The following is a 141,803-nucleotide window of genomic DNA, read 5'->3' on the forward strand; positions in this document are numbered from 1 at the left end:
CAAGATAACATGGTGAAATAGCCTTTCACCGGACTCTGACTCTGCAAACGCTGGTGAGATAGCCTCTCTCCAACTCTTAACTCAGTACATATTGACGAGATAGCCTCTCTTGCAAAACATTAAATGACAGATTTGATTGTAAATGATCTTGAAATTTGGAGAGAAGATGGATTTGAATGCCGTGTAGAAACGGACTTGAATGCCGCGTGGAAACGGACTTGGAATGATTTGAATGCCGTGTGAAAACGGACTTAGAATGCCATGAATGCCGTGTGAAAACGGACTTGGAATGCCATGTGAAAATGGACTTGAATACCTTGAAATAAAATCTTTCAAATGATGAGAGAAATGACCAAACTCCAAATCGCGGAGCCATTGGCAAAAACATCTTTTAAAATCTTTCAAATGGTGAAAGAAATGATCAAACTCCAAATCGCGGAGCCATTGGCGAAAACAACTTTTAAAATCTTTCAAATGGTGAAAGAAATGACTAAACTCCAAATCGCGAAGCCATTGGCAAAAACAGCTTTTAAAATCTTTCAAATGGTGAAAGAAATGACCAAACTCCAAATCGCGGAGCCATTGGCAAAAATAGCTTTTAAAAATCTTTCAAATGGTGAAAGAAATGGCCAAACTCCAAATCGCGGAGCCATTGGCAAAAATAGCTTTTAAAAATCTTTCAAATGGTGAAAGAAATGGCCAAACTCCAAATCGCGGAGCCATTGGCAAAAATAGCTTTTAAAAATCTTTCAAATGGTGAAAGAAATGGCCAAACTCCAAATCGCGGAGCCATTGGCAAAACAGCTTTTAAAATCTTTCAAATGGTGAAAGAAAAGATCAAACTCCAAATCGCGGAGCCATTGGCGAAAACAACTTTTAAAAATCTTTCAAATGGTGAAAGAAAAGACCAAACTCCAAATCGCGGAGCCATTGGCGGACATATATTTTTTAAATGAAAGGAAAATTCATTGAAACGATTGAAGAAATGACCAACTTTGATCGATTTCACAAGGTGAATAAGTCATTCTTTGCCAAGAATGATTGAAAATGCATGATCTTCGCCGAAGATAAAACTCAAGGAACTTGAAGAAAATTTCAGGTATTGACCCTTTTAGAATGAGTGAAAAATATTTTGCTGAGGATTTGACGATCGCAGGAGCAAATTCTAAACTCCGCTAGGGATAAAATTTTCTGAAAACTTGACTTTAAAAGAAAATAATTTGATTGAAGAAATTGGCTCAAAGATTGTACTCAAGCTTCTCTGGTTTTCATTTGCTGAGAATAGCTATCCTAGTTATTATCACGCTTGATATCTTTTATGACGTAAGTCATAAAAGATGCCCCTAGTATGAAATACTTCCATAACAGATTCATAAGAGAGCAAAACACAGGAAATGGTTAAAAAATTTCATTTCATTGAACATCTGAGGTTACAAAGCTTTCAGGTTTACAACAGGCTGTATCTGCCCGACAATTGCCTTTCAATTCTGACGATCTCTGCCATTTCATATGGGCTTGAAAGCCTGCCATATGGACTTGAGAATCAATCATATTCTGAACTTCACTCTGCTGCGCATCACCCTTGAGGGGATACAAATTCATCATTTTTTTTATCACCCCAGCCTTGGGAGGAATATTAACCACACAGGACTCTGGAATTTAACCTTGACTCAACATAGAAAAAGACTTGAATAACCAGCAAATGAGAGCTTCGACGGGCACAATGACTTAAACTCTAAGAGAGACTGAATCTGCTTCTTAGTCTGATAAGTATTTTTAAAATGGTACAGTCTACCACTCTTAAAATCTTTTGAAAACCGTATTTAAAGGTGTTTCATTCCTTTTTCCAGTATTTCCATCATGGTTATTATTCCCTTGGATTGCTTAGTCTTAACCCCTTAGCCTTGAGAGTGTCAGAAGAATTTCTGTCGGTGCTTACTCAGACTTTTGAAGTAGTGCTGCCGAAGAAATGAAAGTCTTGCTGGCTTTCAGAGGTTCTGTCCTTTATGAAGTCACTGCCATGACCAAATCGCTTTTTTTAGGTTTTCGATTTGGTGGACCGCATGCCTTAATTTTTGCCTAAGCCGCCCTTTCAGGTTTTCAGCTTAGCGGGCAAATGACCCTAACTTTTGCCTAGACCGCCCTTGCGGGTTTTCAGTCTAGCGGGTCTAAGACTCCATTATTTTTTTCTTATTTTCTTTCTGTTTCTCTACAAACCTGGGCCTAAGTACACCAGAAGGACTTTTAGGTAAGCTTGGGTTCAAACAGGTTAATATTTGGTAAGTTTTCATGTATTTGACCGAATCTGGCCCTCCAGACTGCCTACGTATCCCCAAAGAAATGAGAATCAGGTCCGCGTAGTTCGCCCATTTGGGTTTCAAAAATTGTTTGTTTTGTTTCTTTCTTTTTGGAAGATTTGAAAGTCTTGAAGGATTTGACCGAACCCGAATTGATCAGGCTACCTACGTACCCTGTAAAGAGGGATCAGGTCATGACGTAGTTCAGGTTCAATATTTTTTATGACGCAAGTCATAAAAGATGCCCCTGGTTTAAGTTTATCAAAGAAAGAATGTTTTTATTTTTAGGCTCAAAGTGTTTGCAAATGATTTTTGACTTTGAGGTTGTTGGCTTTTAAGCTCTGATCGATCAAAGACGACCTCCTGGTGTATTTAAGCATAATACTTCTTTAGTTGGTCCAGGTTTGTAGGTTCTGTTAATTTTTCTCCATTTTCATTAAGGAGCCTTACGGCTTTTCCAGGCAGAACTTCATCAACAATGTAAGGACCAGACCAATTTGGTCTGAACTTCCCTCTGGGATCAAACACCGGTGCCCTGTAAGACTTCAAGACGAGATCTCCTGGTTTCAGGTCCCGGACCTTGACTTTCTTGTTAAAGGCTCTTTCAATTCTTCTCTGATACCCTTGGATGTGATACAAGGCTCTCAGCCTCTTTTCATCAATCATCTGCAATTCCTGATGTCTGGCTTTGGCCCACTCAGACTCTGGCAGATTCGCTTCCATCATAACTCTTAGAGACGGGATTCTCCCTTCAACAGGGAGGACTGCTTCCATTCCATACACCAGAGAGTATGGAGTTACACCTGTAGAAGATCTGATCGATGTCCTGTAAGCCCATAAAGCAAAAGGAAGCTTGTTCGACCAGTCCTTATAAGTCTCGGTCATCTTACTGATTATGACCTTGATATTCTTATTTGCTGCCTCTACAGCCCCGTTTGTTTGCGGTCTGTAAGGAGATGACTTGTGATGCTTGATTTTAAACTCTTCGCACAGGTGCACTACCTCTTTCTTGAAATGAGATCCATTATCAGAGATCAATTCATGAGGTATTCCATATCTGCAAATGATATTCGCACGGATGAACTTCGCAACTGTATTGGAAGTTATGGAAGCATATGAAGCAGCTTCTATCCATTTCGTGAAATAATCAATGGCCACCAAGATGTACTCGTGCCCACTTGACGATTTGGGATAGACTTTGCCAATGATATCAATTCCCCATACTGAGAATGGCCATGGCGAGGTCATAGAATGCAGCTCTGACGGAGGCACATGAATAAGATTCGCATAGACTTGGCATTTATGACATTTCTTCACAAATGCGAAACAATCTGTTTCCATTGAGGGCCAATAGAAACCAAGTCTAAGGATTTTTCTTGACAACATTTTACCGTTCATGTGAGGACCACAAACACCTTCATGTGTTTGCTCTATGAGCTCTGCAGCCTGATCTTCATCAACACACAAAAGCTGAATACCATCAAATGACCTTCTGTACAATTCTTCACCACAAATGATGAAGTTGGCAGCAAACTTCTGAAGAGTTTTCCTCTCTTTGCTGGAAGCTTCAGGCGGATGCCCCTTGCCTGAAATAAAATTTCTGATATCTGTATACCATGGTTTACCATCTGGACACCTGGCAGATATTTCAATGGCATTCACATGTGCTGGAGCCCATTGCAACCTTACAGCTAAAGGTTGAACCTCCATTGTAGCAGAAATGTCCAACATTGATGCCAGAGTAGCCAGAGCATCAGCAAAGTGATTTCTTGTCCTCGACAGATGAGTGAAGGTGACATTCCTGAACTTTTTGACCAAAGATTCGAGATAAGTGTGATATGAGATCAACCTCGCCTCTTTTGTCTTCCAATCCCCATTTATTTGACAAATGATCAGGATTGAATCTCCGAATACGTCGATGTCTTGAATTCGCAAAGCCAAAGCTGCCTCAAGTCCTGCGATGCATGCTTCATATTCTGCCATGTTATTGGTGCACTCAAATTGCAACTTGATGGATAATGGAATGTACTCCTTCTTTGGAGATACCAAAACTGCCCCTATTCCTTGACCGTGATTATTGACAGCTCCGTCAAAATACATAAGCCACTTGGAACTCGGAGTCTCTTCTTCAATGTCCATGATCTCCTCATCAGGAAAATCAGCGTTCAGAAAAGCATTCTCCTCAACAGGAGCATCAGCCAACTGCTCGGCGATGACCCGTCCCTTAATTGATTTCTGAGTGACATAAGTGATGTCAAACTCAGACAACAATAGCAACCATCTGGCTGTTCTTCCAGTAAGAGCGGGTTTTTCGAACAAATACTTTAACGGATCCATCCGTGAGAGCAAAAATATCTTGTTCGATAGAAGATAATGTCTAAGCCTTTGAGTCGCCCAGACTAATGCTAAACACGTCTTTTCCAAGACAGTGTATTTGATTTCATACTCTAGCATTTTCTTACTGATATAGTAGATGGGCTTTTCTTTCTTAGACCCTGCCTCCAGCTGAGCAAGCATACAACCCATTGCTGTATCTGTGATGGACAAATACATCAACAACGGTTGACCAGGAATGACTGGGGACAAGACAGGAGGCAAAGACAAACACTGCTTGACCTTTTCAAACGCTTCTTGACATTCTTCATTCCATTTCTTAGAGGAATTCTTTTTCAATAACTTGAAGATGGGTTCACACGTCATAGTTAAATGAGATATGAATCTCCTCAAGTACTGCACTTTGCCAAGGAATCCACGAATCTGCTTTTCTGTCTTTGGTGGTTGCATTTCTTGGATAGCCTTAATCTTCTGAGGGTCCACTTCGATTCCTCTTTCACTGACCATGAATCCAAGCAACTTCCCTGACGTGACCCCAAATACACATTTATTAGGGTTCAAGCAAAGCTGAAACTTCCGGATTCGCTCGAAGAACTTTCTCAAAGCGATTGTATGCTCTGGCCTAGTCCTGCCTTTGACAATCATGTCATCTACATAGACCTCGACTTCTTTGTGAATCATGTCATGAAGAAGAGTAGTCGCAGCTCTCTGATAGGTGGCACCAGCATTCTTGAGACCAAATGGCATCACTCTGTAGCAATATGTCCCCCACTGAGTAATAAATGCCGTCTTCATCATGTCCTCAGGCGCCATTTTGATCTGGTTATACCCTGAGAAACCATCCATAAAGGATAAGAGTGCATGTCCAGCGGTATTGTCAACCAAGAGATCAATGTTCGGAAGCGGAAAATCATCTTTCGGACTTGCCTTGTTCAAATCTCTGAAATCGACACACATCCTGACTTTCCCGTCCTTCTTGGGCACCGGTACAATATTTGCAAGCCATTCAGGGTATTCAACTACTTCGATGAATTTCACTTCGAGTAGTTTCTTAACCTCGTCATGAACTTTCAACTCCCATTCTGTTTTAAGTTTTCGGAGTTTTTGCTTCTTCGGCTTGATGCCCGGGATTAGAGGTAATTTGTGTTGGACAATGTCCTCACTCAATCCTGGCATGTCATCGTAAGACCAAGCAAAAACCTCCTTAAACTCTTTTAGCAAGGTGATTAATTCTTCACGCTCCTCAGGAGATAAAATTTTACCAATTCGTATTTCCCGAATTAAGGTTTCATCACCTATATTTACGGTTTCAATTTCCTCTTCAAGTGGTTTAGCGCGGCGACTCTCCTCTTGTTGAATCATATGCTTGATTTCAAGGGGAGTTTCATCGGCTTCCTCATTAGAGGGGGAGTCTTGATGGTTATTATTAGTTACTTGATCAAGTTCAGAAGCAGAATCAGCAGAAGAGACAAGTACAGGAATATAAGCAAAAGAGTCTTTTATTTCATCAGAGTTAATGATTACATCGGATGACTCGCCCACATCAGGCGTTACAGACTTTGAAACAGAATGAAAAAATAAGTCGACATCAGTATCGACACAACCAGAAATATACACAGACGAAGAATCAATGAATACGTCCTCAGACTTGGACTCGACACCATCAAGGACAGACTCGTCATCTACTCCAGAGGTAGACCCGACCTCTACAGTACCTGCATCAAAAGAAAAGTTAGAAATGACAGACTCTGGGACGGACTCAGAAACTGACACAAATTTTGAAACAACTGACTCTTTTGAAGAGACTGGAGTATACTGAAGGACTACTTGGGGTATAACCTGTGAGGTCCAGTTATCCAGAGGTCCCTCGGCTGGGGTGATATAGTCCTCTGGGTTCAGAAAATGTGCATTTCTTCCAATCATAGCAATGACTGGTGCCTCAGTTTGAAACAAAGAATTCAGGAGTTCTGGCTCAAAGTTCTCAACCCAGTCTGAGTCTGGTTCCTCTGTCACTACTGCCTCTGTAATCTGCTTACTGTAAAATTCTGCTGGCAGCTCATCTGCAAAGAAAATCTCAAGACCCGGCAGCTTGGTCCCATTCTCATCATACCATGGCTCTGAGAAACCGTAATAAGGGCAATCAGCTCCCTCTTTTCGGAATCTACCATTCATGACTTTGCTGAAAGGTCCCATTGGAAACTCTAAGCCTCTGCGGCGACATTCTGCCCATTTAAACATGTAGGCTCTCATTTCCTGCACCTCTTTGCGAGTCGGCTTGTATCCCAACCCAAACAACCCATCAGATGTTTTCAACTCGGGCCGCTCAGTCGGACCCTGCATATTCTTTCCCAAACCTGCCCCTGGGAGATACCCAAATCGGCGCATCATCTTGACTACCCGAGTATTGGTGCTAGAAAGAAACATAATTTCTTCATTCATAGCTTCTTTCATGGTGATAGCTGAAACCTCTACTGAAAATCCTGTCAGACTGATATCTCTTGTATTTTCAGTAACAAGCTCTTGAGATATTTGTCCGACTTCTGGCTCGGGATCTCCTTTGACTGTGATCACCCGATTGTTTCGAATGAATTTCAGTTTTTGATGAAGTGTGGAAGGGATAACTCCAACCTTGTGCAGCCAAGGTCGACCAAGCAATAGACAAAAAGAAGTCTTGATATCCAACACCTGAAATTCAATGTCAAAGGTTTCTCCTCCAATGACAATCTCAGTAGCCAAGGTTCCAATAACGTCCCTTCGAGTTCCATCATATGCCAGTATACCCTGCTCAGACGGAATGAAGTCTTCAGGCCCAAACCCCAGAGTAGTGGCAGTGCTCAAAGGACACACGTTCAAAGCTGACCCATTGTCTACCAGTACTTCTGATACTTTCTTCTGGTTGCAAAGCAGGGTAATTTTGAGAGGACGAGTATGGTCCTTCCCTTCTGACGGCAAATCCTCGTCTGAGAAAGACAAAGCTTTTGAAGCTTTGGTCATGGCTACCAGACCGACCAACTCGTCTGGAGTAATCTCAACTGATACTTGAGACGAATTCAACTCACGAAGTACAACTTGTCTGTGCTTTGGCGATGCCATCAGTAAACCCCAAATTGAAACATTAGCTTGTGTCTTCTTGAGCTGATTCAACAAATTGTCTTCTTCTTCCTCAAGCCTCTGTTTCTGTTTCTGATTGTCAACCCCTCTTGCAACCTCAGCTGGATTATCAACTCTGAGTTCAGCTGGCTTAAATACTCGTCCACCTCGTGTGACGTGGCGGAGTTCATCACATTGATCGTTTAGGAGCAATAAATCTTCATCTTCCATCCTAAGGATGTAAGGGGTTTGTATCTCTTCTTCCTCATCATCACTCACCCTTAAGACGTACAGAGATTCGGATTCTTTCTCTTTATCCTCACACTGGAAAACATATGACTGGTTTGATGGCCCAGCCACATCAGGGTCGTTCCAGGATAAAACATACGGCCTTTCGGATTCCGCCAACTGATCTCCTTCTTCAAATTTCCAGACATAGGGTTCTTCGGATTCCACAGCACATATGAAGGAAGCCGGATCAATGATAGACTCCTCGGCGCAAATGACATTGACCGAGGATGGAGGCGGCATTGCATGCGTAGGAAGGGGGTTTCTAGTTACATTTGGTAACTCGATTGACAGTTCCTTCCTATCGATCATGTTCTGTATTTGGTGTTTCAAAGCTAAACACCTGTCAGTGATATGGCCCGTGTTGCGGTGATAATCACAGAACTGATCCTCTCTCCAGGATCTCGGCAACGGGTTGGGAGGAGGCTTAATGTCAGGCAGCTTGATCTTCTTGTCCTTCAATAGCTTCTTCAAAGCTACGGACAAAGAATACGGAAGGGGATCAAAATGACGAAGAGGCTTCTGCTCCATTGTCGGCCTTCTTACTTCAGTAACTACTCTGGGTGGGGGCGGCCTGACATAATTGACATTATGGACCTCTTTCGGCGCCATCACAGGTCGCTTCCCTTCTCTGCCATCAGATGGTACTCTAAATCTCAGGCCTTTAGCCAATGCATCTTCTATCTGAGTCCCAGTCTTAATAAGATGGTTAAAATCAAGGAAATATTGGATAGCCATATGGTGGTAATATTGTGGTGATAGATTTTTCACCACAATCTTGATCTGATCCTCATCTGACAACCGATGAGTCATCTGGGCAGCTTTCCTTCTCCATCTACGGATGAAGGAAGTGAAGGTTTCATTATGGCCCTGTTTCAAAGCCTTCAAATCTCTCTTAGTCACGTCGATTCCCTCCTCCATGGAGAACTGCTCGACGAACTTATTTGCAATATTCTCTAGAGTTCGGATCTCCTCTGTTTTCAAACTCAGGAACCACTTCTTAGCTGTTCCAACAAGGGATCTAGGAAATAATAGAGCAACTTGCTCCGGAGATAGACCATGCTGTTGTAAAAGCGGAAGAACTGACATTAGATGGCTTCGAGGACAGCCGGTCCCATCGTATTTATCCATGTTCGGAACTTTGAATCTAGGAGGCAATGTGACTCCCGGATACAACATAAAATCGGCCATGTTCAACTTTTTCGGGCCTTGAAATTTTATGTTTTCCATCTCTTGGGCCAGCCTATCCATTCTGTCCGCCATCGCTCTGTCCTCATTGGCTCTATTCAGATTAGGATGACGATTTTCTTCTTCATACTGCTCATTATCAAGATCGTCTTCGACGCTCAAGACCGCAGGCCCGGCCATTGCAGGAGGGGGAGGAGGTATAACTGATGGGTGCTGAGCTACATGTTCTCTGGAAGTAGACTCTCTGTCATTTTTCAGACGGGCTATCTCTTCATTCATATTATTCATCTGTTGAAGCATAGCCTTCATCATCTCACTCATCTCAGCTATAGCGTTTCCAGAGTCAGCCATCGGTGCAATAGGAAATTGGACAGGCGAAGGGATTTCCTGGAGATTGGAGAAAGGTAATGCAGGGGAGGTAAAAGAAATTGGTGAGGAAGAAAAACGACTCAGCCTGGAATCAGCGGACTGACGGGACCAGGTTGATTTTGAAACGAGGATTTTCTTAGGAGCAATGGCTGCTCAATCAAGAATCCTGTTATGGAAATATAAGCACTAGATTAAAATTTTGATAATCGAGATAAACTATTTTGATCAAACAATGACAAAAGAAACAAAAACACACTTTCATTAACAAAATTCAAATTGTGATTACAAAGGATGAAAACTATTGTTCTCTGATCACAGCTGGATAAGCAGACTGACAATGATGTGAAATGCAGAAATAAAAAAAAAAACAAAACATGATATAGATTTTCAAGGTTCCTCAATCCGAGCTCTCTTGCTCACGGGCTCTTCTGGTAACTCTTTCCGATGGACCTTAGATGATAAAGCAAATCTTTTATATGTAACCTTGTTTCCCCAAGCAGCTACAATAGACTTTATGAGATCGGGAGTAAGCTTTTCGCAAGGAGGAGGATTTACAAATCCGGGAGGACATGGATTTCCCGTGATCTGGTAAAGTAAACGAGTGGGTGCATAAAAGGTTGACTTCTCCAAACCCATAAGATACACAAATGGGTGTGGGTAAGTACTAGTGATAACGTATAAACATGAATGACTCACCCAGTGGAATTGATCCTTCTCCACGTGCTGCAACCAATTATGCCACTCATCAATGGATTTGGGTTTATTGGCCATTGGTTGCCACGAAAGGTGATCCTTGAGGGTGTACTGAAGGGAGCTCCGCGGCCGAAGGATGGTGAGTTTTTCACAAAGCCACAGATAAAGCAGTTTGACACACCCATGGAAGTTATCTTTAACCTCTTGCCGAGCAATAAGATCCAGCCCAGAGAAGGTTTCCGCTAGCATGATTGGGACAGGATTCCTTCCTTCGCTAATTTGGTCGACCACACTCAGTAAAGTCACTGGGGCAATACTGGAGTCTTCACGAATAACGTGACGTGCAAGGACACCAAAGATTAAAGCATTGCGCCGACAATTTTGAAAACGGGAATCGGTAGGGTCAATGCTTTTAGAAAAACGCTCAATGAGGTCATCGAATTGCACGTACGTTTCCTTGAAATAGGGTATAGCATCAACAGTTTTGTTCTCGAAAAGCTTACAAAAAAGGGAACGAGGAGACGCTATACTCGAAGGTTGGATCCAGAGTCCCTCAGGTGGGAGTTCTAACAGGGCACACCAATCTTCGAATATAGGACAGATTTCAAAGGGACCTAATTGAAAAACATGAAGAATAGGATCCCAAAGTTTTGCAGCTGCTTGAAGAAATTGCCAGTTCACACCGGATGCGCTCAAATGATTAAACGTGCTGATGAACTTGTCGGCCATACTCCACTCTGCACGCTCGCGCGGAAGAGCTTGAATTGACTCACTTATCCAGCTCCTCATCACTTTGTTCGACATGATTCAACCTGATCGCAGATAGGATAAGATCAGAAAAGAGTGAAGATGATCCTGAATAATGAAATAACGGGGATAAACTTGACCAATCATATGGGAAGGATACAACTGGCGACACTGATTTTGCTCATCAATAATCATAGACTTTCGAATAGATCAGAAAAGTAGACCACGGCCACAAAATGACAGAAGTAGGTCATAGACTGGATCTCAAATCTGATGATGGACAATGACAACTGTATGATCAAGATGATCGATAATGGTAGATCATGGTCACAGAGATAGCGGACAAACCATCAACCACATCTAAGACAAAACATGCAAATAGCAAAATCTAACACAATGAGTAATTTCCATACACAGCATGAACCCCTGGCACATCAAAAGAATGAGTACACAGTCGAAGGATAATATACATATACGACATGTATCTGTGTACTCGACCTGAATGAACTCATGATCCGAGGGAAATGAATAGATCATTGGCCATAAGAAGATCGATTATAGACCACTAATTATGTGACTTTGAGATAATGTACATACAAGTGATTAAACCAGGAATCCCTCATTGGAAAGGAGGGTTCTAATCTAACCGAACAACCAAACCGAAATATACAGAAAAGATTCGTATAATCTGAAGACGAAATGACAGATATAGCCCCAACACAAGTAGAGGAAACACTATCAAATGCATCAAAAGATTGCAAATAGGATGAATCAGATTTGGAATATCTACTGCAAAAAGGGTCTAATCTGAACAATTGACTCAACAAATAGAGTATGTACAAGAAGATGACAAAACCGTACATCGACTTAGCGAGTAACACATGTACAAGGAACAACACCACTGTACATTCAGGAGGCAAAACATAGACCATGATCAAAATAAAGACCAGAGAAAATGATTAACCATTTTGAAGACTGGAAAATGAAACTATGTAGCTGATAGTTAGACCAGAAAATTCTATTGACAGACAGATCCTGATCTAACAGATTAACACAAAAACCGATCAGGACAATACGGAATCAAGGATTTGATCATGGCCATAAAAGATGATGAAAGAAAGTCATCGGCTAAACCCACAACTGAAAGAACAAGAAAGCTCTAACTGATGATAATAGATCAAGAAATCTTCTGGACATAAACCTGAGATACTGGAATAATCATATGATAAAAAATCACAGGATAGATCACGACCCAGGTGACGACCAAGTAAAAGCAATGTCATCGATCAGGTCCGAAGGAATACACGACTTGAGATAGATACGGAAACCTAATCTAGGAGATATGTCCTAATCTACAAATAGATATAATACATGCACGTACATATATACATACATACCCTAACCAGGGGCACCAGCCCTAACCTGATCTAGCAGAGCCAAGAAAATCTTGACTCAAAAGTGTCTGTGAGTGTACTAGATAACGCGGCGGGCAATCACGGCGTGACTTGCCCTTCTACACTACATGGGTAGGTTGACTCCTATCCTAGGCTCACATATGCTGGTCGCACATGTTCGTCCTATATGAGTACATATATATAGTGTCCTGGCAAAGGGTTCCCTAATTTTGGTTCTAAAAGGATCAACTAATATATATATATATATAATATAATGAAATAAAAGTAAGGCCCAGGCATTTCTGCAGGGTACTATGCTTATGACCATACCCTTGACGTATAATGCTAGCACACCCAGCATTATACAGAGTATGTTCATCGCTCATCGGCTGCTGTAGAACACCAGCACACCCAGTGTCTACGGCTGCAGCTCTGGCGCATAGCTTGGAAATAGATACAATAGTACTAGTAGGGTAATGACATCCCATCTGGCACGCATTGTATCTATCCCGTGGAGCCCATAATAACAAAATCAATAAAAGAAAAATGAAAATAAAAAATGATGTATGTTGTGTAGTGTGTGAATCCCTTGTTTTAAACACCTATTTGGTGTCCCTGGATTCTAAGCGATTACATTCTCATTTATAATGATTTTAGCTCAAAATCCTTCAAAATTAATAACAAATGGCATTTTAACAGAGTTAGGCAATGTTCCAAGAATTCCCCAGCAGAGTCGCCAGCCTGTGGACCCCGATCCGAGAGAGAGGCGGGGAACGGGCCCCACACTAAGTCTCACTGGATCATCCACGTGAATGGAGAGCTCTACCAAGGAACTCTCGAAAGAAGATGCCTCTCACAGCATGAGTGGCGATACAAAGGTGAGATACCTCTCGATTCGGGGACTAACCCAGATTCGAGGCGTACCTTAAACAAAGAAGAGTCGCCATCCAAGGAAAAAGGCAAATGGGCCCTGGATCCCATACTATGCTCTGTTGCAACGGATAACCAGAGATATAAAATAAGGTTCGTGCCTGGTTACGAATTCGGAAGGTCTAAAGAGCACCTCATCCGCCCAAGTGTAAACACCTGGTCTCTTATGCTATTTACTTAATAATTTTGAAGAGTTTTGGGCGAAAATCACATGAAATGGGAATGAATATCTCCGAGAAGACGTCTATCTAATCATGCATGTCTCGGAGATGAAATCAAAGGCACACAAGATAAAATAAAAGAAACATGTGTCACCTAAGCATAGCTAGGTTATAAGTGACATGCCTAATGGGTGTCTAAGTTCTGATGAACAAACACATGCATGACACACCAGAAAAGTATAAGGTCTGCGCAATAAAGTAAGAAAACACTGCAAAACATAGAAAAAGACTCGATACCATACAACCCTAAGACTCTAATCTATACCTAGGCCCGAGTCTTTAGATGATCTGATGTTCATCCAAAGAAGCCTACGTATCCCCGCCTCCACGAGAATCAAGGCAACGTAGTTCTTCGCACCTATTCTAAGCTATGATGCCTAAGACATCTAGACCTCTATCCTAGACTCGATCTAAAAGACCGGACTAGTTCTTAAAGCTTCTTGTGTGATTATTTAAATTCCAATGGATTGTAGATTTTAGGACACCCTATATGCCCTAACTAAATGCAGGTTAGCCCTAAGCTAATGCAGGTAGTTCCTATAATCTATGTGTAGCTAGGCTGTATATCCTAAGAAAAACAGTAGGATCTATCGCATCTTAGACCTAGTCATCAATTGGCGATGTGGATCGCCAACTGACCGGACGGAGGCGTAAAACTCCTAGCTAGGACTCACTCCTAACTCTAACACAAACAAATAAAACACACAACAAACAAACAACGAATGAGGGAGCAACTCCCGACTCAAAAACTCTCTAACTAGGACAACCTCCTAACTCTAGAGGAAGATCCTTTCGAAAAAATAATATTTTGAAAGATTTTTTTTTTGTAATTTTGAAAGATTTAAAATGCTTATTTTTAAAGGTTGGGCTGGACTTGGGATGTGGATCCACAAGCTGCACTATGTACCTCGTGGAAGAGGATCAAGCCAACGTAGTTCGGAACGAACTCTCAAACTACGCTTATAAAAGAAACACTCAACATTTTAGATTTTTTTTTTAAAATTTTTTATGTTTTTCAAATGTTTTTGATATTTTTAAAGTTTTTTAAATGTTTTTGAGTTTCAAATTTCTAATGCTTTTGGATTTTAAAGCTTTTCCAATGCTCTAAACCTTTAAATGTTTTCAATCTTCCAGGGAACACACAAGAACAACCACAAACTAGGGCAAAGCCCTAAATCCAAAGGGGAAACCCCGAACAAGAAACTAACGCCTCAAAGAGACGATCCACAACAAGAAACTGGCGTCTCAAAGAGACAAACCACAACAAGAAAGATAGTGCCCCAAGAACAGAGAAAATAATCTAAGATCCTAAGCAGGGAAGGCTCTATATGACTGAGTTAGTCTCTAATGGAAAAAAACTCCTAACTAATAACACTAGAGAGGAGGAACAAATGAGTCAGAGACTCTCTAATAACACTACCGAGTCAAAGACTCACTCTAAAAGAGGAGGCCACTCTAACATGAGGCTAGGTAAGCCTCCTAAAGAGGAAACTCTCTACATGAGACAAGGCTTGTCTCCGAGACACAAATGACGTAAAAAAGGAATAAAAGACCCTGTGCATATTTGGCAAAGGTAAAACACCCAGCCGGGCCGGACAGCTACCTAGCCCTAGGGTGCAACAAATGTGCAACCAGATACCCATATAGGATAGGGGTATGAAGCCAAGCCGAGTAGGGTGTTCTCCCAAAATCAAACGACGCACAAAGAGGAGGGTTAGCAAGAGAATGAGAATGGGCAAGTCTCCTATATACAAAGGAGGGGTATGCAACTTGGACTGAGCAAGTCCCCCAAGGATGGGCTTGGGCTAGCGCCTTTATCGCCCTTGCAACGAGAGGGAATTCTAATATCAAAGAATTTTAACAGAAATCTATAAGACTGTGTTAGTCTATCAAAAAGAGAAGAAAAGGCTATCAGATAATCGCAAATTTTATTCTAAGAATAAATCAAGTGCTAAGCAAAGAAGAATATACAATCTAATAGCAATCATAAAATGATAAATAACATTAATTAGTCCAGACCAGCCGCTGGATAGCCTAATAAAATAAAAACAATATCAAAACACTTCAAAACCAACCACAAACCCCAATACGGGGACTCCAATGAAATCAGATGATGCCAAAGTAATCATCTGATATCATATACACATGATAATATTTCTAATCCCGCCTTGAGATCAGACAGTACTCATGTCGATGATATCGAATAGAGTAGTCATCTGATCTCCTTCTTCCTATTAACAATTCATTTAAGTAATAAGGAATGAGTATAAGAAGCTTTGAGATAATCACACCTGAATAATCCATTTATCTTCAGAATCTAACTCAAAACTATAAGATAAAAGAGAAATATTAAATTTCCAACAGATTATAGAAACACATTAAATGATATTTACATCACCCTAAAAAATGGGCTTGGGATAACTCCTTCATCGCCCTTGCAATGAATAAAGGGCTACTGATGGTTGAATTTTTATGGAGTTTGCTAAATATAGACTAGAAATGAGGGTGATTAGTGATGATAGGTGGTAATGAGGAATATAGAGATGATTACCATGTTAAGATTTTTAAGCCACAAAGAAAATCATCAAGGCACAATCACAAAATACATTTCCTAGCTGTTGACTTTCACTATTGCAGTTCAATCATATCATTAATTATCCTTACAACTTTGGGTCACTCCAAATAAAGGGTAGACCTTGTACATGTAAAACAAACTGATTCATTATCAATACCATCCTGTCAACATTCAACATGATGTTTCTTTAAAACATGACAGTTTTACAAAACAAGATATATTATTATTATTATTTTTTTTTTTTTTAAGACAATTCGTTTCTTCAGAATTTAGTGAGCTTTCCAAGCCAAAATAAATAAATTTCTACAGAGGATATTAAAATTTCTACAGAGTACATTAACATTCATATTATTTATAGATAAGTAACCAAAGATGCAGATAACGTATTCCTATCCCAAACAATATTGTTTCTTACAAAAAAATTCACACAGAATATACCATTCCATAAACCAAATGATGACTGAACTACATGTATCATTGGTGAAGCTAAACATCAGTGGGTTCAAAATAAGAAGAACATTAAGTGTGAGCACTATCTTCTTTAGTTAACCACACACCACCCAACTTGTTATGCTTAGTATGAGCCACTCTTAACAAGTTCATCTTATTAAACAGCACAACTGATCCTACAAAAATGAAATCCGATGAAGACAATGCAAGTCATATTCCCTGTAATTTTAGAATACAATAATTGCCCAACATAACATAATCCAGACACACACAGGTGATTTCCTTTATTTAAGCTCAAATTATTCTAGTACAATTCCATACAATAAGCTTATCAACATGGTAATTCCAACATAAAGAATTTACCTCACCTTTTATATATGAGAATATCAGAGGACAAAGTAATATTTCTCACAGATTAAGTGAAACACTGCATTTCTTGAAACATACAGGCCTCTAAAAAAAATGACCTAAAATCATTTCAATATGATAATGAGAAATTTAATCTAAACATTCAAGGCATATAATCATCCCCCTTAAAAAATGAACTTTTATTAAAGCTAGATGAATAGGATTCTAAAGAAATTTCTGATCATAAGAGACATTTAATCACACCGAAGATAGATCAACAAAATAAAAAATAAAATTAACTCTTGTGGAACCTGGAAAAACCTATAGAAATAATCCAAAAAATTAAATGAACTTTAGCATACTCTCATCTTAAATAATCAACGTAGAGAAAAGAAAGATAATCATCTAATCAATTGTTAGAAACTTTCAACCAAACAGAGCATAGCTATAACTTAAGAAATCTACATAAGGATACAATTATCATTAGATAAGCAAATTTAAGAAATTCTAATGCTACAAAAAAAAAAAAAAAAATTTACCTACCTCCAATTTTACCAAGATCCAAATGACTTGAAGTATTGGATTAGTCCTTTCTTCCTTTTATGCCTCAAATCTGAACTCCAGTGATCATAAATGTTTGAATCCAAAGGCCTTTGTAATTCCACGGAAGCTCGCCGAAGTATAGCCGGAGAAAATGAGAAAAAGAGTTCGATCTGAGATTTCTAGCTAGAAATTGAAAAAAAAAAAAAAACTAGATCTCTCAAATGAGAGTTAAGAGATAATGAAGATGATCAAGTTCTAGGTCAGACTCTAGGGATTTTGTTGATATTGCAGAGATTAGATCTGCTAGAGACAGATCTTAATCAAAGAAAATGAAAAAATTGCAATTGCAAGATCTAGGGTTTGACAGAAATCTCAAAAAAAAGCAACAGCAACTAATAGAAGTTGAAGAAGAAAACAAGATAATCAAATTGAGAATTCAGCCGGAGCTCCGACGATCTTGTCGGAGGGATGATCGAAGAAGAAAGGGAAAAAAGGGAAAAACTCTCACGCTCTCTCTCTTTGCGAAAAATCTTCTCTCCTTTTCTTTTCTTTTTTTTTTTTTTTCTGCAGATCTAGGCTTGGATTGAGAAAAACAAGATGAACAAGATCGGAAAAAAAATGCGATGGCTAGCCGGAGAAGAAGAAGATCAGCCGGATTTTATACTTGCCGGAGAAGAAAGCCGTTGGTCGGAATGTAAGATCTGGACGAAGATGTACTCGCCGAAGAAGATGAGCTCCCCGGAAATGGTGGATCGCCGGAGAAATAGCCGGAGGAGGTAGATTGGCCGGGATCTGGCCTGAATCTGGCCGGAGAAGAAAAGAAATTTGGGTTTCGGTTGAAGGGAAACCTCTCTCTCGTTGATTTTCTCCAGATCTAGAAAATAAGATCCTCCTCTTTTACACGAATTTTTTCGATTTTTATAAAGAAATATAGGTGGTGATATTGGCACTCCTATTTGATGGGCGCACAAATGTGCGACCCCATTTAGCTAAATCACCCCGCCCACTTGATAACTGCACTAACTCCACTTGTCTTTTTCGGAAATTTTCATCGGATTTTTCTGAGATTTTGCAGGGGCTTTTCTGAAGTCTCGAGGCTCTTAAATATGCATTCATGGGCATTTGAATCATTAGGTTGACCTATATTTTCATTAAAAGTAAGGATTTTGGGATAAAAATCAAAACCTAGTGGGCCACCCCTTGATTGCACTACATATACTCTCTCAGCCCGTTTGCTGGGCAAACGCGCTCAGCTTTTCCTGAAATTTTGCAGGGGCTTAGCTGGGATCCTAAGCTAGCTTGGGGTGAAATTTGGGGTTCTATCTCATTTATTTGATGAGGCTTTGCTCAAACATGAAGGGATTAGGGCACGGTCAAAATGGGGTGTCTACAGATGGCCAGAGAAGATGAGGTTAAAATTTATTCTTGAATTTTGGAAGATAAATCTGGGGTTTTAGGGTATGGATGAGTAAAACGGTGTAGATCTCAAATTTTAGAGACCTTAACTAGGGTTTAAAGGTGAAAAATGAAAATTAAAATGTAAGCTATGAGGAAAAAGGCCAGCCGGAGTTAATTGGAACTAACCGGAGTTCGGCCGGAGAATAAGAACCCTTGCCGGAAAGAATGAAGGACATAGTTAGGGTTTGGGACGATAGATCTCTCTCTCTCTCTCTCTCTCTCTCTCACTCTCTAATCCCTTTTTCTTTTAGAAATGAGGCTCCATCTGGTATTTATAGGTATTTTTGGAGGATGATATTGGCACTCCAAGATTTGATGAGCGTGCGGTTGTGCAATTTTTGATGGGCGCGCCATGCTATCATGTCTCTCTCAGGATACATTCACCCCCCTTATGAACTTGCACCACGACACCATCTCGACTCGTTCGCTAGGCGAACGAGCTCGGATTTCGATGAAATTTTGCAAGGACTTAGATAGGACCCTAACCTAGCTTATGGTGGAGTTTGGGGTACTACCTCACTGATTTGATGGGGTTTTGCACAAATATGGAGGTTTAGGGCACGGTCAAAATGGGGTGTCTACATTCGCTAGCGCTTTTCTCGGTCGTAATAAAAATCAATAGATACGATTTGCCCGAGAATTTCTCCCAATTTTTCTTCGATTTGGAGAAATTTATGAGGGAGTTTTCAGGGTGTCACATCACCCGACAAGGGCCCGACATTTCCGGTGGTCAAACTGCCCAATTTAGCTAAATTCCATACCAAACACCCTTCAACAAATCAATAGAATTACATTCCCTACCATTATCTTAAAAAAAAGGCAACCAAACAGAGCACTAGTGCTGATATCAATCTTACGTAGCTGACTGGATGACTGATGTGTTTTTTTTTTTAACATTTACAACTTTGTTGTTTGGGTTATCATGAGAGATATTTTTGTACTAGGGCTAATGTATGGTTGTACTTGTGACATATTTAATATTCCATTTTAGGGTCTGCTAATTCTAGAGAAAAAATAAATGTAGCTAAGGCGACAAAGTGCAAAAACCCAACCCTACCTGAGAAACTATCTCGGGTAGGGCCGAGTTTATGAATCGTGGGTTTTTCAAAATAAAACTGCCCCGACTCGAGATAGTTCTTGCGTTAGGGGAGGGTTCTTGAAAACCCGATCCGAGTTGCAACCCTAGTGTGTATGGTTTGTGTAGGAGAGAGAACCGGCTCACAACCGGTTAAAAGTAGGGGTGCAACTCGGGTCGATTGAACCCGAAAAAAAGTTGGGTCGGGTTGGGTTCAGGTTGGATAAATGGTTCCACCAGGCGGTTTAGGTTGGATAAATGGTTCCACCAGGCGGTTTCGGGTTGGCCTAAACTCAACCCGAGTTGTACCCGTAGTTAAAAGGTGAAATGAGGTGAATTTATCGCCCTTTTTACTTCATTTCTTGTGACCCGAGTTGCAACCCTAGTGTGTACGGTTTGTCTGAGAGAGAGAACCGGCTCACAAGTCACAACCGGTTAAAGTAGGGGTGCAACTCGGGTCAGTTGAACCCTAGAAAAAAGGTCGGGTCGGGTTGGGTAAATAGTTCCTCCAGGCGGTTTCTGGTTGGCCTAAACTCAACCCGAGTCGTACCCCTACTTAAAAGGTGAAAAGGAGGTGAATTTATCGTCCTGTTTACTTCACTTCTTATCCACGTCTTTAAATTCTCCAAGAAGACAATTGTGTGAAAAGGTTGGCCATTGGGGTAGGCCGTTACGTGTTTTCCGGGCAGCTCTCCCATTAACATCAATCGCGAGTGATTGGTCGAAACTTCCACTCCAATTTGATATTTCCACCCGTTTTTTGGTACTTTCCACTCTCTCTTTATTGGAAACTCCCTATTGGCTCTCTTAGATTGAAATGAGTCATCCCAACCAATGAAATTTTTTCCGAACGAGGGCACTCCAATCGCCTACTTAAACTAGTGTAAACCAACTAAAATTTTGTGTGTGGGCCCAACACATCAAACGGAATGACCGTTATTCTTCCATACATGACAACCTTCCGATCAAGATCGGACGGCTGTAACTAAAACCGTGTGCAAAGGGTCATTTGTCATTTTCTTTATTTTTATTTTTTTTATCATTTCAAAAAAGGCCAAAAACTTGAAAATGAAAGTCAAGATGTAGATGAAGGGCCAAGTCTTCTCTTGGAAAAACTAACACAATACCATTCATTTGGTATAGAATTACAAAACTGGGTCCTTATTTATTTTGTGTATAGTAAAAGTCAATTCTGGTCATTGTGGAAGAGTGGGTGGAACTTCCTTAGCGAGGAGACTTGGATTAGTAGTCAAAAGAGAGGAGACTTGGATTTCCCGTGAACTTTTTTTTTTTTAAATGACGAAGGGTGTCCCCACCTCCTTCGGGAGTAGGACTATTCCCTACGGAAGCGCACAGGCACCCATAGACCACGCGCATCGGTAAGCCCGGGTAAGATTCGAACACTCGTCTCCGGGGAGCAAACCCGTGACTTTAGCCGAAGAGCCACACCCGTCCGGGTTTAAACTTGTAGAATAGTGCTAAGTAGTTTTGGCTGTCAACCTTGTAGAGTGGTATGAGATGATAGGGTGCGTGTGTGTGTGTGAGTGAGAGAGAGAGAGAGAGAGAGCATTGTTCCCAAGAAATCCATGCAAAATTCCACCTTTTTTATGGAATATTACATGGATTTCACAGGAATGGGACAAGTGTGGCACATCACCAAACTTGCAACGATTAACCATGAGATATCCCTGGTAGTCTCCTGAGATGTTAACTTGGCAATCAAACAAGGGTTTTTGCTGACATGCCACCCAAATGCTAAGCAAAACCCTAAGTATATATTCGGCTTTTGTATTACCAAAGACACCCACAAAAAAGGGGGCCCTAAATGGTGGGAAAGGAGTAGGGCTGGTAATTAAACCCTCGAAAACGGAGATTCGTCTAGTCCAGCGCCGTGCAGGGTGAGGATTCCCTAATTTGAGCAGGGATGGGGATTAAAAAATATTCCCCAAAGAGGGGACGGGGCGGGAATGGGGATGGTTCTAGCCTCACCTCACCCTGTAATATCCGTCTATAAAATTACATAAATATCCCTATTTATCTTATAGGGGGGCATTGATAGCGAGGGGAATTTTTCCTTGTATTGTGAGGGTGGGGATGGAGATTCCCTGTCATCCTCGAAATAGGGATAGGGTGGGGACAAGGAATTTCCCTTCAGGCGGGGAAGGGACTGGGAATGCAATTTGGGCCCAGCCCCGCCTTGTTGCCACCCCTGGAGAGGAGTTGGAAATACTAAAAGAGAGACTTGGGAAATGATAAATGTGCCCCTTTTCATCACTTGGGACACCCAGCTGCATTGTACATGGCAATCAGATCACATCATTCCTTCAGATGTGAAGTACATCAACACTTTTTCAGTCATAGATACACTGTAGCTGGGTGTCCTTAGTAATCATGGCTTAAAATTTCGACCGAAATCCAAAATTTCGGATTTCGGTCAACACCGACACCGAGACGACCGAAATCCAAAATATCCGAAACGTACAAATTTTCAGTCGAAATTTCGATAATTTCATACAAAAAATATTAATTTTTTATTCCTTTACAAAATCTCAGCTGAAATTACTGAAATTTCGGTTTCGGCTTTTACCGAAATATATGCCGAAACCGAAATGAAAAGGGGCTTTTCTATATCACTCCCTTTTCTTCGGGAAATGATAAATGCGCCCCTTCTCATCACTTGGGACACCCACCTGCATTGTACGTGGCAATCAGATCACTTCATTCCTTCATATGTGAAGTACATTAGCACATCAGCACCTTTTTCAGTCATAGATACACACGTTAGGGAAATGTTATCAGCACTACTGTATTTTGATGAGGGCAATCCTCACTTTATTTAAAATACAGTATGACCTGCACTATAGGATGATCCAAACCGTCAATTAGATGTGCCACAGCCCATATAGGTTTCGCCTTAAAAATTATTTCTATAGGTTAATCCTAACCCTTTGATATGAATGTTAGAGGGTTGATCTTACACTCTATAGATCGGAGGGTTAGGATCAACCTATGGAAATAATTTTTGGGGCACAATCTATTTGGGCTGTGGCCCATCTAATGGACGGTTTCGATCATCATATGGAGCGGGTCATACAGTACTTTTAATAAAGTGAGAGTGCCCTCATCAAAATACAGTAATGCTGATAACATTTTCCTTTCGGTACAGTGTATCTCAATAATAAAATGGTATTTTCGTTATTCTGTGTATCTCTAAGGGCATATTAGTACAATGAACATTCTTTTCTATAGATAAATATCCTCCCCCCACATCTTTACTTTCTCGGACATCCGAAAATGGCGGAAAGAACCCTAGCTTTTAAGCTGCTAATCATTTTAGCTCTTCATTTATCTTCTTCAATTCATCTCTCTTTCTCTGAAATCATATTCGAAGAGAGATTTGAAGGTAAACAGATCTCAACATCTTAAGCTCTCGATTTTGATCCTCTTTTTTGTCTAAGTTTTTTCCCTCTGATTTCATCCACCAGCCTTCAATTTTTTGCATTTCATGATTTTTTCCACTTTATCTCTTAATTTTCCTACGCGATTTGTATCTTTTCTAGGAAAAGTTTTCGGATTTGGAATTTTTTGCTAATCTCCGATCATGCGCATAGTTACAAAGTTCGGATTTTGTAATAAATCGGGAAAAATATCGGAAAAAAACCGAAGCGTGTTCTTTCAGGCATTGAAGGATTTTTTTGGAATATGTTTGGAAAAGAAAAACTTTTCCAAAATTTGATGCTTTTCCATTTTTGATTAGGCATGAAAAAAGTGACTTTTTGATCCACCCCAATTCAAGTTTTATTTACAGAATTACAGTAACCATTTCACTCAAAAGTGTGGAAATAAAAAAATTCCTAGGAAAATTTTCCTTTTTAAAAAAAATAAAAAATGAGGAAAATATTTTCCTTAAGAAAACTTTTTCCTGCAATCTATATAAGTGTATGAGATTTTCAGATTAGGATATGAGTTCAATTTTCAGTATAATACAGTAATGTCTTTTTTATTAGTTTTAATTTCTCACGAGATTTTCAAATTATGTATGAGAAATTGACGAGTTATTTGTAAATTTTTTTTGGAAAAATGGGTTTAATTCGGAAAATAATTTCCCAATTATTCGGAGAGTTTTTTTTTTTTTTTTGAATGGTAGGAGAAATCATTTTATGTAATTTTATCATATATTTACATGAGCCACTATTGAAATTTGCTGCATTGACTTGATTGAGCATGATTTTGATGATTGTCTTTCTTCTTTAGCTGTTTCATTGTAATAATCTGATGGCTGTGCTTCATCTTCTTTTATTAATTTCCTTGTCTAGTTAATTGGTTTTTTTTTTTTGCCTCTGAATTTAAGCATAGATTGAGTCTGATTGATCTTTTTTTTTTCTTCTGCTATGGTACACAAAAGATGGGTGGGAGCGTCGTTGGGTTAAGTCTGATTGGAAAAGGAGTGAAGGGAAAGCTGGGTCATTTAAGCATACTGCAGGAAAATGGTCTAGTGATCCAGATGATAAAGGTATACTTTTCCTTTTCTTGATAACCCTTTATTCATTTAATGCAAAGGAATGAAACAAGCTGCCCAGATTCCAGCCATTCAAAAAAAAAAAAAAAAGCTTTGCAGATTCCTTCCACAAGGTGGATGGGAATCCCAAATACTAAACTGAGGAGACGATGGTCCATTAATTCTAAAACTGAAAGAATTTCCACCTCGTGATCGATGGGAATCATCCTAAATCACAGATTGTGAATGATAAATCACATTCTTTATCTTTTACTTTGAATTTTTGTCTGATAAGAAAGATGAAAATCAACGTATCTCCCTTTCTTCCAATGAATTTTTGGAAGGAGCCTGCTTATATTCTAAATTGTTGACATGCTTCCTGGAGATCTGAATGTGTGCATTATACTTTTCCTCCAATATTCTGGTGTATGTGAAGTTACATGTAGCTGTACATTCGGATAGAGTTTCATTTGTCATGCAGCTCTTGCAATAATTTATAATTGCAAAAGTCCTTCTCAATTATGAAGGTATGAAAAGCATGTCCTTGATCTTTCTTTTGACTTGATCAGGATACATACGTGTAACAATCAATGTATTTATATCAGAAAAAGGTGTTTCCAATGGGGGCGTTGACAAATTGGCAAGAGAGGGTGTTTCAAGGGAGAGTTTAGAGCTTTTTGATTTTCTCCCTCGCTAACTTTTGATTTCTGATGTTGTATGCTTTTTCTGATTACAACTAGTTTTTGGCCGACCCCAACTAGTTTGGGACAAAGGCTTAGTTGAGTTGAGTTGTATGCTTTTTCTGTTTCTGATTAGTTGTATCTTGGGGACCCCCTCGGTCTCGTTTTCTTTAATGAAATACTTTCATCTTTCAAAAAAAAAAAAAAATCAGAATAAATTGTTGCCTTTCTGTTTCTTATTTGCTCCTTGATTTTATAATTAATTGTCATACCTTTCCACTGAATTTAGCAATCCCGATCATTTAATATGGTTCATTACATGAAAGAATACAAACACCCGTTGGTTGGATAATCCACACCATGGAAATCAGTCACTCCCAATCTTTTAGATATTTTTTACATTAAGTGTTTTTTGGCATATTTAAGAGTTGAGGAATGGTACATGTCTGGTGTGGGTCTCTAGTTGTATCTGAAACAATTCCTTTCACCAAGTTGTATTCATTGACGTGCTTCTTATTGTGGATAATTTGTGCAGGCATTCAGACGTATCCTGATGCCAGACATTTTGCCATATCTGCAAAGATACCAGAGTTCATTAACCAGGACAGAACTCTGGTGGTCCAATATTCTATAAAAGTTGAGCAGGACATTGAATGTGGTGGTGCATACATAAAGCTTCTTTCTGGTTACGTCAACCAAAAGAAATTTGGTGGTGATACTCCCTACAGGTTTGTTATGTTGTTCCTTGAGACGTGTCATGTGCTTCATTTATTCTTCCTAGTCATTGCTTCCAGCTTCTGTTAGTTTAGATTAGAAGATAATTTTATGAATATTTAAATGGAAAATATGGCAAATTGGGCAAGATTAGAGAGAAGAATTGAATGGCGCTCTCTCTCTCTCTCTCTCTCTCTCTCTCTCTCTCAGTTTTCCTTATTTATATTTATGACACTATGAAAAAATATCGTTGATAAGTTAACTAAATAAGGTGAAGTTACATATACCATAAAAGACAAAAGAACAGAAAGTCTCAACTCTCAACTCAACTCAACTAAGCCTTTGTCCCAACTCAACTCAACTAAGCCTTTGTCTCAACAAAATGTAGCAATCCTAAAACCAGCCCCTCAAGCTGGTGTGGAATGTTGGTCATTGCCAGCTCGTCAACTATTAGAACTAATAGATTCCAACCAATTGCCATAATAAGCATGTCTCCAAATGGAAATTTTGATCTTTCATGTGAAGTGGATATTTCTTTGCTCGTAATGTTTTCCTTTACATATTAATAGTCGACTGCTATATGCCATTTTGTTTTGTGAAACACCTAATTTGATTATATTTATATTGCACTTGATTCTCATAGAACATCCCCATAGCAGTTTGGTTTGGTACTACTAATCTCAAACAACAATTTTCTCAACCCACCATTTCTCCAATAGTATGCTCCATGGCTCTGTACTCCGTCGCTACTTTAAATTAGCAACCGATTTTCCTTTTTTCATTTTCACATAACTAGGTTAACTACAGCAGCGCTACAATTGCTTGAGGTCGAGTGTCTATTTGAAGGGAAGCTTTACCAATTTGCAGATGGAAAATCTTTTTTTTTTAATGATGAAAATTTTACTAAGCAAGAAAGGGAAAGGCACCTCGATGGTCGAGATGGTTAGTACGGGACAAAATAAAAGAAAATAAATACATGAACTGAAAATCCCTCAAGGAGGGAGAAAATCAAACTCTTTCAGCGCCATTTAAAAAAAATCTATTGGCAACTCGAACTCTGGCTAGCCTATCTGCCTCACTATTTGCTGTTTGATAAGAGATGGATGAGCCCCCAACGCACTCCTAGATCCAAGGTTTTAAATTTCGGTTTCAGTGTCGGTTTTGGTCACCACTGAAACCGAAATATTTCAGTTTTGGCTGAATTTCGGATGAAATCATGTAAAAAATATAATAATGATTTCATTTAAAAAAAAAATTTCAACCGAAATGTCTAAAATTTCAGAGTAAATTTCGGTGGAAATTTTGTAAAACTGGCTAAAAATGAAATTTTAACCGATTTTTTGCCAAAATTTCGGAATTTCAGTGAACTTTGCCGAAATCTTGTAAAGAAACGAATTTACGTAAATTTCGTTTCGGCCGTGGCTGAAACCGAAATATTCTGGCCATTTCATTTTGTTTCGGCTGAAATTTAAAATCATGCATGGATCTCATCAATCGAGTGTGCAATTCTCCAAAGATGGGGATGTCCCCCCTTCAACCACCTGATTACATTGAGGGAGTCACCCTCTATGATCAAGCGACCCATGAAAGAACTCTCTATAATCGTCAAACCCTAGAGAACCGTTCTTACCTCTGCCTCGTTAGAATCCGTAATCCCTATGGGTCCCAAGAAAACCCATCTCGTTGATCTGTGCTTATCTCTCAGAAGTCTACCCGCTCCAGCTGGCCGGTATTGCCCAAGATAGACCCATCAAAGTTAAGTTTCATCACATCTAGGTCGGGTGACCCCCATCCAGGCATAGCAATCTCCACCTGCTCACTACGTTTGTAAATCTCTCTCTATCCGTGCCAAAGATCGAAAATTGATACAAACCTGAAGTTTGGAAGAGTCTTAATTAAGATATGGTTAAAGCCATCACTTTCGTAAAGATAAATTACAGCATTTTTATGAAGAAATTAAAAAAATGAGCGTTCCTTTCCTTACACAAAACACAGATGGTAGCCCGAATGAACACTTTCCATAGGATCTTTCCTTTCTTAAGCAAGGGAACGAAGAACCACCAATCCAAAAGATCAATGAGCTTGGATGGGAAAACCCATGGCATGCCGAATCTACTGATTACTCCGCTTCACACCTCCCTAGCCAACCGCCAGTGCAAGAACATATGGTCGACTGATCCGCATAACTCCACCCAAAAGTCTCAATGATCAACGATCAACATGTTGCGATTATGCAGGTGATTAATTGTAAGGATTTTGTCGAGGAAGGCTGTCCATCGGAATGCACAGACCTTGGGAGGATGCCAGAATATCCCAAATTCTAACTCGAGGCAATGCTCTTTGGCTAGGAACCATTTGATGATAGAATGATTTGATGTTGAAAACCCCGAAGGAGGACCAGATCCAAACCCTTTTGTCTTCACCAGTTCTCTTGATATAGCACGCTTCCACCCTCTCCTATAACCTTTCTACCTGATCCAACTCTACGTCAAAGGAGTTCCTTCTAAAATTAAACTTCCACGATATCTTGTTCTCCACCCACTCAAGACAATCCTTGCAAAAACCTCGTTATACGAGGCCACCAAAAACAAAACAGTGAATACGTTCTTCAAGGGGGCCTCTTGACACCACTTGTCGTACCAAAATTTGATTCTGTCCCTATGTAAACTCTGAATCTAATCCCTTCGTTAAATAGAAAATCTATCATATTTAGATGACCATGAGAAGAAATAATTCCACTACAAATAGACCCCTTAGAGTCTCAAAATTTGATGACTACCTAAAATGACAGAATGCACTTTGACTTTGAGTGCATGACACCTCAATTACTGGGTGGGTCAGATGTGGTTTTGCAATGGTAAAATTTAGTAGCATGCCTATCAGCCTCCACTATAACATTGTTGGATCTTCCAAAAGTGCATCATCATCTGAGTTTATTCAATGATTTTGCTCAATGGGAGAATTATGCAAGTAATCTACAAAAAGTAGAAAACTTGCTAGATAACTGAAAAATCAGAAAATTATCCAATAAATCTCCAAAAAAATACTATAGAGAGATAAAACAACAATACATTTGATCAAAGCATGACCAAAGTAGGTAGGGTGAAGTCAAAACCCAGAAGGGAAATTTTGTAACTATTGTTAGCCACCTTAAAAGCCTAGTTCAATCATAACCATTTGTAGAGGATCAATCTCAATCCTCAAATAAACCAACCTAAATAGATTGGGTTTTCTTTTGAGATGGAGAAGCTGAATGAGGAGTTGCCTTTCATCTACCTGATTCTCAATCCTAGTCTACAAGGCGTATTTTCTTCAATAACTCTAGAGGTCTTCGGTAGGGGATCCTCTCTCCCCCAACTTTTCACAACTGTGGTGGTAATGCTCCATGAGATGATTTGTACCTTTAATAGGAGTTGCTTTTTTTAGGGGTTCAAAGTTGACTCATTTGAGATGGACCTCACATATCTCCAGTATCCAAACAATACCCTCATTTTTTGCGACTCTTTGAATTATCACATCTGTAACCTGAAATTCATCCTTGGATATTTAGAGGTGCTTTCGGGGCAACAAGTCAATCTGTCGAAGTCTATGGGGATGGGGGTTCAGGTGTGGACATCAATCATCAAGGGGTTGGTGGAGATATTTGAATGTGGGGTCATTGACATTCCTCCTACATTGGCTTTCACTTTGTGTGGTTAGACTGAAGTGTTGTGGATTCGATTTTTGAGAGGTTCAAGTGAATGTTATCGATCTTGAGTTTTCTTTAAGATTTACTTGCTACCCAATAATAAAAAATCAACTATCTTATTCACTTCTTATTTTTCCAACATATGAAACCTATCAAATGCTTCTTGAGATACAGCTCAATTCTCAATTCATTATCATCTAATACGAAATGTTGCAAATTGAGGTAAACAATCCTCATGTTTAAAATTTCCCTCCATAGGAAAAAACATTATTTTTCTCCATCCTTCACAAAATAATGCATTTTTTGTTTCCCCTATGAGTTGCATCCGAATCATACTACCATATCTTTTAGCAATACGTGACATAATCCATCGAAACTACAAAACACCGCACTTTTGGCCTTAGTTATTAATTTCGTTATGATGGTCGTTTCGTTTGGCTCCAACAATGGAATGTTCCGGCATTTTGGCTGTTCCAGTGTTCCTTTTAGAAAAAGGTACTACAATCAGTAAATTTAAAAATAGTTAAAATTTTAACAAATAAAAATATTTAGAAAAATATAAAATACCATTACATCAACCAAATTTAACAAAATGACATTTTACTACTTAAAACAACTACCGTAGGCATGGAATTGGATGTTGATGAGCCTAATTAAGATCAAATTCTATGCAAAATATTAATAACATTCGCAATTCACCATACCAAATGCTAAATATTAATATTATAAATATAAATCAATCCTGAAATGCTTCTTTGTGTTCTTTCAAATCTCTCAGCAGTCATCTCTCATCTCCTATGGGCTTTTGTAAGCCGGATTATCATACTCAACCGACATCATCACCACCAACATGTCCATCAATATCATGTGCATCCATGTCCTCATCTATTTTGTCTGCAATAGGTTGTTCCACTTGTTGCTTACTTAAATCCTCCATGCTGACAAACAGCATGATCATCCTCTTCTATCCACTCCATCAAAACATCACGGTTGTATAGGCTGATGGGATTGCTAGTAGCTGATGTCTTCCTCAGTGAATCCCTATTACAAAATAAGAGAAATCTTAATTGTTTTACTCAACTTTAAAGTGTGAGTCTTGACACAGATGAACATTATTGGAACGTTTTGCCCATTCTCAAAGAAACAAAATGAAATCAATCACTAAGCTTGGGTCCAATAGAAAATGAAACTAAACAATGAGTAGCAACAAATACTTCACCCTTCATAAATCATTGTCTGTTGTCTTCTTTCAATTGTAATTTGCTTACCATCTCCCTTGAACGATGTTTACATTGAATCTTTCATATTAATAAGATCTATAATCTATCAAAAAAAAAGAAAAAAGAAAAAGAAAAACTAATATACGTAGTTTTCCTCCTAAGGTACACCTTATTCAAATCGTCGTCATGCTTCTTTATTCGTGATCTTTCGAGGTGATAGGAGTGTCTTTTGATCCAACAAGCAGTTTCCACTTTGACTTTCAGCAAGAGAATCATCTCGTCTACAACTGTCATCTAGAGAAACTCTTATACGCATTTTGTCTTGCAACTCGACTATTACTACCATTATTCTTGAGTCTAGATTCCATTCTTGTGCTCAAATAAATCAATCAATATCACAAATTGTCCTTGATCTTGATCATCATAATCATCATAATCTCGACCTTGAACTTAATATGTTGGGGCTTCGTGATGAAAAGGGCTGATGGTTGTGCTTCCTACATTATTCAACTCACCATCAACATCATCTGTTCTCTCTATCCCCTCCATGCAAGAGTGGAAAAAAATGAGTCAAATCTATGGAAGAAGAGAAGAGAAGAGAAGAAGCGGAAGAGAGAAAGGGTGGAGAGAGGTAGATAAATCGTGTGTGTGTGTGTGTTGGGGGGGGGGGGTGTATTAATATCCTTTCATATTTACATTCATGCTACTCGTAAGCAAATTAGAGAAAAAAGACATAAATACCATGTATAACCATTATATACCCTGTATCTCAACACAAAGTACCCACAACCAGTGTGAGATTATTGTGGGTTCTCAAATGTGAGTCAATCCAACCTTCTTTGATACCTAATTTCCCGAATCAAATTTCCTATGATACCAACTTGATGCAACTATGCAAGTAAACTACTAGGGATCCACCAAAAGTAGAAAACTTGTTAGAGAATTAAGTAAATCACACAAATAATCCTATCTATCTTCAAAAACAATAATAGAATGTGATAAAATGATAACAAATTCGATCCAAACAAGATTAAGTAGGGTTACTTAAACCCAATACATTAAGGGAAATTCAGTAACTATTCGTTAATCTCCTGAAAAATATATCAAAACTTCAGATATATAGCCCCCACACACCTTAAAACCCTAGTTTAATCCTACCAATTGGTATAAGATCAATGGTAGCTCTCAATGAACCTAAATAAAGCCTATTTTTTATTTTAGATCCGCCCAAAATAAATGTAGAAAGTGTAATTCGTGTTTTTTTTTTCAAGAAAACTTAAAATCCAACTTCTAAAGTTATAGAACTTCCAAAATTAGACTCCCTACTAGATAAACGCAATGTTGACGTTTTCTTTTCATAAGACGCACCAAAACCTAGAGAAACTTTCCAAAATTAATTAAAATCACTAATGATCTCCATAAATCACAATTAGCCAGCCTGCCAATTTTGGTGGCAAACAAAGCTATGTAGGGCCCATTAATGACTTAATTTTTTGTTTGTTTTGGAAACAAAGTAAACATTGGGGACGGAGAAATATCACTCGTGCAAATCATCACTATGCCATCAGTTCTCAATGGATACAAGGGATGCTTTTTGCATGAATTCCTCATTGAAAAGTGACCCTCGGTCACCCATCTTTTATGAAAAAACTACTCCATCTATTTTTGTTGTTGTTGCAGTCTATGAGAGCTAGTATTTTTATTTTCAGATTTTGAAATTCCATTAAAATACCATCGAAATCAAGCGAAAAGCTTCATAAATGCCTGGTAATAGATAGCTCCCAATCTCTATTTTTCTTGCTTTGTTTCTTGGAGGTCAGTTCGAACTTTGAGGTCAGTTGTACTGTTTCCAACATCCCAAGGAGCTTCTTCTTTCCTCCTTTCGGCTAGATATGTAACCCTTGAGATGCATTTGAGAATAGTAGGAGAGGAATAATGAAGAAGAGAATGAGGGTTTAGGATTTCATGTTGGTGCTCTGATACCATATCATCGGATGTCTCTTCGGGGACATCAGATAAAATTGAAACGATACAGAGAAGATTAGCACGACCCTTGCGCAAGGATGACACGCACAAATCAAGAAATGATAAATTGGACAAGAGCAGAGGGAGTTCTGATTCAGCTCTCATTTTGCTCCCTTTATTTATTACAGCTATACCAAAATGCCCTTGATAATTAAGGGTACATAAGGTAAAGTTAGTGGAATAAAAAGGAAAGAAGAATGATAAATAAGGAAGTAACAAAAGTCAAATTCCCTCAATAAAATGTAACAATCCTCAACAATGAATAGTTATGGTTTAACTTACTCTATGGAATATATAGAGTTTTTTTGTGAAAATTAACCCTCCATAATATTAATGTTTAGATATGGGGTATGAATGACTTAGCATTTGATGGTGTGAATACTGAAAGTAACCAAATGAGGTGAATCTGGATCTTGGCAAAAACTGCCCAAGTGAATCAGACGTCTATGTAATTAATTAAGATGTTGCGTGTTTTGGTGATGAGCACAGACCTAAGAGGTGCCAGTCATGGCACTTCTGGAAAATATGACAGACTGACACAATCCTATGGCCATCTGGAATATTGATAGATAATCTGTCAATATCAACTCAGAAAGGCATAACATGTATAAATATTTATATAGATGAATACAAATTCATTGAAATTATATAAATAGTATATAAGTAAAAAAAAGAAGCATCTTAAACGGTTAAGTTCTTTTTCCCTCTTAACTATGTTGTCTCGTGTCCAACATGCACGCGGAAATTGAAAAGAAATATGTACTGAACTTGTTACATGGGTTTGTTTGCATTCAGCTCTGTGACATTCGTCATCTTACATTCTGCAATTTTCCTTGCAGTTTAATGTTTGGTCCGGACTTATGTGGCACGCAGACAAAGAAGCTCCATCTTATACTTTCTTACCAGGGGCAGAACTATCCTATCAAGAAGGATTTACAGTGTGAAACTGACAAGTTAACACATTTTTACACATTTATTCTTAGACCTGATGCTACTTATAGTGTTTTGGTGGACAATAGAGAGAGAGAATCTGGAAGCATGTATACAGATTGGGATATTCTTCCTCCTCGAAAAATCAAAGACTTCAATGCGAAAAAGGTTTAGCTTTGCTATAAATCCTGCAAAGGAGGGTTTTTTTTTTTTTTTTTTTTTTTGCATTTTTTGTGCTTTGTATTATACCCTGCTTTATTATGTATGCCACTTTTTCTCTCAGCCCAAAGACTGGGATGAAAAAGAGTACATTGATGATCCTAATCATGTCAAACCTGAGGTACACTCTGCACTTTCCCTCTGTAAAATTTTTAGGTCTTCATTCCAAATAATTGCTGTTTAAATAATGTGGTCTAACTCTTCTTTTTTTTTGCCTTTGAACTGCAGGGATATGATTCAATTCCAGCTGAAATTCCTGATCCCAAGGCAAAAGAGGTCTGCTAGTTGATATTGAAATCTTTTTTCGATTATTATTAGATAATCTCGGACTGATAAATGGCTCCAATGTTCATTGTCAAGTCCAAGACAAAAGCGGTCTGCTAGTTGATATTGAAATCTTTTTTCGATTATTATTAGATACTCTGGGACTGATAAATGGCTACAGTGTTCATTGTCAAGTCCCAAATAAAATGACTACAACTTTCCACGAAGTGTGATTAACTACAATACAAGTGTTGTTCACCACTCATCACTACATATCATCCAATGCATGGCCAATTTTGGACTATCTGTTATGGCAATACTGCCCAACTAATAATAGCCAATAAATTTTTAATCCTCATAAAAAAACCCTCTCTCTACCAAACCTATCCCCTTTCCACTTATCTCTTTCAATCAGTACTGTTAAAGTATAAAAGATTAAGTAACGCCTTCTCCAACAGCTTAATCTTTTGGAGTTACTGGTAGTTTCACATGGTATCAGAGCCAAAGGTCTTGGGTTCAAACCTTCTTGATAGCAAAAATCGACATGCAATGGCCAAACCCAAAAGAGGGGGCCACATGTGCCACGTGTAGGCAAAAATCCATATTCGACCCTGTAAATTGCCGATATAGGCTCAAAAGAAAGCATTTTCTCAAAAAAGAGACTAAATTCAATTTCAAAATCCAACGCCTTCTCCAACGGCTTAAGCTTTTGGAGTTACTGGTAGTTTCACAAGTACTTAATGATCAAATTGGACAGATAGATTTCTTTCCAGCATCAAGATTCTCTGTTTCTCTCCCCTTAATTGACATGCTTCTTCGCTTCTTTTGTATCTTAAAACCATAACTTTTTTCATGTTTCATCTCCTAAATATTAATCACTCTCTTTCTCCGTGGATGTTTTTGACAGTGCACTCTCCTCCCAAATGCCTGTTTTCATTTTTCATTATTTTTTTCAGTTCCCCTATTTTCTGGGTCTTTTTTGAAATTAAGAATATAATAAAGAATAAACTGAACTTTTCGTGCATGTTTGGCTGCACTGGAAATTTTAAAGTAAAATGTTTTAATTTGACTAGATTTTCCTGTGGAAGTCTTCCCCTTTAAAAAACACAGCTATAGCATGGGTTGTTTCTTTCAAGGATTTTTATGAAAAAATTTACCTGAAAAAATTTTACCTAAAAAAATGGGTTACGAGACTTCTGAAATTTTAATCTTTTAGAACTTTTTCAGTGTAGCCATACATCCTCTTGTGGTTGCTTGATGCCTATAATTAAAATTGCGCATATTCCTGTTTCCTTTTTTTTTTCCAGCCAACAAACTATGGTCATACTTGTGGCCATTTGACCACAAGGCTCAAACCTAAACATATCAGATCATAAGGCTCGCTGTTGGGAATCATATGTTGTAAAAGTGGCTTTTTTCTAATTGCAAGAAAAAAATGAATTCTTAACCTTTCCTTTTGGCAGCCTGATACCTGGGATGAAGATGAAGATGGTATGTGGAAGCGACCAAAGATACCGAATCCGGCATATAAGGGACCATGGAAGCCCAAGGTCTGATGCCGAGCTGTTTACAAATTTCAATAAATGGAAATATCTTGTTGGTTTTTGTGCCTCATTTTGATATATTTTATGACATTATAGAGGATCAAGAATCCAAACTATAAGGGGAAATGGAAGATTCCATGGGTCGATAACCCAGGTATGATGTTTCTGATTTCAGCGGCTAAATTGTAAAGGATATATAGAATGAAATGTGTGTTGACTCTTTTAGCTTCCGAGAAGGATATTGTATTGAGGTCTCGCAATTTTCTTTTGCATTTGAGTACCATACAATGAGCTTGTCCCCTCTGGGTAAGAAAGGCTAAAAAATTATCTGTTCGAAGCTAGCTTCATTCTTGCTGCCAAATTCACTAGTCATTGATTTGAAAGGTTTCAAAATTTCTTTTGGATTTAAAGAGGTTGCAAGACTGTGTTGGCTTAAAACTCCATCAAGTAATCATCTAACTTAAATTTAAAAAATTATCATGTTGCATGTAGCATGTAGCAGATTGATTTTTGTAATTTATTTTTTGAACTGTGCTACTTCTATTTGGTTGAGCTGCGTTGGTGGGTTGTCCTGGTGGGCAACCATGTTTTTTTTTAAATCTGTAAATTCTCGTAATACTTGGAGCCTGGGATATACTCACAATTGTGCATGTGCTATTTTACAAACACAATAAGGTTTTGCATTTCGGAAAGCCCATCTCAGTAGGTTCACCTGTTTTTTGCAGAGTTTGAAGATGACCCTGACCTGTATGTACTGAAACCACTGAAATATGTAGGAATTGAAGTTTGGCAGGTAAGAGACTTGACTGTATTTCTTTTCGTTTGAGACCAACAAGATCAATACAACATTTTCTAACTGTAATGAGTACCACACTTCTGTAACAATGATTAACAATTCTACCACGAATCATCAATTAGCTTTAACAACGGCAAAAAAATGGGAACTTAAAATGGCAAAGAAAACCGTAAACAGTTCAATTTTCTATGTTTTGAGGTTCCTTTTTCTTTTTTCTTTTTCAAACATTGATATAAAGGAATTTTTCCATGACTAAATGGCCACTTTTATTCCATTCAAAAAAAAATAAAAATGGCCATTTTTATTTATTGATGACATGGTTACATATATTTAACAGTGCTTGGAGCAGGCACAATCTGATACTTTAATGTAATGCAGGTGAAGGCTGGATCTGTTTTTGACAACATTCTGATTTGTGATGATCCAGAATATGCAAAACAGGTTGTGGAGGAAATATGGGGCAAAAATAGGGAGGTGGGCTTGAACTATTAATCTCTGTTGTTTCAAGTTTCAGTACAATGCTAACTTCTAAAATTTTGCCGTTCTTTTTCTTTCCTGTTTTCTTTTTTGGATTTCAGTCTGAGAAAGAGGCCTTTGAGGAATCAGAGAAAGTGAGGCGTGCTAAGGAGGAAGAGGTGAATAACTAAACGTCTAATACCTAGCCTCTCTATGGTCTGAAATATCCAATAGGCTAAGTAACACCCATTCGTTTTGATTTAGGTTTAAGCTGACAACCCAACAAGGTGGGCCTTGTCCTGGCTTTATAATCCCCAAGAAATATAGGATAGACGTAGTCTTTAGTGCTTGCTGATAAATGTTCAGATGAAAAAGGTCTTTCTGCCAATTTAAGATTTATTTGGTACATTCTATTAAATGTTTTGGCCCACAATTTGTACAGGAAGGTCAAACGGCAAGAGAGGAAGGCGAACGAAGGAGAAAATCGAGGGGACATGATCGGGGGTATCGAGATAGGGAGCGCTACAGGGAGAAATACAAAAGGGTATATCATCTGATTTTATTGCTTTTGTTCGCTCAGGACACCCCCTTTTAATATAAGGAGTTTTCAACAGTGACCATTAAAAAAGGATAAAAAAACAGTCAAGAATCAGGTCAAGCTAGCTTGCCTGTATTCAGGAAGGTGGTCTAAGCTCTGTCATGCCAGAGCTTCCTTGCAGCAGAATCAGCTGTTCAATTTATCTGAATGGCTGAGATTAATAACAAAAGTTACAAAACACAACCATTGCCAAAAAACTGTCCACTTTCTGCATGAATAACTTCGTCCAGACAGATTTAAATCACCTCCTATTCATTTTGAGTTGTTGGACCATGAGTCCACTTATGAACTGAGTCTTCAACATTTTCCGAGTTTTGAACTGAGCATTTGGAGTTCCAATTCAAGTCAAAACCAAATGATGGAATCGTTGGAATCATGAGTCAACTGGTGAACTGAGTCTTCTAAATTTTCCGAGTTTTGAACTGAGCATGTGGACATCTAATTCAAGTCAAAACCCAGTTATGACGAACATGGCTGAATTATTGAAGGAGCTCAGTTGGCTTGGTTAGGCTTGAGGTCCATTCATCCAGTTACTAAGCCATTTGCACGGCTTGATTAAGGTTTTGCTGTCCTGTTGCTTGGATTAAGGAATATTAGTTTATCAAGTGGTGAGAGAGGGCCAGGGAGGATGGTAGGTGATGAGTCTCGAGATCACACGACTAAGGGGAGGGCAAGAAGTGGCTAAAAAGCAGGGAAAAAGTAAATTCTATTTTGATTATAGTTTTTCTTTTCCTTGTTTTTTAGCCTTTACTCACCCGTTCCTCACTCTTTCCCTCGCTACTCTCTCTCCTACCCCACCTCTCTAGGCCTCTCTCATCACTTGATAAACTAAATTCCATTGAAAAATTTTCATGGCAAGCAAACATTGTCGTAGGCTCTGTTTCTTTCGACGTATAAATTTAAAAAATTTCTTTTAGGCCCATTTTATGTCGAAAGAAAGAGAGCCTCTATATGATACAGGTCTTTTGTAAGTTTTCTTAATCTACATCCTACACATTAATGATTGATTGTATGTGAATAGAAAAGCTTTTCTAACTCAATGCCTTTTTATTTGCAGCACGATCGCCGCGACTACCTGGACGATTACCACGTAAGCCTTCAAAATCTGTGTGTTATAAAATAAGCAATCACTAAGCACCTTGCACTCAAAGGGTTAGTGAGTCATATCTTATTTGCGCAACCCAAAAGCGGAAGTTAGGATCTTGGCTTGATGTTACGAGCCCGTTGATATCACAATCAATCTGGGAACGATTTTGTTGTATGTCGTAGGAGAGGCTACTAGAGTCGCTTCTTTGTTCTTCACGATTACAAATCCGAAAGCCTATGGATGATGGCTCTAGAGAGAGTAGGGAGAGAGAGAGAGAGGGAAACTTGAGGGAGAGAAGTAGAGATTGGACGTCTCATATTCTTATCTTTTTTGTAGAGATTTTTGACTACTTATATAGTAATAGTAGTCTAGGATTCTATAACTCCCTCTCAAGATAGGAGTCTAGGAATTCGACCCAAATTTACTCTAATGCCTTATCAAGATAAGTCAAAAGATAATTCAGATCTCTCCTTATACTTATTTGGATTTATCCATTTAAGCTATTTGGGCCCATCAAAACTATGTGCATCTTTGGGGGTCGGTTAACCCAATCCATATCTCAACACTATGCTCTTTTAAGATTTTCTTTTCTTTTCCATAACCAAATTCATATTCTCCTGTAGTAATAACATTTTCTGCTTTCCTTTGTGTCATTGTCTCTTGCAGGATGAGTTATGAGGAGCTCTGCTGCTATTTTCTCTTCATATTTTACTATCCATTGGAAAGGAAGAAGGAAAGGCACAACATTCCAGATTATTCTTGCTGTGCTAAATCAGCACCATTTTCCTTTTCCAGGGAAGTATAAACTACTGCTTAAAGCATTTTAAGATGATGTGCTTTTTGTATCTGTTGTCATGAACTGAGTTTGAACGCCCAAGCTATGTTAGGGGTTGCTTTGGGCCTTTGATTTGGAGTCCGGTAGATGTATTAGGTGGACAATCACTGATCAGTTTTTGGGTCCCACATTGTAACTTGTGTGTAATAGAGACCGTTGATCTTGTAGACCATCCTGAGGCTATCCATGTGGTCCTGGCCTCATGCTGTATGGAAATTTCATGCCTAAAATAAGACACTACAAAAACCAATGGTTTATCTATTCTTGTTACAACTCTAAACTAGGCTTGATGAATGTAGGGGGGCTGGGATCATTCGATCAAGGTGGGGTCAACTGAAGTAGAGACCGTTGATCTTGTATACCATCATGAGGTGGTCCATATGAGCCTAGTCTCATGTGGAACGGAAATTTCATGGAAATCTCATACCTAAAATAAGAAACTACAAAAATCAATGGTGCATTTTTTTTTGGGTGGACCTCTAAACTAGGCTTGATGAATCTAAGGGCGAGGATCATCTGATCAAGGTGGGGTCAACTGAAATAGGTCAGACTTGTGGGGGTTGTGTGGATCGAATTAATGTGAGGGAGAGCCTTGAAGGTGGCTGTTTGGAAAGATCCTAATTAACATTATTCTTTCGAATTTTTTGCAAGTGTTTGTCAAGAAATGGTGGTGGCTAAAAAAGGGTTTAAAATGTCATATTGTATAGATAAAACTTGATAAAAATATGTTTATATCGAGGAGGCGCGGTATCTGAGCTCAAGCTCAGAAATTCTATCTGCGGTAGAGTTTTATATAGGGCATCTCCTATGTTGTTTGACTCATCTAAGCCATTCACTCCATAGAAGCTGACACAGATAGGTTGTTCCTAAGAAACCATCTCCATAGGATCCTCCTAACCGTTCGATCTGTAGAGGCACAAAATTGACCATTTTGTAGATGTCCATTTTAAACCTCCACAAATCAATGCTTGCTATGATCCTATGAAGATGATTTCTTAGGTACACCCTATCTATGTTAGGTCATATATATTCAATATCTAACATAACCCAAACAACATAGGCAGACACCCTATTTAAAAGCTCTACATCAGAAATTCCATCAGAGCTTGAGCTCAGAAACCATTTACTATTATATGGATACATAATATTAAAATACTTATCAATACATGTCATTAAACACTGAAGTTTGAAAGGATAACTCATGACGAAAAAAAATAAACCCTTGATTTTTGAATTCCTATGCAGGGTTTAAAATTTCGGTTTCGGTAACCGTTTCGAACCCTACAAAAAATAAAAATTTCGGTCCGAAATTTGGTAATTTGGTTCCAAATTCCGGACCGAAATTTCGGCCAAAATTTTGTAACAGTTTAAAAAAAAAAAAAAGTCATTAAACCAAAATTAACGAAATTTGGGACTGAAATCCGAAATGGCGAAAAATTGAATTTCGGAAATTTTCAGTTTCGGTCCCCACCGGTATTCGGATTTCGGTCGAAATTTTAAACCATGTTCCTATGTAGCACTTGGTGCTTATTGGCCTATAATCAAATTAGATTATTCAATAGTGGATTCTAATTCAGATAATAAAATGGGGATTTGCTAGGCAATTTCGCAGGAAGTCATTTAGCAGCTCTCTTTTGCAATAGAGAATGGCCACCTCATCATATGAATTTGAATAAGACAAAATATGCTACTGCTAGAGATCTTGAGATATTGAAATTCTACCTAAAACCCTTGTTTCCCTTCCCTTTTTCTTCTCTGCCTCCTTATGTCCGGTAATACTATTTGTTGAAATATAAATATGATTAAACGACAGCAACACTAACAGCTTAAGCTTTTGCCTAGACTAGATTTTGGTTGTCTTAGTTCAAGAACTAAAAATACATTTGATTGGATTGAAGAAGGGAAATGACATCCCCCCCTGGATGGTTCTCTGGTTGAGAATAAATTCACCCTCTTCAATGTTTTTCTTTGCCTTTAAGACTTAACGGATAACGAAGGGAGGTATCATTCCCCCCTTAAAGAACTGTATATTTGGCTTGATCTTTGCCACAATAAGGATCCAACATTAGGTCTACATGATGCACGGTCTAGATCAATTAAAGGTGCTGCCACTGTGTTACAGGTGGGCCCCACCCCATGCCCAAGTGTTTCTCATATGCCTCAGATAAAGTCAAAACCAAAATAAATAAATAAATTAGGTTCACGTAATGGTGCATGCCTATTACAAAATCATCTAAAATACTCCAAAGACTACACAAAAGTCTTGCATGTGAACTGCAAACAACCTCTTATTTTTGGCATTTCGAGAAAGTTTGTCTGCATGGTTTTTCCCATTTCTAGATCTTTCGTATAGCTTAATTTTGTAAACGGGACATGATATAATCACTACCCATTCAGTAATAATCAGTTTGGGACTTAAAAATCAATTCTCAAAATCATAAGGAGCCCGGAACTGATTATTGGACTCAAAATTATACATAAATTTAAGTCTAATGATCAGGTTTGGACCTGAAATCAGTTCTCAAAATCCAAAACAAAAAGGGCTTTGCTTTTCCCTTTTTTTATAAATGGGTGAGATCCCGAGAGGGTCGGTCGGCCCACCCTTCCACCCCAAACTTAGTAAATTGATTTAATAAGTATTTTTAAAAAGTAAGAGGGGGCTTAGCCTTATATAAATTATTATAAATAGAAAAGGCTACAGATAGAAGTATTACAATAAGTGAAATGATATATTCACCCCTTTTTCTTCCTTGGACCACCCACTTGTAGTGTTAAAGGGTGGTCATAGATACACTAGAGGGGGCTGGCCCAGGGGATAAAGGTATGACCTCCCTAGATTAAAAGATTAATGAAACTTTGTGTTGGTATACCAAACACTTCATGATATCTCATCAGCCCTCACTATCCATGGAATAGACCTTTATTAAAAAATCCATGTCTCTCCAAAAAAGTGGCCTTTCCATTTAATATTCACATAGAAAGTCCTTCGGCAGCCGCCCAGAATTTCGGCACCTCCACCCATCCTAATATCCCAGATATGTTAGGTTTGGATTTTAAGACATGATTTTGAGTACAAAACTGATTGTTGGTTTCAAAATTTTGTTTAGTTAATTTTCAGCCCAATAATCAGTTTTGGACTCAAAATCGATTCTCAAAATCAAATACGAACAGGTTTTTAATCGGAATCAATAGTAAGTTTTTGATTCAAAATCGATTCTCAAGATCCAAAAAGAATTGGGCCTAATTGGATGAACGGAAAAATAATTATAAATTTTTGTTGAGATATTCTTAATGAAAAATGCCATACCAAAAAGATAGCGAAGGATTTTTTTTCTCTAATTGTAAGCATGCAAAAATTAATAAAATGTATGTGTAATTTTTATGAAATGTCATTGTAAAAGAAAAATATCTCACGAAATTCAATGTGGTTTTCAGTTATTTCAATCAATTCATCAGTAGGCAGAAAACTTGGGATTTAAGAGTGTGTTACACTGATGCCAAAGCAAAAATAAAAAAGGAAAGAAACAAACAAACAGTTTTTCGTGATCATAGTGATCAAATCCACTTACTTCGAGTTTACCAAAACACCAGCCAAGAGGCAAGAGAAGTGCTAATGTCGAAACAAAGATGCTGCAGATATCTAAGTTTTTATAGGTTTTACGAAACACGTGTGACCTGAAATAGGAGTGTCAATTGACCTAGACAGTCCGATGGACCATCCGAATCCGAACTTGAATGGACAAGACATTACTAGGATCCATGGACACATTTCTGGACCCTATCATAGGATCTGAGATTCTTATCGATTGGATCCAAATAACTAACAAAAGCATGTGAGACAGTCCCAAATCTGGTTTTATTATACTATTTTGCAAAAATATCCACTATTTTTTATAACTTTAAATATTATATTACGTATATTTCAGTAAAAATAAGCCATATGCATTTTTTCGAGCGATTCCTATTTCTCACGAGGCTCTGGGCTTCTCTAACCATTGACCCTAGCCCACTGTGTCGCTGCCGTTGCGACTCACTCTCACAGCGGTCACGCACACTCTCACCCTCTTTTGATAATTCTAGCCATGTAAAATGTTAGTAGGACCAACTAGGATACTCCGATGAACGGTCTGATTCTAAATGGATCGTGACTAAGACACATGAAGGAAGTAGGATCAGAAGTACACTCCAAATCCAATTTGTCCAATCTCCTTTTGGTTGCCCGAATTTTTTTGGTTCTTGGGATTTTTGTGAAACAAAAAACTTCCTGAGAGATTGGTGGGAAAAAAAACTCCCTGGAAGTATCCCGGTAAAATAAAAATCCCATGTTTGGTTGAACGGACTATGGTGGGAAAAAAAATGCTTTGTTTGGTTGCTTGAACTGTTGGAAAGAAAAAAAATTCTTTTGCGAGCTTATTTTTTGTTCATTGGATTATTTTGGTTCCTGGGAGTATTTTTTTTCCTTCCTGGGGTTTCGAGTGGGGTTATTTTGGTTCCTGGGATTATTTTGAGCCCACCAACCAAACACGGGTTTCCTGCGGAAATTCCACAATAGTCACAAGAATCAAAAAAATTCCCGCAACGAAACGTAGCATAAGAGATTTGAATGGATCGTGACAAAGGCTCTGTTCACTTCTTTTCCCTGGTGCTGTTTTCCCTGAAAAAACAGCTTTTTTTTCCCTGACAAGACCTTGACAAGACAGAATTTCTGTGTTCACTTCTTTTTCAGGGAAAACTATTATCAGATGTGGAATTTCTTATTTAAAGGCTAAAAATGACGTGGAAATTGACTTTTTTCCTGTTACTTGAGATTTGCTTTCCTATTAAATATATTGGAAAGAGGTTTTCCATGGAAAACGAAGCATTTTCCTCTTCATTCCTTTCCCTTCCGCCATGTTACCTGCAAAAGAAGTGAACAGAGCCTAAGGGCCTGCTCGTTTGGGTCCAATAATTGTAATGGGGATTGTTGTCATAATCCCAAACGAACAAGGCATAAGACAGGGCGATTATATGGTTGGTGTCTTGACCATATAAAATTTGAAGGGTCATGATATATTCGCACCCTTGCAGGATTATTCGCGCCAATTTAACGTGATTTTGACGTCAAAAAGCGTTAAAGATCCCGCAATTCACGTTACAAGTGGTGCCAATCATCCTACAGGGGGTGCGAATTTATCAGCTCCCAATGTTCAATTTCAATGACAATGACAAAAGTGGAAAAGCAATGAAAGCATGCATACGAAACGTTTTTTCGGTTTCGGCGCCAAATCAAATGCCCCTGATCTCTCTCTCTCTCTCTCTCTCTATATATATATAAAGACAAAAACATACATTTGCCCTCTCTCTCTCTCTCTCTGAGTATGGAGATCGACGAGGATTCTCAAGAACAAAACCCTAGAATTTGTGTGGTGTTAGGAGGGCGTAGCTTTGTAGGAAGATTTCTAGTGTTGAGCCTCTTGAAATCGGAGAATTGGATCGTTAGGATCTCCGATTCCGCATCTTCTTTGATCCTCGACTCTCACGAACATAATTCAATCCTTTCTGAATCTCTTCTAACAGGTCAAGCTTCGTATTTCCAGGTCGACATCCGAGTCGAATCTCAAATCACTGCTGGTAATTCTTTTTTCCTAATCGCATTTATATATATATATATATATATATATATATATATATATATGATCCTTTTCTGTTTTGTGTTCTTGTTCTTGAATTTTATGATTAAGTGCGATTCTTCTGATTTCTAATGTTTAAATAATTTAGAGAGAGATGAGAATTAGGTATTAAGTATTGTTAATTTTTTCTTATTATTTATTAATTTAATTGAGAATCGCAAATCAGTCGAGGTAATTCTCTTTCCTAATTTCATCCGTGATCCTTTTCTGTTTGTGTTCTTTCAGTCTGAATTTTGTAATTAAGTGTGATTCTTCTGATTTCTGATGTTTAAATATGTAGAGAGATGAGGATTAGGTACTGAGTATTATTATTAGTTTTTGCTTATTATTTATTAACTTAGTTGAGAATCGCAAATCACTCGAGGTAATTCTTTTTCCTAATTCCATCCATGATCCTTTTCTGTTTCGTGTTCTTTTAGTCTCAATTTTGTAATTAAGTGTGCTTCTTCTGATTCTGATGTTTAAATATGTAGAGAGAGATATGAGAATTAGGTATTGAGTATCGATAATTTTTGCTTATTATTTATTCATTTAGTTGAGAATCCCAAATCACTAGAGGTAATTCTTTTTCCTAATTCTGTTCATGATCCTTTTCTAGTATGAATTTTGTAATTAAGTGTGATTCTTCTGATTTCTGATGTTTAAATATGTAGAGAGAGATGAGAATTACGTACTGATGTAGATGTCTCTCAAGACTTAGAATTACTCTCAAATTTTTTGAAAATTTTGTGAATGGTATCAGATCCAAGAATATGCCTAGAAATCAACGTTGCAGAGAATTAAGTTTAGTGGCAAAGTTTATAGTAGGGAGTTTTCTGTTCTTGGTGCTGGATTTTGTAATTAAGGCCCTGTTTGGATTGCAAGAAAAATGACGTGAAATTTTTTGTTGGGAAAATTTTTCCTTTCTGCAAATTAGGGGGAAATGATATAATTAGGCTTAATGTAGAGCATTATTATCATAAATTGAAGGTCTCTCAAAGTAAAAATTGACTAGGGTTATTTTAAGTTATCTTTTTTAGTGTGTACAAAAAGTTAAAAAAATTTAGTTATATTTTCCTTTCCAAACTTTTTCCAGAAAATTCCTGCAATCCAAACAGGCCCTTAAGTGTGAATCTTCTGATTTCTGATGTATAAATATTTTCGACATTAAATATTATTAATTTTTTCTTATTGTTTATTAATTTATTTGAAAATTATTGTTAATTTACAATTCAAAATAAAAAAAATTATTAATTTATTTGAATTGATAGATATTTCTCAAGAACTTACAAATACTCATGATTTTTGAAAATCTTGGGAATGGTATCAAATTCAAGAATATGCCTAGAAATCAATGTTGCAAGGAATTAAGTTTAGTGGCAAGATGGTTTCAATTCACTCTCTTTTGATGAATTGAGGTATTAAGATTCTCTCAGTTAACCCTTTTCAGTTTTTTTAACTGTCCAAACTTGTACGCACGCAATTGAGCACGTCTCCTTTGCCACATATTCGAGCCACTGTTGATTTGAACCAGCTAATGATTTTCTTTCTTTTTTTTAATAAATTTACAAAATTTTATCCATGGAAGTGAATGATAGTATTATGATGAATTTCCTGAACTTTTAGATGTTAATGACAGAGATGTGGACTGCCCCCTTTAACTAGTTCTTGGGTAAGAGAGCAAGGAACTTTGGATGTGTGGTAATACAAGGAGCTCCACGCAGATAGCCATCATAGTCTAATTGGACTAATATAAATTATGATAACTTGTCTCCACTTTTTCCGCACCACACAACATAATTTTTTCTCATGGGAAGTCATGCAATTATTAGAATTCAACTTTAATCAAGTAGCCACTTGTCAAGAGGACAAGCATTAATGGAAAAGCACTACAATTGCCCTCCCAATAAAGTTGAAGATTCAGTTCAAATTGTTCAACGCGAGCGGCTCCACGAAAACCACACTGAAAGATTTTTCATTTCCACTTCATTATGATTATTATTTTTAGGCCCTATCCTGCTATGGCTCTGCCAACGTCACTCGTCGACAAGACGAGAAGATTGACTTAAGATTCCGTTTGGTCGCTCAGCTATCTCACCTAGGCAGTGAAGGAAGGGCGGTATGGGGACGGTTTCGCCTCTGCAACGCTCGAGTGCTTTTAGCCAGTCATCAATCGCGGAAGCGAAATCATCAACTTCGGAATAGTTTCGAGAGCAACTACTTAGAATCTAGCTGTCGAGGTAGTGGACCTTTCCCATTGAGTTGAACCCCTCTAGATGCTATATAAATACTCATCAACAGAAGAGAAGGCTTCTGAAGCAGTACATTTTGGCGTTCTTCTTCGTTGATGAGGAGTGGAAGAGCTTTGGTCACGCTTCTATTACCTTAATTGCGGAGGATTTTCACTTTTGGGTCTTAAACCCCGAAACAACCGCTGCACTTCTTTTTGTTCATGGATGCCTCCTATCACGCCTTACTTAATAAGGCCCCCCTATTAGTAAGTAGTGACTTCGACTTCTAGTATGATGAATGAGTGGAAAGATCTTTATATAAGTTCTTGTCCGATCCAACCAAATAGTATCGTATATTTGAGTATTCTTATATATGAGGAAATGGTTTGTGAGCAGCTGCAAGCAGAGCTCACAAACCATAGGGGGACCACATTTTGGGGTGATCCTAAGCATTCATTTGGAAGGCCCCATCAGGATGGGGTGTGTACCAAAAATCAGCTCCATTGGATCATCTCAGGGTGTCCATTTGTGGAGGGAAAATTGGACAGATACTGTTTGTCCACAATCTGCCATTATTTCCCTCCACAAATGGAAGGGTTAGGATGATCCAATGGAGCTGATTTTTGGTACACACCCCATCCATGATGGGGCCTTCCAAATGAATGCTTAGGATCACCCCCAAAATGTGCCCCCCCCCCCCCCATGGTTTGTGAGCTCTGCTCAGATAAGCTTATCTGAGCAGCTGCTCACAAACCATTTCCTCCTTATATATATATATATATATATATATATATATATATATATATAAATATAAAACAAAATTGCCTTTTTTCAGTAGAATCCCCGGTCCCAAATGACTGCGGGTAGCCGCCAAGAATAAGGAATTCTCGAAGGGGTCCAATAAGACTTCCTTTCGAGTAATATCGGGACGGACCGAGGACGACCCTTTTGAGAATGCGTTTAGCAACCGATATGGGAAGATGTTGAGTCACCAGAAGCGAAGGGAGAAAGATTTTCAACCTACCTAGCCTAGCCTAGAGTCTAGGGAAATAGGGTATAATAGTGTATGTATGGATCAGCGTCAAACCTTTGTGGCACCGCCCCCATCCTGTTTATTCCATTTCTTCCGAATATCGATCCTTTCGTCAAATCATGTCTACACGGGAATAAAGCTTTTCAAAGCACCCGCAGATTGAACAACTGAATATCCGGCGAAGTGTACACTTCAAGGGATCTGGGGGTTCCAAACCTCCAGTGTATACTCTTTTTTTTCGCCTTCTAGCTCCTTCCTTCCGGCGAAGTGTACACTTCAATTTGGGACAAAATTGAAGTGTGGCTTGATCTAAAAAATGATTAAGCTAATTAATACAGTGACCGAAGAGAAGGAGACTCCATAAGGATCATATCATTTCACGCAAATGTTTCATATTTTTTATTGGAAGAAAATTCTATATATGCGTTCTCTCATTTACCATTGGTAAATTTTATTTCTTTAGAAATATGGATACAAATCTAGCCATAAATTATTATAATATTAATATATTATATTGACGGAAGAGGAAAAACCTTGTCTACGCTGGTTTCACCATTACTTGATAAGAGGCTTTTGGTATTATCATTCCTTATGTTGTGTTGGAAAAGCATGAAAATGCTCCAAAGAGGAATAACAAAAAAGAGAACCATTTTAGTAGTAGTACATGCTTAGTTTTGGAAAGAAGATTCAGTTTGCCAAAATGGTGAGTTTGTTAGAAAGCCCTTATTGGAAACTCTAATGATATCAATTGTTGAATTTTTTGATGATTTGTTGACATATTAAGGTCAAGTACTATAAGCTGTCTAAAGTAAAACTGGGAACTCTTTGATGGTCATAGGGAAACAATGGGTGTTTTGTGTTTTGTAGGGGTGTTTTAGATTTTTTATATTTAATCGATAATGATCAATCCTTTGAATCATTTACATTAGTCAATAGCTTTTCATTGGGTGAGAATGTGAGACAACTTTCATTCTGAATGTATGCATAAATTTGGAGTAGGAAACCATTTGAAATTAAAACTTGTCTGGGTTGTGAATGGGGGCTATTTTGTTTAGGGTTTGTTGAGTTGGTAGAAGACCAAAATGTCGACTCGTTTTTTCGGAGGTTACCAATAGTGCGACCGGGTCCTTGAAAATAGATACAGCCCAGTAGGGATGAGTGACACCCCTAATACCATGGTCACAACAGTCAATTTGGATGACACAAAGTACTTGGAGTGGTCTCAGTCGACCAAAATGTATATTGACATATGAGGAAGATTAGATCACTTGACGGTGCAAATCCAAAAGTTGGCTACTGAGAATCCTCCTTATGTCAGGTGGGAACAATATAACCTGATGATCATGTCTTGGTTGGTTATGCAGCCTCAGATTCATCAGACTATGATGTTTCTTTCTGCTGCCAAAGTGATCTGGAATCTTGTGATTAAGACCTATTCACAGAGAAAGAATCCTGTTGAGTTTATCAGCTCCAGCAAGATATTGTGACTCTTCACCAAGGGGAGAAGAGTGTTGCTCAATACTTTGCGATTCTTCAGGGGATCTGGGGAGAACTACTATCAGAGTTCATCATGGAAGGATGAGTCTGATGCTGAGGAACAGAACATTTCGGTGTTTTCGTTATTTCGGTGATTCGTTTCGGAGAAAATGCTACGACCAGAGAATTTTTTTAGTAGTTTAAAATTTTAAAAATCCAAAAAATTGAAAATTGCTAGAAAAAAGAAACCATTATATAAACATTTTATTACTTAAAGCATTAAATTTATTGCAATACATCATTAAAAGGAAGAAATTAATAGACTTTAGATGCTGTATATAGTGTTTAGATGGGGTTTACATAGGGGGTCTCATGTTTGGGGATGAAAACAGAAGGAAAATACCCTTCAAATGACTATAAAACATTATAAACAGCTAAAAATAAGAGTAAATGGTAAAAAACCAAAAAAGAGCCGTTAAGAGGCGTAAATGTATTTTTTTTTTTAAAAATTGTTTCAGCCGAAGCAGAACGAAACGGAACAAAAGGTGTTTCTGTTTCGTTTTTTGGACCAAAAAAAATGTTTCGGTTGTTTTGGCCAAAACCAAACAAAATTTACATCTTAGGAACTAAGTGTATTGTCTTCGTTGATTCTAATAAAAGATGAGGTGCACGGTCTCCTTACCGACATTCAAGTGATTTCAGGTGATTTTGGAGGGAAATGTAGGTGGAAGGCGACTCCTCAAATGTCATCTCATGGGCGGATGTTGTAGCATGATGCCTCGATGGATTTCCATGTAGTGTGGATAAGACCTTAGATTTGGATGTTTCTTTTACTCATGTGTTGAGAGAGGCCAATGATGTCATGGACTCAGGTGTACATAGTGCTGTTCAGTTCTAGCTTTAGGGAAGTTTTCCCCCCTTTCATGATTTTTTCTTTCTTTTCAAATAAAGTTATATTTCAAAAAGAAAAGTAGCGGGTAGCTTATCAGGTCTGTGCAACCTAAAAATCAGTCCTCCCTCACAAGTGACATGCCTAGGCAACTGCATGGTCCTTGACACTTGTAGGATGAATTTAGCTGATTTGATATAACACAAAATCACATACATACACATGGGGCATCAGTTAGCTTTATGATTTGTTATCCTATTACTTGCTTTCAGCCTTTAACTTTAATTTTTCTCCACAGACTTTACTAGCCTTTGTTGTTGTTGTTTCACTAGCTAGATTCTTAAGCTGTTCAAGTATCAGTCAGATTATTGTTATGTTATTTTTCTGGAAAACCTTCAATTTCTTGGCTATGATGCACTATTAATTCCATTTGTCTTTTTCGTATTTTCTGGCACTCCAATGTCAAAACACTCAACTGCGTAAGTGATGATTCTATTTGTTGACTCTTTGCATGGTATGCATCATTTTTGCAGCAATCAAAGGTTCATCTGTTGTTTTTCACATGGATGCATTGGATTCACATGCACGTGACTTCTATCTTCGCTACATGCTAACTGTTCAAGGTAGTAAAACTCCACTCGTGTTGAGAAAGGGCAGTCTTATTGAATTTTGACTTCTTCTTAGTAGAACCTATTAACTTAGTCATGCTGGTGACTGCATGTTCAGGTACAAAAAATGTAATTAGTGCTTGTCGAGAATGCAAAGTCAAAAAGCTTATATATAATAGTTCTGCGGATGTAGTTTTTGATGGTATACATGATGTACATAATGGAGATGAGTCCTTGCCGTACCCTTGGAGAGTATGTGCCTTTTTAGAGGGTTTTTTTTCTTCATTACTTTGATAAAGTTTTCCTTGAGTTTGATTTGAATTTCCTTGAAATTTCTCTTTCCTTATGATTTTCTTTCTGTGCTACAGTTTGTAGACATGTTGAGTGATTTAAAGGCTCAGGCAGAAGCGTTGGTCTTGTTTGCTAATGGTAGTGGTGGACTTTTAACATGTGCACTACGTCCCAGCAATACCTTTGGACCTGGAGATACTCATCTTGTGCCATTTCTCGTGGGGGAAGCAAAATCTGGTCGGGCTAAGGTTTGAGAATTATCCTCACTTTGCATCTTACTTTCTTAGTTTCTTTTATAGTTCTACCAGTGATTGTAGGAATAATCCATCAAATTACTAGGCAGTGAAGTGTTCTATTCTATCGATATGAAATTGGTTGTTAGCGTCACAGTGCATCTACTACAATGGCGTAGATGTTTGTTGTGTGAGCTACCCCGATGGTTTTCATTTTGGTAGTTCATAAAGGGGAAAAAGATCTTAGTTTCACAGTAATGATCAGATTGACAACGGGATCAGATCTGCTGGTGAAAGAGTAGAGGAGTAGCAAAGAATATGGACACGAACTGGTGTTGAGCATTTTGAGGGATAAGATGGTTGTTTAGAGGGGTTTTCTTTCGTAAGGATCTATGACTAGAAAATGGCATGGGTGGTTGAAGAGTAAGTGGAATGATGGAATGAGGACCTAGGAAAGGTGAACGAGGCTAAATGAAAATAGTGAAACCAAATTGGCTTTCTCTGGACCTATAGGTGAAGAGGATACTAACGAGACTGAAGTGCAAGCTTTATTGGTGGGTACTCGTAAGGTGGATAGAAGTGACTTTGACAGGCTGATAGTTGAAAGAGACTTGTTGAATGTTATCAGGTTCATGAACCTTAGGGCTCTTTGTTGATGTGATAGAAGAGATCTTGGATCATGTTGAGGGTCACTAGCTGATGTTTTAGCAAGCTAGACACTCGTCAACAGTGAAGTAGATGGACTCACTTGCAGTGAGGTGGACAAGCCAATTTTAGAGTTCTTTGATTTTCTTCCTTGAGGCCTTATTATGGTCGGTTTTTATTTTGCTTGGACCTCGACCATCTCGGTCTCCTGGGCTATGCCTTAATTAATAAAATCATTACCATTAAAAAAAGAGTTGCGGACCAAAGAAAACAACCCCTCTCCCCAGCATAGGAACACCCCCATTCATAGTACAAATCCCCTAGAGAACCTTCCCTGCCCTCTCATGGATCCTTGCTAACACCCCCATTCACAGAACAAATCTCTCACCCCAAAACCCATCCACCCCCTTTCGCACGTCAACCTTCCACTTCCTTTTTCTCTCGTGTGTCATACCCCCTTCCTTTTTTGTGCGCAAACCGCATCCCTCCATCTTTGCCGCTCCATTCTCGCCCTCACGCCGTAAAACCCTCATCTATGCAATATCCCCTGCCTAAACCCATTTCCTAATCTCTCCCGAAGTTACGGAGCTATTTTGCCTAGTTGGGATTAGGGAGATCAATTTTGAGTTTACTAACCGTATTATGTAAGGGCCCCATTTCTCCTAAATTCCACTAGATCTCGTTGAATAGATTAGGGATTGTGGCAGTGCAGGGACTATATGGTGATGCAGCAGTCTATAATATGAAGGCTAGAAGATAAGATGGAGAAAAGGTGGTAGATCCTCAACAATCTGGCACCCCCCTATGTAGTGAATCAAGTGTGTCATTTTATGCATGATCTGATGGAAGAACATTTACAAGATGCTACAAGAATCATCATGTATCTTAAAGGAACCTTCACTCATGGTCTGATATGTTGTCCTGGCCAAAAGATATAAATTTGGTAGGATTCTTTGATGTTGATTGGGCAGAATTTCCTGATACTAAGCGATTAGTTATAGGGTATTGTGTTGTATTGAATGGATGCCATGTTTCATGGAGCAGTAAGATGCAACACAGTTGCAAGATCTAGTGCGGAAGCAAAATATAGAACCATGGCTTTTACTATTGCATCATTAAAAAAATGGCTTCTACTATTGCAGAGATGATTTGGTTAATGCAACTACTTTAGAAGATACATGTGCTTTTAATAGGACATGCAATACTATATTGTTATAACCAAAGGATAACTAAAGGGAAATGTTATTACCACTACTGTATTTTGACGAGGGCACTCCTCACTTTATTAAAAGTACGGTATGGCCCGCACCATGGGATGATCCAAACCGTTCATTAGATGGACCACAGCCTAAATAGGTTGTGCCCCAAAAATCATTTCCATAGGTTGATCCTAACCCTCCGATCTGAATGTTAGAGGGTTGTTCCTAACCCACTATAGATCGGAGGGTTAGGATCAACCTATGGAAATCATTTTTTATGCACAGCCTATTTAGGTTGTGGCCCATCTAATGGACGGTTTGGATCATCCTATCGTGCGGGCCATACCGTACTTTTTGTAAAGTGAGGAGTGCCCTCATCAAAATACAGTAGTGCTAAAAACATTTCCCAAAAATCGTCACAAAATACAATGTCACGCTAGAACAAAACACATAGAATTTCGTTTCCACTTTGCCCGAGAAAAGAGTAGAAAGTGGCGAGATAGCTCCACTCTTTGATCCAAGTAAATACCAGGTAGCAGGCATTTTTTTACTAATGGCCTCACGAGGAATCATCATAACCATCTATCTAGCAAGTCGAACATGTTCAGAGGCATAGTATTGCTTCTTTTTTTGGGAGCGGGGTTGTGGGTTGTTTTTAAAATGACATATTAGTCGCGTAATTTGAGTATGGTGCATTCATTAGTATATTATTGTGTATAACTTCACTAATGGAAGTTTTGTAATTAGTGTAACTTATTTCATTATATAAGCTAGTGATTAGGGTTGTAATTCATAATAAAATGATGCAATAACAACCCCACTAATTGTGTGGGGTTTCTCCTCTGCTTTTCTGTACGAATTTCATCTTCTTCCTCTCTCAGATTAGTTTGTAACTTGTTAGAGTTTTTACACGTTAGTGTGGACCCCATGGCTCAAAGCAGCATGTCTAGGGATTCTTTGGTTATTAGTGCTTTTTTCCCTCTTGATGAACCCGTCTAATTGGCTTCTCTGTTTTTTTTTTTCTATTATTGGCCATCTCAGCAGTGGCTTGTTCCCTTTTTTCTTTGGTAATTTTTCACCTTATTAAAAAAAAGATGAAATTGGCAATAAATATTGAATATCATCTATATGACTCAAATGAAATTATAATTCTCACAACAAAAGGGATGATAGTTAAGTCAAAGCAAGTGACTTATGCTTGAAACATGATATTTATTGGCCCAAGGAAGTATCCATGAAATATTCGGTACGACTATTCGTATTGTATCGTGTCAGAAAAGAAGATATGTTAAGCCTGCGCAAGTATTTGGGTACCCTAGGTGAGATTACATTGCATTTGCAGATGATGATGATGATGATGATGATGCAACAACAACAACAACACAATGCCCATTGACTAGTGACATTGTTTTTGCTGGTTATCTCGTAACAACCTAAGAATTGTCAATCCCATGGATTACAGAATACAGAAAAATAAGATAAAAGAACATAAGGAAGACTAAGGAAATAAAGATACGATGGATTATCGTCTGTGTCAATGTAAACTCCAAATGAACTCAATGTATGATTTAAGTGGGCAATGTAATATGAACTTGCTTTGATTTCCAAAGAAACCGAATATAATGTATTGCATGCCCTGGCCCAAAACAAAGTTGCTTTTGAGCTTTAGATTTAGCAAAAAGATTCCCATCTATAGTTTCTAATGCCTTTACCCTCCAGCAGGTTCTGATGCAAAGCATACAATAAACTATTGTCAATGCTGATGCATAAATGTTTTAGTCATGTGATTGGAAAAAATGGGCATGGGTGGAAGCATGCATTGTATTAGATGACATACACATTGCCGGAAGCATTCATTTGTATTGAATGATGTATACAATGTATCATACAGGGCCCAAAACCAGAGCATTATTTGTTATTATTCCAAACATTTGATAACTGAAAAACTTAAGTAGAATTGTTCTTTGAATCTGCTGCATATGGCTGCGTGTGTCCCTTTCTCTTGGAAATGTCTAGCCTCTTCAGCTTAGTATACATGTATTTTGTGTTGTGCTACGCAGCAGTAACCAGGAGGTTCTCATTTCAGTTTATTATAGGAAACGGTGAAAATATGTGTGATTTCACCTATGCGGAGAATGTTGCCCACGCCCATATCTGTGCCGAGAAAGCTCTTGGTTCTGGTGTAGCTCCTGTGGCTGGAAAGGTATCTCCACTTTTTTGTTAGTCTTTAAGATGGTATTCTTTTACATGTCATTGTTACAGTTAATTCATATCTAAGGAAATATTTCTTCATGTGAATATTTTGCAGGCATTTTTCATTACTAATCTTGAACCAATGAGCATTTGGGAGTTTTTTTCACTCATATTGGAAGGCTTGGGATATCAAAGGTAGGGCCTGTAAAATTATGCACCACAATCTTGTTATTATTGTTAATCTGCATTCCACTACCTATACATGATCCCACTACCTAGACATAATCAACCTCTAAGCTGACTTTACTATCTACTATTTCACAACCTTTTCTGAAAAAAAAAAAATCGTTACTTGAGTGGAAGGGTGATTGAATTATTCAGTGAAGAAAAGAAGCGACACACAGAACATGTATGTTTTTTAAATTTATATTTCTTCAAAAATTGTTTGCTTCTCTTTGTATTCAAAAGGTTATATTGCAGAAACCTTCACTGTGACTAAGGTCTTTTAGATATTTACTGAAGCAAGTGTAAGATATCTATAATATGCCTTACCTTTGGCAAATCATATGTTCCTTCAAGTTCCAAAAGTAAAAGGATGCATCTACAGCTGAAAATGCACAGTGCATACCCTTCATACAGCCGTCCATTTGACATTGTATTGAGGCAATGGGGAAATTAATATCATTTGATTCTTCTGTCTTAAATGAATAATTTCTCGTTGAATCTAGCATGAATGGGATACTATCCTCACGTTTCTGTAGCTGTAATTATAGCTGCAAAATAAGGTGATTTCAACCTATACATAAAATAGAAGAGAAAGGATTTTTAATGGAATAGTTTGGGCTGTAGCAAGAGCCAGTGTCAAAATTGTGTTTAAGATCACCATTATTATTTTTGTTGTTAATGCTTATTATAGCTGGAATCCATAGTTTTTTTTTTTTATGGGTAAGCTGTGGGGTTAGGCAGACCCCTACCAGATATATTAATAATGAGAAAAGACAGATACATCAAGGAAAGGAAAAAAAAACAACCCCAAACACATACATAGAGGGGGAAATCGAAAGCAAGCCCCAAAAAGAATAGCACAAAGGGGGGCAAGAGAAGCAAAAACATCAAAAAGAAACAAAACAAATATGCAACAGCAGCACAAAAACCAACAGATAGGCACCCTACCAAACAACTCCAAACATGGGGGAGAAACAGATGAGGGCCAAGATCCGGCCTTCAAAAACTCCTCCTGAAAGAAAGCTTAGAGAGGGAAGGAATCCCACAGGTTGGAGGAGAGTGGAAAGCAAGGGGGGAGGATTTGCCTTTTTTCCAAGTAACCTTTTGCCAAGATCCATGCTCTGTAAGATGGTTTTGGTTCTGATTGAGGTCAACAATGCGTTCTACAATGGGATCAGATTGAGAGTCTTCAAGGACAGCAAATCGGTTAGAGTGAACCGAGATCTTGTGGCATTTGATCCTCTGATGCGATCAGCATTATTCTTTTTATCACCATCAGAAGAGGGAATTGCGTTTTCGATTTTTCTAATTTCACCACCCTGGATAATTGATTCACTAATGGCTGGAATCTTGGGTTTCCAAACTTTCTTAGGAGGAATGTTGGGTCTTCTCTGAGTATCTGAGAGGCTACCGCAGTTGTTTGTCCCATGGCTGAAATCCATGCAATTCTTGCAAGCTGAAGGTTTCCAGTCATACTCCACCGATTGGAAATGGGTCCCCGTAGGTGTTTCTATAGTAATAGTCTGGGAGATTCTTTTCCACACTAACCTCAACACAAACCCGAGCATACATTAGCCTAGACGCTTTGGCAGTTTGAAAATCCATATACAAAGGTTTCCCAAAGGGACTTGCAATTTTACTGAGGCCTTTGTGCGTCCAGAATTTTAGGTGGAGACCCGGAAATCTTATCCAAATTGGAATTTTTGTCAGCCTAGTTCTCTCCATTGTAGATTCCGGAGTCCATTTTTGGAGAATTAGGACTTTGCCACCAAAGGTAATGGGGGGAGCTTCAAGAACTTTGGTATAATCATCCATGTTGAGGAATTTGAATAGGAAGAAACCGTTGTTGAGGGCGAAGAGATTGAAGTCTCCTTTTAAATTCCATTTCCTGTGAAGGAACTCCTTAAGAGCAATGAAATATGGTCTTCTCCCTGGAAAATACCCCACAAGGCAATTGCTCCATCTGTCTTCCATTTCAGCAAAATCATCATCTTTCAGGGAATCCATAGTTGACCATACATAAAGGGTAGTTGACTAACAAGCCATGATTCCCAAATCTGAATCCAAATACTGAGATATGAGTACAGAAGTGAACATGAGTTGGCATTTTAAGAACTTGAATGCAGGCTTGGGCACGAGTATCCTATTCATTATAGATCTTAAAGGAACCATGCAGGGAGCTTAAGGGATAGTTGGCCATGAAAACGAACAATATAAAATTAAAGGTTATCCAGATATATTCAATTCTGGCACTAGTCACTGTATTGTATCCTCACTGATATCTGACCTCAAAGAAGTATCCTGGCATAAGGATGGTTCTATGATATGCTGCAGCACATTTCTGTTAAGACTTCTGTGTTTCTATTCCTAAGAGAAAAGCTTCTAGAGAAATCTGTAGAAGAATACATTTCTCAATGAACACATTGACGTTTAAATTTTTTATCTTTCAACCTCAATAATGGCTTATCTTGACTTGAAATTTCATTTCCACCTAAGCTTGTGTGTATTTTGATCTTTTTCACTCTTTCGCTGCCAGATCAGATAATGAAATGGCGATATTGTTCTCATTCTTCTGTTATTTGTAGTAGATTGTTCGTGAGTTCTCTCCAGAACCTATCTGACATTTAACCTAATGCCAGGCCAAAAATCCATCTTCCCACTAGGCTGGTTTTATTCATCGCTGTGCTCCTCGACCGGGTGCATAAAAAATTGGCTTTACACAGAAATGGCCTTCCACGACTAAATACTGCTATGGTTCGCCTACTCTCATGCAGACGGACTTTCAGTTGTTCTAATGCTCAAAAGCATCTCGGGTACTCGCCCATTGTTTCGTTGGAGGTTAGTAAGTTTCCTCAACTTTGTTGTGCATTGTGATTGAGCATATTTTTTGCCTGTTTATATCTTTCTTGTTTTTGCTCTCTCTTATCTACTCTATTCCGCTTCCAAATATGCTCCCACAATACGAAACAGTTTAGCAGGAAATGCTCAAGATGATTCTACTTTTTCGTGATTTTATTAAAATGATTCTTCTATTCATTATTATTTGTTTATTCTTTTGAATTTTCGCAGTTCAATGATTGTGTGAGATATGAAGACGGTGATAGCAAATGTCTATTAGCTACAAGAATGATTGCATCTATAAAGCTAACTTTGATAACCTTTAGACTTTGCCCGATTAATCTTTATGTTATTGACTGTGAGTTAATGTAAAAAAAGTATAGAGCAAGAGATATTAACAAAAATATTTCACAAGCTTTGATATTAGAATTTTACTGATTCATGTGCTAATTGCTTAATTTACAGGCAGGTGTTGCCTCTACGATTGAATCGTTCTCCCATTTAGCAGAGAATTCACCTTACCTGAGAGATCGAGACTTTAGTCAACCATCAAAGGTGGATAAACTGTTAGGCAGTGGAAGAGGTGGGGTTGATAATTGTGCTACAGTTTATCGGTTTCGCTACTGTTCACACCCCAAAATTGTGATTTTCATGGAATTTAAGTTTTAACTCCCGGAAAACAACATAAGTAACCCTGATTTTAGAGGAGTACAAGTGCACTTCACTTGCTTACTAATTAGTAAGAAAATTGAGGACAGAGTAGTCGTAAGTAGGCTATTTTGAGTATTTAAAATGAACGGAAAATAATTCAATCTATTTGCCACCTTCTTGAAGTTTATTCACGTGGCTCCCAATTTTTGGGGAGTTGATTCTAGGTTATCTCTCTTTTATGTGTTCCATTTTGGATTCTGTGTATGATGTTGAATTTCTTATTGCAGTTGCAGAAATATTATTATGGCGAGATGAAAAAGAAACGTTCATGCATTTGCTTACACTGGCTTTTCTGTTTTACTGGTTCTTTCTCTCCGGAAGAACTTTCATCTCATCCACAGCAAAGCTTCTACTGCTGGTCACAATCATCGTATTTGGCCATGGCTTTTTCCCATCCTCCATGTAAGTACCATACGTATCAGCCACATAGTTGTCAACCTGTGACTCGACTCGTGACTCAATTTCTTAATTTTATGACTTGCGACCAAGGTTTTAAATTTCGGGTTTCTGTCAAGAACGAAACCGAAATCGCCTATACTCGAAACGGTATTAAATTTTGACTGAAATTTCGTCTTCCCAGAAATTTCAGCCGAAATTTAAGGGATTTCACCCAAAAATCTGGATTTTGATATTTATTTAATATTATCCAGAAATTTCAGCCGAAATTATCGAAATTTTGGAAATTTCAATCAAAATAAAATATGAGAAAAAAATAGCCGTTCAAATGGTTTCGTGGATTTCTCCCGAAATTTTGGAATTTCAGCCGAAAATTTCGGTTTCGGTGAGGACCAAAACGCTTTACGAAACTGAAATTTAAAACCTTGCTCGTGACTCGTATGTTTTTTTTTACAAGAACTGAATTTTTTTTTTGAATGGTAAAGAACTGAAATTTAGTTGAAAAATATAATTATATATCAAAAGATGGAACATGTAAAAAATATAACCCAATAGCACATAGATAAATTACTAAACCAAAAATATAAATAACTATATGCTTGTAACTTGCATGCACAAAAGTAATTAAGTTTTACTGTATGCCACCACTATCGGTTCCAATAATAATAAGGGAAAACTACTAAAAAAACCCTGGATGAAAACGTATCTACTAGAATCCCCCCAAAATTTTCTTATTTACCAATTTCACCGTTTTGTGTCTTAAATAGCTTTTCATTTTTCCATTTACCTATTTTACCTTAATTATAGATAATGTAGGATACCTTAAATCTCTCCCTTCATCAAAATCAATAAAGGCAACATTAAATCGTTAGAAAATCTTCCTTTTTTGGTATCCCTCTCTCTCAATCAACAACATTAAATCCTTAGAAAATCTCTCTCTCTCTCTCTCTCTCTCTCTCTCTCTCTCTCTCTCTCTCTCTCTCTCCCATCATGCCTCAAATGATTCAACAACATATCTGCTCTTGGATATTTTTCTGAGGCTTTATCTAAAACTCAATTGCTATTTGCAAGCATCAGGTTGTGGATGTTGATTGCCAAGTTGTAGCAACATTATGCCTTTGTGACATAATTACAAAAGTCAAATGAGGCTAGCTTTTTCCATACATTGTCTTTAACAGGAAGTAGCCTAGGTGTTTTCCTTGATTCAAATTGACCACCTGTTCATAAGCTAATTTGATTTTGTGAACCTGCAAATAAATAGAGGTACTTCATTGGTATAGTGGTTGGAGTTTATTCTAGCCTTTCACGGTTGATGTTGCCTTAATTGAGCATTTTCTTGTTAAATTTTGTCCCCAGGGATATTATCTTGCTGGTAACATCTCTTTGATGCACATCCGGTAACACTTATTCAACTTTTCCGTAACCCTGCAAGTTTCCTGCATCAGAGACTTGCCAAAATAGAGTGGATTCTTGTGGGGTATGGTAGGAGAGATGAATTTAATTTGAGAGAGATCGTATAGGCATGGTGGGAGGGAGATGAATTCACGTAAGAGAGGGGGAGAGGAAGAAATGTTACCTTTATTAGAGAGAGATGTGGCCTTTATTTGAGAGAGAGAGAGAGAGAGAGAGATTTAACGATTTAATGTTGCTTTCATTGATCAAAGGAGAGATTTTAGGTATCCTACATTATCTATAATTAACATAAATTAAAGAAGGGTAAAATAGGTAAATGGAAAAATGAAAAGCTATTTAAGAAACAAAACAGTGCAATTGGTAAATAAGAAAATTTTGGAGGGATTCTAGTAGATATGTTTTCATCCAGGCGGTTTTTAGTAGTTTTCCCTAATAATATTATCATCCACATAGACAATTAGAAATATGCGACCTTCTTTAGATTGCATGCTGAACACTGAGTGATCCACATCACATTGTTTCATCCCAAATCGTACTACGACCTCGCTAAACTGCCCAAACCACGCAGGAGGAGACTGCTTAAGGCCATACGAGGCCTTATATAGGTGACATACAGCATGTTTCATCTCCCTGAGCGACATACCCAGGAGGTAGCTCCATATAAACCTCTTCTTGCAGATCACCATGCAAGAAAGCATTTTTGAGATCAAACTGGAAAAGAGGCCAAGAGATAGCAGAGCTCTGATGAAGGGAATCTTCGCCACTGGAGAAAAAGTATCTGTATAATCAATCCCATAAGTTTGCGTGTATCCCTTTGCAACTAACCGAGCTTTCAGCCGTTCCACATTCCCATATGGGAGATATTTCACAGTAAATACCCATTTGCTACCTACAACACGAGCCCCATGGGGAGAGATACCAATTGCCAAGTGTTATTAATATGAAGGGCCCCCATCTCTCATCCATAGCAGCACACCAACCAGGGTGTGCCAAGGCCTCTGCAACTGTACAAGGGATCGAAACAGAAGAAATGAAAGAAAAAAAGAACAATAACTGGGTGACATTTTATTATAAGAAACTACATCAGTAATGGAGTGAGCTGCAGCGCGAGAACGTGTACGTGGGGATATAGGAGCATCAGAAGGTAATACCTCAGGTACAGGGGCAGGTCCAGCCGACTGAAGAGGAGGAGGCTCACGTGAAATGCCATCGGTACGCATGGGCTGAATGATCTGTCGAGGACCCCGAGAGTAAACGTTCGTTGTTGGACGATGAGACACAGTGGGTGGAACATGCACAGGTAAAGGAAGAGGTGGATCCACCCTGGGAGGTACAACGGAACTTGTGAAATAAGGAACATCCTCAAAAGAGGTGACGTCTGCCGTCACATACACACGACGAAGTTGAGGGCTATAACAACGATAGCCCTTCTAATTTCTCGAGTAGCCAAGAAAAACACACTTAATGGCAGGAGGATCTAACTTGTCCAGGCCAGGGGCAAGGTTATGAACAAAGCATGTACTGCCAAAGACATGGGATAATAATGGAAACGGATTTCACAAGGGGTGTTAAACTGAGAAGGCTGAGCGATTCCCTAGGACGGTAGAAGGGAGACGGTTCACTAGGAACGCAGATGTAAGGATGGCATCAGCCCAATATGTCTTTGGTACATTCATCTGAAACAGAAGGATGTGTGCCATATCAACAAGATAAAGAAGCTTCCTCTTAGCAATACCATTTTGCTGAGAGGTATGAGTACAAGAAGATTGGTGAATAATGCCATGACTAGACAGAAACTGCTGAAAACCATTAGAAGTAGAAAAATATTCACGTGCATTATTAGTTCGTAAGCATTTAATAGAACATGAGTACTGAATGTATAAAAAGAACAAAACACAGTAAATACCTCCGAACGATCTTTTATTAAATATAACCAAGACATGCGTGAATAATCATCAATAAATACAAGAAAATACCTATAACCAAATAAAGATGGAGTTCTACAAGGACCCCAAACATCTGAATGTACTAACTCAAATGGACTCGATACACGACTGATAGACCTAGACGGGAAAGACACATGATGGTGCCTCCAAACTAACATGACTCACAATGAAAAGGACTAACTTACGACAACATAATCGACGAATGCTGAAGACGATCTGCTGAAGGATGACCAAGACGACAGTGCCAAAGAAAGGAGTCTCCAGAAGTCTGCAATGCTCTCGGAGGCGCCTCACGATAAAAAAAGTAACGACCATCTGCCTCAAGGCACGAGTTAATCCTCCTCCCAATCGCAAGATCCTGAAAGACACAATAAGAAGGAAAAAATGTCACAGAGCAGTGGCAGTGAAGAGAACGAGTAAGTCGACTAACTGAAAGCAAACTACAAGGAAAAGTTGGAACACCCCCAAGACAAAAGAAAGATTTATACTAGTACTAAGAGAGGTATCCCCAGTGTCAGAAACAGGGACATTGCTCCATTAGCCAAGGTAACATCTGATGATGCAGGCTGAAAGGAATGAAGAATGTGTTATTACCAGTCATATGGAGAGAGGCTCCAGAGGTTAACATCTGATGATGCAGGCTGAAAGGAATGAAGAATGCGTTATTACCAGTCATTTGGAGAGAGGCTCCAGAGGTCAATGAGCCATGAACCAGAATGAGTGAGGGAGCAAGATGGGCGGCTACCTTCCGTGGCCAAAGTGGCAGTGGCTTGGTTCCCCTTCTCCTGTGAGCGCAGTAGAGACTCGTACTTGGAACAGGAGACAACCATTGTGTCAGCTGGAGGTGCAGGAGAAGCAGTGCTATCTCTAGAAGTCCCGGTAACCTGATGTGCTGCTCGTGTGGGTCGTAACTCCGGATACAAGTCGTGCAGAAATCAATAGTGTGACCCTCCATATCACAGTGAGTGGAGTAGTGGGATCCACGACTACTAGTACTATGGCCTCTCCCTGAATCACGGCCAAAACTTCGACCAGAACCACGGCAACCACGACCACGACCGTCATGTGTGCCACAACTATAACCAGATTGCACTGCTAGAGCAGGCCTCTCACCACCAGTATCACCAGGGGCATCAACACGAAGTGCCCTCTGAATACGAGAGAAAACCTGATCAAGTGATGGTAGATTGTCCTTTCCCACAATCAGCTGACGGATAGGAAGAAACTCTCTGCCGAGGCCATCCAGAAACTGAACAACCTGTAACTCATCTTTCTACTTGACCAACACAACAGGGTCTCTAGAGGGTGGAAAGTAAGAATCTAACTGCTAACACAATCCGACAAACTCTGAATAGTACTCAGAAATAGACCGCTCCCCCCTTTTTGAATTGAAGAGGTTTGTGTAAACGTCACAAATCATTGTAAGATTATTGGTTCCTGAGTAAAGGGTCTCTACACATAACCAAACAGCTCGTGAAGATCCCAGGAACAACATTTGACTCGCTCCATACTCTGGCACAATAACGACTAAAGGAAGGCATCCTCTTCACTCCACTTGTCATAGGAGTCGTCCTTAGTTGGAAGTGAATCCGCAAGGATATAATTTAACCTGCCCTGTCCATAGAGATAAAGCTTAACAGACTAACTCCATACATGGTAGTTTGATCCATCAAGCTTGATGCAAGTCATAGAAGTAACATGGAAGGGACCCGCAGAAGGTCCACAAACAACAGTAGAGTGGAGGACGTAGTCATTGTGACTCACCGAAGCTAAGAAGCACACAAACAATTATACCCAAGAAGCACTCTCAGATAAATCCACGCATATCATTCACAAACCACCAAAAAATGAGAATCACCAATAAGGAGTCACTGCAGGTCACGTCAAAACCCACCTCTAGAACACACGAAACCTGCCCGAATAAAAAAATCCACCACCAACAAAAAATTGACTGCGAACAGCCCTATAACCCAAACCACCAACAGATCACCACAAAAACCACCAAATCCAATAACAAAAAAACTACAAAATGCATCAACAACTGATGGCCTTCAAAGCATTTGCTGATCACTAATGAAATCATACACAAAAACTATCTTAAACATCAATACGTGGTTCCGGGGTGGAACGGGATTACAACACAACAAATACACACCAGCAACATGGAATAATCATCGACCACATGCCCGGAACCAACCACCATATAAGAGAGTGAAGAGTATCTCTTTAGACCATCAATAAATTGATTTTAAGGACTATTTTGTATAGGAAAAAGGGTTCGAATAGGTATGGGATATGCGGCTAGTTTTTCGGGTTGCAAATAGGGCTATGTCCGCCCCCCCCCCCCCCCCCCCCCGGGGTGGGGAGGGGGGGGTCTAGGTGGTGTGCATAGGATTATTGAGTTTTTTGGGTTTTCAAGTTAGGGTTTTGGGAAGAAGATAAGGATAAAGAAGAACTTCTGATCTTTGTCTTTACGGTGGAAACTTTTGATCTTCAACCGCAACACTGTTCATGCAGTATTCACGAGGCACTGTTCACGCGAACTCGTGAACAATAATCTTTTTTTTTTTTTTAAAGTTTGGAAGAAAAAGAAAAAAAGGATGAGAACGGAAGAACCCTAGGGCTCTGATACCATGTTACATTCGAAGGTATGAAGAAGAGAAGAAGAAGATGAGAGAGGGAGAATACGTGTTGTGTTCTCATAGACCCACGAAAATATTATATTTATATGTGAGACTATAGGGTTACATAAATAGACAAGAATACTCCTACAAGTGGATGTGCGCACATACATACGTCACTAACATATTTAAAAAATATAAGAACACTACCGAACTATCAATACATATAGCTTTAGATATTCCACCTATCAAGTTATTCAGAGGAGGTGCCTATATCATTGACATGGTGGGTGTTGACTATGAGCTTTCTAAAGCAGGTTTGGTTCCAGTATTGGGAAGATATCTTCCTCTTATTTTCAAGTCTCCAAAACAGCGATGCAGGATGCATGTTTATCTTTACAATCTGCGTGGAATAGAGGAGTGGTTCATACATTTAGAACATTGGCCCAAGGTGAAGATTGGAATGTTCTCATCAAGGTAAAAGTAATGACCAAAATATCTACTCATCTTAAGCTTGTATATTGTCATTCTACAGGTCGGATCTTTTTATAATTTCAAATATTTCTCAAATGAATTAGATTCAGGATAACCGTTCACACTTTTATATAAAACTAAATTCCTTTGCCATTTCGTGAAAATTGAGGTTAATGTTCTCTTGTCGATTGTCAGCATGTTGAATTGAGAAGACATGAGATTTGAGAAGCTGCAAAGTGTGTGATAATTCTTGTGGAAAGAATGCTTCTACAAGGCACAGACTCATTGTATTGCACCCACTACAGACATAGTGTGTCCTAGTTCTGATTGATCTGAACTGTTCACTTGATAGTCCTGGATTTGGATCTCCTTTGGCCCAACATCACACAAATCATCGAATCCTATCATAGTCTAATATGTATTTTTTTTTAATATGGGATTGCAAAAATCATTGGATGCTAGGATTGGATGATTTGAGTGATGTTTGGGCCATAGGAGATCCAAAGCAAGGCCTAACAAGTGGATGGTTCAAATCAACCAAATCTGGGACCCATTATTGTAATGAGCCACTCGCCTGCTTAATGGATACATCTCTCTGCTATTTGTTATAATTATTGCTTAATGGATGAATGATTACAGGTAGCAGGTTCTCTATATTTTCTCAAGTTGCTCCTGTCTTTCTCCTTGTCCATGGTGATTGGCATAGGTAAGGCATTGATTATACAATTTTCAGCATTTCCATGAAGGGATTCCCTTGTTTACCATTCCTAAACTTTTTGAAATAAATGCAGCACTGGTATTTACATTCGCCGCTTTCTTTGTTTATGAGCAATATGAAGAGAAATTTGACAGACTAATGAAGGCTGCTGAGATTGGGGTTGAGAAATCAAAGGAAATATTGATTAGGAACTTGCCGCTTTTCTTGGTATCATTTCTTCATAATGATCAAATTCATACTCAAGACAACGGGTCCTCGCAAAAGCTCTGGTGGTTGGATCCTCACCAATAAAAAGCTGGTTGATTTTTTTGTTGCTGATTAGTGAAATTTTGTATCATTGACAGCTTAGAAAGCCCCCATTATCTCAGATCGAGCTATAGAAACTTGGGGAGTTAAAGTCATTCTGTTAGTATCTTGCTTCCTCTCTATTGTATATCATGTATTACAAAATTAGACAATGAATAAACTGCTCTCTCTCTCTCGGTAGCATAAAAGCCTATGATAGAATCATTCTCATTCGTTTTGCCTTTTATTAAGTTCTACATGTTTTTTAAGGGATTTCAATATGTAAGTGACTCTAATTTGTAGCTAATAAATCCGAACTCACCTACAAAAAGTCTAATAAGCCCATATACTTCTTATGTTAGCACATATTAGATCCAACTTTTCTTTTGACAAAATTGTCTTTCGAGTAGCCCTATAAGAATCATTTTTGGGATGTGATATATTTGCTCCTTTTTTACTTGGGACAGCCAATTGAAAAACAAAAGACAAAGATTTTTGTGCAATTATATGAACATGGTAGTGCAAATATCACTAGCTTTTTTTTTTCTTGGAATGACAAAGATTTGTATTAATGAAAACAAAAGAATATAGGGAAACCCCGCCGATCGACATGATCAAAACAATAAAACAAAGAACAATAATACACCACCACGAAAATACACACAAGGAGTGACCCACAACTCTCTCGGAAATTTCATTCATCCACCGAGCCAACCTCCAAGGAGGACAAGAAAAACCCTCCAAGCACCCACTTAATTACATTTAAGAATCACCCTCTACTCTAACATTGTTTAAACCATGTTGCTCCAACATCATTATGCCTTTATGCACCGCCCTCATCTCCGCCTCATCTGAGTCATCTACCGCTATCGGGCCTAAAAATGCCCGTAGAGTAATTCCTTCTTCATCTCTAAGGATTCCGCTAATCCATTTGCCCAAACTTGATCCGTCAAAATTCAACTTTAAAAATCCGCTCCTAGGAGGCTCCCAAGATTGAGAAAGCCGTTGGACTGCCCTCCGGATATTTGCTAGTGTTAGCAAATATCAGTAACCTTTTATAACTGCAAATAGTTAGGAATTTCCTCCTTTCCCCCCTATTTAGTTCGTGTTTCTCTATGCCTATGTGCTTTCCATCAAGTGGAACATTGGATCTTGAATATTGAAAGGATTTATGGGTCTTAGAGAGTTTGTCGTTGCCAAAACAAATCTACTAGATATAAGTCGAGTAAAAACTAATAAAAAGTCATTTAAAAATTAATTTAATTATACAAAACTTAATATCAGATATTATTGGAAATGCAAAAGCCATTAACCTGATTGAAAATAATCCTATTATACGACACTTCCGACTAGCTGGGGAAATAGGAAAAACAAGTTTTTTTCCTTGATATCCTTTCTGTAAATTTCTTTTGGTATGAATAGGGAAAAAAAAGCTTTTTTCCTTGAAATTATGGGTACATTTTTTTTGTTTAAATACTTCTCAAAGAGCTATCAACAGTTGATTGGCAAGTGTTCAATAAGTGAGGAGTTTCTTTATCCAAATTAGAGTGGGTAGGTATCATTCCCTTCATTTTTCTTTTTAATATTTTTGGTGGAGAGAGAGAGAGAGAGAGATGAAATTAGTTGACAAGAATGCCCTCTTAGCTGCATAAAAGGACAACATGAATAGAAGGGTATTAATGCCACTTGGGGTTAGTAATATAGTCCCACATCGACTAATTCAACATGAATTTCTGTGGGTTATTACTTATTTCTTCAGCTTTATGTTTGTCTCTTCGGAGACATCTGATAAAATTGGAACGATACAGAGAAGATTAGCATGGCCCCTGCGCAAGGATGACACGCACAAATCGAGAAATGGTCCAAATTTTTTTGTCTTCCTTTTTCTCAGTTTTTGTTTACATTTTCACCCTTATTTAACATAAAAAGGTAGCTAAAAACTATTACTTGACAGGAAAACGAAGGCGAGAAACCAAATCAGGTATTCGCTCTAATCCAACCCACATCATCTGTTGTGATCACAAAACTTTTTTGACAAAAAAAATTGATTAACTCTAGAAGAACAGTACTTATTGTGGCAAATTTTTTTTTTTTTTTTTTTTTTTTTTTTGAGTTTATTCTTATCAAACTTCAATAATTTAAAATTATGAGAAAAATTAAATGCTGAATTTTTTCCTGGGAAAAACCATGATTTTAGAATTGATTAAAGGGTATTTTTGTCAACATTGTTTGATGTAGTTTTACTCTTGGAATGATCTCTTTGAAAATATTATTCAAAAAGTAAATTTTGGGGACATTTTATGATTTTCAAAAACTAATTTGCAAATAAGGAAACTATAGGTGAAGTCCCATTTATTAAACAAAAGTTTAGGTGAAAATTATTTTAGGACTTTTTCTTCTACTTTGTTTTTGCCAGGAAAAAAGACATTACTTTACTTTTCTTATATATTCGAAGCTTTTGCCACACATTTTGCATTTAATGTGAGTTTCAGAGGGGTTTAGGTAAGAACGCAAGGAATTCTTCTCTTTTTGTTTACAATGGATGGGTATCTTTCTTTCTCTGTTTTTTTTTACAATGGATGGTTGTTTAAGTAATCTGTGTGATTTATTATGCAATGACATTCTTATTCAAAGCTTTTCTAATTTCTTATATCGTTTTAATGATTTTCTTTAGTTTTTACTATTATTTTAATTTTTCTATATTGCCTTATAAATTTTCTATTGTTTTTCTAAATTGATTCCTGATCCTGTCTGATATACCTTTCTTTCTCCATTTTATTCATCTCACGCCGTTCATCGCACGATTAGTCCCACTAGTGTATATATTATAAGACACGATTAGTCCCACTTGTGTCGATAAGTTATCTACACGCTAGCTTAAAATATGGTGGCCCCCCACATTGTTTGGGTGATCCAAATCAATCATTTGATGAGCCCTCACATAGATAGGGTGTGCCCAAAAAATCAGCTCCACAGGATCATTCTAACCATTCGAACTGTGGAGGCAAAAAATGGACAGATTTGTGAAGGTCTATACACTTCCATTTTACCTCCACAAATCATAGGGTTGGGATGATCCGATGGAGCTGATTTTTTGGGCACACCCTATCTATGTGAAGGCCAATCAAATGAATGATTTGGATCACCCAAACAATGCGTTCCCCCCCCCCCTTGTATTTTAAGGTAGTGTATATAAAAGTGTCTCTAGTCTGTCAACTAGAGAACCTTCTCTAGTCCGCCAACCAAAAACACAGTGGGCCCACATTATTTAGATGATCCAAAGCATTCATTTTATAGGCCCTGACATAGATAGGTGTACCCAAACAATCAGCTCCATAGGATCATCCTAACCAATCGATTTGTGGAGTTAATAGACAGATTTGTGGAGTTTATACGCATCCATTTTAACCTCCACAAATCGAAGGGTTAGGATGATGCTATGGAGACGATTTTTTGGCACACCCAATCTATGTCAAGGCCCATCAAACGAATGCTTTGGATCATCCAAACAATGTGGGCCCACTGTGTTTGTAACCTCCGCTGTACATTTTTAACCTCCACAAATCGAAGGGTTAGGATGATCCTATGGAGATGATTTTTTGGGCACGCCCTATCTATGTCATTGCCCATCAATAAATGCTTTGGATCATCCAAACAATGTGGGCCCACTGTGTTTTTGGTCGGCGGACTAGAGAAGGTTCTCTAGTCGACCGACTAGAGACACTTTCCTCGTGTGTGTGTGTGTGTGTGTGTGTGTGTGTGTGTGTGTGAATAGTGTTTCTGAGCTAGAGCTCATATAGCTTATCTGAGCTCTAGCGTCAAAAACTCATGTGAGCCAATTTTATTTTATTTTTGGGGGAAGGGGGGGGCAAAGCATTCATTTAAAAGGCCCTATCATGGATAGGGTGTGTACCAAAAATCAGGTCCGTAGGATCATCCTAACCATTCCATTTAGGGGTGCAACTCGGGTCGGGTTCAACCGGAATTTGGGTTGGGTTGGGTTAAGCTTTTTAGCAAATCGGGTTGGGTTGGGTTGGGAAAAATCAACCTGAATTGGAAATCGGGTTGGGTCGAGTTGGGGTGTCAGGCAACCCGATCCGACCCGAAACCCCAATTTGGGTTCAATCCATCTGAAGAAGTTATGTATGTGTTTTTCTTTTTCAACATTGAAATAGTCTAATAAAGAGAAATAAAAGTGGGTGGAAATATCATCTCCCTAATTTTGCATGCATCTAAAATTGTAAAAGTTCCCTAAATTTATATGCAGTACTTTGGAAATTAATTAACTATGAGGCTTCATTTTAACTGTTTTATCTTTAAAAAAAACATTGAAATAGTCTCCACAGTCCACCATGGACGGTTTGGATAATCCTATGGTGCGGGCCATACCGTACTTTAATAAAGTCAGGAGCGTGATCATCAAAATATAGTAGTGCGGATAACATTTCCCTTTGTTAATTGTTAGTCCGTGTCTGTTTTGGATTTTGAGAACCGATTCTGAGTCAAAAAGTGATTATTGGTGACTCACTATTGGTTCTCAAAATCCAAAACAATCCAGCTTGAGTTGAGGTGGTCAACTATTGGTACCATATCAAATCGGGTAAACCCGACCCAACCCCACCCGAATGGGAAACCGGGTTGGGTCGGGTTGAGGAAATTGCAAATCGGGTTGCGTAGGGTTGAAGCCAGCCGGGATGGAAATCGGGTTGGGTTGGAAAAATGGGTTCCTCAGGTTGGGCCGGGTTGGCCTCAACCCGACCCGACCCGACCCAAGTTGCACCCCTAATTCCATTTGTGGAGAGGAAAATGGACAGACAATGTTTCTCCACAAATCTGCCCATTTTCCCCTCTACAAATGGAAGGGTTAGGATGATCAAATGTGGCTGATTTTTTATGGACACCCTATCCGTGATAGGGGCTTCCAAATGAATGCTTTGGATCCCCCAACAATGTGGGCCCACACCCGTTTCTGAGCTCGAGCTCAAGAGCATCCAAAACTCATGTGGGCCGATGTTTTTGGGGGGATTCAAAGTTGAAAGAAAATTTTGACACTATTGATATGTATTTTGTATAGGGTACCTTTCTGATTCAGTAATAGAGACTTTCTCGCCTCGCCCTTACAATCACGAAGGAACTCAAGGTAAGTGATAGTTGGCTCATTCTATAAAAGCATTTTAGTAGGTTGATATTATAATTCGGTAACATGCATTCGTTCGTTGTACATTTTTAGTTTTCAAAAGTGAAATTGAGACCAATGTGTGATGATTCTTGATCTTATGTATATATCTATGTCTTCCAGTATTATTTCGTAATACTAAGGCCTGTATATATGTATACATAGTATATGTATATAGTAAACTTTCTACATGCGACGGTGTGTGGAAATAAAATAATTAAATATAACACTATATATATAGAGAGAGGAAATAAAATAGTTAAAAAATGGACAGATTTGTGGCGGTTTATAGCCGTCCATTTTAAGCTCCACAAATCATAGGGTTGGGATGATCCTATGAAGCTAATTTCTTGTGGACACCGTCTCTATGTCAGGCCCCATCAAATAAATGCTTTGCATCACCCAAATATGTGGGACCCATGTGTTTTTGGGTGGTGGACTAGAGAATGATCTCTAGTCGGCCGGACTAGAAACACTTTCCTCATATATATATATATATATATATATATATATATATATATATATATATATATATATATATATATATATGAATAAGAGTGTGTGGTCGACCGCACCTAAGCTTAGGTGCGGTCGAGGGCCTAAACACATGGGTCCCACACTTTTTGTAGTGATCAAAACCATTCATTTGCAAGGCCCCATCATAGATAGTGTGTGTACAAAAAATCAGCTCCATTGGATCATCCTAACCCCTCCAAAAGTGGAGGGCAAAAATGGGCAGATTTGTGGCAAACGGTATCTGTCCATTTTGCTCTCCACTTTTGGATGGGTTAGGATGATCCTATGGAGCTGATTTTTTGTACACACCCTATCTATGATGGGGTCTTGTAAATGAATGCTTTGGGCCATCCTAACAATGTGGGCCCACATGAGTTTTTGGCCCTCGACCGCACTTAAGCTTGGTGCGGTCGAGCGCACACTCTTATTCCTCTCTCTCTCTCTCTCTATATATATATATATATATATATATATATATATATATATATATAATATGATGAATTTTCTTTGAGATAGTCATGAGATGAGACATTTGGATTCACAATTCTTTTGCCATGTTGTCTTTTTCATTCATGTGATGTTCGCCTTGTTAGTTATATCATTTTGCCATATTCTACATGATATCCTTTCTTCTCTTATTTCTATGTCTTGTGGATATCATGCATGCTCTTTTAGCGATTCTTACATTTACGTTCATGCTTTGATTATCTATTTGTTTCGTGCATTAACCATGTTATAATATAATCTCAGTAAACTGCTAATTATTTTATGAGTCTACTATATGATCATGTTCAGTTTTATGACTCCGTTGTCTCTCCTAGGTAACGTAGAAGAGGAAGAAGACTGTGCCTTTGCAAAAGAACAACTTTAAACCATAGTAGGATGGGGAGTAAACAATAGGTGTTAGGAACGATGATGTCGTCATCCCACGAGTTGAAAATCTTAGTTTGAGTTATTTGAGTTCAGTTAAAAGAAGTTATGGATTTAGACATTTTATTCAGGGTGGTTCAACAGATGTAATAGACCTTTAAAATTTTATAAAATAAGATTGTTCATGTTAGATCTTTCATTTAATTGCTTCTCATGTATTATGATTAAAAAAAATCCTTGTGTTATTACTTGTCTTTTTCCCGTAGCGACCCGATGCGGAAATTTGGTCGTTACAAAATGTGCCCCAAATGGAGATAACGGTGAAGTGGCTACAAATCCGGAAAGAAAATACCGTAGACTAGTGTCTCTGGTGATGAGGAGTGGCAAAAAATCAGGAAACAATCAATCAAATTTTGAATAGAGTTTTTTGTTTCTGGATTTTTAGACACTTCTACCACTTGGAGACACTAGTTTCCGGTATTTTGTTTCCATATTTGTAACCACTTCCCCCTCATCTCCACTTGGAGACCACAAGTGCATGTCAAAAATTATATCATGCTGTCAATAAATGAAATGCAATTGTCAGGAGCATAGGCACATATACCATGAGGGGGGCCATGGCCCCACCCTAATGACTTGCAAAATTCTCTTTTAAATTGCATGCATGTGGCATGCTTAGCTAGTTTAGTTGGCATGCTTACATGCATGCTTAGCTAGTTTAGTGGCCATGCCCCCCCAATGACCAATGCAGCCAAGTGTAAATTCCTGCCTCCGCCCCTGGCAATCGTTGTTCTCAAAATATAAGAACTAAATCATTTAAAAAAAAATCTAAGAACTAAATGAGCGTAACTAACAATCAATCCTTAATACGATTTCCAGTCCTCTTCCATATTTCCAGTCCTTTTCCATCAATTGCAAAACCATGTCACCGGAAGACAGATTTTCTATTTGTTTTAGACTAGTAAAAAATGCACGGCGTTGCACGTGCGACTCAAGTATTTTACAACATAATTTAGGCTGCAAAGATATCCTGCTTAACTTCTTTGAAATTGTGATATGTTTTGAAACCTCGAAATCTTCAAAGGGTCAAGGCATATAATCATTACAGTCTGTATCTGAAAACACATTTATCAGTTCTAATTTCTTACAGAGCTGAACTGTGTCATCATTTGATTTGTATGTATCAAAGGGAAAAGTGGAGACATACATTGCTTGGTCCACTAAGAGAATTTTGCCCTCCTTAGGCATGATAGGAAATTATGACATCAAATACGGAAACTAAGAAATGAGGATCAGTTAGGTGATCCTTACTCCTCACCACAATGAGTTGCACCTTAATGTGCTTCAAGAACAAAGGCTCACATGCAGAGTAACTATTCGAACTATGATAAGGACCACCATATATGCCAAAATTCTACAATAGAAAATAAAATGATAAAGTAGGACATGAACTCTCTCACATTTGATTACAGCAGAGGAGATGGATGGATTGAAGGAGTAATGATGTGGCTGAACAAAAGCCAAGCCTATGCCCACACAATGAAAATAAGCAACCCGCAAAGCTACTTCCAAAACATAAACCAAACAAAAGGTAAGTACGCTGACATAGGGTCAGTTTATGATGCAGATGCAGATGTGCTACCTGTTAATTAACAGTTTTTGTTGGAGAAATAATTTAACAACAAATTAGTAGTAAAGAAGATATACAGAATGTTTTTTATTTCACTAAACTTCTTATTACATTAAACTTCTATACTTAGTACCTAACCTGTAGGAACCAACTCTTAGACTCAATTTTAGTGACTGGGTCAAGTCACTACATTCTTATTTGTTTTCACTTCAGTTGCTGGGTTTTTGCCCTTGGCAACTTGGCTCATGTACTGCCCAAATTGGTCAGGGGAGTCATGATTCAACTCACCAAGTCTTAAAGTTATGCTCAATACGGATTGTTATTTCAGAGACAATCAAACAGATGATTATTACCTCTATTTTGTGCCTAAAATCAGAAGACAGTACATGCAAGAATTCCATTTTAGTAGTGAAGTGAACTACCCCAAGAATTCCTTTAAAGGGCATAATGCCCAATAATCGTGTCTTCCTCCTGTTTCAATGTGCTAGGAGTAAGATTGGAACATGTAAACATTAACAAGCAGAAAGTCTTATGAATCAATTTGGTTGAATATATCACCAGAAAGTGCATTTGTTGTACAGCTTATGATCAAATAACAGATATTGAGGAGCCCCATAAAGAAGACAAATGAAATTTCAGCTCAGTAAAAGATTGAGCAGAGTTGCATGGAATAGTTAGACATTGGATATTACAAACCAATGTGAGTAAGTAATTTACTGTGGGACTTATTTGCATCTACCACTGCCTATAAACATCATTAAAACTAATGACTTTAACCAATGAAGAGAAATATTTCATTTTTGTTTTTGTGGGTGTTAAGAGTACGATATCTGATTCCTATTCTTCAGGAAGCCTTCTTACATTGTCTTAGCCCTTCATTTGTTTAATATATATTTTTGCTTGTATTTCATTCTATAATCCACAAATTGGGAGGATTTTTGGAAGAATTGTTTTAGTATGTGTGCACATGTGTTTTTATCATAATTTCCTAGACCCATTCCAAGGATAATTTCTGAAATCTCAATCCTGCCCAAGAAACTAAAACTTTAGAATACACAACATAAACAAAATATATAACCTAAATAAGTAATACCTGACAATGAAAGTCAAATTGGTCTAAACAAACTACACACAGATACCATACCACTTACGAACCGAAACACATGATAGCATCAGATAGAGTGAGAAGACAAAAGGAAACAATTAATACACAGTTGGATATATATATATATATATATATATATATATATATATATATATATATATATATATATATATATATAAGAGAAGAAAACCCATAGAAATCACAAAGATCCATCCAAAAATGACAGTCCCAAACATAAGACAAAATTTCAAAACAGCAACCAAATTTTAAAGAATCTGGACGTCCAATTCCATTGCCACAATTAATTCTCTAATGGAAGCAAAACATAAATAAATAGAAAGTTAGCTGAAAATATGAGTCTAAATAAACTATGCCAAATTATTAAATTTGACTCACTTCATGCCAACAGACTATAGAAACATAAACAATCACAAAGCACGGGGGACCCGACATAGAATCGGGTCACTCTAGGTCAAAACTACCGAAGTGGTAAGAATTATGTTCAGATGGCTCTGACCAAGAAGAAGCCCCGTGATCTCTTTGGTCTCTGCACACAATGCATGGCTGATACCGCGGTTTGGAATCATCTTTTCGTCAATGGTGAGACTGCAGGAAGAATTAGATATTGATAGGGGCTTACTCATAAATGAGGCACTGTCAAGCTAAAGGCGAAAGATGTGGCTTAGCTTAAAAGCTCATCTTCATAGACACATGGGCTAAGGGAAAATGCATGAAATGACAGAGAAACAACTAAGATCAATGGCCATTAAATAGCAATAGAACACCACCAACCCTTCAAAATGGCAAGTATCAGAATATTAAAATAATTTAAATTAATAAATTGGCCACCCAATTAACATTTAGGTTAACATGTAACCACAATCATGAAATTTATTGAACCCAAAACCCCACTGCATTTTCTTCAAAAGAATGAAACATTGATGGATCCTAAAGCATACATCTCCAAATAAATACCAGTAACCACCCTCAATGCATGTAATTTTCAAAAGCCTCTGGTTTCTCATCAATTACTCCAAACCCTAAAATCCCAACAATAATAAATGAGCAAACCAAAAACATGGAACCCAATGTTTCATAAGTCATAACCTTTCCCTTTTGGTCAAGATATTCCATGATTCTAGTCTCTGACGCCAACTAACACCCTAAGGTGCAACTTTTGGCCATCTTAAGTCCAATAATCAGTTTTCGACTCCCAATCGGTTCTCAAAATCCAAAACAAACGGGGCCTTTTTATGTCCATCAAGCAGTAAATCAACTTAAAGATTAATGCAATCTGCCCTGTCAAGCCCAGATCCAGAAAATGGTAAAAGCGGAATCCAGAAACAATCTTGGAGGTGGTCCATAGCAAGGATTAGTTCCCATCCTCTGGCTCCTTCCGATAAACCGCATACCTCATAAACATCCATCACAACCTCCATGCATTCGGATCTTGCCATTCATTAGTAAACCACTCCAAGTGCATCCAGAATAAGAGAGAGATTAAAAGACCAGATACGTTTCACTAAGGATTCAATTAATTTTTTTGGTATCTAAATGAATACACCACCAAAACTTCCATTGGCGACAATGTAGATCCACTCAAAAGTCAGTTCTAGTGCACAGTGGCATAGGCATGGTTTTAAATTTCGGCCAAAATTTCAGACTTGTAATTTCTTGAGACATGGCTTTTTTGAAATCAAGACTTATAATTTAATTACCGGCACCCCATCGAGAGGACATATATTTTCAAGAGACGTATTACGAGCCGTAATTGCATAATTCTGGTAAAGAGACTGTTGGATTAACCCGCACAGGTGTGACTGTTTGGCTTAAAGTCATGGGTATGCTCCCCATTGGTGTGAGTTAAAATCCCCCCCAGGCTTACCAGATGGACAGTTCGAGACGAAATTTGGGACCATCATAATGATGCAAAAAACTGGCTTGAAAGCACCTTCTTCTGATGCCTTGCACATTTTCCGAACACGAATCCTTACCCATTGTTATTGGTTAATTCTGTGGATTAGATGTCTCGACTTAGAAATGATATAAAAGGAAAATAATATAAACCATCAACCCATGATCAATTTACCTGTGCAGGAAATATTGATTCACCTTTGCACTTCTTATCTTCCCATGTAATTGGATCTCTGTTAGATCGTCCGAAAATGGAAGCCTACAAAAACAACAGAGTTAAGTTAAGAAACGGGCTTAAGAACAACAACAATCACTATAACTTAGGAAGGAATACCTAGCACAAAAATGGTGTTAATCTGTCACATCAGAAGAATAATGAACAGGAAGGCTATCATTTCTTGTAATATTTATAACAAGTACCTTATAAAACAATTTAATCTCAAATTTTCAGAATAATCACCAATATATAAGTAGCATTTCCATAAGAAAAAGGTATATTTATTGTCTTCTCTTCGAAAGTGAGGGGTCTAAAATACTGACAAAAGTCACCCAACCACTGACAAAAAACAGACATATTGAAAATTTCTCAGTATCTTCAGAATATGCTAAAAATTGCTATTTCTGTCTTGTTCTGAAGTGGCATATAGGAAATTATTGGGAAATTTCATATTTTTAAAACATCAGAACAGAAGAGCAAGTGGACATTTTCTTTATGGACTAAAATAGCCCTAAGTTTACAAGATATTACCTTCGAGTTAACTTTCAAGAACAACAAAAAATATTTTTCTTAAACATCTTACTCCCTCTGGGAGTTTCATGTTCACATTTTTGTAAAAGGAACAAGGCAGTTGGAAATGCACGATGGAAATGAGGTGAAGCTGTGAACTGAAAAAAAAAAAAAAAATGGCACCAAGGAACATAAATAATGTATGTGTAATTACATGGATCCTAAACTCTATTAAACCCTACATCACTCTAGATCTCAGACCTTATCAAATATGAAAAGAAATGCGGGATATCTCAAAAGAGAATTTTGCCCTCCTTAGACAGAGGTAGGCTACCAAAAAAAACCCACGCCTCCAAAACCCTCTTCCATTTCAAAGCAAAATAAAAAAGCCTCACCCACAAAACCCTCTTTGGCAGCCATGATTTGAGCCCAAACCCCAAGTTAGACAGGGGTAGGCTACCCAAAAGAAAAAACCCAGGAAAAAAAAATCCCAACCCACCAAAACCCTATTTTGTAGATATGATGTGAAAAATTACCTTATCCAACAAGAGATTGATTCGAAGGTGGGGAATCCTCTTCTTTAGTGGCAGCTCCGTGCGATTTTCGTGAGGAATGAGAGCAGGAAGGGTTTTGGAACTATGGGGACGAAAATAAAGTAGGGGAAGACGACAAGATTCTTGCAGATGGAAACGCGTGGCTGGGAAAGGAAAGGTCAAGATTACATGTGGTGGGATTCTTTACACTTGCCTTGATGGGCGAAATGACAAAAATGCCCAGGAAAATGAGACCGAACAGGAAGATTTACAAAGCAAGGGTATGTAACTTCAGAAAAAGACGCAGATGAACTTTCATGCGTTTTCCCTTTTAGTAGTAAAGGATTATGAAAGTGTGGAGTCCCAAGCCGATTATTTGACTCAAATTTCAGCCCAGTAATCGGTTGTGGGCTCCACAATCGGTTGTCACAATCTAAAACAAACGGGTGAATTTGCGTTGAGAATCGTGGAAACTTGAGACCCGACCCGACCAATCCAATCCAACCCAACCCAAGCCAAACATGTTTATGAAAATCATGTTTTTACATAACAAGTCTGACCCCGACCTGAGATAGTTTCTTAGGTGGGTAGGGTTCTCGAAAACCAGACCAGCCAGCTGTCCAATCCGAGCTGCCGCCGTACACGTGACCACCAATAGTAAGTCCCTGACCGATTATTGGAGTCAAACTTTGAGTCCAATAATCGGCTGGAGGGCACACAATCGTTTGTCACAATAAAAAAAAACCGGGCATTAACAGCCCTTCCTTATAGTCAGCTGGAGGGCATACCATCGTTTGTCACAATCTCAAACGATCAGGGCATTAAAAGCCCTTCGATTATTTCAAGGGTCGAGAGAGAGAGAGGGTCCACATTCTTCTAAGCCCTAACCATATAAATACCCTCACCCTCTCGTTGTTTCTCAGAAATTTCCTCCTCTCTCTCCACCTCCTGGAATCCTCGGTACGTTTGCCCTAACCCTAGTTTTCAAATCCAATCTCCAAATCTTCTGTTTTTTTTCCCTCAAAATCTCCTCTTCTTTCTTCTCTCGATCTCCTATTTCTCTGTTTTTTTTTTTCTCTTGCTCCCAAAACCCTTTTTCTAGGGTTTCACCCTGCATCATATGCCTCCCCCGAACAATCAGAACATGGCACCAGATCAAAACCCTAGGTCTAATAATGATGGAAAAGATAAGGAAGAAGATGATTCCTCCCCCTCCCACAATCTATGGGTTGGGAATCTCTCTTCAGACACCACAGATTCAGATCTGATGTGTGTATTTGCCAAGTATAATGCTCTCGACAGCATCATGACCTACTCGTCGAGGAACTTTGCTTTTGTCTACTTCAAAACCCTCGATAATGCGAGATCCGCGAAGGAGGCTCTACAAGGCACCTTTGTCTGCGGCAGCCCAATCAAAATCGAGTTCGCTCGGCCGGTTTGTTCTCCACTTTCGTGTATTTTATTAGGTTTTCGTGATTGTAATTTGGTTTGGGTTCCTTTGTTTCCCTTCATAAAATGTCGTTTATGTAATTCTTATACATTAATTTGGTTTATTTTTAAGAAGAGCTTTAGCGCTTGCGATATCTTGGGTATAGGGTTTTGAATCTCCTACATATTTGTTCTAGATCTCGTGGCGGTTTAAAAAAACTATATCCTATCAATTGCAAACTTAACAAGGATTATTGTACTCCGCGAATAACTAAATTCCAATTGAAATGAAATCTTTAGGAGGAGTCAATGGAACATGAATCAATGAAATGATATCAATTCAAATCCTGGATCTTCGAATTGAGAGAGATATTGAGAAAGTGATTCTCCGAAAATCCACCGAGGAGTATCGGTCTGCCTATAACCCGTCAACTAATTCACCCTGTTGCATTCTGAAAGTTCAATCCGTTCTGAATTTCCTATCATTTGTAGAATTTCAGAAATATGTCGCATTAGGGAAGTTCAATCCGTTCTAAATTCTTTATCATTTATAGAATTTCAGAAATAAGCACCCTGTCTCGAAAATTGAAGGTTTCTGACTATCGGTAAGGCATAGGCTTGTGTAATGGGGTTTTTATGTGAATATGTTGCCATTCACATTACGATCTTTAATAGATTAAAAGCTCAATAAAATCGTCCTCTCTCAGGGTTTGCACTAGAAGGCGAGGGATATTTTTATTTTAAAGAATTCTTTCTGTAAATTAATTACTTCTCAAACATGTAATTTGGTTTCATAGTTTCTATTAAAATGATGCTTTTTATTCTATCAGCTTGCTAACCAGTCGAAGACAAGCCCACTAGTGAAGATAGACTGAACTGCGAATCAGACCATGTTTAGAAGTAGCAAATTCAATCTGAGGTTTGCCCATCTGAGAGAATAATAAGTAGAACGATGTTGCAATTGTACTCGGTGTCTCAGTTATAGCACAGGACAATGTTTAAGATTTTCTAAGGGAGGAAGGGAACCTTTTCAAGTCTTTTTTCGTTTTAGATTATGACAACCGATTGTGAGTACAAAACCTAATATTTGACTCAAAATTAAATGTAAATTTGAGCCTCTAGCTCATTGGTAAAAGGCTTTGTTCCTTGACCAAGAGGTTGGAGGTTCAATCCCAGCTTACCTACAAAAAAAAAGTTTAAGTCCAATAGTAGGTTTTGGATTCACAATTGGTTGTCATAATCTAAAACTAACAGGGCCTAAATGGTTAAGGAAGGGAACTTCGGTACTATCATATTAGGTTGATCCAAGGGAAGTGGGTGAAGTATCTTCAACTAGCATACCATGCTTACATGATTATAGATGGTGTATTATGCCTACAAACTTCAGTTTGCGAGAAACTCTCCCGAGAATGAGCAAATGTGGCGCATATATGATGCATGTGTCACGGGCTCTATCTGATTTTATCGAACTCTGAAACTGTTGAAATTTTTTGCTTGAAAAAGGACACTTCACAATTTTCGTCAATCCCCTTGACTATGTTTGCACTTATTAAAATTGGTTAACTGAACAGTTTATTGTTTCGTTTAAGTAGAAATATAAGATTTCCTGTAGAAATCTGTGACAGCCGCACCATAGGCATTTTCTGGGGCATCTATATGCTCAGTCGTTTTCCATGTTGGCAACTTAATTAAATCGTTCCTGTAATGAATTTCATCAGCAAGAGTAACCATAACTGTGTTGTATGGATTCGGATTTGCGTGTCATGATCCAACACAAATTCGAGTTGTTGGATTTGGCAAACCCTAGAAAGTAGGATTCATGGATTGGGTAATTTTTATTAAATAAAATAAAAAATACAAAATTAAGTTCTAAAAATTTAAATATACATCTGCGTGTGTATATGTTCTTGAAAAATTGGAGGGTGGACGGTCGAGATGTTAGGTTTTTCATTAACAGAGTCGAAGAAGAAGGGGTCAATGTTTGAGAGTGGAAGGTTGTGTCACTAGTTTTTTTTTTTATTAAGAGAGGAAGGACTGTGCTTTTATAGAAAAAAGGTTAAGAAGAAAACACGTTTAAAGGGAAAATATACTAGATTCACATTTTAAAAGAGACAACAATGTTTCTGATCTGCCTAAAAACAGAATTCGTATTGGACAGGGCTACGACGAGAATTCGGATGTATCGCACGCGAATCCATGTCTGATTCGCATGGTGAAACATGCTGACATGGATTCGACATAGGAGGCGAAGAATCCATGCAGCACAGAACCTTAAATCCTTGGCTAATTAATAATTTTCTATTCAACTGATAACATGGTTGACCAATCTGATAAGAAGAAATCATATCTAAGATGAAATGTTTCAATGAACTAGTGAGCCATAGTGCCCTTTAATATTTGGAGAAGCTAATAAGGTTTTCTCACCCTCAAATCCTGAAAGACCGGTAATCAAATTCGAAAGCATATGCTATTTTTTCATTAGGTGTAGTTCACACTTCACAGACTATTTAAGTCCAATCTAGATCTTGTTAAGCCAATTGTCACATGGACAACTTTGCAAGATAGGCAACAAAGATTGCTTACTTATCCATGTTAAGAATTGCCGGAAAGTAGAGATTAGGTCTTCAACCCTTTCACATTACAATTAAGGATGCCCCTTGATAATCATGAACATATGCTGTGTTTCAAATTATTCTAGTTTATGATAAAAAAAAACAACACATTTTTTGCGGTAAGATCATGCAAATATGTCACAAGAAAAGTTTATGGCGCTTTCGAACTAATGCCTTGAGTAATAATCACAAATCAGATACATGCATCATGAATCCGAATTGTATCGTTTATCACATTAATCCACATTACAATTAAGGATACCTGTCGCAAGAAAGTTTATGGATTCCTATGAGTCTGTGATCTATTTTGGAATGAATCTTGTGAAACAACCAATGCAGATTGCCATCTGTCAGTGATTGTTACTAGCTTCTTATTACATATCCTTTCGATTCACATTTTGTACCTAAGGTGGTGAAACCATGAAAAGAGTATTGCTCACCAGTGTATTTACGAATTTTTATTTTAAGCTGTTGATCTCTTATCAGCCTCTCCAGAATCTATCTTCACTTCTCTGACCATATGATTTTCCCCTTCCATTCATCCTATGTGATACTTGTCCAAGGTTCTCCACCAAGCTAGAAAAGGCAGGGAAAAGTTGCATAGTGGTGTGAGTTGTAGTTGTACCTAATCTTCTACTTTGGGTGCCATGCCGCCATCTGAGTATCATGTTTCTAGGGGATCTGATAAATAGAAGTTGCTCGTTCTTTACTCTATTGCACCTTCCACATCCAATTCCTATTGCTTCGATTAACTGAGGGCCAAATGGATATCTGCAGGATAATCTAGAGACTAAGCAATTATTCTAAAAAATGGGAAAAGAATGGAGGCTGTGCGTTTATAGTGAAATCAACAACATTATGGTTTTTATGCTTGTGCATGTAGATCTAGTCCGACAAATTCTCATCTAAAATGAGTGAACATGTCTTTTAATTATTTGATTTTGGATATCATGAAACTTGGATAGGTATTTTGCAGCAATTCTTCAAACTACTTGTGTGGTTAAAAATTGTTAAAATTTACTTGTTCAAAATACTAAGACATTTAGTTCTCTTAGATAAGTCGTAAGCGTACGTAACATCATATACCATGGAGGAATTGTGTATGCTGTCGGCATGTATTATTCCTAGGAATAAAATGAATAGTTAGAAGTGCACGTGGGCTCATTTGTTCAAGAGACCTACTATGTATGGTCCATGCATGATATATCTCCGGCATCCAATGATCCTATCTGTCAGATTTGTGGCCTGCAAATAATAGTTGGTAATGATGCTGATTTGGTAGGAAAACCTCCACTTATTCAGAGTGTTAGGATCTTTTGGGGTGAGTTTGTGTGGCTAGGGGCTGTGGCCCATCTACATTTGGGTTCAGGTGGATCAGTGATTTGGGTCAGAGTTTTTAAACTGCTGCGCACCATCGTGGGTCACACATCCCAAGCCACCATGATGCCTCCAGATGCGCCCACAATGACAAATGCCGCGAACCATAATTGCTCATGCAACCCAGCTCCCTCAAAAAAAGACCTAGTTACGCATAATAGCTTGGTTTCTTGAATGCAAAAAATAGAACATGCTGGTCTATTTTTATTGGTTCTCAAGTCCCTAATATTGCAGCTCAAATTCTTCGTGGAAAAACCACAAAGGTTATGAATCCATTCCGAAGCCCCTCCCAGTAGATCTTGATCAGTTTCCATGAGCCCCCACCAAAGCAACTTTCTGCGTAGTCGTTCTCTAGATAAAAAACAAGGTTCTCTTGTTTTGGCTACTAAAGAAGCAGGGGCATATACCCTTTACTGACATCAGCATTTTGTCAAGATGACATCATCAAAACATCTATATTTGTCCGTGATTTCTTCTCTCACTCTTGGTGGCGGATCCTAAGTGTAGGTGCGCCCCGCATCGGTCACAAATTCAAAACGTCTGGCATTTTCTACGACTAGAATTTGCATCAAATACAACTTTGGTTATCATCTAGATCATTGATATTTGATGCATCTTGTGTGCATATTTAAACTATAATTTTACTAAATTTAAACTGCTACTTTAAAGGCTTAAATCAAACTGACCTTGAGATTGTTATCACTTTGTTTTTCTTACTGAACTTGCCATTCTGCGGTTATAGTTAGATTAGGACCAGAAGTTTATGTTGATAAAGATCAAATTTTATTGTTTTCATATGCTGATTAGGACTGGCGTTTGTTTTTATTGCTGTGGCATGCCAGCTAACAACGAAAAATGAAGGCATTGCTTGGCATTATCAAAAGGTCAATGCCTAGTTGCCTACTCATCTTGAATCTGTAACAGTCTCATTTCATTCCTAGCACGAAATTAAAGGCAAAAATACTGCAAACTTATTCAAAATTCAGCTCTAGAAAATATTACAGAATGATTTGTTGCATGGAGTGTGGAAAGTTTTAAGCAATTGTGTAGAGCCATGTCTTTTGGTTTATTTCATAATTATTTTAAATTCATGAAGTTGTCTTTTGGAGTACTCCACTTACGGTTTAGTATCTCATTCGAAGAGCTATGGCCTGTTCGGGATATATCTCTTACAAGTGGACGATGATACAATATATAAAAACCTGACTCGCATGATCCGTCTTGTTAATTTTGTGTGGCATGGAGTTCTTGAACACATTCCAATTTTTGGCTGGTGCAGCTAGATTTCACCACTCTAGGTTTTGGTATTATGCCTGTGGCTTGGCCAATATGACTTCCCCACTTAGTCGTCGATTCATAATGATTTTTGAGCTTGCCGGTTAATTCAAAGACATTGACATGCGTTTGAAACATGATAGTTATTTTGACCAGCAGAAGTGTCCATGACGAGTGTTGGTACATTGTTATGTTGTTGTGCCTGACATGATATTGGTCTTTACAAGTAGTCTGCGATCGTATGTTTCATATGTAAGAGAAAAGGAAGAGACAGAAAAGAGTCTTTATGCTATTTTTTCTCTCGAGGCTTACTAGGGCTTACCCATATTCTCCTCTTTCCCTGATTTTATTCTTCAATCATTTATCTTGCTGCTGATTGTCGTATGTTCCTTGATACTATGCTGCATTAGCTAACTAGGTGCAACCCAACCTAAGAAGGAGAATATATGGGCATGACTTTCTTTGTTGATTTTTGATAGCTTAGACATGTTTTGCAGTACAATTTAATAAAGAAGTTGAAATAATTCATCTGTTTGTACAATTGTAAGCGTGAATACAAGTAAATGTGAGAGATATTCTAAAAGCATAGACTTACAAGTTGAGAGAGTAGGTTGTTTCTGTTCGATCTCGTAGGCCATCGGTGGGTGCAGAGACAATGTTCCAGGATGTGGGGCATTTATGCATTTCCCCTGACACCTTCAGTCAGGGATGTTGGGCAAGATTCTTGACCTTCGGATGGAGAGGGTAGTTGTGTCCTATACAAGGTTTTAAATTTCGACTGAAATCCGAAATTTCGAGTTTCGATTGAGAGCGAAACCGAAATGGGGTAAACTCAAAACGTTATTCGAAATTTCATTTTCCCCGAAATTTCGGGCCGAAATTTTGAGGAATATCACCAAAAAATCTGGGATTTAATTAGTATTTAATATTATTCTGAAATTTCGGAGGGATTTCACTGAAATTTTGTACGGGGCAAAATATGACGTTGTTTGATTTCGATATATTCTGTCTGAAATTTCGGCTGAAATTTCAGTTTGGGTGAGGAACGAAACGTATTGCAAAACCGAAATTTAAAACCTTGGTGCTATATAATAGGGTTAGCAACCTTGAATAGTTAAGGTCTTTAAAGCAGCTTTGTAGTTGATGACTGTTAAAGGGTCTCAAAGTAGCAGGATCTATCATCGGAAGGAATTATTGGGCAATAAATATCTCCGACATTTTCAAAATAATGCGATTTTGTCGCGACATTTATAAAATGACAAAATTCCGAAATAATCTCGATATTTTAAAAAAAGTGTAGCGATATTTTTACTTTTAATCATATTATCGCAATAATACCATGATAATATGATGATATTTAATATTTTTCTTAAATGTTTATTTTTTAATAATTTTATTTTTATCAAATTATTCCTGATATAAGCCCAAAAAAATATAAACAAAACACTATATCCTGAGATTTTCCCTTGTTGAGAAATTCCCCAGAACAATATTTGTGACTTAGATTAGACTTTAGAGTGGTGGACTTGATATGGAATTGGAAATGTACTGTCTGGAAAGTTTTTAATCATTTAGACTGTTAAGATGGATGAACCTTTGGCTGATAAGGTTAGTGTGTATGACATAATGGGTCATTGGAATGAAGGATTTGATAAGGATCAAAAATCTATTTTCCTCATGTATCAGAAGGTAATGAGTCGTATCACTCAATGGTCTTATTTTCAGTTGGACAATACAAACAACAAACTGTATGTACTGTTTGGTGCATAAACAATTCATCCAAGTACACTTTATCATCCGTTATAATATTTGGCTCAAGCAATGTGATATTGTACATACAGATCTTATATATTTCAATACATGCTTTTTTTTTTTTTGAAAGGTATGTTTCAAAACATGCTGGAAATTTGATACTTATTACATTCGTGGGCCATTTGGATATGCGGATTTTAGAATCCGGGATTTCTTCAAAATTGTAGCTAAGAGACAAGAGAAGAAGCGGACCAGCTGTCGTTTTTGACTTCTCGCCCGTCTTTCCGACAGCACGAGAGTAGCAGATCCTCCCATATTTCCAGGTTTTAGAAATCTCAGGATGCAGGAGAGATTTTTAAAACCTGAATTTCTCACTTAAAATCCAAGAAACGCTGTCAGGACAGCATACAACAGCTTCATCATGAACCCTCTTTTACACTGTTTTCAAACTAAAAACCTGGATTCTAAAATCCGCGTATCCAAACGGCCCTTAGATTGTTGGGAGATGGATAAACCCATCCGATATGGTTATTCTTGTTTTAGATTGTGGACGAATGTAAATGTGCCAAAGGATTACAAGTTTTAGATAAAGTTTGATGGTAGCTTGATTGTTGACGACTGTATTAATGAATTTGTAATATCTGTGTTTCCGAGGCTACTGGACCTTATGATTCCAACAAGGATGATCCCAGGGTTATAATAAAGAGCTTTAAAATTTGTCATTGGTTCTTTAATTGTGTAAGACAACTCTCTTGATGTCTTTAAATGGCTTCTTGTGAGGGTCCTGAGGTATTAACTATGGGAAGGCTTGTGAGCATGGGAAAAGGTTTAGGAGCCTTTGCATAAATTTGAAGTTCCCTTCTAACTATGTGGGGCTTGCCCTGTACTGTCTGTCCAGCTTTAAAGTTCTCTTTGATCAAGTTTTCATCTTTTATTAAGAGAAAGTATCAAACACTATCCGGGTTTGGAGAGAATTAACTTGTATGCAGTAATCCCTTCTTTTGGCTTATTGCTAGGTTCTTGTTCAGGTAATTACTTTCTTGGACCAGTTCATTCATTTTGGTTTATTATGTTCAGATTTTTTTCTGCCAATCACTAACCGAATCTGGTAGACAGTGGAGGGAAACAACACTGTATTTATAATTTTTTTTTGTGTATATTATGTAGAACAATTGGAAATTTAATCAAAATCAGCCATCAGGAAGTTTTTTACTGGGGTTTCAGCCTCTAAGAAAGTTTTTTTTTTTTTTTTTTGAATGATAGCCTCTAAGAAAGATTTTGAAAGATTCTTGGTTGAAGTGGCTGAAAAGTCATTTTTTTATCAGCATATTAAAACTCTTAACTCCTAATCAGGTAGCTAGCATTGTTGATTATGTTATATAAAATGTCTGGTGTACTAGACTTATGGATGCCTACCTCCACTTGTATGTGGACGCCTAGTTTTTGTCCAAATAGCAGAGTTCTAAATCTTGATAATCCAGCTAGAGTGGGAGGAATTGTGCTTGATGATCAGTATGCCATCATTGTTTGTTTTACTGATCAGTTGGTACTTGGTTCCAATAGTGCTTTGAGAATTGAGATTTACGCCATTTGGAAAAAAAAAGAACTCAGATTTACTTCAGGAATATCCATTTTCTCTTCTTTACGGATATAAATGAAACCCTAAAATATACTTCGTGGGATCACCTCTGAGAACGTGGGATCACCTCTGAGAATGTTCCAATTGTGAAAAGTAGTCTATTGTTGTGGTTGATGACCTCATTTACATCCAAGGCAAGGGTGGGAAAACTAGTAAGCCCAAGTGATAAAAGCAATGGTTACTGTTAGAAATGGGCTAGGGTTAGACCAGAGAGGAAGAAGAAGAGGAATGAAGATTGGAGAGTCTCCACTAGGGAGCTCCTCATGAATATGATTTATACATAAGCCCATCTAGGGCAACATGAGTACAAAGATAGTAATACCCCTCAGCATACATATAATGACTAAACTACCCTAGTACACTACACAACCCCCCCCAGTGTATATGCTATGAAACTCCAACTTGGTACAAAGGAGACTACAACAACAATTAAAAAAAATACAACAAAAGACCACACAACAAAAGGTACAATAAGCTCATGCACATCCAGCTTGGTATAACACCCATCCTCAAGCTGTTGTGGTACATAAAAAAAAGACAACGGCCACCATGAACAGCATCGAGATCTACGGCCATAAAAAAGAGCAGCTCCCCCTGAGGTAGCACACGACGAGAGCAGTCACAACTGGGTCTCCTCCTGAATGAGAACCCGGCAATAAGTTCGCAACCACGAAGGATCGAACTAAGGTACCTCGGTAGGGGAATAGCAACGATCCATCGAGCAAAAAAAGGGGCACACCAAAGGTGCGCACACGAACAACGGCGAAGCATCACGAGCGGGAACATCAGCTAAGCAGCACAACGCTAAGAGAGAGAGTTTGGGTGTATTGGGGGCCATTTGGCTTCCCCAAATGGGATGATGGTGAGAAAGTATGGTCCAAAAAGGGGATTTGGGATTGCGAGTTGAGATTGGGATGTTCGAGCGGAGAGCCAAGAAGGCCAAAATATAGAAAAGAGAAAAATAAAGGGTTGGGGTGGAGATTTAGAAAGCCAAAGAGGGTTTTGGGTGGAAAACCCAATTGAAGTTGCATATGATTTGGGGAAGTTGGGGTTGAGATTTGGGAATGGAGGAGAACCCAAAATGGGTTTACAAGAGAGAAGGATTGAGGTTCACGGCAAGAGAGAAAAGCCCAAACACTCGGGGTTAGTGTTTACGGCAAAGAGAGGTTTTTTTTTCCCTCTCCTTCTGCAGAGAGAGACTAGGAGGGTTGAGATTACGGGAATGGATTTCTCGCAAATGTGCAATCTGGAAAAGGTTACGCGTGAATGGATTTCCCAAAAAAAAAGAAAAGAACCTAGGGTTGAGTAATCTCATGAACCTGAAGGTGTTGTACACAACATGGAGGACACACCATGAAGTAATCGCAAGTTGAGAAAGGGAGAAGAGAATGGTAGTTGCTGAAAATGTTAATCGCATGTGTTGAATGGAACATGCGATTAAAAAAGTTAATTGCAAGAGATGTTATCACAACATGTTGATTTGCGATTAATAAAACTGAAGGAAAGAAAGAGGTCGGCAATCTCAGATTTGAGAGAGAGATTTCTGAGAGAGAGAAAAGAGAGAATATAAGGAGAGAAGGATGCGCAACACAAAGAGGAAGAGGGTTTCAAGGAGATATTTTAGGGATTTGCTGAGACGGCAAAAGAGAGAGAAAAGAGGGTTTGAAAACCCAAAAAAGGAAAAAAGTGTTGTGAGAGAGAAAGTGGAGATCTATTAGGGATCTTGGGGAGTGATTTTAGGAGATTTGAGGGGAAAGATTTTCGATAAAACAAAAAAAATGAGAAGAGGTTGCTGTGAAGAGGGGGCGAGAGAGATATAGAGTGCCGTGGTAGAGGTGGATAGCTGTCCACCTCTTCTTTCTTTCCTCCTTCATTAGCCTAGAATCTTTAGCTCTGATACCATTTTAGAATTAAGAAATGGGCTAGGGTTAGAGAAGAGAGCAAGAAGAACATGAGTGGAAGGATGGAGAGTCTCCACTAGAGAGCTTCTCATGAATATGATGTATATATAGGCCCATCTAGGGCAACATGAGTACAAAGCTAGTAATACCCCTCATCATACATGTAATGACTAAACTACCCTAATACACTACTCAACAGTTATGAAAAATTCATGAAGTTGAAGTGCCTTACAAGCATTTACATAAAACAAGAGTGAAGGATTTAGATATGTATTAGTATCTCAAAAGTAAAACCAAGGTTTTAAATTTGGGTTTCGATCACCATAGAAACGGAAACAGTACAGTTCCGGTTGGAAATTTCGGTAGAAATCCTGTAAATTCATGAAAGTGTATGGAAAGCAAATAATAGAATTTTAAGATGAAACTTCATTTAATAAACACAAACACACACAGAGAATAAGCTAGACAACCATCCATAATGGTTTGATAACATTGAACATATGGTGACACTTCCTGTTGCACATTTTGATAATTCAGTACATACCACATTTTGCATGTAATTCATATAAATATGTATACATAGTACATACACCACATTTCACATGCAATTCATATAGATATAGTTATGGAACACATATTGATATAAGATACCATTAATGCACTGGCGATTTTGGCTTCGGTATGCGTTTTGGTTTTGTTATTGTTTCGTTGGGGTCGTTTTATGTTAGTTTCAGTGGAAATTTAAGGCCATGAAATTAAGTATCTTGTTTCTGAAATTACAAAAACTTCAAATAATTAAAGCTGAATGAGTCTAAGTTGCTCTTGGTGAAATCATGGTACTAGTAACTGGTAGTTGGTAGGAAGGATCAGAAGTGGGGTAGACATAAGCCATTTTGGAGTTGGATTGACACCTTGGGAGACAGTACTTGCATGTAAGGAATGTATTGAATGTCAGGGGAGGCATCCTTAATTCTTTTGACTTGATTTTGTCTCACACCCTCTTCTCTCTCTCTTTCCATAGCATTGTGGAGTTTGTTTCCCTTTTCCATTAATAATGTTGTATTTGCGATGTTTAATTCTCACCCCCTTTGTTTACTAGGCATGCCCCTTTTAGTGGTTTTATGACTAAAGCCAGAAAAGTTTTAGACTTTTAGTCATGAAACCACTTATGGTTATGAGAAAAAGTGGAGCATCTATTATCATGCTTGTAATTATTACCAATGACAAAATCTCTTGTACCATTTTTGTAATTGTTCAAGGGCAAACTGGGTTTGTTGAGCATGTGCACATTTTTTCACATTTAAGGTGTAGACTTTAAATGAGAAGATGTCATGTTTATATTTTGCCTTTGAAGTGTCATTTTTAAACCTGAAATTTGGATCCAAGATATGCACATTTTGTTTTCTTGCTAATAAATGTGAGAATCTACGAGACTTTGAATCATGATCATCTTTTGCTTCAATAATCTAGTTTTACCGTGACAATCCATGGATAGAATCTCAAGGGCATTTCAATTATATACTTGAAACACAACTTTTCACGTGGAGTGGTGACCAATTTGGATGTAACCTATTGTAGTGGTAAAGGTTTTATGTTGCTGAAATTCACTCTTATCTTTTGAGTCCTTTGTGATGATTCTAGAAAAATACGATATTTGTTTGTGCTCAGAAGTTTAACCTCCTGATGAAACAAGGGAAATTGTTTTGCTAATGACAACTTATGCATGTTAGCAATCACGATCTAGAGTATATACTCTGGTGCCTATACAGTGGATTACGTTCATTTCAAAAAACAAATAAATAAATAAATAAAATCCAGTGGATTTACATAATCCTAGAGTTGACTTCTATCAGTGCTGGGTTGCATGAAAACAATGTGATGGCCAATTCATTTGTTGTCATACTTGGAAATTTGATCTGTCGACAGTGCTCAAATTTGTGTTTGAGCTCCATGCTATAGTTGGCAATACCAAAGCCTTAATTCTTTGTCAAATGTGTCAAATGTAGCATGAATCCATAAAAGATATATCAAGAATCCTTGAAATGAATTGCCCTCCTACATCAGGAGTTGTACATATGAATTGGTTTTAAAACTAGAGCTCTTTGGAGCATTTTTTTTTTTTTTGGATAGATTCTTTCCTTATTATGCACCTGAATTCACGTACCCTCAATGAGATTAATCCAGATGAATAGAGTTTGATACGACTATTCAAAAAAAATGAACATAGTTTGATTTGTATTTTGACCTGCCACTTGTTTTTTTCTGAATGGTAACAGTAAATATTTGAACTGCCACTTTCTTTGAATTTGTTTTTTTTTAATTTTAACTTTGGTCACAATTAATATAGTTTTCAGAGGAGTTGTGATTACGAAGTTTCTTTCTCACTAGTTCTCTAATTTGATAAATACCAAAGGAGTAGTTTGTTTCGTAGTTCACTTTCAAAACAGAGCTATGGCATGCTTTACACTCTCTGTGATGAAAATTTCTTTCCAAGTTTTGTTTGGCCATGCATTGGGAGTTCTTATCCATTACCATTTCGCAGGCTAGACCGGGTAAACATCTCTGGGTAGGTGCAATTAGTTCATCTGTCACAAAGGAACAGCTTGAAGACGAGTTTTTGAAATTTGGAAAAATTGAGGAATTCAAATTTATCAGGGATCGTAACACGGCTCTTGTTGACTATTATAACTTAGAAGATGCTGTTGCAGCTTTGAAAAATATGAATGGAAAGCGTTTAGGTGGAGAGCAAATACGAGTAGATTTTTTGAGGTCACAACTTTCAAGAAGAGTATGTAATTTCTTTTTTATAGCTTTTTTTCATCATTTACAGCTTTTGTGCTGATCCTACTTGCAGATTTATTTTCAGTTTTGCTTTGAAAGCATACATTGGAGTTGCTGTTGTATATTTACATGAAAGTTTGGTTGGCTATTGATTTCATTGCCCTTCTTTCAACAGGAAAATTGGTCTGACTATCATGATTCGAGAGAGTCATTATGGATGCCACCAGATGCAATGAGAAATTTCCGTGAATCCTCCCAATTTGGACCTAAAAGGCATCAGGTAGTTCCAAATCACCAACTTGATTCTTAATGGGTTCATGCTAGATATCTCATTTTATAGTGACTTATGTTTTGCTTTGTTGTGTCATGTTTGCTAAAGTCATCTCAACCGTACGGGGGCCGAAGAGGAGAAGGCCAACCAAGCAATATTTTGTGGATAGGATATCCTCCTTCTGTTCAGATTGATGAGCAGATGCTCCATAATGCTATGATTCTATTTGGTGAAATTGAAAGAATTAAAAGCTTCCCATCAAGGCACTATTCCTTTGTAGAATTCCGGAGTATTGATGAAGCTCGGCGTGCTAAAGAAGGCCTTGAAGGTCGTCTTTTTAATGATCCTAGGATACGGATACTGTTTTCAAGCAGTGAGTTTGGACCTGGGAGGGATAATAATCCACCGTTTTTTCCTGGAATTAGAGGACCTAGGCCAGATATGTTCTTCAATGATTTTCCGTTCGGACCTGAGCCTTTGGAAATATTTGGTCAGACCCGACCAATGGGTCCAAACAATTTTCCTGACCCAAATATGTTGATGACGCTTTTTGCACCACAGAGTTTTGACCCACTCCATGCAGGCCCAGAGTTTTTTAATGATTTCCCTGGTTTTCCTCATAATTATCCTGATGCAAATCATAACAACTCGATGGCTACAAATTGGAGAAGACTATCTCCCCTTGCACAAGGTATACTCCCTTCTCCAGGACAAGGCATGCGTCCACCCATTAGGCCCACTCCTGGTATGTGGGATGGATTTGAGGGCAATCCTTTTCAAAGGGAGCCAAAGAGGTCAAGGATTGATGGCCATTCATCTGTTGATGATGGTTCTTTTCATGCAGAAAAGATGGATAATCCGGGAATTGGGGATCTTTCATTTGGGTTTGGACCACAACTCGATAGAGGTCCTTCTGTTCCACCTTCAAATGTTCAAATTCAAATTCATAGCAGTCCCATGGGTTTAAGGGGTCCAATTATAGAACTTTCTGGGCATGGTGAGCACCAGGGCCGTCCAAATAGTGATCACTGTTGGCGTGGTGTTATTGCTAAAGGTGGAACCCCTGTTTGTCATGCTCGGTGTGTACCCATAGGGAAGGGGATAGACTCCCATCTGTAAGTTTAATCATCACCCGTCTTCCAACCCATTCACAGCGCTTTTTGTTAGTGTTTCTCTTTATTTCTTTAAATTTGTTCCTTATTTTAATGATGGTATACAATTTTCTGTTTTGCAGCCCTGAGATCGTGAATTGTTCAGCTAGAACAGGGTTGGATATGCTCACAAAACACTATGCTGAAGCAAGTGGTTATGAAATTGTTTTCTTCTTGCCTGACAGTGAAGAGGACTTTGCTTCCTACACAGAATTTCTGCGTTACCTGGGTGCGAAAAATCGGGCTGGTGTTGCGAAATTCGATGATGGAACTACCTTGTTTTTGGTGCCTCCATCAGAGTTTTTAACCAAGGTTTTGAAAGTTTCTGGTCCCGATCGTCTGTATGGGGTGGTTCTTAGATTGCCACAGCAATCAACTGGCATTGCCAAACAACAACCACCGCCGCCCATTCCTCCACCACTACAATACAATGATAGACAGCAATTTCCTCCTTCACAATCTGATTATAATTTAGTTCCTCAAAAAGATAATCAAGTTTTGCAAATGGAATACAGCAGGTTTTTGCATGAGAACTCCTCGGCTCATGCAGAAGGTGCAAAACCATCGTTAACACATGTCGAGGAATCTCGTGCGACACAGTCTGTTCCCCCGGATTATGCTAGTAATTCCGCAGCACCCCTACAAACTGGAGTTTCCTTGACACCAGAGCTTATTGCTACTTTAGCTGCCTTAATTCCTGCAAATACCCAAACTCCGGTGTCGACAACTGCTCAAGTGACCTTGAGCTCTTCTGTCAGGCCACCGTCATTTTCTTCTGGGACACAGGATAAGTGGAGACAAGAACTTCACACAATGGTTTCTGGTAGTCAATACAATCTAATAGAAGAACAATCAGCTCATCCATCACAACACTTAGGGCATCAATTTAATAATCAGGCACCACTTTTTTCTCAATTTCCTACTTTTGCTAATGCAAATGTGCCAGAACACTCCTCACAAGTCATCCTGGGTAGCACTCAAATTCAGGACCCTTCTCTGAACCTGCAAAATCCTTCTATTCCCTCCAGACCATTGAATAACTTTGCGATCCCATCCCAAGGTGGCCAGTTTACTGTCCCCCAGGCCAATCAACAGTATCAGCTCAATGAAGTGAAGGCAGAGTTTCCTAATCAGGGCGGAAACACATCCCGGACACAAATGGGTGTGACCCCACTGGTAAATGAATTAAAGGCAGGGTTTCCTAATCAGGTGTCCCAAGGCGGCCAGTTTACTGTCCCCCAGGCCAATCAACAGTATCAGCTCCAACCTCAACAGTATCAGCTCAATGGAGTAAAGACAGAGTTTCCTAATCAGGGTGGAAACACATCCCAGACACAAATCGGTGTGACCCCATTAGTAAATGAAGTAAATGCAGAGTTTCCTAATCAGGTGCAACAACTACAGTCTTCTCTCTCAGCTCCAGGTCAGCGTACATCTGAAAATGAGGCAGATAAGAACCAACGGTACCAATCAACACTCCAATTTGCTGCCAGCCTCCTCCTCCAAATACAACAGCAACAGCAGCAAGCGAATGCTCAAGCCTCCACCAATCATCAATGATAAAAACCACTTACCAGGTATTCTTTCTGCTTGAATTTTGATCCATATCATGAAAGTGAGTTCCTTTTTATGTGAAGCTCTGTTTGCCTGCTTTAAATGATTTAATTTCTACCCTTATAATGGAGAATGATCCCGTTGGTTTATATTATTACGATGTGGAAGCATATTAGTTTAGTTGTATATTTCTTCTGTATCATATTCCATACCATAATTTTGGAACTATGCTTCTATACATTAACATCTTTAGCAGTCTCTTGAGGAAAATCTATTATTTATCATATTCCATGCCATCGTTTTGGAACTTTATGCATTAACATCTCTAGCAGTCTTTTGAGGAAAATCTATCAATCATTTGATGTTTCTGGCCCTAGAGACTTGTAGCAGGCTTTTGAGTAATGATAGTACCACTTTTGAGTATTTTATTGTTGGACTATCAACATTACTGATATCAAAGTAGCTGTGAGTGGAGGCAATTCATGTATGGAAGCATGGAAGTGGCAGTTTCCAAAATATTTCAGAAAAGCTGGAGTGCCTTGGAAGCAATTGTATAAAATGATATTAAAGACTTCAAACTACTTATCTATATAATATATTATAGAATTAGCTTATTTTGCAAACACATTTACAGGAGCTTAGAGTATCTCGGTTAGGAATATTAAAGAACTACTAGTGCATAATTAATTGAGTTAATGGTAGTCTTGATGGAATCATGTTGGTGGACCTGCTAGTATTTGGCGTGAAGAACAATAGGAGCTTCTGGATTGGGTGTAGGACCTAATATGGACATAGACATCGGAACAGAGATACCATTTGACGTTTGACACGAATATGGACATGAGTATCCCAAACCACGAGATAAGACACAAGACATCTATGAGTAAAATATCATAAAGCTTAATTGGATTTAACTTAGAAGATGTGATTAATAATAAATTTAAAATAGGATTTGTAGGACTCACATACTCAATTATATTTGCAAAATGCAGAAAGAAAAATAAAATAGTTAATTTGAAGAGCGTGACACGAAAGCATGATACTTATTTTGACTAACAAAAGTATCCATGGTATCTGGGACGAGTGTACATTGTGCCTCTACAAGTATCAGGGTATCATAGGCAGATTATGTGGAAAGCTACTAAGGTCTTTTCTGCACTAATAATGTCATATGGGTAAATCACAACTTAGATGTAAATTGGTCCACCAACTGATTTGTTGAATTTCCGAAGAGAAAACAATAGACAAACTAAGGGCAAAGGAGAATAGGGTATTTCCAAAAAAGGAGGGAAATAATATTTGCGTGCCTATATTTTTAATAATGATACTCCTCCCTTCGTTTTACACCTCTCTAGTTTCTACGTTCCTGAAAAGCTATCAACAACCAATGAAAAGAAGTGTTTAATAAAAGTGAGTGGTGCCATTATTAATAGATGGAATGCAGATGTCATTTCCCAAGGCAAGGAAAAAGAAAAACAATGATTATTTTGGATGATTAGATATCTGAAAAACTTTAGGACTTACATTTTGGATGATTAGAAAACCCGAAAATTTTCAGGACTTACTCTATTCTCTTATGGAATTAATTTAGGGAAATGATTATAGGTAAATGAATGTATCTACATATTAAACTAAGATTATGATTATTGAGCTCCATAAATTCATACTCTAGGTTAATTTTTAAAGCATCAAAGATTCAAATTAAGTACATCCAAAATTTTATATGAAGGTAAAATAGCACACTGACCAGCTTGAATGCACAAAGTCCAATAATCACAAGATCATGTAATGTTGCAAAGAGATATTTGCATCAAAGTTTAGAGTGAAATATAAAATAATGTTTAAACAAGGTAACATAGTGAGGCATATATTTTGTTGTGTTTTTATCACTATTTCAAAACTCCCGGGTCAATCGCCGACTCGCCCTAGTTGACTCTTTCTGCCTTGGCTGAGTTCTTGTCCAAACCTGCATTTCTACCTACCAAGTTGATCAAAACTTCTATGAATATCCCAACCTATAACCGTGTCAATCGAGTACTTGATTGCACCTTGGTGAGTCGACTAGGATTTGTGTTGGTTATGTTTTCCCATGCATTCGCGTTATGAAGCGCTAATTTTAACGCTTCAACTTCAACGAGTGTCTCCAGTACAGGACCCACTCCTTGTTGATGCAACATATTCTGACGGGGAAGCTTTGCGTACCAGCATAAGAGGGAGTTAGTGGTGCAGATGTCATATGCTTGTATGCCAATGTGGTAGATGCCATATGCTTGATTCCAGTTAAGGGTCCCTCGTCAGGTAAGATGACATGGCTGAAGTGGTGTCTAAGGGGATGTGAGGAGGGAAAGGTGATTTTGGCATTTGTATGCCAATGTAGAAAATGACAAATTCATGAATCTGGGTGGGGGTCCCTTGTCAACTGAGATGGCATGGGTGAAGTGGTGCACTGGTGCTGAAGGAAACATGTGTGTGTGTGGGGGGGGGGGGGGGGGGGGGGCGCAAAGCAGTTGTGGTCTTTAAGGTTGGTTTTGCTCTAGGAAGGGCGGGAGGGTCCTCAATTGAGGTGGGAAAAGGAGGCCTACTGTTACCTACTCCATGGGCATGTGTCAGTGGTGGAATGGAGTAGCTGGTCTTGGTGACGACCTTTCTTGGGATATATTTAAACAGGAGAGTAGAGGCATTGAACCAGTTATATGGGGAGGAAAATGGCAGTTGTTAAGGATTGTTGACTTTAAGAAGGAGGCAATAGGGATTAAATAATGTCAGACTCAATTGAAGTGGACACAAAAGCCCTTATTGATTTTCAAGTAAGCATGGATAAGTTGGGGGTATCTTTGTACGTAGAGGTTTATCATTCTATTGTGTTCTCATGGAAAAAAACAAAGAGAATAGACCATGTAGAGTGGCCCGCACCATTAATTAGTTGTTTGATTTGTGAATAGGGAAGGATGCATCTATTCCTCGTAGGGCTAATGCGTTAGTATGCATGCTCACTAAAATGGGTACATAGAGATGTTTTATCTTTGGTGAAACCTTTGGTCGTGACTTAATCCCTTTCTTTCTTTAATATTTCTTTTGTTCTTTAATGATATTTTATATCGCTGAAAGAATGGTATTAGAGAGTCTCGTAAGGATGGCTAGGAAAGATAGAGTGAATCGAATATAGGGAAGGAGACTTCCCTATTGGCCCAACCCTTGATGAGAGTGTGTGTGTGTGTGTGTGTGTGTGTGTGTGTGTGTGTGTGTTTTTGGTGGTGGTTTGATGTGTGTGTTTGGGGGGGGAGGGGGTGCAAGTTGAAAGGTGCTGCAATATTTAATAAAGATTTAGAATTTAGGTGTGAAGATGGCCTCGTGAACAGGTAGAATCAAGTGCTACTGCAGATCTATAATTTGGGCGTGGAGGTGGCATCATGAACATTTAGAATAAAGTATTACCGCGCATCAGTGCATGGGAAGGAGGTGCCAGGAGTGTCCTCTCATCTTTTTAGAATGGAAGGCAAGCTTGGACATTGACGCTCAGTCATGTCCTTCTGTGAGGTAGATCCCATAGTCTTAATGTTCCCTCAAAATTGTTTAGTGATGTGAAGAGCATCCAATTGTTGTTCTACCAAAAGGAAGGGTAAGGTAGGTGTTAATTATTCTAAAAACTTTTTTATGGAGGGCTTTGCTCAAAATGGTTGGTAAGCAACTTTGTTGAAGGGGATTTTGAGGATGAGGTTACAGACATGACAGGTAGGTTTTTGGCTCTACCATCCAATTTGGGGGGAGAACATAAAGTTTTTGGGTATTAACCGTTCAAAAATAAATAAATAAAGTGTTTGGGTATAGAGATGTAGGAATGCTTGAGATTGGAGACCAAAGAGGTGTTTCTACTATATATGAAGATTTTATATTCAAAAAATCATTATCAAGAATGAAGATTTTAAATCAAGATGTATTCAAGATCAAGGAATCAAAATTCAAGATTTGAGAATAATTAACAGTAATGGAACCATTAAAAAAAAACAATAATGGAAATCAATAAAAAGGGAAAAGGGAAGAGGAAAACAGGCCAATTATTTAGAAAAGTTGAGGGATAGGGTTTATCAAAAGAATCCACTAATAGTATCTAGGAATCCACCTAAGACGACACTCTTTATCAGAGGAATCCACTCTTGATCACTAGGTATCCACCTTGTGGGTATGCTCGGATTTTTCGAAGGAATACACCTTTGATCTCTAGGAATCCACCTTGAGGGGAGGCGGGGGCTGGAGATGTTTGACTTCCTCCTCCCTTGATCATTGTTCTCTTTTGACTGTTGCTCTGTGTTTCTTTATTTCCTTTTGTTTGTTTCTCTTTGTATCTTGCAGTTGACCACGTTGGTCTTCTGCTTCTTCTTTTGAATGAAATTGCAGCCATAAAAAAAAAACAAGGAATCCACCTACAGGGGATGATGCAATGAATCCACACGACAATTAGAAAGGCTTCAAATGCTCTTGAAAATTTTATTCATCAACTATTTCTTGTGTTTACAAGCCAAACCCCTTTTTATGACTTACAAGAAGCAAATGAACTTCCTACTTGGAACCAACAACTAACAACTATGAATAAAACTTGTATTCTATTCGTCTAGAATTAGGTCACTCATGACTCAGTTAAATTTCGAATTGATAAAAGCCCTCCCAATTAAAAAGAAAAACCCAAAACCCCTCTAAAAATAAAAGATAATTATATCTCTACAGAGAAAAGAAACGCTATGACACTACTAATGAACCTCACTAACAGATTTAGTCTTTTTTCTCTTGTGAAGGATGATCCCCATCAGGGTGTCTAGCGGGATTAGATGACGAGTTTACGGAGCTATTTTGAGAAGCTGGAAAATAGGAAGGGGAAAATAGCTTTGGAAGCTGACCAATTCGGTATGAGCACAATCAATTGCAATTCCAAATTAGGGACCAGTTGTATGGGGCTGAATTCCAATTTGATATGAAGAGCATCTTGGATAAGGGGTGGTGGGTTTGGGGAAGAAGAGGAGGAGGGCAGTGACAAACTTGGTAGGGCATCATAAGAGTGATGTTCTTCTTATCCAAGAATCAAAATTGGAGATCGAGAGATTCTATATCCACCAAATTTGGGGGAGGAGATATGAATGGGTCTTCTTGGCTGCAAGAGTGTTGGCTAGGGATATTGCCAGTGATGGGATTTAGAAGCGTTGAATACACAACTGTGTATTATAGCAAGATAAACCCTTATGATTTTTCTATCGAAGCAGGAAGTTACTTTTAGGTGGATTCTCACAGTGATTTATGGACCGTTAGGTTTTCAAAAGATAGAGATTGATAGGTGGAATTGGATGGTAGGTTGATAGGAATCAAAAGCAGCCCTTGAAGGTGTACCAGAGAAGACATCAAGCAACCAACTCCGAAGGCCCAGTGTCGATTTGGCATGAGAATGAAGGAGGGCCTACATGGGAGATTCTTTAGCCAAAGGGGTGCATTTTTCTTTCCTTTTTGTTGTGAGGGAAGTTAGGTTTTTGTCATTAAATCACTTATTTAAGTGACCAAGAGGGCCCGCATATGTTTAAAATTCACTTTAGTTATTGACTTAAGCGGGGGCCCGCCTTACTCTTGCAACATAAGGGGGAGAACCAAGAACCAAAAATCCCTTGAAGGTGTACTAGAGAAGACATCAAGGAACCAACTCCAGAGCCCCAATGGCGATTTGGCAAGAGAATGAAGGAGGGCCCACATGGGAGATTCCTTAGCCAAAGGAGTGCATTTGTCTTTCCTTTTGTCGTGAGGGAAGTTAGAGCTTTTGTCATTAAATCACTTATTTAAGTGAGTAAGAGGGCGCACATATGTTTAAAATTCACTTAAGTTATTAAGTTGGGCCCGCCTTGTACTCGCAACATTAGGGGGAGAACAATTTTTTGTGGGATTTGACTAGGTCTACATAGGAGTTTTGACCAAGTCTTGTTGATAAGTCATATGGCCATGTGTCATTAGAGGATAGGTTTATGCTTCCCAGATTAGAGAGCCAGATTAGAGATTTTATAGGCAGCCATAGATCGATTATTTGAATGATTTCAGATTGCTTGCTGATGCCTGCTTGCTTGAATTGTGATGCTTCAAACCCTATGTGTAATGTCTAGGGGGGACTTGGAGTGATTACAAGTCTGCTTTCTTTCCATTCCTCTTGTTTACTCTCTGTTGATTCCGCTTATTGAATCACTGCTCCTAGTTCCTGATCTGCTTCTCCCTAAACAATCCCTAATCCCTCCTACAGAAACTGTGTTATATCTGCTCCATCTTCCTTTCACAGCCTATTCCTTTTCCCACATTCAATATACATCCCCAAACACCTCCCATAACCTCTATTACCAGCCACATTCCTAAACTATATTTCCCATCTCTCTAGACACCTTGCCGTCCTACTTTTCCAATATTTTCCTGAACTTTTCTCATCAAGATCAATCCTGAAACCCTGCGCCCACAGTCTCTTAGCCCTATATTTTTGACCCTGCAACTAGTGTCTGCCATAGGAGCATCGGTCTCGTAGCCAATCCTGAACCCTCCATCCATGCGAAAGAGATGGAGGTCGAGAGTGATTGAGAGGTGGAAAGGAATAACTCAACTTAAATTTAAAAGGGGAAATGATATATTCACCCTCTTTTCTTCTCCAGGCCACCCCTCTAGTGTATTTATGATACTCAGTTTACACTACAAAGGGGTGACCCAGAGAAGAAAAGGGGGCGAATATATCGTTTCCCTTAAAAGACAACATAAAGTGGGCCCTATTACTTACAACTTGAATAGACTTAAAATAACACACCATCAGGTGTGGGCCCCAATTTTGTGGAAGACCGAATTCCTCTTACACCGTGTTCATCATGTGCACTGCATCAAGGTCTTTGTGTCCCATGTGGAGGATAATGAAAGAGTTTGGGTTTTAAACTCCCAAGGTGTTTTGTCGAAGTTCTTAAGCAACTTTGTTGCAGATGTCGTATTATTTGAGGACTTATTTGGAAGGCCCATATTTTCCCAAGAGTGCGAGCATTTGGTTGGACGACGACGTTGGGGAGGATCAACAGTCTTGACCTCTTGAAAAGGGAGACATTTTACTGCATTGAAGATGCTAATTTTCGTGTTAATATCCCTAATCTTAGCAGTGGTTTGCTTGATAAAAAGTCACTTACTTCTGCTTAAAATAAAATGCTAGATTTATTCAAGAAAGTTAAAAAATAGTCCATAGCTTCCAAAAAGGATTTTACTTCCCATTCAAAAAAGGGAATCATATTGACCATCGACTTGATATGTTTAGTGTTCTATTACTTCAACCTGGAATCATAGACATTCAGCCAAACATCAGCTCTTTGTATGAACATTAGCTTTAGGATGCATTTCTTTTCGAGGTTGTCAACAATATGTTACTTGTTCTGTGGATACTATAGCTACCTTCATATGCTTAATACATTTGTGGTGGTATTTTTTTCCCGGTTGTAGGATTTATGCTGTTGATTTTAGTTTACTTTGAATGCCTATTAGTGCATCATCTGCTGCTCATATGCTTCGTGAGAACCTTTCTATGTGATTGTGTAGATTAAAAGCACACTTATCAATTCTTGGGTATTTTACAGCTTACCATATACCATAGCTAAATTTATAAATATCCATGTTTTTTCTAAATTTATGGTTTTATAGTGCCTTAGCGTTGAGATGATCTATTTTTGCTTGTCAACCTTTTGTAATTATGTGTATAATATTGTCATTACTGGAAATTATTTAGAGAAAATACTGGAGATGATATGATAATAATAATAATAATAATAATATTGCCAAAAAAGTACGAGTTAATGATTTTATTAGTGTCTTGTGAAATCATGCCTAATTAATTCAAAACTTAATTGAGTATATATATGCTGCTTTTGAACTACATCTATAATCAGTATAACCGCTGATATAAAGTCACGATTGACTATAAAAGTTTGATGGAAACACCATTTGAGATTCCTTACAACTAATAACGAATAATGCACAAAATCCCCTCCTGGATCACACCCGTGTTGATGTACCATTCAAAATTCCATCCTGATATCATCTTCTTGGGAATCCCCCTCCCCCCGAACGAAAAACAAAACACGAGTAAGGCGTTTTTCTCAGATCATAGCGAGTGTTTAGATCCTACAAATTCAATTCAAATACCTGGACAATGATTGGCAGTTCAAATCGAATTCTATTTACAAGAATCATATATTTCATTCAGAAATGAAATATATGTTTCATGAATGTAGGTGCCATGAGTTCAACCTCATTTCTTTTCAAAAGAATCTTATAATTCTCTCATAAAAGGAATGCCGGTTTTGTCTTACAGACTAGAAATTTTTACCAATAAGTTCATCATTAATAGACCGTTGGTTATTGAAGTGGAACTGCACGCAACATACTAGGATCTATGTTGCATGTGTATGGATACAAATGTCAGAATCTGACAGGGCATCAATTATCGGATTCGATTAACCTCAATAAAATGATTCGTAGATTCGGCTAATTATAATTTGTTTAATGATAATATAATTATACATTGAAATTTTTAGTAGGTTAAGTAAATATAATGTTTTATTTTCATATTAGAACACACTATTAGGATAGATAAAACTCAAAAGAAGTGATAATTCTAAAATTTTTGGTAGTATTTAGGAAAAAAAAGAGACTAAATAGTTCTCGAAGTGTTGCCGTGAATCCTTAAGTATTGGAATCTGACACGTGTTCAACCTAGGTAGGCCTTATTTCAAGAATGATAATTGTCGTAAAACAATAGGATAGCGATAGAGCAGTAGCATGTATGGCACTAACCTCTTGTGGATTGACTCCCCTGCAATTTTATGACAGGAAGTATCCCAGGAAGATAGACTTTTTACCCATGAGTCATTGGCACAGGTGATGGGGCTGCCCATGGTTATCGCGTTTGATCCCATTTGAAGCAGACCCATTAGTTGTGCCAATGTTGGCGTGGATGCAGTGTCGTTTTTCACAGTTTTAAACTCCCTGAGTCAATCTTGTCATTCTTTTGGTAGCACATTACCTTCAAGAGATACTCCCAGGGAAGAACAAAACTTTTGGTAGTACATAACCTTTTCAGCAGATTTTGGACAGAGTTGCTAGGATGAGAACTGTTAAGCTTGATATCATGTAGCTTTTCTTACTTAAGTAGCATAAATTTTTTCAACCTGAAATTGTTTTCATGAAGTTGCAATCAGAAGTTGGTCTGAAATCCATGAAATTTAGGAGGGTCTGTTTTTTCTGTATGCAGTCAAAGCAAGCAGAAATGGGATTGATTGCCATGCTTTAAAATGTTTAAAACTTAATGGGTCTTGGTCTTGAGGTTAGATTACATATTTACTGTCCAAGAAAAACAAAACCCAGAAAAAACTTCAAGGATGATTTGCCTTTTGTTGGATCTGTTAGGAAAGCAAGAATATTGATTTCTTCATGTTGGATAATTAGGCTACATTTAGATGGTTAAAGATTTGTAAACCTTGCACATCCTCTTGCCAGGTAAAAATCCCTTTTACTTATTTGGTAGTCTGATCTATTTTTTTTCTTTGAATGATAAAAGAGTTTTTTGATAAATAGAAAGAGGAACCCCCCACGACCTAGATGGTTAGAAGAAAAGAACTGAATCCAGCAAAAGAACCGCCATGGGGGAAGGAAATAAAAAAGCTCTAGACTCTCTCTGCTGACTACTAACACAAACTGCCAAGAAGAGACTATCCTTTAACCACCTAATCGCATTTTGAGTCTCCTTCCACTATCATACTATCAAAGAAGAGAGATTCAGGATTTGTATTAATATTCAAGTGAGTATACAGTCCCTACGCTTCACATCTTCCTTTTAGATGTAGTCTCCAAGCCCTTAACTACTCATCAACTCATGGTGCCCCTCTTGGCCTCTAGGACCTTGGAACAAAATGCCCCAAATCCTAATGTTCAAGGACAAGCTGCATTTGGGGATTTTTTGGCCATATTGTTGCAGGCTGCAATCTTGAGTGGCTTGCCCTAGTTGCCACCAGATTCGTGTCACAATGATCTGAAGTGATCAAGATGTGGCCTGTTGTGGAGGGGCCTAGTGTAATTTCCGAATTTAAGGCTATTTCTTCACATATGCACCACTTTTTTCTTCCTCTGGCCACCCCCTTTTAGTGTAAAAGAGCAGTCATTAATACACTGAGGAGGACTGGCCCAGGGAAGAAAATGGGGTGAATATATCACTTCCTCTATGGTTTCAAATTTTGGCCCAACCCAACACAGCGACTTCATTGAAATTTGAAAATATGTCAGTTTTGGTTCGATATTTGATAAAAGGGATTTGCTGGGGACCATCACAGAAGGCATTTCGCAGGAGGGCTGTTGCATGATAGAGTAACCACATAGGCTCAGATTGTCTTATTCATTTAATTCATCTGAGGTGGCTGCTCATGCAACAGCCTGCCCGCTAAATGCCGTCTGGAATGGTCCCTAGCAAATCTCTTGATAAAAATTTAGTAAAATCTGATAAACATATGGAAACGTAGGCAAAACTTAATAAATAAAAGCATTAAAAATGGAAATGTATGTTATATAAAAATATTGAAAAATGTTAACTAATATTTGAGAATTATAAAAATAGAATAAATAATAAAAGGATATAAAGAATTTGGGATTTTCTAGGGACCATTGTAGAAGGCATTTTGCAGTTGCATGAGAAAGCAGCCACAGAGGCTCGCTCACTTTTCAGCAGATTTTGTCTTATTCATTTAATTCATCTGCTGTGGCTGCTTTCATGTAGCAAATGGCCCGTGAAATGCCTTCTGCGACTGTCCCTAGCAGATACCAAATAATTTATATTATTATAATATTTATTATTTTTTAGTTTTACAATTAGTTTATTATATTTTTATTAAAAATTTTAAAAAGTATTACACTTTCATAAATTTAGGGAATTGATGTCAACACTACCCTATTTTGATAATAGCGCTACTCACATTGTTTTATACTTTTTTAATTAGCTCTTTCACAACAGTTACAATTAGGGGTGAGCATTATTCGGTTATAACTGAAACGAACCGATTTGGTCGGTTCGGTTCGGTTTTTTTCCATTTCGGTACGGTTTCGGTTAGTTGTTTGGAAATTCGGTTTCGGTTTTGGTTATCTAAAAAAAAATAAAATCGGTTAATCGAAATAACCGAAATAATGGATGAAACCATTTTTTTTTTTTTTCAAAAAAGTTGCTTTATGTGCACTCCGTGGGATGATCAAAACTGTCCATTTGATTGATCACAACTTAATTAGGTTGTGCTCAAAATCATTTCGATCGGATGATCGATACAAACCAGATTTTTACTTTTTTCCCTCTTTTCCTCCCACAATTCGGTTATTCGGTTATAACTGAATAACTAAATTTGTAATCGGTTCGGTTCTGTTTCTCATAAATTCAGTTTCGGTTAGAATTTTGGGAAACCGAAATAAATTCGGTTTTAAGATTTTGGTTTTTTCGGTTCGGTTTTAACCGAATGACCACCCCTAGTTACAATACTCATGTTGCTATTGACGTCCAATCAGAAAAGTATAAAGTGAGAAGTGCCATTATAAAAATATGGTAGTGCAGATATCAGTCCCTAAAATTTAATATAATTTAAAATTTGAAATTTTAGTTTTATTTTTTTTATTAAAAATTATTTTTTTGAATGGCTTTATTATTATTACATTATTAATAACTAGGGAAAATTATTAAAAAAATGCAGGGTTTATGCTAAATTGTGAATAAAGGGTGGACATCTCAAATCTATAAAAAAAGAGCTGTCATGTACGAAAATAGACCATTTAGGATGAAAATACCCCCCCTTGCTTTTTCCCACCAACTATGTAGGATCTAATCCCTAAGTAATTTCACCTACCTCCTTTTATTTTCTTTCTTCTTCCCCAAGCAAGTTCCAACGTGAGAAACAGCCATTGCCAATACCTGGGTTGATGAAAAACAGTCATTGCCAACATAAAAAACAGCCATTGTTCTTTGGAAAAAAATGAGAAATGTTATTCGCACTACTGTATTTTGATGAGGACACTCCTCACTTTATTAAAAGTATTGTATGGCCCTGCACTAAAGGATGATCCAAACCGTCCATTAGATGGACCACGGCCTAAATAGGTTGTGCCCCAAAAAGCATTTCCATAGGTTGATCCTAACCCTTCGATCAGAATGTTAGAGGGTTGATCCTAACCCTCTATAGATCGGAGGGTTAGGATCAACCCATGGAAATGATTTTTGGGACACAACCCATTTAGGCTGTGGCCCATCTAATGGACGGTTTGGATCATCCTATGTGGGGGCCATACCGTAGTTTTAATTAAGTGAGGAGTGCCCTCATCAAAATACAATAGTGTAGACAACATTTTTCAAAAAAAATAACATTACTTACTAAACTACTAGGGTGATAAACATAGCTTCAAGTATGTAGAAATTATGGTTTCAACAGTGATACTTGTGATGGGGACATTCTAATAGTATGAAATTGGTTTTGAAACTGATCATGAGTGTTTTAAACCTTTAGAACCATTACATAGGGCCCCGGAACCACTAGGAAACCATATTATAGTTGTTCCGAGGTGTTAAGTGGTTCGAAGAGTCTAAATTATGGTTCTAAGAGTGCTACTTGTGATTGGGACATTATAATAGTATGAAATTGGTTTTGAAACTGATCATCAGTGTTTTAAACATTTTGGAAAAATTACATAATCTCTGGAACCACTTGGGAACCATATTATAGTTGTTCCGAGGTGTTAAGTGGTTCTAAGAGTCTAAATTATGGTTCCAAGAGTGATACTTGTGATGGGGACATTCTAATAGTATGAAATTGGTTTTGAAACTGATCATGAGTGTTTTAAACCTTTTGAAACCATTACATAGGTTCCGGAACCACTTGGGAACCATATTATAGTTGTTCTGAGGTGTTAAGTGGTCCCAAGAGTCTAAATGATGGTTCCAAGAGTACTACTTGTGATTGAGACATTCTAATAGTATTTTGCAACTGATCATGAGTGTTTTAAACCTTTTGGAACCATTACATAGGCCCCAAAACGACTTGGGAACCATATTATAGTTGTTCCGAGGTGTTAAGTGGTTCCAAGAGTCTAAATTATGGTTCTAAGAGTGGTACTTGTGATGGGGACATTCTAATAGTATTTTAAAACTGATCATGAATGTTTTAAACCTTTTGGAACCATTACATAGGCTCCGGAACCACTTGGGAACTATATTATAGTTGTTTCGAGGTGTTAAGTGGTTCCAATAGTCTAAATTATGGTACCAAGAGTGATACTTGTGATTGTGACATTCTAATAGTATTTTAAAATTAATCATGAATGTTTTAAACCTTTTAGAATTATTATATAGGCTCCGGAACCACTTGGGAACCATATTATAGTTGTTCCGATGTGTTAAGTGGTTCCAAGAGTCTAAATGATGGTTCCAAGAGTGCTACTTGTAATTGAGACATTCTAATAGTATTTTGAAACTGATCATGAGTGTTTTAAACCTTTTGGAACCATTACATAGGCTCCGGAACCATATTATAGTTGTTCTGAGGTGTTAAGTGGTTCCAAGAGTCTAAATGATGGTTCCAAGAGTGCTACTTCTAATTGAGACATTCTAATAGTATTTTGAAACTGATCATGAGTGTTTTAAACCTTTTGGAACCATTACATAGGCTCCGGAACCACTTGGGAACCATATTATAGTTGTTCCGAGGTGTTAAGTGGTTCCAAGAGTCTAAATTATGGTACCAAGAGTGCTACTTGTGATTGTGACATTCTAATAGTATTTTAAAACTGATCATGAATGTTTTAAACCTTTTGGAACCATTACATAGGCTTCGGAACCACTTGGGAACCATATTATAGTTGTTCCGAGGTATTAAGTGGTTCCAAGAGTGGTTCCGAGGCATAAAATGTGGTTCCATAGTGGTTCCGGGGTAGAAAATGTGGTTCCCTAGTGGTTCCAAGGTATAAAATGTGGTTCCCTAGTGGTTATGTGGCATAAGATGTGGTTCCCTAGTGGTTCCGGGGTATAAAATGTGGTTCCCTAGTGGTTCCGGGGTATAAAATGTGGTTCTCTAGTGGTTTCGTGGTATAAGATGTGGTTCGCTAGTGGTTCTGGGGTATAAAATGTGGTTCCCTAGTGGTTCCGAGGTATAAAATGTGGTTCCCTAGTGGTTCTGGGGTATAAAATGTGGTTCCCTAGTGGTTTCGAGGTATAAAATGTGGTTCCCTAATTGTTCCAGAGTATAAAATGTGGTTCGGAAGTCACCGTCGGACTTTCGAATATAATCTAGAAGCATAACCCATTCTACTGTCTCCGGTCGGACTTCCGAACAATTATTCGGACTTTCGAATTTAAGCCAGAAGGATACCCCATTGTTTTGTCGGAAAAAGCAAGGGGGGTATTTTCATCCTAAATGGTCTATTTTCGTACCTGACAGCCTCTTTTTTATAGATTTGAAATGCCCACCCTTTGTTCACAATTTCGCATAAACTTTGCATTTTTTTTAATGATTTTCCCTAAAAACTATTTCGCTTTAAAAGAATTTAATAAAATTAATCCATGCTCTGATTTAGTCATCACTATGAAGTCTCATACTGAAGTTGAAGCCTAAAATGTTGGTAACAATGCTATATATATAATTAACTATATGAAGTATCCAAACATAGGAGTTAACAATGCATTGGTTATGACATTTATAAAATAAATAGGGCCATAGGGTATCAATCGGTTGTCAGAATCCAAAACAAATAGGTCCTTAGGGTCTACAATAAAAATCATGGAGCCTATCTGCAATCAGTTAGGCAAAATCAAGTCGCATGTTGCTCACTTCTGGCCTTTTAAATAGTGTGTACACCTTATGACCACTTTAAAATCTGCATATGCCAATCATTGACTCAGCTCGAGTTGACTCCTTTGCCTTGGTTGAGTTCTAATTCGAGTTCTTGTTTTACCTTTTCCATGTCAGTTAAAATTCTTTCGACGCCCGAGTTAATGAAAGTTGGCCATGCCGATTATTCACTCAACTGTGTTAATGAAAAATTGACTGCGCCCAAATTAAGGAAAGATTGACTGCATTGTCCAGTGACTCGCTCGAGTTGACTCGCTGTGTTTTTATCCTATTTTGTGTTTTGAGACTACAAGGGGTGCTTGTGATTATGTGTGTATGATTCACCTGATGTTACAACTGCGTCTTGTTTTTTGAACCTTGAATCTTTGATATAAAAGGATGACTATTGTTGACGAAACCTCCCCTGTATTCCTGTTCAGCGTAAAATGGGCGTAAAACAAATTTTACGCTGCCCATTTTACGTGTAGGGTTTCTTTTCTTTATGCTTAAAATTGGTTTAAAGCAAATTTTACTCCCATTTTACTCTTAAAATGGGCGTAAATTTTGTTTTACCCCTATTTTATGTTGAAAGAAACAGACCCAAGAATCTTTCCGTATTATGAAGAAAAATTGTTAAGTATGCTTATTGAAATACTTTCTGGGAATGATATCTGCACTCCCTTATTATAAATGCACTCGTCACTCTATTTAACACTTCTGCTAAGGTGGACACCTATTTGGTAGCTCCAACAGCCATTGGTACTTACCTTGAAAAGTGTAAATAAAGAGAAGAGTGGCTTTATTGAAGCAATGGAGTGTGGAAATCACTTCTGTTTTTATATTGATACTGGCTTTCTATGTGGGCGTTCGAACTACATTTTCCATAATTATTGCCTTCATTTTTCCATGGTACGATTTCTCATTACCATGTGGCGTTTATAGGTGGGCCCCCCTCTTCTGTGGAAGCATATAGAAATTGGAAGGAAGAAAAATAGCCCATTAGTAAATATTTGTGTGCAAAGAAGGGAGTGTAACCATTTCTGCTTGTCTTGTTCCTGTGAGAATTTTCATAAACGTACCTACTCTTTTTTACTACTTTGGAATTATGAAGCCTCCTTCGAATGTGTATTTATTACTTTTTTGGTGTTTTTTAGACATTAATCCCCTTTGTTTTCTCCTTGTTTTGTTTTTCACATTTCGGCTTAATTGGTTGTGCATGTATGATGGTTTTAAATATCGCAATATATTGGCTGTTATATTAATAAATATTGGTATAAGATGGGGTCCATATGCCAGTATATTGGAAGGGAATTGCTAGCGTCCATCGTGAAAGGCATTTCACGGCTGGTCTGTCTCCTGTCACACAAGCCACCTCGTGAATGAAGACAAAAGCTGTTGTCTTCATTCACGAGATGGCTGGACCAGCCACGAAATGTCTTTCGCGATGGACTCTCGCAGATCCCATATTGGAAATATTCAAGAATCAATATATTGGTGTCAGATGGGTCCAAACGACGTCCCGCCAAATGTCGTTGAGAAAACCTTTATCGGATGATTCTAGGCCCTTGATCAATCAAGCCTCCTTTAGGATTCCACCATGAAAAGCTAACTGTTGATTTTAGGTCTTGTTTGACAACTATGAAAAATTATTCCATGGAATATTGGTCAGACCAATCTATGAGAGGAGCGGAGGAGGGACAGTGAGATTAGAGAGAGCATAATATATCCCTAAAAATGGTGAAAAAAATACCTACTTCTGTTTTAATATATTTTTTTTCGTGATTTTTATGGGCTTTTCACACTCCACTCCCAGCCTCTCAAGTTTCTCCACTCACAACTGACCCAGAAATATTCCATGAAATATTTTTTCAAAGATTGCCAAACATTGCCACACATGGGATGCTGGTTTGGCATGGGATCATGGTTATTTAGATTGCCACATGATGTTTTAGGAGTTTTTACACGTTGTTTGGACTTAGTCGCACTTAATTAGGGCATCCCCTTGATATTTGACCCAACTACTAATGACGATTTTCATCTCCATAGAATTTTCAGTGAGGAAAGTATTGGTCGTATTTGGATCAAGAGAAAGACATGAAATTTTCCTAGAAGATGGGGAAATTTTTTTTATTTGGGAAAAATGAACTCTGGAAAATGAGTTAGCCAAATGTTGGAAAACTCATTTTCCATGGAATTTTTTCAAAAATTAATTTTCCCCACAGCGAAATAGCATCGCTCTGCCAAGAGAAGCAGGTTGATCTTGTAGGCCAGGTTTGGACAGAGGTAGGACCATGTGTGATTCTCAAGACCGTCCACAATGTTACCACTAGGGAAGCATGTCCCATGTGGGACCTATTGTTGATTGTTAGGGTTCAATCTTAATATAGATCACTCCATTTAAAAATAACATCAAATGGATTGCTTTTTACTTTGGGCTTTGCAATGTTGAGCTGTAATTTCACATGAAAATTATTACGACTCGGATTATATTGGATTTGATCCTTCACACAATTATGAACAAAGGGATTCGCTAGGGAGTTTTGTGGAAAAGCATTTCGGACTGACTTTTGCATGAGCGAATAGCCACACAGGACCACCTTTCAGTAGATTTTGTCTCAATCATTTAATTCATCTGAGGTGGCTATTCTCTCATGCAAAAGTCAGCTGTGAAATTCCTTAGCTAGTTCCACGAACAAATTATAGGAAATAGAACCTTGAATTTTCATTGTTCGCAAGTTCGTCAGGAGGTCATCTCAATTGTGTTTTGACTAAGCTTTCCTTAGCTATTTTGTTGGGGGTTCCACGCAAAAGCAATAGTCCCACATCGGATATGTTAAATGGATGTTGATGGGTTAAAAGGGGATTCCCACCCTCCCTCTAATGGCTAGCTTTTTAGGGGTGAGTTCTACCCGGTTAAATTCCTAACATATTTTTCTTCTTCTTTTTTCTTTTCCATAGTCATTGAGCTCTCTAGCTTGTTTGGGACTTCAAGCACGTGATCTTTTTTAAGGACAAATAATATCTTTCGGTGAGGTAAGAAGAATAATTAGAGGAAAACGAGAGAATGCTTCTCTTTGGACATGGCTAATGGTTACCATCTATGATTGTTCAAGGTGAAAAAAAAATGAAGGATCAAACGATAGCGAGGTGAGATCAGTGTTCATGGGTGATGTAGGCATGAACGACGGCCGAGGAACGAAGGGCATAGGATAGGGCTTAATCTTAGTTTTAATCTTCCTTAATAACTTACAAGGAGGAAATAAAGGGACTTTCCAAGACCTCCAAGTCAGTGGAATGAAATAAGGCTCACCAAATGGAACCATGTGCTCATGATCTTTGTAAGGTGTATAGCCACATGGACATGGAAGTGTGTGAATGTTGATAGTGTTAACTTTTTTATGTGAAAAAAGTCTTATTGTAATTCAAACTTACAATTATGTGTTTTTAGTCATTATATGTGACTTGTTTTATGCTTTTAGGCTTCTCATTCAAATTATTTGGGCTTCCCTCCAAAAGGACTAAAGTCATGAGAAAACTTTAGTCCTAGATGGGAAGTGTGAGAGGGTGAAAGTGGTCATATATATACTTTCACTCTCTTAGCTTTGTGAATGAGTAAGAGGTTATGGGAATCCTATGCGCACGGATCGCCCACTTGGGTCCGGCGGGCTTTTGGTCTTACCACACACACGCGCCGCCTGGCCCGGCGCGGCTCGCCGCGCGCGTGGGCGTAAGGCTTTTTCATTTTCTATTATTTATTATTATTTTTTTAACGGTTCAAGAGTTTATTTAATTTATTTTAACTCTTTTTACCGTTTGAGATTCCTTAATCGTGGTTTAGTGATCGTTTGGGAAACGTCTCTCATGCACTAAAAGAGTGCGACTTTCACCCTAACGTGTCGTTTTGACTTTCTATAAAATCGGTTTTTAGAGAAAACATAAAGATATCCTTGACAGATTATTCTTCTGCTCTTTCTCTTCTCTAGTTTTCTCTCTGGTTTTCTGCTCAAGGCTTTTGGCAAATATAAGCGAGTTCTTAGGCATCCGGGCTGCGTGAGTGCACACCCCTGGAGCGAGAGTTGTTGTATCCTGGAGGCATACGCCGAGACGCCCATCTGTACCGTTGATTCGTCATAGTGGGGGCGAGATTTGCCTTAAGGACAGCGAAGATTCTTCGTGCCTCAACTCGATAAGTGATCTAACGATTTCTCCTTTTCTTTACAGATTAATATTGCAGAAAATAGTATTATTGATTTTTGTCTTTAAGTTGTGAGGTTAATTTGTTATAAGGTATTCTCGAATCCTAAATTACAGATTTGCACATTAATTTTTCTAACAATCTTAAGGCAAATCTTTCGATCTGTGATCTGTAATTTTTCGGATTTCGATTATTGGAAATTAATCATCATGGCTTTCCAAACTGAAAGACCGGAGAAATTTGACGGATCGGATTTTGGTAAATGACAGGAAAATATGCGATTCTTTCTGACTTTTCTAAACCTAGACTATATCTTGAATGATCTTGACTCATTACCTAATGAAGAAGAACCTCCTAGAACTCATCTCACTGAGAAAAGAAAAAGAGATAACTATCTCTGCAAAAGGACATATTCTGAGTTGTCTTAGCAATCAGTTATTTGATGTGTTTTTTAGAATTGAATCTGCCAAAGAGTTATGGGAAACTCTAGAGCAGAAATACCTAGTCGAAGCAGCGGGTTCTAAGAAACATCTTATTGGAAAATATTTTCGATATCAGATGGTAGATGGTAAATCTATTATGGATCAAGTGAATGAGATCCAGTTGATTGTTTCCGACGTACTTGCTAGAGGGATCAAGATAGAAGAACAGATCCAAATTGGTGCAATTATAGAAAAACTACCACCTTCATGGAAAAAATTCCAAGACACATTATTGCATACAGAAATGATTTTTCTCTTCAAGACTTGTTTGTTTATCTTAACTGAAGAGGAAAACCGTTTCAGAAAATAGAAATCTAAGGCCTATGAGTTTAACTCTAAGGCAAATCTCACTGAATCTTCATCTGGAAAGAAAACATCTTCCAAACCTGGGTCTGGATCAGGAAAAGGTAATTTCAAGAAAACAATAAGGATTTCAAGAAGAAGAATGGTAGCTGGTTTGTGTGTAGAAAAGTAGGTCATTATGCTAAATTTTTTTTGAAAAATGATAAGAAGAAAAATCCTAAAGGAAACAATGCGCCTCAGGCTAATGTGGCTGAAGATCAATATCTGTCGGCCGCAGTATCTGAAGTGAACCTGATTAGTAATATGAAGGACTGATGGGTGGACACTGGTGCCACCAGACACATCTGTAGTGACAGAAGTGTATTTTCTTCCTACGAGCTTGTAGGGGATGGAGAACAGCTTTTCATGGGAAACTCGTCATTATCTGCTGTGGCGGGTAAAGGAACAGTGATGTTGAAGCTTACATCTGAAAAAGTTCTGAAGCTCTGTGATGTTCTTCATGTACCAGATATAAGAAAGAATCTGGTGTCTGGGTCACTTCTGATCAATAAAGGTTTTAAACTGGTTTTTGAGGCTGATAAATTTGTAATCACTAAAAGTGGTGAATTTGTGGAAAATGGTTACTCTAGTGAGGGTTTATTCAGACTGAATGTAACTGAGAACATTATGAATAAAGCTTCATCTTCTTATGCTTATATTACTGATTCTTCTTGTTTATGGCATGGTAGACTAGGTCATGTTAACTATGCATCTTTAAAGAAAATGATGACCATAGGTTTAATTCCTAAAAGTGATCAAGTAGTAGATAAATGTGAAGTATGTGTGCAATCAAAGTACTCTAAGAAGCCTTTTCACAAAGTAGAAGAAAGAAAAACAGAACTATTAAATTTAATTCACGTGATGTATGTGACTTAAACAATATTTTAACTAGATGAGGTAAAAGGTATTTTATTACATTTATAGATGATTTCTCTAGATATTGTACCGTTTATCTGATTAGAAATAAAGATGAATCTTTTGATAAATTCATTACATATAAAACTGAAGTAGAAAATCAGTTAGAAAAGAAGATCAAAATTTTAAGATCTGATAGAGGTGGTGAATACACTTCTAATGCTTTTAGTGAATTTTGTGAAAACCATGGCATAATACATCAAGTTACTGCACCATACTCTCCACAGCAAAATGGAGTTGCTGAACGTAAAAACAGAACTCTAATGAACATGGTAAACTCTATGTTAGGAAGTTCAGGTTTACCTCAAAATTTATGGGGAGAGGCTCTTCTCTCTGCTTGTTATATTCTGAACAAGATATCTTTTAAAGATTCTGACAAAACTCCTTACGAGTTATGGAAGAATAGAAAACCATATTTTAAATACCTTAAAGTGTGGGGGTGCTTAGCTAAAGTTAGGATTCCAGATCCTAAGAGTACTAAGTTAGGTCCTAAGACTGTTGATTGTGCATTCATTGGATATGCACAAAATAATAGTGCATATAGGTTCTTGATTTATAGGTCAGATCATGTTGATATGCAACCCAACACCATAATAGAATCCAGAGATACTGAATTCTTTGAAACCATATTTCCTTATAAGACTAGTCTAAGTGAGAACACATTTAAAAGACCCATTGAATCTATAGATAAAGACCATCTAGTGTCTGAGGAATCAGTAGAACCTAGAAGAAGTAAAAGGGCAAGAGTAGAGAAAAACTTTGGTCCAGAGTTCATTGCATATCTTCTAGAAGGAGATCCAAAGATATATAAAGAGACAATGTCACTTCCAGATTCTTCATTATGAAAAGAAGCTGTCAAGAGTGAAATAGACTCTATTTTGAGTAATGGAACATGGATCTTAATAGATCTGCCTCCTAGTTGCAAACCTATTGGTTGCAAGTGGATCTTCAGGAAGAAATTAAAAACTGATGGAACTGTAGATAAATACAAATCTAGACTAGTAACTAAAGGGTTTAAGCAAAAAGAAGGAATGGACTTCTTTGACACTTATTCACCTATAACCAGAATAACCACTATTAGAATCCTTATTGCTATAGCTGCAATTTATAACCTGGAAATCCATCAAATGGATGTCAAAACTGCATTTCTAAATGGTGAATTAGATGGAGAGATTTATATGGATCAACTTGAAGGCTTTGTAATCCAAGGTCAAGAGCAAAATGTGTGTAAACTTATAAAATCTCTATATGGTTTGAAACAAGCCCCGAAACAATAGCATGAGAAGTTTGATAGTGTGATGCTATCAAATGGATTCATAATAAATGAATCAGATAAGTGTGTATACAGCAAATTTAGTGGGGATAGTGGTGTTATTGTTTGTCTGTATGTAGATGATATGTTGATCATCGGAACAGACATTAGTGTAATTAAAGGCACTGAGGATTTTTTATCAAATAATTTTGATATGAAAGATCTGGGAAAGGCAGATGTAATCCTGGGTATCAAAATAAAAAGAAACCCAGAAGAAATAATTCTGTCTCAGTCTCATTATGTAGAAAAAATTCTTAGAAGGTTTAATCATTTTGATTGTAAACCTGTGGCTACCCCATATGATTCTAGTATAAGATTATGTAAGAATAAAGAAAGTGGAGTAAATCCACTTGAATACTCTAAAGTTATAGGGAGTCTAATGTATTTGATGAACTGCACTAGGCCAGACATAGCCTATGCAGTGGGTAGACTCAGTAGCTAGACCAGTAATCCTGGTAGTGATCACTGGGAAGCACTAATTAGAGTATTGAAATATCTTGAAGGAACCATAAACTATGGTTTGCATTTTACTAAATATCCTGTTGTACTATAGGGGTATAGTGATGCCAATTGGGTATCTGGATTTGAAACCAAATCTAGGAGTGGATATGTCTTCACTCTAAGAAGAGCAGCAGTTTCTTAGAAATCAACCAAGCAAACGTGTATAGCCAGATCCACTATGGAGTCTGAGTTTATTGCTTTAGAGAAAGCAAGTGAGGAAGCTGAATGGCTTAGAAACCTTCTGACTGATATTCTATTTTGGAATAAGCCAGTACCGGGTATTACAATCCATTGTGATTGTTAAGCTGCTATTGGAAGAGCAGGTAATAATGTATATAATGGTAAATCTCGACATATTCGTCGGAGGCATAACTCCATAAGACAGTTGTTGAAGAATTGAGTGATAACCATAGATTATTTAAGATCAATTGATAATATATCAGATTGTCTTACAAAAGGACTAAATAAAAATTTAGTCCTGAGCACATCGAGGGGGATGGGGCTGAAGCCCATTGTTTAGATCACCTATAACAGGAACCCAACCTATCTGACTGGAGATCCCAAGAAGTACGTTCAATAGGAAAAACAAGTTATTTGAGTGATCTGTTTTGCACCAAGTTGTATGTGAATTAAGTTCACTAAGCCTATCCCTATGGTGTGGGTGCAACCTGTAACGAAAAGATGATGAGTCGTAAGACTCTTAATGTTATCTATAGCTGACTAGCTGATTGTCAGTGGGGTGCGTAGTTACAGGGCACTCCTGATAGATACACCTATATGAGTCTGGAAGTGTGGCCGCTTCCTATGAGAATGGGCTAATTTCTCTAGAGCGCTCGTGAAAACAGAACATAGCACATGGCCGAAAAGTGCGACACCGTATGAACTTGCTTATGCCTTCTGTGTTGTGTGTGTGGTATGTTGTCTCAGTTTATTACTAAAAGTTCTTGGTTCAAGACGTATGTTCACCGAGTACTTAATAAACTCGATATACCTACACTAAGTAAAGGTTCAAGTCCAAAAGACACCTCTACTGATGCATAACATATCTTGCCTTAATCAAATCTATTTACATTTATGATTTATTTATTTCTTGTAATTTTGAATTAGTAGGGGATTGTTGACTTTTTTATGTGAAAAAAGTGTTATTGTAATTCAAACTTACAATGAGGTGTTTTTAGTCATTATATGTGACTTGTTTTATGCTTTTAGGCTTCTGATTCAAATTATTTGGGCTTCCCTCGAAAAGGACTAAAGTCATGAGAAAACTTTAGTCCTAGATGGAAAGTGTGAGAGGGTGAAAGTGGCCACATATATACTTTCACTCTCTTAGCTTTGTGAATGAGCAAGAGGTTATGGGGATCCTACGCACACGGATCGCCCACTTGGGTCCGGCGGTTTTTTGGTCTTACCACACACGCGTGCCGCCCAGCCCGGCTTGGCTCGGCCAGCTGCGCGCGTGGGCCTAAGGCTTTTTCCTTTTCTATTATTTATTATTTTTTAACGGTTCAAGAGTTTATTTAATTTATTTTAACTCTTTTTACCGTTTGAGATTCCTTAATCGTGGTTTAGTGACCGTTTGGGAAACGTCTCTCACTCATTAAAAGAGTGCGACGTTTCACCCTAACGTGTCGTTTTGACTTTCTATAAAATCGGTTTTTAAAGAAAACAGAAAGATATCCTTGACAGATTCTTCTTCTGCTCTTTCTCTTCTCTGGTTTTCTGCTCAAGGCTTTTGGCAAATATAAGCGAGTTCTTAGGCATCCGGGCTGCGTGAGTGCACACCCCTGGAGCGAGAGTTGTTGTATCCTGGAGGCATATGCTGAGACGCCCATTTGCACTGTTGATTCGTCATAGTGGGGGCGAGATTTGCCTTAAGGACAACGAAGATTCTTCGTGCCTCAACTCGATAAGTGATCTAACGATTTCTCATTTTCTTTACAGATTATTATTGCAGAAAATAGTATTATTGATTTTTGTCTTCAAGTTGTGAGATTAATTTGTTATAAGGTATTCTCGAATCCTAAATTACAAATTTGCACATCAATTTTTCTAACAGATAGGGTGAGAAAGTAGAAGAATTTGGAAAGTAGAAGTGTGCTTGCAACAGTCAACGAGTGGATGCAAGGGGAGCTGATACATTAACAAATATAACAATTGTTACTAGCTAGCTCAATGCTAGAACTGTCATCTTATTCTGAATGTGGATCCATTCCACAGTTGAATTCAGTGGCTCCAAGCCCACATAAAAGAGCATGCTTCTCTTCCACATACAATCATATATACTCCTCTGCTAAGCCTAAAAGCTTGGGTCATGGGCTCAAAGTCATGGGTATGCTCTCCATTGATGAGAGTTCGAATCTCCCTATAGTAAACCCAATGTGCGTGGTTTACGAGTGATTGCGCGCATCCATAGGGATTAGTCTCACCCTAAAATGGGGGGATACCCTATGCCATTAAAAAAAAGGCGTAATGGGTCAAAATCTCAATCTCTTCCATTTTTTTCCTTCTTCCCCCCATAGCCCTAAGCCCAATTGTGTATCATGTATAGGTTGGACGGTCCGATTTGAAATGGATCATGCTAGAAACTTTAAAAAAAGGTAAGATCTGAAAAGCACTCAAAAAAGGATCCGACGAATAAGGGATGCAACCAAAATATACGTGCATCGCTTACGAAGTGGATTAGTCACGGGGTAGACCGAGAAGAAGCTGCAGAGGAACCAACCCTACAAAATTTGCCTTGGAATTGAGGTTGCATCTTTATTGACGTAGGGTGCCACACAATTAGGTATTTCAATGGATCCATATAGTTTGATGGATCCAATGGATCCTAATGTTGTTGAACATTATTTGAGCACAACATCGGGATCTGACAATGTCCATTGCATCCATGTCCGAAGATCTGAAATTATTTCGGATCGTGACCCGTGTAGGCACAAAATAGATTCGAATATCGGGTGCCTATGTACAAAAATGACCATCAGATTTTCATCCATTCTTATCTATTCATGAGGGTATTTTTATAATATTTAAAAACCTACTAAACAATCGTTCATTTTCTCCCTTTTAGTTTCCACGGTAATTCTCCTCTTTCCAAGGTAGCCCAAAGTTTCCTTAAAAACACGAATTTGGTTATTTTGTTGATTTCCTTAGAAATCGAGAATATCATACGTGAAAATTAGAAAAAAAATACATGCGAAAATGTTGTCTTAAAATCTTTTCTCGCGTCTTATTTCTGCTGCTGAGTAGCTGGAAATGTTACTTCCCAGAATTTTTCAACTTTTCGAGAGGCGCTCGCATTATGCCTAAGCTTGTGCGTCAACTTCCGTCGTCTTCAAACTCCCAAGTCTAAAGTTTTGATTCAATCCTCAAAAGTTCAAAACCAGGTACTCCCTCTCCCTCTCCCTGTCTTTCTTGTTTTCTGTTTTTGTTTTCCATAAGATTTAGGGCTACACACTGTTTGGTCCGGTTCAATTTAGGGAGTTTTTTTTTAACCGAACTGATCCCATCGGTTTGAAGAAAATCCAAACCGATGGGGGTATAACCAAACCAAACCGAACCGATTTTGACCGGTTCAATTCGGTTTGGTTTGGTTCGGTTCACGGTTTATCCGGTACAGATCCAAATCAAGTAGTTAAATACGTTTATCAATCCAAAAAAGGTTTATCTATCCAAATTAGCCATCAATCCAACCATCAACTTTAGAACATATACAAATCAAGTCATCAACACAAATACACAAGTCATCAACACAAATACACAATCATAAATAAGTTTAATACAAATAAAGTAACCCAATCCATATTCGCTCCCCCCCCCCTCCGCCCTTCCTTTTCTTCTCTTGGACAGCCACTCTAAGTATTTATGACTATTCTTTTACACTTCTAAGGGGCAGTTGAAGGGGAAGGGGTGAATGTATCAATGTATTATTACTTTTTAATACAGGGAATTGATATAGGCACATCTCTCTTGTTTAAATCACGCCTCTTCTCTTTGCAAATGATATTAAGTATTAACTCACCTTAGATTTGATAATGACACAAAATTAGTTCGTCTTTTCCTCCATTTCTCGGTTCGGTTCGGTTAATTTTCGGATTAAAACTCAAAAACCGTGAACCGTTGGTAAAATTCTAAACCGTGACCAAACTAATGCCTAGAAAAACCAAACCAAACCAAACCAAAAGGCTCGGTTCGGTTCGGTTTATCGGTTTGGCTGGTTTTTTGTGCAGCTCTAATAAGATTAAAATAGGGTTTTTAGTTTTTGTTTTGAGAAGATCAAAATAGGATTTTTCTGCTTTCATTTTCCAGATAAAAATGAGTGTTCTATTTTTTGTTTTTTGAGTAGAACAAAATATCGTTTTCTATTTTTCGTTTTCGAGAGATCAAAATAGGGTTTTCGAGAAGATCAAACTAGGGGTTTTTGTTTTCGATTTTTAGACGATCATAATAGGGATTCCGGTTTTCATCTTCAAGAGGCACTGTTCACGTATGCCATTTCTCATTTTCTATTTTTGATTTTCTGTTCAATGATATTTGCTTCATCATATGTTTTTTGCTTGTTTTATTGCTAATCGGCTTTCTACTCGTTGTTTTGGGATTTCTTCGTAACAGGGTTTTTGAAAATTCCTTTGCTGAGTTTTGCAGTTTGTAAGGTTTTAGGAAAACCCCTTTGGTTAGCATTGGTTTTTTGTTTTTTGAAGCCTAAATCGAATTTTTGAAGCCTAAATTCCTTACTTCGATTTTTCAAAAAAAAAAAAGTAAGTTGCACTTCTGATCATAGTTAAACAGTTATCTAACAATGGGCCTCTCACCTAATATATCCGCTATGGTATACAAAATTCTATCGATACAAGTGTAAAAATCTGACTTGACTAATACTTTTTCATTGAAATGATGCCAATCACTTTGCAATTTTCTTTTTGGAATGGTATCACTCCGCAACTATGTCTTCTTTTCTACAAAATAGTATTACAAGGCTCCCTCTCTTTGGAAAAACTTTTTTAGCTAACTGTAACCTCCATAAAAAACACAAGTGTGATGAGTAGATCAACTTATTTCTTTCAATCTTCTCAATTAAATGCTAGTTTTATTGTAGGCCTCTAATAAACCATAAAAATCGCATCGAATGCGGTGAGTCTTCTCACAGAAAAGATACTTTTGTTATAGGCCCCAAAAAAAACACACATAAAATGTGGTGAGGAAATAAAGTCATTCTTTTAATGTGATTCCATCTATATATATGCTACTTGCCCATAGGTTGTAACCAAAAGTGGAATGATTCTTGATAATAGAATACAATTTAAGTAAGTTGCTTTGCTCCAAGAAAATTTATAATAGTTTTAGATGCGTCTCATTATCAAATTTATTAGTTTGATTTTTTATGAGAAACAAATTATATATATATATATATATATATATATATATATATATATATATATATAGAGAGAGAGAGAGAGAATAGAGTTCCTAAGGTGTCACCTCATATAGCTTATATGAGGCTATATGAGGTGGCGCTTAAAAACATAAGGGGCCCACTTTGTTTGGATGATCCAAAGCATTCATATGATAGGCCCTCACATAGATAGGGTGTGCCCAAAAAATCAACTTCATAGGATCATCCTAACCCTTCCATTTGTGGAGGTTGAAATGGATGGGTATAAACCTCCATAAATCTGCCCATTTGTAACCTCCATAAACGGAAGGGTTATGATGATCCTATGGACCTGATTTTTTGTAGGCACCATATCCATCTAAAGCCTTTCAAATGAGTGGTTTCGATCACCCCAAAAATGTGGGGCCCTTATGTTTTGTGAGCGCCACCTCATATAAGCTATATGAGGTGACACCTTAGGAACTCTATTCTCATATGTGTGTGTGTGTATATATATATATATATATATATATATATATATATATATATATATATATATATATGAGAAAACGGTTCCTACGCATATGTGTAGAGAGTTCTCTACACACTAGCTTAAAATGCAGTGGGGGCCCACATTGTTTGGGTGATCTAAGCCATCCATTTTAAAGGCCCTCACATAGATAGGGTGTCTACAAAAAATCAGATCCATAGGATCATCCCAACCCTACGATTTGTGGAGGTAAAATGGATGTCTTTAAACCTTCACAAATTAGTCCATATTTTGCCTCCACAGTTCGAATGGTTATGATGATCCTATGAATCTAATTTTTTGTGGACACCCTATCTATGAGAGGGCCTTAAAAATGAATGGTTTGGATCACCCAAATAATGTGGCCCCCACTGTATTTTAAGCTAGTGTGTAGATAGCTTATCTAGACATGTGTGTAGGAACCGTTTTCTCTATAAATAAGGTCTTTCCTATTACACCTATCAATAGTTTAAATTATCTTTGTTATTTTATACTTACAATCTATTCTATGAGGAAAATGATTGTGAGCTTGAAGCTCATATAGCTTATATGAGCTTGAGGGCCCAAACACATGGATCCCAGATTTTTTGTGGTGATCCAAACCATTCATTTGCAAGGCTCCATCATAGATAGGGTGTGTACCAAAATCAGCTCCATTGGATCATCCTAACCCCTCCAAAAGTGGAGGGAAAAATTGGGTTTGTGGCAAACGGTGTCTGTCCATTTTGCCCTCCACTTTTGGATGGGTTAGGATGATCCTATGAAGCTGATTTTTTGTACACACCCTATCTATGTATGGGCCTTTCAAATGAATGCTTTGGATCATCCTAATAATGTGGGCCCACATGTGTTTGAGCCTCAAGCTCATATAAGCTATATGAGCTTCAAGCTCACAATCATTTTCCTCATATATAGATTTCTTATTAGCACTAAAATGTTCTAACTTTCATATTTGTGTTCTTATCTTAGGTTATTATTGAAATTTTGTTTATATGAAAATGAGATATCGGAGGAAGCCAAACAAAAGGTATGTATTATTGGACAAATTTAATATATATTTTTTAAAAGGGCAGTGATAAATCGACCCCCAAATATCTTAAATCGACTCCCTATGTGTCTTTCTCTCTCCTCTGGGTTAGAGAGAGAAAGAGGAGAGAGACACACAGGGGTCGATTTATCACTCCCCTTTTTAAAATTGCATCATGTTTTCATTTAATAGGACTAATTTGAGTTGAGAAACACATAAAATAAAGTAATAGCATGAAAAGTTTGAACCTGTTTCTTTCCTAATAAGTTTTAGAAAGCAGATTATAGATAGTATTTTGTTCTTAGGGTGTTTGGCGTACCGTTTGAAATAGCGTTTAAAATGCCGTTTTGGTTCGAAATGGTGTTTTGCCAAACGGCATTTTCATGTTTGGTTGGCCAGATCAAAACGGCGTTTTATACGGCAAACGAAGGTATTGTGTGTTTGGTTGCAAATGCCCCAAAACAGAGTTTTAGTGGTAAAATGACCAAAAAGGGCATTGTTTGGTTGGCTTCAATGTAACTCCACTACTCTCTCATTAGGCCCAATATTAAAAGGTCATTAGGATCTCATTCAAACACTATTAAAATTTAACATCATTGCCAAAAAAAATGGCTATACCTTTGGGGTTCTTCTCCTTCTTCTTCTCAACGGCCGGATTTGCCGGATTTGACGGACGAGTGGAGGCGCTGAGGTAGTGAGGCGTGAGAGGGTTTGCAACTTTGCAAAGTAGATGAAGAAAGTAAGAAACTAGGTTTCTTTTAATTCTTTTGTCTTTAAAAAATTAAAATTAAGAGATCATATAATGATATCAGCAGCCCAAGTTTCAAGGGAGTTTTAGTGTTGTTTGGGCCCAACCAATTTACGTTGTGACTTGCAAATCGGACGGTTTAGATCATTCTATGAAGATGGTTTTGGGACGCTATCGTATTACATTGTCGCTCATCAAATGAGCGCGTGAGATCATTCTACAAAGATGGGTTACGGGAAACAATTAAGTTGGAGTGTGGCCCATCGAAGTGGACAGTTTTGGATCATCTTTCGGTGAATTGGATTAGGAGGCCCACCATTTTCTTAATAATTTCCATGCAATTTCGGCCAACTTGGATCAGAGGGCCCACCATTTTAAGGACTGGAATTTCGTTTCATTTCCTCTAAGGCAAAAGTCAAGAAGAGCCTACCAACGATTCTTTACATACAAAAGTTGAAATGTTCATAAATGAGACCCACCAATGCTTTCAAGCTTATCTTTGTTTTGAATATGAAAGAATTAACTTTAATTGTCGAAATCTACAAGAGGAGGGAATACAAGCTGAATCAGCCAATATTGAGCAGGGCCTGCGCATAATCGATTTGTTTTATCCAAAGCATGTTGAGTTAAAGGAGGAAATTAAAGTGATAAGGATCTCTGTGAATTCGGTCTCTAAGGGTGGGACCCATCTAGATTTTATCGTTATAATAAACAAGGTCTGTTGAGCTCTCTTTCATTACTAAATTAAAATTTTTTCAAGTTGTTTTCAAAGGGGGTTCATTGGGAATTAATAAAAGGAGGTTATTTGATCACTTTGGAAAAGTCGACCATCACCTCATTCTAATGAAAAAAAAGTGATATTTTTGGACTTTATTTCTTCCCTTAGCTGAATATATGGCAAAACTATAAAATTAAAAAGGTTGGCGTGATATTTTTAGAAATTGCCTATTCCCTTTTTATTCAGAGAATCTGCAAGTCTCTTTATTTCGGTATCTTGTGAGCACGGCATTCGATTCTTGATTGCAAATTCAAAAGAAGCCCATGTTAGGAACTTTCTATCTTGATTTTTTAGAGGAGAGCTTATGTGGGGAGACCGGAAGGAGTAAAAAAAAAAAAAAAGAGAGGACAGAGGGCAGCGGCGCTCACGGCTCTCCCTCTCAACATCTTACCTTCTCCCTCGCTCAAGGGCTCGCTCGATCTTCACAAGCTCTGCTCTCTACAGCAGCTCCCTCCCTCTCCCACTCAACCTCCATCTCTTGGTCCCTCTCATCTCACAGCCCTCTGATCTCTCGTTCTATCTGAGATATCCCCAAAGCTTCAAGTTCTCCACAGAAAAAAAAAAAAAAAGAGAAGAGAAAAACAGAGTAAGAGGGTTGGACTTCCTGGCGCGATAAAAACTCTCTCGTCTCTACACCTTTTGGAGATTTTTACACAGCCCTCTCGTCTCTCGATCTCTCTAAGGTATCCCCACGACTCTAAGCTCTCCATCTCTCGAAGCAAAATCCCGAGATCTCGGTTTCAAAAACTAACAAAAAAACAGAGCATTCTCTTTCTCTCTATCTCTCTGCCGTTTCTCTCTCTCTCTATCCCTCTCCATCACTCCTTCTCTCTATATCCCTCTCAACTCTCTCTGTTGTAGCACTCTCTATCTATCTCTTTCTCTACCTCACTTTCACTCTCTCTCTATCTCACTCTCTATCACTTTCTCTCTGTATATCTCTGTGTCTCTCCCTCTCGTTTCTCACACTCTGTTTCCTCTCCTCTCACCACCCTCTGTGTTTCTCCTTCTGTCATACTCAATCCCTCACTCTCTCACACTCTTAATCTCCCTCTCTATCTCACTCTCCCTCTCTCTCCCTCTCTGGTACGATTCTCTCAGCAACCCTCTCTCTCATTCTCTATATCTCACACTCAACAGAAAAAAATATAAAAGAAAAAAACAAAGAAAAAGAGAAAGAAAGCGGAAGCGGATCGTGCGGCGATGGGATTTTCGGATTTTTCGGCTCTCGGATTCGGCGAAGATCTCCATCACAGGTAGGCGCACAATGCTCAGATTTTTCCAGGATTATTTGGCATTTTTTATGTATTTTTGCATGGTTTTTAATATTTAATTGAATTTAATTCAATATTATATGTGTGTGCTAAAAATCATGATCTACATGAGTGTTTCAATTCCGATTCGTCCCGAAATTTAATACACTGATCTATTTAAATAGAGTAAAATAACCATCGGATCGGATCGGACATTGGATCAAGGAATTTCAAAAATTTGAGTGAAGAATAGAATTTTATTTAAAATAATGGCTGAGTAATTACAAAATTCAAAAAAATAGCTATCTCAGGATGACCTATTTTTTGGAATTAAAAATTTTTCTTGTGTTCATCACATCAGAACAAGATTGGGGGACATTTTCCAGAGTCGTAATTTTCTCGAAAATCGTGTTTTAAAAATAGAAAACTCTTCAAAAATATCTCTTTGACGAAGAAAAATAAAATATATACTAAATGGATTCCAAAATTAATTAAATTTCGTGGAACAATAATATGGTACTGGTACATTCTACCATGAATTTTTAAAGATTTTTCGATTTTGTCTGGTATATTATTTGATGCTTTCTTTAAAAACAATCAGATTTGGTGAGATTTTTTACTGACAACAAATCACAATTAAAATTCACAAAATTTTCACAGTAGTCTTATATTTCATATCACTTGTTGCTTTAAAATTTTTAATTGATTTGGATCTTGTTTCCTAAGGGATGTAGTGTAAATTCATAATCTGGTCTTAAAATTCAAAAATTTGAAATTGATAGTAAATAGTCTCTAAAATTCATGAAAATCTCACAGCATGCTATGTTTATTCATATCTTATTACTGTAGAAATTTCAATGAATTTAGATTTCTATTTCTACTAGTTTCTGTGTTATTTTTACAATCTGGTCTCATTATTGTTAAATCAAAATTAAATAGGAGCTTAATGTAAAAATCTGTAAAACTCTGCTAATAAGCTACATACATTCTCATCTTGTTTCTGTAGAATTTTCAGTTTGTTTTGAATTCGTTTGCAATAATTTCACTTGTAAAATCACTCATATGTTTGAAATTGATAAATTCCATTGAAAATTCGAAATTAATTAAAAATCATTGTGAAAATTTCCAAAGAACGTTAAATATCTGTCACATGTTCACTCCTTACTCTATTGAAACAGAAATCTTAGGATCTTTAGATTTCCCTGGAAAAGTGGCCAGTGCATCCATAATCGTATCCCAATTGCAACCGATCTTTGACAATTTGAATATTTAAGCTATAGCATGTTGTTGGCTCCGAGGTTACTGTCCACGGAAATCCTGAGATATGCCAGGCAATAAGGTGCTATAACCTAAGTATTAAATTATACAAGGAAAGAGAGCACGATTCCCTTCCTTGGATGGCATTCGAGGCCGAAATTCGTGAACCCTAGAACCTTTGGTATTCCTTAAATGTCCAGAAACCGAAAATCCTTGAAATCTGAAATTAATTAACTTCAAGAACTTGAATCGATTTGTCTCGAGTCTTTCGGAACCATTGGATTATGGTTTCCGATATAAGAACCATTAGAGCCCAACTTAGGAACACTTATGCCAGGTCGTGTCCTAGGTTTCAGGGAGTCTTAGGTTTTAGGGAGTCATAGAGTTAGGAGTCCAGCCTCATCACGGACGTTTGCTATGGATAGCAACCGTGCCATAGGTCTAGTTACACTAGTCACCCAATCTTTCCCTAGGACAAGCCCAGTTACCTAGGATGTAGGTTAACCTGCATTAGTCTAAGGGACAACTTGCATTAGATAAGATCATATAGCATCTTAGATGAAATCCTAAGATAATAAAATCCTCAACTTGAATTAAATAACTTCTCTTAAAACTGTTGAAACAGTCAATCCAGTCTAGGTCGGTGTCTTAGTTGAGTTAGGCATAAGTAGCTTAGCTTAGGTGCACCGAACTACGTCGACTCTGATCCCAGTGAGGCATGGGCACGTAGGCAGCTTGGATGTCTGATGGCATACCAACCGCGAGTCGGCTCCACAACAAATTGTGGGGTTTTGTATATTAATTTTCTTGTAAATGCTTAATTAAATCACTTAGGATTTTTCCATGAAATTAGAATTTTAGGAGAACTTTCACTTAGATTGGATTCAAACAAATTAAGAAATCAAGATACACATTTAGGATCTACATTGAAATTAGATCATAGGATGCATGTCACATAGTTCGCACATTAACAAAGAGTTGAATGAGCCATTTAAAATAAATTTAAAAGAGTTAACTTTTGTAATTGAAGACCGATTATCGGGCAGGAATGGTGCATGTGGTGGATAACTCCCCATACCTTCCATTCTTATAACCAGATAACGAGTCTAGATTTCTGGTTAATTATGGGTCCTAGATCCCACATCTAGGTGGCGACTCTGTCACTCTCTTTTGTGTGGAATTCAGATTGCCTTAGTGATCCCAAGTTCACATAAAAGATGAATTAAAATCAATAATAAAAATGCACACGCCAATCGCGTGGGTACGAGAGACCAAGAGAGAGCATGGCGGCTCGCGCCCCACCCCTCTCGCGGGATCGGGTCTCACAGCTACATGTTTTAGACCCCTGGATGCTACCGCTCTTCCTTGCCATATGGCATGATTCTCACCCGTGTCTTCCGCCACTTCGGCATCATCTTGGATGGAGAGATGACCATGACTCCTACTGCCCCGTTTGATGTTCAGACCTTTAACTGCATGGCTCTTAATCAAGCAGCAATTGACATCGATTCTGACGATGGAGGAGGCTACGAAACCGATGACCAGGCTGCACCGGTACCTCAGCCGTCACAAGATACATCTCAGTTCTGCACTCGCCAGGATTTGGCTCACATGCCGGAGGCCATTGAGCGATCCATGGCCTCTCAGTTTGAGCGGTTGTCTACCCATGTCGACTCTGCGATTTCGACTCGCTTCCAGACCATGACTTCCCACGTTGATGACCAGTGGGCCGCCTATTATCGCTACATCTCCAGTGGTCAGTGGGGCCAGGCGCCGGGCAGTTCTTCTCATCAGCCACTGCCTCCTCCGGAGCAGTAGATGGCTCTAGTTCTCTGATGATGGATCCTGTCTTGCTCAGATTTCTCTTTATATTAGGCTTATCTATATGTTTCTATAGTCTTTGGATTATCAGTTGGTTGTATGGATCCTATTTAGCTAGATGCTTCTATAGTCAGTTGGATCTTTTTGGGATGTATTTCGTTTTATCTAATTCTGTCACTGTTATGATGTGTCGTGGATGCTATGTTCTTTGACTACTTGTATGCACTTTTATGTATGCCATTTCACATCATATATATATATATATCTTTGGTTTACTGTGCGGTGTGCTTCTCTGTTATATTTTTTTTCTCTCGCATACCTTGTCTTATACCTGCTTTCTCTATTGCATTGCAATTCACTTGTCTCATTGGCTCACACCTACCCTCTTTCCTTTTGTTCCACCTTTTTGGTGATGACAAAAGGGGGAGAATATTTGAGCTCCCAAGTCATAATAATATGCATATATTAAGGGGGAGCAAAGCTCTATGCTTATAATTTTTCACTCTCCATCTCTCTCTTGTGCCATTTTCCTTAGATTATTCTTGAGAGACTTTAGGACTTTCATTTGTTCATCTTGTTCTTGTGAGAGTGAGTGAGCTTTACTTTAAATTAGCCTATCTAGAGGCAAGCAAGCTAGAACCTTTCATCTTCTTTGTATTTGGCACAAAGGGCGCCGTAGAAGACCCTTGGAGCTTGAAGCTCGATTTGTACAAGACGGAAGGAACGCCGTATTTAAGTTCCTTGGAGAAGTAGTGCAATCCTCAAGGAGAGTAACTTGAGAAGAGTGGAGTAGGTCTTGAGCTAAGACCGAACCACTATAAAAATCCTTGTGTCAAAGCTTCTTTGTCTCTTTACCTCTTCTCTTGTGGTAAGCTTTTTACTATTGCTTTAAATACTATTTTTAATTTCCTATTCAATCTAAAACTAGTGCAATCTAAGTTTTCAAAATCTTTAAAATTTGAAAAGAAACCCAATTCACCCCCTCTTGGGTTGCTAAGTGGAATTTCAGTACCCTTTTGTCTTGGGTTTTTTGCAGGGTATTCTCTGCAAACTTCCAAAATATAGGAAGGGACAGGTTATTCTTTGATTTGAGGAGAGACGAGTTGATTTGAGAAGATAGGAAGAGTTGTTTTCCCATCGTAGGATTTTCTCCTGGGTTGCGGTATTTTGGCATCCAAACGGAGCAGGGTAAAAGTGCTTTTGGATGGTCAGACAAAAGCTGAAAGTCTCATCTAAGAGGAGGCAGTTGAGTTCAAACTCTATTCTTTTTTACACTTGTATATGGAGCTTTCTTATTAATTCCATTTTCGTGGGGATTTCGTTTGCTTAGTTGAATGAAACATTCTAATGCTCTACCCGTTTCCAAAAAATATACACTATGATTATTGATTTTTTGTATTTCAGTTCGTATTTTAGGAAAGAAATAGGTTTTCTACAGTTGTAAAAATGAAGGATTTTGATTTTATACATTCTAATGCTCCATTTATTTGGGACATCAATGCCCTTCAAACGAACAAAAAAATGTCAGTAAATATGGTAGAAGGAAAAGAAAAACCCCAAAAATATGTTGCAAATTGATGAACTTTTTTTGGCCCATTCTCTCTGTATTCGTCCAGATTTTTGGCAGAAAGTTCTGTTTCGTGATTTGTTCCATTCTCCAAAATGAAAAAGGAAATCGAATTCATAACTACAATTTAGAGCATTTGAAACTAATCAAAAAAATTTCAAGTAAACTTTATTGTTTCAGTTATTTACACTAAAAAGTGAATTGATTCAGTTGAAATGGATTATATATATATATATATATACAACCAAATTTCTTTTCCAGTTCTTGAATTTTCTTAGCAGCAGGGAAAAACTTATTTTAACAATGCTTGCAAGGTAGAACTCATTCCAGCTTCAGAAAACTGGGCAGCCTTCAACTATGAGAACTCATTCCACCTTCAGAAAATTGGGTAACCTTCAACTTTGAGAACTCATTTCACCTTCATAAAACCGGGCAGCCTTCAACTACGATGCCTTTCGCAGTAGGACAAGAAGCGAAGGGACACCCATCCAAGTCATTTCCCCACCGGTTGAGGCTAAAATTATCCAAGAGCCACCATGCAGTTCCCAAGTACACCAGTGCTGCTATGAGGGTACCCACCACCTGAAATTTTCATTCCATTCATCTTCATTGTCATTATTTAGAACGAAAAAGATATTGTTAGGATGACATATTTGGTTATTAATTTGTTCAATTGGGTAAAGAGGAAAGGTGGAAGAGGAGAGGCACAAACCTGACCCATGAACATTGTTATTCGAGGAATCTTCATGTAATGACCAAGCTTGAAGTCTTGTAGAAATGTGACAACCTGTGACATACTGATATACCCATAAACCTTTAAGCATATGTTAGCGACGAGGTATCCTCGGTATATACTATGTTTGAAGACATCGAATATTTTGTTTTATGATTCTTCCCTGCGAAATAGACTCAAACCCAATATAAACTAGGATTCAAGTACATTTTTTGAATTACAGTACACAAAAAAAGATAAATATATGCACACCACTAATTATAGTATACCAAAAAAGGGTTTCCCGTAAAAAAAAATTAAATACGGGAACTAATTACTATGCACACTTTCAATTAATCTACTTCTCCTCCTTCATCCAAGTGGAGCCTCCAATGCATTGTCCGCGGAGTAATTACGTGGAAAAAGGAGCTGCACAAGGTACACCCGACCTACAAACACCACCACCACACCGAATAAGTATGGAATCGGGGATGTTTTATACTACTTATTGACCTCCATAAATTACGTATCACGTACCTATTGAAAACGGGGGCAGAGGGTCCAATGGCAGATTCATCAGGCAGTTGTCTCTCCATGGGAGGTTCTCTGCAAGTCCTTTTGTTGTGGCCAAGTTTTCCACAGATCGTACATTTGCGATGCACTCCACTCTGCAATTCACGGTCAGATCTTCTCGTTCGCGGCCGTCCAGGTGGTCTTTTCGCTATTGGAGGTAATACAGTATTGAGAGGTTCTGGAGGCACTTCCCATTGAGTGCGATCTACTGTAGGGTGAAGCACCTCAGAGTACGTTTCCCGATACATCTTTATACGAAACCATTTATGGCAATAATCGTACTCATCAAAATCCGTGATGGCAATGGCTGCCATGGCATGTCCGCACGGCAACCCAAGCGTTTGGAACTTACGACATGTACAGGTTTGTTGCAACAAGTCTACGACATCATGATGATCAAGGGACCTTACTTCAAATTCGTGCACACCTATTCGATAAGCATCATATCCGCGACCCTGTTCCCTGGCCAGACCCAAATATTTTTCTGCATAATGCGTGCACTTTGTTTCCCATTCATGGCCCATCGCTTGACATTTCTGTATGTATTCGGAGCTCTTAAAACGAGTCAGCTCCACCGCAGCTGCAATCGGCAATTTTTTGGCATCCTTTAGCACTGCATTGTAACACTCCGATCTATTGGTGGTCAACACATCATATCTATCCCCCTTGAAGTAGAAACTAGCCCAGTTTTCCTTGGGAATAGCAGCTACCTAGATGTGTGCATTTTCACTCCTCGCCTTAATTTTTTCCATTGTGTCTATGAAAACACTCTCTCTCAAAGCCCTAGCAGCTCTCCAGAACAATTTCTTAAGTAAAGGGTCTTTGAAGTCGGTGTACAAATTGGCGGCGAGGTGACGCATGCAGTAGTTATGGTTTGCAATAGGCATTACTTTAGGCACTGCTTGCATCAACCCCTTTTGTCGATCGGAGCATAGGGTCAATGCGCCTATCCCCTCCGGCAATATGTGCCGCTTCACCAAATAGAGGAACCAGCACCAGCTATCTTCGTTCTCAGTCTCGACAACTCCAAAAGCTAATGGAACTAATCTGTTGTTCCCGTCTACCCCAACTGCGATCAGTAAGATTCCAAGATACTTTCCACGTAGATGCGTCCCATCGACTAAAACTATCGATCTGAGTGTTCGCTGGAAAGAACGTATGCTGGGACCAAATGCCCAGAATAAGCGAGCAAATTTATCATCTCCCCCTGGACGTAGATCTCTCACTCGAAAAACACGCATGTAGGTGCCCGGGTTTGTTCTCATCATCTCAACTATCAGTGCAGGTAGCAAGCGGTACGAGTCCTCCACATTTCCACACTTTATTTCAAGGATGATGTTCATCGCAAGGTGTGCTCTACGGTAGGTCATGGTTATACCCCAGTGCGACTTGATGTACTGTCTTATGATCCTTGTCCCGACATCTTCTGGACGATCAAATAGGGGTAAGCATGTCTCGGCAACCCATGGTGATGTAGCTAGATGATTATCATTGCCCTTTAAGTGAGATGTACACGTATGGTCGTTGACAAACTTCTTCACTAACACATAAGTCATACGGTTAATGCCTAATATACACCACTTGCAACCTGGTTCCTTGCATACAACGGCATACTTCTTGGGAGTTGACCGTGACTTCTTGAACATGAATCGCTGCCGAATTGCAGACTCCTTAACAACCTTCTTGAACTGCTTCATATTTGGATACATAGCCCCAACAGTTAACTCATCGAACTCAAGATTATCTGCATCTACCTCATCAGCCCCAACATACATGTCGTCTACTTCGACTGGCCGACTTGTGCCAGCAGGTAGAAATGGCCGACCATTGCCGGTAGGGGGAGCCACTTCTGTTGGCCTAAGGTTTTCACCAGAATCTTCGTCGTGATTTTGATTTCCATTATAATTTTCAGGATCATGAGCGGCCTCATCACCCTGCTCATCCTGAACCTCAGTCTCAGCCTCGTCATCATCCCCTGCAGGATCATCATCATTGTCATCTTTAGTTCTAAATTCTTCCAAATCACAACAGAAGACACGAAAATCATCCTCGAAAACATTAATATGCTCCAACGGCACATCTGCATCCTTCCCGGGGACAATGATATCTTCGGAGATATGGTTCCAATACATATCGTCCGAGAAGTTTTCATTTAGGTCAACTCGAACCCTACACAGTTCAACAATATAAAATCAGGATAGTAGATTTAGTACTTGAATATAAATAAAATTCTACAAGACATACCTTGAACTAAATTGTGCCGAGTCACCTCCTATGCTTGTATTACCCAATTCTGTTTCATATTCTCTTTGTAAGTCTACTTCAAAACGAGAGTCGGAAGTGACAGTTACTCGTTCCGGTGGATATCTTAGGTGTGGAATCGGTGGAACGGAAGTAGGAGGTATGCATGCATTATGAGAGGGATTTTGAGAGGGAATCGGTGGTACAGAAGTCAAAGGTATGGGTAGGTTATGAGAGGGATTTCGGGGTGAAAAGGAAGTAGAAGGTATGACATTGTTTAGGCCATTGTCAATTTTTGTTATGTATAGCATCACAGAGTTGAAAGTATCTTTGTCAAGCACCTTAACCAACGTTTGGAAGATATCATTGCTATCGACGTCGATTAGAGTGCTTATATATGGATCAACAACATATCGACATTTGATGGACAGTGACACTCGTCTTCCAATACTCCCAATTCGACTGTGGATTAGAGCCTCCAATTCTTTAAGATTCATTCGGGGACTTACTAATAAGAATTTCTTACTCCCACCAACATATTCCCAATTAACTTCATCCTTCAGTATGCCATCATAGTGTAACAGTAGAGAAAGCATTGTGCGTGCCAGTTTACGAAGACCTGCAAAGGGCGGACAAGATATCATAAGAACCACTACGTAAAGGGGGCTTCTCAAGGCGAATAAGTAGAGGCCGGCTTAACCAAAACCTTGGGAGGCACACGTTGAGGAGGTGAACCAGAAACTGTGGTTCTGAAAGAAGAAAATATGACCTTCCTGATTGAGAACTTGTCTGCAAAAGGAGTATATGATATGGTTAAGACTTAAACATGAGAAGAAGATGATAACATTTTTATTTAGAGTACATTTAATACCAGACTAAAGCATGCAAATAATTGCACATAAGTGAACATTGCATTTCAAGTATACAGGTCACAATACCAAATCTAGTTTAAAGATGAAATCTACTAGAAATTAGTTTAACATGTTAGATCTGACAAGGATATAATATTTTCTTAATTAAATGACACCAGAAGGGATTATGGGCCCTTAAATGGGGTAAAAGAAGTACCCTTGGAGGGCCCATCAAATCCATAACATGGTCCCCAAATTCAAACTCAGGAGTTTTCAGCTTCATAAATGGGGTTACTAGTACCTAAGCGGCGCTTCTCATGGGCAATGGAGGAGGAGCTGTGCATGGTATTACAGATGGGATTATGGGCCCTCAAATGGGGTAGAAGAAGTACCCTTGGAGGGCCCATCAAATCCAGAACATGGTCCTCAAATTCAAACTCAGGGGTTTTCAGCTTCATAAATGGGGTTACTAGTACCTAAGGGGGGCTTCTCATGGGCAATGGAGGGGAGCTGTGCATGGTATTACAGAAGAGATTATGGGCCCTCAAATGGGGTAGAAGAAGTACCCTAGGAGGGTCCATCAAATCCAGAAAATGGTCCTGAAGTTCAAAGTCATGGGTTTTCAACTACAAAAATGGGGTTACTAGTACCTAAGGGGGGCTTCTCATGGGCAATATAGGGGAGCTGTGCATGGTATTACAGAAGGGATTATGAGTCCTCAAATGGGGTAGAAGAAGTACCCTTGGAGGGTCCATAAATCCAGAAGATGGTCTCGAAGTTCAAAGTCATGGGTTTTCAGCTACAAAAATAGGGTTACTAGTACCTAAGGGGGGCTTCTCATGGGCAATATAGGGGAGCTGTGCATGGTATTACAGAAGGGATTATGGGCCCTCAAATGGGGTAGAAGAAGAATCCATGGAGGGTCCATCGAATCCAAAAGATGGTCCTCAAATTCAAACTCAGGGGGGTTTTCAGCTACATAAATGGGGTTACTAGTACCTAAGGGAGGCTTCTCATGGGTTTTCAGCTACCTAGGTGGGGTTACTAGTACCTAAAGAGGGTTTTGAAGGGCAACATAGGGGAGCTCTACATGGTATTGAAGAAGGTGTTATGGGTCCTTAAATGGGGTGGAAGAAGTCCCCATAGAGGGTACATCAACTGCCCACCATGGTCCTCAAGTTCACCGAAAAGGGTTTTCAGCTACCTAGGTGGGGTTACTAGTACCTAAAGAGGGTTTTGAAGGACAATATAGGGGAGCTCTACAAGGTATTGAAGAAGGTATTATTGGCCCTTAAATGTGGTAGAAGTCCCCATAGAGGGCCTATCAACTACAAACCATGGTCATGAAGTTCAGACTCTGGGGTTTCCAACTACCTACATTGGGTTACTAGTAGTAAAGGGGGACTTGAATATTTTTCATTGGAGCATTGCCACGACCCACCTGGATATTTTCTTTGGCTATTTTGACTAAAGCGAACCATAGACTTGGCTTCCTGAATCTCAAATAACTTGAATTACCGTCAGACTTCAAATCGTGATTTTCTCCTACACATTGAATCTGCTATTTTCCTTTTTTTAAATCACCACATGAGACTTCTAACATGAACATTTACATCTACTTCACGCTATTTATATAAATTACCATTCCTTCCGGGCACAGAAAAGCATACAAAAAAAAAATAATAGCAACATTTCTTCTGTCCACATCCTATATGAAATGAAATCCCATTTATCCACTCCACAAATTGTAAAAATAAAAGCCTAGCATAAACAAATAGCAGACGAGCATTTGCATTTATTTTACTATGTAGGTGGAAATGCGGTAAGTGATATGTACATGAAATGAAATCGCATTTCTCCATTCCACAAATTAACGTAAAAAATAAAACCCTAGCATCAACAAATAGCATGCAACTATATTTTACTCTGTAGGTGGATTTGTAGTAACATACGTATATATGAAATGAAATCCCATCTCTCCATTTCACAAATTAATATACAAAATAAAACCCTAGAATAAGAAAACAGCATAACATTTCTCCATTTTACAAATTAATGTAAAACATAAAACCCTAGCAGCAACAAACAACATTTACAAGCATTTACAACTATTTTACTCTGTAGGAGGAAATGCAGTAACTGACATGTATATAAATGAAAAAAATAAAAAACAGATTGCATCAAAAAGGATTCCCCCCCCCTTTTGCATCTCTCTCAACCTGATTTTCCTTTTAAAAAAAAAAGAAAAAGAGATTAAATAAAGGAAGGGAAGGAAACGACGTACTAGGTAAGGTTTATTGTTTTCGAGGTTTGATACGTGCTTCACCTTCGTCGAGATCGCCGGAGAGATCGCCGTAGAGATCGCCGGAGGAGAGGAGGAAAAATAAACAGAGACGAGAGGAGAGAAGAGGGAAGAGAGAAGAGGGAAAACTGAAATGTATTTTTAATTTTCTAAGTCAAATCACTCTGTTTCTGCCAGAGGGGCATTATCGTCATTCAAATTTTCGTAAATCGGGTTTTGATCCCCTTCTGTAATTTTCAACAAACACTTGACCCCTCTGATATTATATGATTTATTTGTCCCTCTGTGTCAAATTTCCATTTTAGCCT

At 38.1% G+C, this 141,803-nt stretch overlaps 3 protein-coding genes, 1 long non-coding RNA gene and 2 other non-coding genes across 9 annotated transcripts; 5 read left to right on the forward strand and 1 right to left on the reverse strand.

Moving 5' to 3' along the window:
• Window positions 1–23,269: 23,269 nt before the first annotated feature.
• On the forward strand, window positions 23,270–39,815 carry LOC143860193 (calreticulin-3-like). Its single transcript, XM_077370754.1, has 14 exons — window positions 23,270–23,403; window positions 24,406–24,513; window positions 25,714–25,906; window positions 33,665–33,923; window positions 34,039–34,095; window positions 34,203–34,250; window positions 35,702–35,788; window positions 35,879–35,936; window positions 36,508–36,575; window positions 36,957–37,052; window positions 37,157–37,213; window positions 37,477–37,578; window positions 38,690–38,722; window positions 39,386–39,815. The coding sequence occupies exons 1-14, from the start codon at window positions 23,295–23,297 to the stop codon at window positions 39,395–39,397; spliced, it is 1,287 nt and encodes a 428-aa protein (XP_077226869.1). The 5' UTR covers window positions 23,270–23,294; the 3' UTR covers window positions 39,398–39,815.
• On the forward strand, window positions 32,797–32,899 carry LOC143862744 (U6 spliceosomal RNA). The gene has a single exon (XR_013240461.1). It is a non-coding gene; the product is annotated as a U6 spliceosomal RNA (small nuclear RNA).
• A 5,043-nt stretch (window positions 39,816–44,858) lies between the features above and the next one.
• Window positions 44,859–67,818, forward strand: LOC143860826 (3-beta hydroxysteroid dehydrogenase/isomerase family protein). Of its 2 annotated transcripts, none has more exons than XM_077371654.1 (12): window positions 44,859–45,164; window positions 51,365–51,454; window positions 51,558–51,691; window positions 51,808–51,978; window positions 55,894–56,010; window positions 56,116–56,195; window positions 58,865–59,063; window positions 59,529–59,646; window positions 60,002–60,176; window positions 66,465–66,627; window positions 67,264–67,330; window positions 67,416–67,818. In XM_077371654.1, exons 1-12 carry the CDS (start codon window positions 44,912–44,914, stop codon window positions 67,631–67,633), a joined length of 1,785 nt encoding a protein of 594 aa, XP_077227769.1. In that variant the 5' UTR covers window positions 44,859–44,911; the 3' UTR covers window positions 67,634–67,818. The 2 variants fall into 2 exon arrangements, with proteins under 2 accessions (XP_077227769.1, XP_077227770.1); XM_077371655.1 differs by having other exon boundaries at window positions 44,860–45,164; window positions 66,468–66,627.
• Window positions 67,819–69,396: 1,578 nt separating this feature from the next.
• LOC143862736 (U6 spliceosomal RNA) lies at window positions 69,397–69,499 on the forward strand. Its single transcript, XR_013240454.1, has one exon. It is a non-coding gene; the product is annotated as a U6 spliceosomal RNA (small nuclear RNA).
• A 5,906-nt stretch (window positions 69,500–75,405) lies between these two features.
• LOC143862495 (uncharacterized) lies at window positions 75,406–80,250 on the reverse strand. 3 transcript variants are annotated; one of them, XR_013240327.1, is made up of 3 exons: window positions 80,102–80,250; window positions 79,014–79,097; window positions 75,406–75,751 (listed from the first exon to the last, which is right to left on the reverse strand). It is a non-coding gene; the product is annotated as an uncharacterized LOC143862495 (long non-coding RNA). The 3 variants fall into 3 exon arrangements; XR_013240328.1 differs by lacking the exon at window positions 75,406–75,751 and adding an exon at window positions 77,145–77,530; XR_013240326.1 differs by lacking the exon at window positions 75,406–75,751 and adding an exon at window positions 77,733–78,937 and having other exon boundaries at window positions 80,102–80,249.
• A 760-nt stretch (window positions 80,251–81,010) lies between these two features.
• Window positions 81,011–113,898, forward strand: LOC143860532 (flowering time control protein FPA-like). Its single transcript, XM_077371215.1, has 6 exons — window positions 81,011–81,533; window positions 94,625–94,870; window positions 95,039–95,143; window positions 95,243–96,249; window positions 96,369–97,862; window positions 113,664–113,898. The coding sequence occupies exons 1-5, from the start codon at window positions 81,219–81,221 to the stop codon at window positions 97,843–97,845; spliced, it is 3,150 nt and encodes a 1,049-aa protein (XP_077227330.1). The 5' UTR covers window positions 81,011–81,218; the 3' UTR covers window positions 97,846–97,862; window positions 113,664–113,898.
• The last annotated feature ends 27,905 nt before the right edge of the window (window positions 113,899–141,803 follow it).

Source organism: Tasmannia lanceolata, unplaced genomic scaffold, assembly GCF_043159265.1.
Source record: "Tasmannia lanceolata isolate RefF3 unplaced genomic scaffold, GAP_Taslan_0.1 ptg000037l, whole genome shotgun sequence".
Classification (NCBI taxonomy): Eukaryota; Viridiplantae; Streptophyta; class Magnoliopsida; order Canellales; family Winteraceae; genus Tasmannia; species Tasmannia lanceolata.

What these genes read in the sequence shown, in the direction of transcription:
- LOC143860826 (XM_077371654.1), top strand. Translation starts at nt 44,912, where the DNA reads ATGGAGATCGACGAGGATTCTCAAGAACAAAACCCTAGAATTTGTGTG. An exon ending in GAAGGCTTGGGATATCAAAG is followed by an intron (nt 56,196 to 58,864) that starts GTAGGGCCTGTA and finishes ACCTAATGCCAG; the next exon opens with GCCAAAAATCCATCTTCCCA. An exon ending in CGCCCATTGTTTCGTTGGAG is followed by an intron (nt 59,064 to 59,528) that starts GTTAGTAAGTTT and finishes CTTAATTTACAG; the next exon opens with GCAGGTGTTGCCTCTACGAT.
- LOC143860193 (XM_077370754.1), top strand. Translation starts at nt 23,295, where the DNA reads ATGGCGGAAAGAACCCTAGCTTTTAAGCTGCTAATCATTTTAGCTCTT. An exon ending in GGTGGTGATACTCCCTACAG is followed by an intron (nt 25,907 to 33,664) that starts GTTTGTTATGTT and finishes TTTTCCTTGCAG; the next exon opens with TTTAATGTTTGGTCCGGACT. An exon ending in CTAATCATGTCAAACCTGAG is followed by an intron (nt 34,096 to 34,202) that starts GTACACTCTGCA and finishes TTTGAACTGCAG; the next exon opens with GGATATGATTCAATTCCAGC.
- LOC143860532 (XM_077371215.1), top strand. Translation starts at nt 81,219, where the DNA reads ATGCCTCCCCCGAACAATCAGAACATGGCACCAGATCAAAACCCTAGG. An exon ending in GGTCACAACTTTCAAGAAGA is followed by an intron (nt 94,871 to 95,038) that starts GTATGTAATTTC and finishes TTCTTTCAACAG; the next exon opens with GAAAATTGGTCTGACTATCA. An exon ending in TTGGACCTAAAAGGCATCAG is followed by an intron (nt 95,144 to 95,242) that starts GTAGTTCCAAAT and finishes TGTTTGCTAAAG; the next exon opens with TCATCTCAACCGTACGGGGG.